Source organism: Bos indicus, chromosome 10 (genome assembly GCF_029378745.1).
Source record: "Bos indicus isolate NIAB-ARS_2022 breed Sahiwal x Tharparkar chromosome 10, NIAB-ARS_B.indTharparkar_mat_pri_1.0, whole genome shotgun sequence".
Taxonomy (NCBI): Eukaryota; Metazoa; Chordata; class Mammalia; order Artiodactyla; family Bovidae; genus Bos; species Bos indicus.
The window spans coordinates 96,879,111-97,023,289 of NC_091769.1; the positions used below are offsets into that span (position 1 = coordinate 96,879,111).

Consider the following 144,179-nt stretch of genomic DNA (forward strand, 5'->3'; position numbering starts at 1 on the left):
CCTTTGGATCCTTTTGTATTATTCGGGGTAGATTATTTTTTCTGAGCATGTTCATCAGCGGTACCCGGAAAAGCATGATGACAATTTATCCCAGTGTAATGCACATGGCGTGCTCTTGTTCAATTTTCTTCTTTTTTCTTTGTGTTTCCTTTCTTTCCCTTCCTATAGCTATATATATATCCACCCCCACCCGCCCCCCGGTAATCCTCCTAGTAAAATGACAGGTGTATCTATTCCAGACATTACAGTGGAACCCATGGAGAAACACTTTCAGCGGTTTTGCTTATTTATTTTCTGGTTGAGCACAGGTCTGGAGCTGTCACCATTTGAGAAAAGAGAGACTCTTGATCTGAGCTACTTGATGGACAAGATGTTGTCTTTATTTTCTTTTATTTTTTTCTTCCCTTTGGCAGCCAATACTGTGTCTGACTTTCTTCTTAACCCATCTGTCTTATGCTTTCTTGTTTTGCCAGAAAAAAAGAAAAATTTGACATCTCCACAAAATGATATTTATGTTGCTGCAACTGGACAGAGAGAAACAAGATTCTTGATTGACGAATATCTGAAGGAATTTAGCTGTTAAAGAGATATGTTAAACTAATTGGTAATTCTATTGTGGAAGATAGGTTTTTATTAATAGAAAATCATGTTTCCTTAAACCATAGTAAACAAATGTATTATGGGTTGTGAAAATAGAATCTTTTGGCAGAGGAGTCTGTAAGCAGAGAACTTAATACAAAGAAGAAAATTTGTTTTTCCATAGTGATTCATAGACATTTTTCAAATGTTAGTTGTTGTTTTTTTTTTTTTTTCCCCAGAGAAGGGAGTGGAGAGGATATATCACTCAGCATTTTGTTTTTTCTACTTCTGAATTTTATGGACCACATGCATAGATTTACTCAGATTGCAAATGACTTGCTGTTTTAAAGAAGGAAGGAGAATGAATTATTGAAGCTTGACTATTAGTTCGCTATTTCTAATACCATCATGTTCTTTATTTATCACTCGAGATAATTCAAGTCCTATTTATTGGTGATGTTTGAGGATCTAACAAGAATATTTATAAGATTAAATATTCATGGATGTTGACATCAACCCTCTTAGCTTTTAAAAAATAATTTTATTGAGACATATTTGCATACCACATAATTCACTCTTTTCAAGTGTACGATTCATTGATTATTTTCAGTAAATTTACCAAGTTATGCATCTCTTAATAATGAATCAGTTGTGCATTTACTGCCAATCTCCATTTCTTCTTCTTTTTTTAAATCTTAATTTAATCTAATTTACTTGGCCGCACTGCACAGCAAGTGGGATCTTAGTTCCCTGACCAGGGGTTGAACCCACGCCCCCTGCAGTGGAAGGGCAGAGTCCTAAGCACTGGGCCACCCGTGACGTCCCCAATTTCTTCCTCCTTCCTCCAGTTCCTCTTCATTCTGGAAACTACTAATCTGCTCTCTGCATTCATCAAATTTGCCTCTTCTCTCTATTTATTATAAATTAAAACATGGAATAGGAGATCTCTTGAGTATGGCTTATTTTACTGAGCAAGATATTTTTGAGGTTCACTCATTCATTAGTATGTATCCCCACTTGGTTCTTTTTATTGCCAAACTGTGTTCTATGGCTTGGACGTGCCACAGTCGGGCTATCCATTCACCAGCTGATGGACATGCTAGTTGCTTCCAGTTTGGGGTTATTGCAAGTCATGCTGCTAAGGACTGTCATGTGAAAGTGTTTGTGTGAATCTATGTTTTCATTTCTCTTGGGTGGATATAACTCAGAGTGGAACTTCTGGGTCACATGGTACATTTATGTTTAACTTTTTAAGAAACTGTCACACGAAACTGTTCTCTAAAATGGCTGTCCTATTTTACATTCCCATCAGCAATGTATGAGACTTCCAAATTATCTGCTTGTTCACCAACTGCTTATTGTGGGGTTTGGGGCTTGTTTTTTAGGTCACACCTTGAGGAGCGTGGCATTTTAGTTCCCCAAACAAGGATGAAATCCACACTCTCTGCATTGGAAGAATGGAGTTTTAACTACTGGACTGACAGTGAAGAATTGGAATGGGGGTAGGTTGCTTTTTTTTTTTTTGCTGTTATAGTGGGAGTGAAACGGTATCTCACTGTGGTTATGATTTGAAATTCCTTAATGATTTGAGGATTCTTTAGCTTTTATAAGTTTACTCCTGCAATTTTAAGTCTGTCTGCTTAGGACAGATATGTGAGGAATACACTGTGTCTTTAAAGGAATCTGGCTTTTAAATCATAGGGAAATTTTTTAATAATCTTTGATTTTATCCAAAGTGACAAGAAAAAAAGTTTCCTGCTTATGAGAGAATATAGCATACAGTTGGGCTGGACTAGGGGCTAAACTCTGAACAGGCTTCTCAAGACCTGAAATGTATCAATAGGTGCTTCTCTGGTTCTGTGACCTGGGACATGGGTGGGAGGTGGGGAATTCTCTTATGCAAATAGTTAATTTAGAAATGCTGTGAGGGATAAAGGGTTAAGCAATGAAGGTATTCTTTATGCTGACTGCTTGACTTTCCACCAAGTCTGATCTGATAATCTTTATTCTTATATCTGTTGCACTTAATAATCTAATGCTGTAACAGTTATAAAGCACTAAAGTGAAAGGGAAAAGAAATCCCACTATATAAATGTGAAAATACATCAGAATCCCTAAAAATAAAAATTAATACATTATCCAAGAACAGAAGAATTTAGGTCTTTCTGTGGTTTGACATCATGTCTGGGGTTTACTAAACATCTCATCAAAATGCCAAGGAATGGGAAGACCTTTCAAACTCAAGCTCTTAATGACTTCTTTGGAGAAACTAACCTCATGGCCTTTGAAGGCAGGAGGAGAAGGGGACGACAGAGGATGAGATGGTTGGATAGCATCACTGACTTGATGGACATGCGTGTGAGCAAGCTTCGGGAGTTGGTGATGGACAGGGAAGCCTGGCGTGCTGCAGTCCATGGGGTCGCAAAGAGTCGGACACGGCTGAGCGTCTGAACTGAACTGAACTGAACTGAACCTCATGGCCTCTGTGCTGTTGTTGAGTTGCCAAGTCCTGCCCATGTCTCTGCAACGCCATGGACTGCAGCAGGCCAGGCTTCCCAATCCTTCACGATCTCCTGCAGTTTCCTTATTGAGTCGGGGATGCCATCCAACCACCTCATCTTCTGTCACCCCCTTCTTTCACCTTCAGTCTCTCCCGGCATCAGGATCTTTTTATGACCTTTGCCTACCTACAAAACGGACTGGTGAACCACGATGGCTCTTCAGTTTTTAGGAAGTAGAATTTATCTTCTGTCCCTGTACTATTGATAAATAGTAAAAACCAAATTCTGATAAATTTACTTACATTCATGATACATGATTTTTTAGTTTTATCTGTGACAAAGTATTTCTTTAACTTTGTTTATGATCAAGTTTTATTGTTAATTTTGTATTTCAAGAATGTTTTAAGTGGAAAAGTGGAAACATGAAATCCAAGTTGTTCCAACTGAATAAGCAGATGAGATGACTAAACCCAGAAAGTCAAGAACTGAAATAATCCAGCCATAAAATGTGTGTGGTGGGGGGAATGACTAAACAAAAGAATCATTTGAAAAACTTTAGTTTACCTCTATTAGTTAAGTGGGGAAACTAACAACTCTGAAAGAAAATTGGCCAACAGAATTTTATGGAAACATTTTAATGATACAATGCAAAGATAAGCTAAGAATTTCCTAGGCTGAGAAAGTTTATTTTTTGAGTAGTTCAACTCAGTAGCAAACAGTCGTACCAGAAAGTATTGTTTAGAACAACTTTACAAAAACTTAGCAGTTCTCTATGTTGAAGCTTGGAGACAAGGCTACCAGAAAAGCAAAAATTACAACACAAGTAAAACTCATGGCTTAAGGCTATACAGAGTAAAATATGAAGTGTAAAATGAAGCGTTAATTTTGTCAGACTCTTTACTACCCCATGGATTGTAGCCACCAGGCTCTTCTCTCCATGCGATTCTCCAGGCAAGAATACTGGAGTGGGTTGCCATTTCCTCCTCCAGGGGATCTTCCCGACCCAGGGATCAAACTCCTGTCTCCTGCATCTCCTGCATTGGCAGGTGGCTTCTTTACTACTGAGTCACCTGGGAAATCTGGAGGCTTAGAGTACCATCTTACAAATCCAAGTTCAGGGCTGTTGCAACTATACAAAAAACTTAAGCAATAAGATATTTGTTCTCATAAAGACCCTCAGTCTTAAAAACTGTCTCTGACCTTCTAAAGAATGCAATTTTATTTTTCTAATATGTTACCAGACTGTAGGAAGTACACATATATGTGCATGCATGTATATGTACAGTGTACCGGGAAATTATATGTAAGAAAATATAAATGTATGCAAATATATATTCCAATCAGAATCCTATATACTCATTCAGTTAAGTTTGTTTTCTCAGATTAAAATAGCACCTCTGCCTTCATCAAGACTACTGTCAGATATGGAAGGCTGGGGAACACTTTCCACAATGGTTGTGACCAGGTTTGAATAAATCCCTGAGTAGATCTTTCATCTCTTCTTAAAATGGCTTATATCTTTACATCACTCCTGTAGCATTGCTAAAAGGGCGTCTCCCTTACTTACTCTATCCCAGCATTGTTGGAGAGTGTTTGCTTCAGGGTGTTTGCCAGCTTCCCTTTGGAACGGAGAGCAACTGCTTAACAAATGGCAGGTCTTTGTAAGAGGAAATCTCCGTGGTTTAATGTACTTTTGTTTCCAGTCAGTATGCACCTTCTGTTTTTGTTCACTTATAATCATCTTGTAACCCGCATGGAAAGTCAAAGAAACCAAGGCTTGGAGAAATGGATAGTCAATCAATTACTTCCACACTGCTTTTTCAATTCTTGGCCCAAAGAGTTTTCCATGAGACATGAGAGTCGAGTTGGTGCCTGGGACTGCTGTATGCAGACAGCTGGATATAAAAGAAAGACAAGAGAATCCCCTCTAAAATCAAGACCTTGTCAAAAGATCTTCCTCATCACTTGCATGAGGTCTTCCCTCGAGAGAGAATCTCTTTCAGGACACTGAAGTACTTTGAATATACCTCAATTGTTATATTTACCTCATGAGTGTATAATTATTTGGCAATGTGTCTCTACCAGACTGAAAGTTTTGACAAGTTTGGAACTGAGTCTACTCAGCATATACCTGCTATCTGTTTTGTTTTCTACAGACGTCTGTTGGATGAATAGACGAACCACATACTGTAGTGTGGTGTTCCAAAGTCAGAAAGATGTTCATTTTATTAATGTCACTGGATCACAAAAACCAAGCCACACTCATAAAATATGTGTCACACACTGCTGTGCTGTTCTGTGCTTAGCTGCTTAGTCATGTCCGACTCTTTGCAACCCCATGGACTATAGCCCACCAGTCTCTTCTGTCCATGGGATTCTCCAGGCCAGAATACTGGAATGAAGTCTTGAGTTTAGTTAGTAGCAATGCAGCAGTGTTGGTTCTTCCTTTTGATAAATGGGCCAAGGTGATCTAAGACGATAACATCAGAGGAAACTACCTTTAGCTTGATGTAACTTTCCTATGTTCTGAAGGCTGACACTGTGTGATGTAATGATAGTACTGTTACCAACAACAGCAACTGAAATTTCTGAAGCACTTTCACAAACACTGACTCATGATTTGACAGTATTATAAGGCTGGTAGAACAGGTGTTGGGATGTCCATTTCATAAGACAGTGGCTTGAAGCTGAATTTACCCAGGATCAAAATTTTTAGTGCCTTTGGGCTTAAACCATGATCTTATGAATCCAAATTCTATGTTATCTTTACTTTAACCGAGTATCAGAAAGAAAAGTCAATGCACAGGTGCAGAGGGGGAGGGGAATAAGAAACATGGAGAGGAGGCACTAACGGATTTGAAACCATTAAGTTTCAATTGAAAACTCTCCTGGAGATTGAAGTCCTAAGCACAATTAACAGCCATTCTGGTTTTTGAAGCTCACAAATTTGCTTTTTGCTTCTCTCCATCTCAATACTCATGTACTAGTGATAGTTTCTCTATAAAATATAAATATAAAATATAAAAATAACCTAATTATCACAGTTTTGTGAGTCTGCAAAACTACTATACTCTGGAGCCCCTGAACCACATTAACTTTTTTTTTTTTTGCTTCCTCTGGCCTCACCATCATACTTTTCTAGAGCTGACTCATGGGTCATGTGCCTAAGAAATTTCATATATTTGGTGTGGTATTTTCCATACTTCATTTTCCTTGTCTGGATTAAACAGCACCAGCAGTCTTTAATGGGAGTATGTTCACAGGACAGTCTCTTATACTTTAGAAACAGCAATCATCTATATGCAAATTCTGGACATCTGCAAGCATCCCCTCTCCCTTTCTCAGTCACATTCATTTTCCAGTAGCATACATCAGAAAGTAAAACCTGAACAGGGTTCCGTTTTGCCTTGAAACAAAAATGCATCCTTAAAGATGAAATAATTATACTGTCATATCACACTGAGGTTTCCAAAGAACCTCGAGCGGATACTTATGTACACTCTCACACACGAAGATGGCTGTTTAAAAGCAGGTAGATGAATATTCTTCCTAAACTGTGGTCTCCCTAGTTGCTGCTGCAGCCTGAGGAGTTATTCCTATGCTTTGCTGCCACCTTGGCAAACTAGAAGGATTTACAACGGAATTCTGTACCCAGCGGGCTGGAAACAGCGTTCCCATTGACGAGGCGGGCTGGCCTGGCTCAGAGAGGCGGTTGAAACGGCCTTTATGCAGCAGAGAGAATCTGGGAACATCTATCCTCCGGTGGATTTCCTCTATTTATAATAACTCGGGTTCGGCAAGATTCAAGTGTTCTTCTCTGAATGGCTTTTAAAGGCTCAGTCTCTCTTAGTTCGAAATGGAGATGGGGAAGGAAGGAGTCGGTTGGGGACGTCTGAGTGTGCGCTCTGAGTGGCCCTTTGGGGGCCGACGCTGACAGCGAGGCGCTCTGTTCTCCGTTTTCTCTCGTCTAACCTTCCATTCCGCCTCCATGGGATGACTCGCCTCCAACTTCAGTTAACTTCTTGGGAGTCCGGAGCACTTACTGGAAGATGTTTACAAAATGCGAAGCATCTGGGTGGCCAAGGCGGAGGCTCATATTCCCTTTTTATCGCTTCCAAAGAAACTGGGGAAATAAGCATTAAAATCCAGGTTCTCAAATTTGACTGCTTTCCACGTCGGGACTCATATATTTTTTGCTTCGTCATTCTCTTCCGTGTTCGCCTTGTTGATTCCATTTTAAGGCGCGGGCTCCCTTGTGTCTCCCCGCCATCCCCACCCCCCACCTCTTTCCCCACTCAGGTCTCAAAAATCCCTCACCACCCCCTCGCCCCCACCTTCCGATCTCTTAATCTTATTTGAATATGTTGTGGTCTCTGGGCTGCTGCAGACACTGGTTGACTGGGAGACCCTTGCGGCTTCGTTTCAATTTGGCGTGAGTGGGTGGGTGCCTTCTACAATTCGTCTCGCACACGCCAGTTAAAAAGCCAGAGTCAGAAGGAGCAGAGAGTTCCACAACTTCAAAGCACGGTCTAGGAAAGGAAATAATCCGGGGGTCCCGAGTAGGAGAGGGGAGGGGGCAGGAAAAAAAAAGGGGGGGGGGAATAAAACCCAACTTCGCTGGCAACTCCAATAAATCTAGTAACTGTTTGCAAAAAAAAAAAAAATTAGATTCCGAGGGAGGGCTGGGTCTGGTCCGGATGAAACGCTAGGGCTCCTTCCCATGCCGGAGACGGGCGCTGGAAGCCTGCCACTGGCGTTCTGCCACGCGAGTGCCCCCAGACAGGAACACACCCACTGGAAACGCACGTGAACAAAGCTCGCTGCCCGGGAGCCTCCGCCTGCGGTTTCCTCGTGGATCACAGCTTCTCCAGGGAGGAGAGCAGGGCGCGCACAGGGTTAAGTTAGCTCCCTCCCCGGGAGGAGGGACAGGCGGCGGAGGGGGAAGGCAGCTCTCAGTCTCAGGCTGGGTACCTGCGAGTTAGTTGTACGTTCGAAACCCTTCGCCGTCGCTTGCGAGGGTGGCATCTTCCAGTCTCACCGCGGAGGAACCGGGGAGCCGGGAGAGCATTCCAGCGGCCGCGCGGTCCCTGCCCCGGGGGGGTGGTCTTTGGCCTGCGGTCCCGCGCGTCCAGAAGCCGAGACGCGTCAGCTCCGCGCCCGCCGCCGCGTCCACCCAGCCCGGGGATCGGGTTGGCAGTTCTCAACGATGGGCAGGAGGGACCTTGGCGGCGACCCCTAAAATAATACCATGCCCCGGGAGCCCCGCTGCTGTGGAGCCAGCTCCTTCCCTTCCCACCTCCCCGACCCTGTCGGATTCGGATGAGCGCAGTGCGAGGAGCTGCGGCCGCCAGGTAAAGGGGCTGAGGTGCCAGGTGGACTTTGCCAGAACCGACCTGGCTGCCGCTCTGCCAACACCACGCGGTCTCTTAAGGGGGATTGTTATTATTATTATTTAATCCGCTGGGGGTGATCTTTGGGATAGGATGCTTTAAGCTTTATCTTTCATCCGCCGAAAGAACAGACTGCTTAACTATCCCCCGATTTCAGAGAAGAGAAATCTAGCTGCAGGTCGAACCTCCCTCCTCTAAGGAGTTTTATAACTGAGCTCTGGGTCAAGACGCAAGTGAGCTAGTCCCCCTCGGAGCATCGATCCTAAATTGGGGTTTCTAGATCCACTAACCTTGCCTGAATCCAACCTCTCATTTCCCCAGGATGAACGCTAACTTCTGAGAGAGCAACGCTCCCTTAGGCCCCCACCCCTGCGCACGCTCCGTCTGCTGGTACTGTCACCAGCGTTACCATCAAGCCGTTGCATCTAAAACCACCAGCTTGCCCCCTGCCCGCAACCGGGGATCCTTGAGTGGCTAACAAGATGCGGAGGGTGCTGGTTCCTTTTCCTTCGAGTTGGGCCATAAGTTACTCCCCCACGCCACCCCCACACACACCTAAGCAAGTCTTTTCTCCAGCCGTGCAGGACTTCAGCGGTCTGGCACTGAGTTCCCTCCAGCGGGTCTTCTAGGCGCGCCAGTGGGGACGGCGAAGGCGGGAGCAGCCCACCGGGCTGAACTGGGATTGTGTTCCCGACTCCGGCTGCGCGGGGCGCGGGGAGGGGAGCGGTTAACGCCTCCCAGCACTGGGTTGAGAGGCGAATCGGACAGCGAGGAGCTCGCGAGTGGAGCCTTGCCAGCCGCCACCGCGCCCCAGGCTGGAAAGATGCCTCCTCCGCCACGCCGACCGGTCTCGGGCTTGTCCCCGCGCTTTCAGCGCCGGCGCGGTCACTTCTCATTTGTAATCAGGCCCAAGATCAAGGTTGTGGGTTGAGGTCGGGACAATAACCAAGGAAAGGAAGTATCCGGAGAGGGTGCCTGGGACGGGCTGAACCCACACTTGATGTCCGGTAAACTCCTGGAGCGCCTGAGGCTCCGGCCGGCGGCGGCGGCGGGTGGAGGAGGAGGCCACCGCTGCTGTGGTCCCTGGGGCTTTGATGCTGGCACCTCCCAGCAAGATGGCACTCACTGTCAGCCTTGGTTCACTTAACTCCCCCAGCCAACCCCCAACCCGGGCTGTGTATGAATCACACACTGAGTTTGGGGGAGGAAAGCGGCTTTGTCATCTGTAAGGCAAACGCATTTTACGGGGCCACCTTCTCAGAAGGCAACGCGGGAGCAGCGGCCCACGGGCACGACCTGGGGTCGTGTGTGCGTGTGTGTGTGTGTGTGTAAGCGCGAGTGCCAGCGTGCGTCTCGAGCATGCGTCTGGGTGGATCTCGGCGCGGCTTGTGCTTGCGAGGCACATTGGGCCTTCCTCCAAGTCTGCTTAACTCGATGGAGGCGCTCACAAAACGTGAAGGCGGTAGACACAACAGGGATGCGAAGGAAATAAAAACAATTAGGAAAGTGGTGCCAAGTGACTCAGACTCCGAACCGAGGACGGGAAAATCAAACCCGGGTTGGCGGTGGTCACCGCCCCTGCCTAACTCTTCTGCCGCGATAGCCGAGCGGGTCCCTCGGGAGCTGTTCCTGGGCCGCCTTCTAGCTCGCGGGCTGCTTCCCGCCCGGCCCCACCGACGGCGCGTCTCGGCGCAGCCCGGCGCTTGGCGCGAACTCGTTCTCCCTCTTCTGTTCAGCTTGAGCCTCTCTCCAGACTTGTTAAAACATGACAGCAACTTACTGGAGGCAGGAGGAACCTTAATGAAGTGAGAGGAGAGAAGCAAAAGCTTCCCTTCCCCCTTTTTCCAAGAGAGACGTGGACCTGGTTTTCTTACATTCCTCTTTAACCTTTGCAAAGAGATCGCCGAGTGGAAACTGAGCCTGTGTGCAAATCAAGCTCCCCCCGCCCCCCGCCCCGTTGTCTAACCTGTTCCCTAAACCATGTGTCTGAAAGTGGTCGTTTCTTGTCATCTGTGGGGGCAAATGAACGAGCTCTTTCCGGCGGCCAGGGTGTAACGAGAAAATGGGGGTGTTTGAATTAATTATATTAAACTTTGGATTATTTTCCGGTTAAATTATTTAAGAAGATCCGGGATCAGGGAACTAGGGGTGGGGTAGGGGGCAACTCACCAAGGTTGCCTGCATTTGAAATTACGCCATCTTGGTTGAAAGATGTATTTTTTTACCCTCTAATCTCCCGTTTCGATCATTCCTCAGCGTCTAAATCCTAGATCAGCTGGTTTTAGAAGGACCACGCCGGGCGGGCAAGGCGGGGAGTGGGGGGGAAATCAACTTTCGGCCGTTCCGACGGTGGCCACATCCTTCAGAGCTGGGGTGGGAGGGTGCAGGGAAGAAAGTGAGTCGGGAGGGCGGGCGCCGTCCGGGCGGCACCCGCGGGGTTGGCCCGGGCGCTCGCCGTGCCACGCGCTCCAGGGAGGACAGGGTTAACGGCCGCGGCTGACTTTGCCTCTTGGAAAGCTTGGGGTTGCAGCCGCGCCTCCCGAGCATTCTTTAAACCAGAAATGTGGGAGGGACTCCGAGAGGGAGGGCGGAGGGGAGGGAGGGAGGGAGAGAAAGAGGACTCGAGGAGGGGAGCGCGCCAGAGCGCCGGGGACCGAGGCAGAGGAGGAGCGCGGCAGCGGCGGAGGCGATCCCGCGAATTCCTTCCAGTAAACACCTCCTGGGGGTGTCCGGAGGGCTGGGGGTGGGCGCCGCGGCGCCTACATTAGCCCGGCCGGGCTGCGCCCAGGCGGCAGTCGGGTCGGAGCCGCCGCCGGACTCAGCGCCCCGCGCGCCCCGCGCTGCGCCCCGCGCCCGGCTCTGCGCGATCGGCTCCCCGGCGTCGGAGGCGCGCCCGCCCGCCCGCTCGGCTCTCCGGCCGCCCTCCCCCGGGCTCCTCCGTCTCCGAGGAGCCCCGGGCGCTGCGGGGCCGCTCTCCGCCGCGGTGCCCCGCTCCCCCGCCTGCTTGCGGGGCGCGTGGGCTCGGCGGAGGTGGAGAGGGGGAGGCAGGCGGGGAGAAGAGGCGGGGGCCGCGGCGGCCGGAGCCCAGAGGAAAGTGGCATGCCCGAGCCCTGGAGGCGGAGGTGGCGGAGGCGGCCGCGGGGAGACGATGCCGCGGCTCCGTAGGGGAGGAAGGCGAGAGCGAGCCAGGCGAGCCGGGCGCCCGGGCGCCCGCCGGCTGCGGGGAGACGCGTGTCGCTCCGAGGGTCCGGCCTCCGCACCCCCGCGCCCCGACGCTGCGGGCGACAGGGCCGGGCTCCGGCAGCCGCCGCCGTCGCCGCCGCCGCCGCCGCCACCTGGAGGACGGAGCAAAAGTTTGGATTTGGGGAAGGACGCGGCGCCGAGCGGAATTCCTACCGGGGCCGCCAGGAGACCTCCAAAACCTTCGCAGGTAACGCTTACCCCCCGACCCTCTCCTTCCCGGCAGGTCCGCGGGGCTCCCGCTCCCTCCCTCAGCGCTTTTTCAGACGCTCGCCCGATCCGGCGGAAAGTCAGATCCAGGCGAAGTTCTAGATCCCCGAGAGTGGGCACCCAGCGCGGGGAGGTCTCCTGGAACGTGGGCGAGATCTCTGGCGCTTCTTCGCGCCGGGTGGGCAGCTGGGCTGGGAGGCCAGCCTCCCCTGAGGACGGGTGGGAGCCCTTGGCCCCAGATGGTGCCTCATTTTGGAGCCCGGAGGACATTTACAATCTTTCTTCAATGGCTTTTAGTATTCTCCAGTCCAGGGAAATGCTGCGTAGATTTCACTCAGTCCCATCTTCACCCTCCTACTCTCTCACCCCAATTTAGTATCTTTTAAAAACGGTACGAGCCCATCCTCATTCGCTTGCCCGGTTGAGCTGATGCCAGAAAGCTACTTGGCAGGGAGAGGGCGAGGTGCGACAATACGAAGCAAAGGGAACATGTATTTTTCACCCTTTCGCATACCCGGAGCCCTGCCTCCCTCCTTCCATTCACCTTCTGGCGTCATAAAATAGGAACTTTGGAAGGCTCATTTTGATTGCAGAAGGGTGAGAGGAACCATGTTAGCCGTTGTTGGTGTGGATATGCAGTGATCGTCCGCCCGGGTGTGTGAGTGTGTGTGGAGGGTGAGTGGCGTTGCAGAGAGGCCGATTTTCCTCGGTGGCCTGATGCACAGTGGCGTGGAGGGTAGTGAGTGGTCGCGTGTGTGCTCCGAGCCGCGGGAAGCGGACTCACGTTTCCTGAGCTGCAACCTCTCTTATGCCGGTCAAACAGCTCCTGCGTCTCACCCTGAGAGCAAAAAGGGTCCAGACCCAACTCCCCGACGTCCCTTTTCCCCTAGTCGAGTTTCCAGTTTCCAAGCATCTCGGCGTTTGTTGTTCCATCATCTTTATTATGATCCTTATTTATTCACCTGGAAAACTCCTCCTGCCTTCTCTTGTAAATGGAAAACAGTCTCCGAGAGCTCTTGATTAATTTTAGTGGAGGGAATCTCTTGTAAAGCTTCCAGTAAGCTAATCAAGTACAAGGCACAAATCCGTGTAAATGCTCTCGCAGAAGTGCAAGATGCTGATTAGATTTCTTTACATGCTGCATTTGGTATGCAAAGCCTTTTCTAAATGGGAGCTCTTGCTCCCCCCTCAGCTGGGAGACTCTTTAAACACCCAGGGTCAGGGAGCTTTGGGGCTAGTCCACTGGCTCACAGGATTCTTGATAAATTTATTATGCCTAACTTCTCCCAGCCAAAAGCTAATATGATGGCGACCTTCTTTCTCCCGCCGATATTGTCTATGGACTTCAGCTGTATGACCTTATTACATCTCCAGCTAAAAGATGACCCCCCCACTCCCAAACATTTTGAGGTAGATAGAATGCAGGTTGGCATGTGTCTGGGGATGTATTTGGTCCTTGCAGTATGAATCAGTATGAAATGTACAATTTTAGGTTAGTATCTGAAGTGTTAGCCCTGGGCTATTTTTTTTTTTTTTTAATCACTGAGCAACATGCCAGATGCGTAAGATTGACAGGCCACCATATTAGATGAGAATCAGTCTTTGACTGAAGAGTCTTTCAGGCGTGCCATGAAAAGTTGCTTATTCGCCTATAATGTCACTAGTCCCCCAGTACAAGTTTTCTGCCTCCCCTCATCAGAAGCCCCACATCAGAAGTGCAGGAGAGGGTTAAACCATTTATGGATTATTAATAATCACATGAGTGACCATGCAACACGATATTGTCATGTTGAATTGCAAGTGTCTGTGACTGGAGGAGGTTGGAAAGTGCATTTTCAAGCATCACTCCATGTCTCATGGCAGTAGGCACAAGAAATTGGAAAAAGAATTGAGCTATCTGCACTGTAGCAGACCTATTACAAACCTAGCATGGAAGGAATGCTGGTTTTTGTTTGTTTGTTTGTTGGTTGGTTTAAGATGCCTGTGTCTTAATACTTCGGTAGCTTCATTGCAGTTTTAGAAATTCCTGGGGACGCTTTTAACACCAGAAAGTAGATTTCCAAATGATACCCTGCTGGGCTGCCTCAGGTTTCCCCAAACAGGCATCGCTGTTCCTGTATGCCGGGTTTCAGATACTATGATCTTATCCGGGTTTGCCTTTGACCGCCTGGATCTAATTTGAACCTCCTTTGATACCATTACATTTATATTCTGGCCTGCTGGAGAGTTTGATTTAGGATTTAGACACATCTCCCGAAAGCAACTTTATATCTTCCAAGTCTGAAGCTTGGTTTCAAGAAAGGCTTAAGCATGTAGAAGTGCAGAAGCCTTATTCTGTAGAGACCTGGTGTGAACATCTCCTCTTCCTGACTCTTCAGCTTTATGCTCTGCAAGGAAGAATTGCCACTTCCGCGGTCCCCAGTGTCTGAAGTTAAAAAACAGCAAGGGTGCCTGGCGGCTCTCTTTTGGTTTTGCTCTGCTTAGAAGATGCAACAAAGGTCAAGGTGATGTGATTTCATTTCCATTCAGGTCAGACCTTTCTGGATAACTGTCTTTCAGTATCTTTAATTTCTATTCAAGTTCATTTTTCACTAGATTACTTTAATAACTTTGTGGTTTCTGCCACAGCGATTCAAATCCAGGCCATTAGTGACCTCTATCTGTGAAAAGTGAAAACTCATTGTTTTCCTTTCTTCTCATCGGAATCTACAGATTACATGGGTGTGTTGGGGCAGGGGTGGGGGGTGGTGAGTAACAGCTCTGTAGTTCTCAGTTTTTAGATTTTCCGACTTGATTTTTCTGTTGCACAGTTCAGTATGGGTAATGATATTTAACAACAGTAATAAAAATGTTACAGGCTAATAGGCTACTAAATGGTTATTCCATATAGCATCGACAATGTGATCAATGTAAATAAAACACCAGTGCTGTCCATTGCCAATAAAAGAATTGTACAGTTAGGTAGACTAATGTTTAGAGACTCACAAACTGCTGGATGTAAGTGAAGTTTTATTGCCCCGGAGTGCTTACATAACAAGGGAAACTTGAGACAAGCTCAGAACATATATGTGGGAACTAGGCTTCATAGTAGCAGTGCGTGTATGTCTTTAAATTCAGCGGTGCTTCTGCTGTGAACTTATGGTCCAAATCAAGGGCGAGGTGTGGGGTGTGAGAAGGGTGTCTGTAAACAGATGGTCTTTCAAGGAGACTTTTAAAATCTGGTTCCTAATCCAGCTTTGTCTTCTGAGCATTTTCGAATCAAAATTTCCATTTGAGCTGATTATCCTCAACAGTAATTGAAGACAAAGTTTACTGACTTTCTTAGGTGGGTGGATACCATTATCTGACATTTTCCAGATGGTTTTTGATCTTTTGGTATTTGGGAATATAGAATTTTTAGGAGGCTTTCTTTCTTTTCCCCTGGGCAGGTTTTATACCAAAGACATTTTTAAAGACCAATTATTATTATCATTATTATTTTTAAAGTTAAACAACTATTATAATATCCCAACTTTATTACTTTTCCCCACCCTCCAAATTGCTTTGCTTTTTTAAAAATTATTCTTTTTTTTTTTCAAAACTGTATGTTGGGGATCAGAGTAAGGTTATCAGTATCTTTTTACTCCTTTCATCAACATGACTTCCATTTAAATATCTGTTTTAGTGAAACATACACAGGTACACGTCAAGGGCCGTTTTAAGACAGAGATTCTTTTCAAGGTTTGAAATATGTTTCTTTTTAAAAGACTCTGACACAAATATTGTAATAAAAATATCCTGTGTTCTGATGAATACAGAAACTTATTTCAGTCGCACGGAACAGTAAAACACTGTATTAGTAAAATAATCAGTGGTATTTTCAGTACATGGTCAAATCTGTTAGAACCTTCTTGGTTTTTTTTTTTTTTCCTTTCCCCTTGGCGAATTTCGCATCTCCTGGTCTTTTTGGTTTACTTTGATTCTTTCTACTGTGGCTCTTTGAAGTGATTCAAAATTAAACAGTAGCTACTTTTTTGGGAAATTCATCATGTTATATTCAGGATTCCAGAGGAGTTAATGATGCAGAAAAAGTCCTGTAAAACATCTTTCTAAAAGAAGTCCTTCTCTTGCAGACTCCCTATTTACTGGCCTCCTGTACCATTTGCAGTGAGTTGGAACTCCGATATTTATTTATTTTTCAAATACCACCTCTAACTTAATTTAATGGGGGTGGGGGGGTGTTTCTGCAGAAGAGTGCAGCGCCATGTGTCGTCTGAACAAAGCTGTGTCATTTTCATGGACCTGTCATAAGGGAAGGTCACCAAAAATATTCCTGTATAATTTGGGAGGTCAAATGGACACAGCCGTGTTTCTCAAATACCTGTCAATTATTCTGCAGATACTTAATAAGGGCACACGTTGTTTTTCCAACAGTTTAGTGGCTGAAAACCTCAGCCATTTTTTTTTTTTTTTTTTTTTGAGGCATTTACAAAATCAGTCTGGGATGCTCTTATCCGTTCAGCGCTCATTAGAACTGGGCAGTTTTTCTCACTTTCTTCCCAGGTTGCTTTTAAGGGAATGAGTGAGAACCTTGGCAAAAGTTCCTCTGTTTCTGCTCAATTCACAGGTCACATGCTGTATTTCAGTTCTCTTTATTAGAGCTTTCAAGACACAGATAAAAGGATCTTCCAACTGAACCTTTTAAGGACCCGAGGGCTTTCCGATTTAAACCCACCGAAAAATATCAGGTCTCCAGGTTCATCAGGGCTATTAGATCTCAGAACACCTACCCCTCCTTCCACGGGGAGCGACAGAACAGCGGCTCCTAAAATTGGTTCACAAATACACGGCCCATTGGAGTCAACAGAGGTCATAGGGCTGAATGGAAAACTTCAGACTCACATCGGTCCCAAAATAGGCCCACGTGCCGGTGTCACTCTCAAGCCTCAGCTGCCCGCGCGCGTCACTTTCATGAAAGTCCAGTGTCAGGATAACCTGTGTGAGTTCTCCCTTCCACTTGGCTCCAGAGCTTGGACTCGCGTGGTTTGAAGACGGAGATTATGCACGGGCTTTTAATATTCCTCACGGGCATTAGGTTAAGAGATGGTGAAGGTCAGGGGGTAGACGGACAAGCATTTGCCATGGAAGTTCCAGAAAACTCTGTTTAGACCCTGAAGCATGATATTGATTTCTTTCTTTTTTTAAGGGTTTTGTATGGTGGTGAACGTCACATAATACAAAGCATGCTACTTTAACCATCCTTCACTCTACAGTTGAGTGGGACTAGCCGCAGTCTCTCTGTTGTGCAGCCCTCACCATCTTCTCCACAACTTCCTCTTCTGTGAGTTGGTCCCAGAAAGCCTCACCCACCTGGCTTCTCATTGGGTAACAGGAGCCAGAAGGAAGTTGAAGGCTACCTCAGGTTGCACAGACTCCTCCCTTAAACCATTTGACTTTGTACAGAATCATGAAGATTACGTTTAATTACCTAGATGTTGAACTCTCTGATACAGTTCAGAAACTTCCTTCTCTACAAACTCAACCAAAATGATCAGAGGTGGATTAAAAAAAAATTAAAACTCTTAAAAAAAATCTTGCAATCGTGTAAATATTTAGATTTAAAAAGAGCCTTTCACTGCCTCTCCCCCATCATGCTAGATATATGTTTGCCTATTAGCCCAGGGGTAATTTTATGATGTCAGCTTTGTGTTTTGGGACTTGTACTGTGATGGGGAATGAGAAATAGGGAGGTTGTTTTGGAAGAAAGAAGAGATGTATTAATAGAAAGAAAATCTGTGTTCTCATGTCAGCACACTCCTTTCTACAGTGATGACCTTGGACAAATTACTTCATCTTCTGGAGACTTAATTTCCTCTCTGCAGAGTTCAACAGGGTTGTTGTGGGGTCAAATAAGATTAATGGGTGTGAAAATACCTTACTAATAATTCAGTGTTATATTCCCATGAAGAGGCATTAGTCAAATTGATAACATTTATCACTGAAGGACTGTCAGGTGCTAGGATAGTTTTAAGTTTTATGCAAATAGGAAGATAACCAAGACAGAGGGCTTCCTAGGTGGCATGGTGGTAAAGAATCTGCCTGCCGATGCCAGAGATGCAGGAGACACCGGTTCTATTCCTGAGTCAGGAAGATCCCCTGGAGTAGGAAATGGTAACCCACTCTGGAATTCTGGCCTGGAGAATCCCAAGTACACAGGAGCCTCATGGGCTACAGTCCAAGGGATGACAAGGAGTTGGACACGACTTAGTGACTGAGTGTGCATGCACACAGCCAGGTCAGAGTGCCCTGCCCTCCCGGAGCTTTTGCTTTTTGAGAGTTCTCTGAGATATCACTCACCAATAAAGTGCCTGGTGTTCCTCTCCATTACTCCATCCCTTCGTTTAATGGTGCATCATTTCCATGGGTGAGTTTGCTCTATTTTGATGTAAGTATTCTGATCAGGGTGAGTTGGGCGCAAAGGCCAAACTTTCCTTCCCTGACAGCTTGGCTTGTTGTTGGAAACTGAATTTATCACAAATGGATTCCACTGGGGATCTTTTGGGGGTGGGGAACAGAATTCCCTGAAGTAAGGTTGTTTCTTTTTGTCTGGCTTTATACATTAGCCATCCAAGTTAACCTTTTGCAAAAACACAGTCATTACTGGAATAGATGATGCCTTTTTCAGACTTTGGTTTTGCACAATAAGGCTTGTGCAGAGCATTTTCAGTCAGTAAGTTGTGACTGACTCTTTGCTTCCCCATGGACTGCACCCCACCAAGCTCCTCTGTCCATGGGATTCTCCAGGCGAGAATACTAGAGAGGGTTGCCATTTCCTCCTCCAGGGGATCTTCCCGACCCAGGATTGAACACATGTCTCCTGAATTTGTAGGCAGGTTGCTTACCACTGAGCCCCCAGGGGAGCCCAGGGAAGCTCTACATAGATAAACACACACTGTAATGAGGGGCTATTCCTTTGTGTGCATGGGATGGTACTCATGGAGGAGGTATTATTTTTGTAGAGGCAGAAGGTTTATATCCAATGATGAAGAAAGCTTTTCCATACATTCAGGAGATGGTTTTTACCACTTACCATGGGCCAGGCATGGAGTAAGACCGGAGAGGTCAATGTAGATAACGCACAATCCCTCCTGAGGCTACCCAGGCCAGCCAGGACAGAAGCAGACATAAGACCGAACGGCAAAGCAATTTTATACATGATTGAAAACAGTGCCAGGAACCCAGAATATTAATGAAAAAAGTTTTACATTTGAAGAGAGTCTCAGGTTCTAATGCTGGCTCTGTCCCTTGTGAATTTTGCAAACCATATTTTGGGGCTTCCCTGGTGGCTCAGTTGGTAAAGAGTCTGCCTGCAATGGGGGAGACTGGGTTTTGATCCCTGGGTCGGGAAGATCCCCTGGAGAAGGGAATGGCAATCCACTCCAGTATTCTTGCCTGGAGAATCCCATGGACAGAGGAGTCTGGTGGGCTATAGTCTATGGAGTCACAAAGATTCAGACATGACTGAGTGACTTAGCACATTCACTTTGGGGGCACATTTTAAACATGCTTTTTAGTCTTCACCTTTTCAAGTCGAAAAATAGAAGGGAATTCTTTCTATTCCCAGAGCTGTTCTTCTGAGGATTGAGATAATTATGTAAAACGTCTACCTGTCTGGCACACAGTAGAGGCTTAATAAATGCTGACTGCAGATCCTTCTCCCTGAAATGATAATGATTCCATTATGTTATTCTCCCCCTCTACAAATACCTTTGCATTTCCCTGGAATCCCAAAGAAGCCTTGTGACCTCTTGAACCTGTTCACTAACAGGTTACAGCTTCTTCTACAAAAGAAAATTTTGTGATCTATACAGGTAACAGCGCATGAAAGGGACGGCAGAGGAAAGGGCCCGCCACTCAATGGCAGAGTGAGCTCATAGCTAGCGGGGTACAGTGTGGACTGATGGTGTGAGAAGGCCCAGAGAGAAGGAACAGAGACAAAAAAAAAAAAGAAGCCTGTCCCAGGTTGGGGAACCGGAAGGTGACATCAGTGGGTCCTGCCTAACTGGTAGTTTTTTTGGTTATTGAAAGCATCGCCTTTGGCACGCCAACCCTGACTCACCTCCATGTCCCTTTCCATGGAGACGGTACCTGCAGCTTGCAACAAGTCCTACGTCTAGACTGTGACCCTGGACGCAGTGAACCATGGCTATGGTATCTCTGCCGGTCTACAGAGATTTTTATCAGAAAGCATTTTAAGCACTGGCTTCCCACAACTCATCTCACACCTGACTCTTGGCAGAGTCAAGAAAATATTTTATTGCAGAATATTAACACGTAAATCATTGTTCTGTTTATATCATGCTTATTCTGTGCTTATAGAATGATTATGCCTTGCTTGTATAATGATGGATGTTCAAATCGGAATGATGCCTCTGGGTAAGCACTTCTGGTTGGAAATATTTCTTTCAGAAAAGCCATTTTCAGTTAATTTAAGTAAAGGAGCTTCTGTGCCTGTGTCGGAGCCTCCTAAGAGCGCTCAGAAAGACTGGTCAAAGTACACACTGCTGGATTATTTTGCACTTATCATTATGATTGCATGTATGTATAGTATAATTTCTGCATTCTACTGAACAATGGAGACTTGTTTTTTTTTTTTTTTTTGACACTCTGAATCTGTAAATTAATGTAGGAAGGTTGTAAAGATGTTAGGAACCCCTAACTTCCAAGTTTGGAAATGCAGAAGCTTTTCCTATTAAAATCACATCCTATATATGTAATATGTATGCATATAATCAATCATATTGGAGCAGAGAGAACCAGGCACTCGACTGTACTTGCCAAGCTCTTCACGTCTTAGTAAGTAGCTTCTGAACCAACATTCCACCCAACATAAAACAATAAGACCCTGTTTTGCTACTTTAGAACGTATTAGAGAGATTAAAATTCTTTGGGAAATGGTTTAAAATATTTTTTCTTACCCAAATAGGTAAGGAACCAGTCCAATAGTGCTGAGAGCAATGGAATTCAAAGCTCAGTTCTCATAATCTCTGAGTCCTGAAGGAATGCAAAGCAGACATCCATTCAAGTCACAAGCCTGTATCTGGGGATTTGACACAGGTTAATTTTTTTTTTACCACATGCCAGGCACCATGCTAAGTTTTGTACCCAGCTTTGGGATACTCTTGCAGAGAAGACCTTGTCCTTCCTCACCAGGAAATCTGATGGACCTGACCTAGAGTTCTCCCTTCCCAAACTTGACTCAGCCATGAGTGAACTGAAGGGGATGGTTAAAAATGCAGGTCCTCAACCTGAGACCTGGAGATGCCGATATCCTCTGTCTGTGGTGAAGCCTGGGAATGTGGATGCTCCCGGTACTGGAGATCACTAACTGATCATCTTTAGAACTTTTCCTAAGCCAGAGGCTCAGTGGTTTTATAGTTGTCCGGCTAAAGTCACTTGTGAATTTCTGAAAGTATTTTTTTCTATATATTCTGCCACCTAGGAAATGTCGCTCCATTTAACCCAGCTCTGCCAGGGGAACCTTCGAAGTGACCAAACATCAGGGCAGTCTCCTGTGTGGTGTCTCCACCATCTATCTACCACTCTTGCTGTCCTCAGAATTAGTGCCCTAAAAAAGCAAATCACATCATATTGCTGTGGTTGATGTTCAGGCGCTCAGCCATGTCTGACTCTTTGTGACCCCGTGGACTGCAGCACGCCAGGCTTCTCTGTCCTTCACTAGCTCCCGGAGCTTGCTCAGACTTACTAGTCACCTGTGGCCTGGATTTCCTGTGCCTCTGGATAAGGCTTATCCAAGCTTGTTATCATGACATGAGGTCCACGACAGTCTGGGTCTCCGACGATCTCTCAGGCCTCATCCTCAGCACCAATGCTCCAAAGGTGGTGAGGCCAGGCCTCTTGATACACAGCCTCGCTCGTGCTGTTTATCTCTTAGATAGCATATTACCTGCTCATTCTCCATCTGGAAAACTCTTTTCCCTTAAGACCCACAAGAACGACACATTCCCTCCCTGTCAAAATTCGTCATTGCTTTCTCTGTGCTTCTAGAGTATTTTGTTTGTCCCACGGTGAGTTCCCCACTGAGGTTGTATTGTAATGCATTTGTTCCCATATCTGTCCTCCCTTCTGGACTCCAAAACCTTGGCTCATTTGTTCCTTTGTCTGGCCGGTATTAAAATGAACAATGGTGCTCAGTGCCCCAGGTTCTGCATAAATGTAACTGAATGAATACATATGTAATTATGCTGTACCCTCCTGGAAAACAAGAAGATTCCTCATCTAGTAATAGGGCCCTCTTCCTCAGAAGTGCTTTTCCATTCCTGTAGATGTGGTTGCTCAATGGGGGAAAAAAACGCAACCACCACCCTTCTGCCTTACTCTAAACAGGTTTGTCAGGCAAAAGCTTTCTGGTTAACCCAACCTTGATCTGCATCAAGTTTTCCAAACCTCACACGAGGCGATTTCCGATTTCCGATGTCACACTGGAAGATCTGTTTAAAGAAGGAATGCTTTTGCCTGATGAAACATCTTTCTTGGCACCGAGTTAAACCATCAGTTAAGTCGATATCCACGCAGATGTGGTTTCCATAAAATCAGAAATTTAACTCACAGTGCTAACTTTGTGTCTCTTTCCTGGCAGAATTAAAAAGAGCAAAGAACTTGTGATGATGTTTTGCATTTGTTCTTTTTCAGGTTCTTGCTCCTTGTTTATTTTGTCTTGGGCACTTTATTTCCTGATGGTGATATCTGAGGAGCAAGGGCCCTCCAGAGAGGAGAAAAGAAGACTAGAAATCACAGAACCTTAGTCGCTCTACCTTCACAAAGTAGGACCCACCCTTGTCCTCACGATTTGCACACTGAATGGAGCAAAGCACGTGCAAAGGGTACAACACATTCTAAACGTGTGTGATTTAACGTGGTCGTGGCAGGGACAGAAAAGTCGGACTTCAGGGACTTCAGGTCCTTCTTGTTGGCCAAGAGACAGCTCTAACACCTTGCCGCTTTTATGGTGGATAATCGATTGATGGACAGAGAGGACTTGCTTGCCGGTGAGGCGGGTATATGCACATAGAAACATATCTGGTCCCTCTTCCCCCTTTTTAAGCAAAATTTTCAGTGGCCGACAAGATTAGAAGATTGTGGAGCACATTTTCATATGCCCCCACTTTAGCCTTTGGTTCCCCCTGGGCCATTTCTAGACTGGCAACACTTTGAATGCTGCCTTTGCCCAGGGATTTTGCAGAGTTAATTTATGGGGCTGTTTAGAAAAAAATACCCTTTCCTGATTCTTGAATCATGCTGGGTGTCAGTAAGGCCACGTTCTCATTTAGGGGGGTTAGTAATAATAGTAATAATAGTGATAGTTAACAGTGGTAATGGTAATGGAATTTGTTTAGGGTGCTGCTTATGCAGTTCATGTATATTATCATGTTTAAATATTCACGAAAATCCTGGATAAGTAGTTCTGTTTTAGAAATTCCACTAGTAACTCCATTTTATGAAGCTCTAATACTTTGGGTACAACGAGCTGACTCATTGGAAAAGACCCTGATGCTGGGAAAGATTGAGGGCAGTAGGGGAAGGGGATGACAGAGGATGAGAGGGTTGCATGCCGTCACTGACTCAATGGATGTGAATTTGAGCAAACTCTGGGAAAGAGTGAAGGATAGGGAGGCCTGGTGTGTGGCAGTCCATGGGGTTGCAAAGAGTTAGACAGGGCTTAGAGTCTAAACAACAACAATATACGGGGAAACTGAAGAAGAGAGAATTGCATCAGATCGCTTATCTGTGTGTGTGTGTGTGTGTGTGAGAGTTGCTCAGTCATGTCCAACTTTTGCAGACCCATGGACTGTAGCCCTCCAGGGTCCTCAGTGAATGGAGTTCTCCAGGCTAGAATCCTAGAATGGGTAGACATTCCCTTCTCCAGGGGATCTTCCTGACCCAGGGATCGAAGCTGGGTCTCCTGCATTGCAGGCAGATTCTGTAGCATCTGAGCCGCCAGGGAAACCCATCTTATTTTGTAGTTGCTGTTAGTTTTATAGAATAAGTAAGCACTAGGTAATTTCCAAAATGCACTCCAAATTTATTTTCCCGTGTCTTAAAATCAAATTCTCGGCTGATTGCTCATTGTCCCCTGGGCAGCGTGTGGGCCATCTTTCCACAGTTAACTTTGTTACAGGTAATTACCTAAGAAGTCACTGTTTGTTCTTTGCCACTTTTGAATGAAAACTGTTCTAGTGCCAGGCAGTATATTTTTATAAAATGAGAAAAGAGTCATTAAAAAAAAAATAGTGTGACAACTTCTAGCATGCTTTCAGTAGTAACCAGTGTCTGTGTTAAGTATCTAGGGATGAAGGAGTCAGTTATTAGAGAGCACAGTCTCCATTTCTTGTCTTTACCCTGTTCCCAACACTGCTAAAACATAGTTAAATGGATTGATGTGAGACGCACCTCTTTTTTTCCCTGTGGAAGGTGATAATGGGCCATAGAGTGACCAGAGGGCATGTAATAGCATAGAGTCAGAGGCTTCTGAGACAGCCTGGAAATGATGAGCAATTGACTGTATTATAAATAGGTCAGATTCCCTCCTTTTCTAAATCTATGTAATTGCTCAGGTGGTCAACCCTGTTGGGTAAAAAAAGGACCCAGAGATGGGCTGGAAAAGGCTGTTCCACATTGATAATTTGAAATAAGCCCAGCGCTTACAGTCTTCAACCAGCTGAATTTGATTTTTGACCATCCATCCCTTTTCACCCTTTTCACTGAGTCCTCATCTCTGCATGCATGCGCGTTGTGTTTTATGAATTTGGGGACTGTAATTAAGACTCTCCAATTATGTGTCCTTCCTAGTTCTGTATATTGCTGTTTAGTTGCTAAGTCATGTCCTACTCTTTTGTGACCCCATGGACTGTATCTGCCAGGCTCCTCTGTCCATGGGATTCTCCAGGCAAGAATACTGGAGTGGGTTTCCATTTCCTTCTCCAGGGGATCTTCCCATCCAGGAATCAAACCTGACTCTCCTGCATTGCAGGCAGTTTCCTTACGGCTGGGCCACCAGGAAAGCCCCTGTATATTCTTAGCTGTCTAAATTAAGAGCTCCCGTGCTTAATCTAGACCATGGCTGTCGCTGTTTGGATGTTCTTTTGCCACCCCATGCCCATCATCTGTCATGAGACCACTGTGGATGGGGCAGCATAAAATGATTTCTGAGTTGGGTCAATCTGGATGGACTTGTCAATGGGGTTGTTTATGCAGGCAGGCTCTGTCCACTTTGGTGAGTGGCCCTCAGTTCCAGGACTGCATGAGAACACCAGCTCTGTTTAGCTCTCTGGTGGATTCTGTATTATTTCTGTCTATGACAGTGGGAGGTCTAGCTGGATACAGTGGAAGCAAAACATTTGCTCTCTGCAGTTGGCGACTGAGAAGAGATCAGGCCGCATGAAAGACGCTGAAACATACCTGTGTCAGTCCTGCTGAAAATGGCTGCCTGGTCCCTCTGGACCACCTGCATCTCTAAAGCATCCACCTGCAACCCTGGGTCCCTTATTCCCTCTCCACTCCAAGTGCTGCATTCACTTGGATTTTCTGTTAGACTTCAATGTCGATATGTTTTAAGGGGAGCTGCTCATTTTCAACACAATTTCATTCTGTGTAATTCCTATTTCTTTATTAAACAAAATGTACTGTCTAGAACCAGGAGTTTGACTCATCTTTGATTACTCCCTTTCTCTCATTTTCAGCTGTTCCATCACCAGTTTTATGCATCTTTTAAAAATGCTGTCCGTCTTGGCCTGACTTTGGCTCCATTGCATTTGAACCCAGGTGTGTCTTTCCTCCCCTGACCTGCACACCATAGCTACTCTTGGTCATTCTCCTGCAGATGATACTACTTTTCATTACTCACGAGGTCAAGGCTAAACTTTTAAGCTCGACACTCAAGGTCTTTCTTTCTGTGGCTTTCCTTTATTTTCCCAAAGAAAAGTTCATCTTCTCTTCTGAACTAAATTTAGGATGAGCTCTCACTTTTATCTTTATAATAGTCTCATTGCGCTGTGAAATCCTACCTAATGCTTTGTGTCCATTGTCTATGAACTCATTTAGGGGAAGGCTGTCCCCAATAAATGTTTGAGGAACTCGGTTGAACTCAGGTATCCGACTCCAACTTACCTCCAAAACTCACAGGACAAATCTCCTGTCTCCCTCTACATATACTGCTCTCCATCATTTTCAGTATTAAGCAGATTAATATTAGCAAAGTTTGCAGAAGTAACTCTTGCTTATTAGAAGTGTAAAATTGTCGAATAGAAGCTTCCTTTGTTCCCTCTCTGGAACACTCTGTCAAAGCAGTGCTCTCTTGCTTTGAAAACAGGAAGGTAGAACATTCCAGCAGCATCACAAACGCTCTGTTGATATTTGTAAAATCTGTAGTCTTTCCAAGCCTCTAGGCAAGAGCAAATAGAAATAGTCGGAGGCATCAGACTTGATGATGTTGAATTGGATTCTTATAACTGAGGCTTGATAGCCAAAATGAGTGGTGTGCTGGTTTATACTGAAAGAGATGCTTGCGGTATTGTGAACCCCATAGACTCCAGCTTGCTGGAATCTTTGAAGACATCTGGATGTTTTGAAAAAAGACAACAATCACATGCATTTTATTATCTTCATAATTGTATTCTCTTAGAAAGGGAGCCGTGTAATGACAGAGGGTGAGGGTAGTATAAAGGCCGTGGGGTTTGGATTCAGATGGATGGACTTTTTGTTTGTTTTTTCTAATTTTTTAGTATTTACATTACTATTTATTGGAGTACAGTTTCTTCACAGTGTTGTGCCAGTGTCTACCATACAGCAAAATGGATCAGCCATTCATACACCTATACCCCCTGCCTTTGGGATTTCTTTTCCTTTCGGGTGACCGCAGTGCGTTAAGTAGAGTTCCCTGTGCCATATGACCTAGCAATTCCACTCCTGGGCATATACACAGAGAAAACCGTAAGTCAAAAAGGCACAGGCACCCCAGCATGCATGGCAGCACTGTCTCCAGTAGCTAGGACATGGAAGCAACCTAAAGTCCATCAGCAGAAGAATGGACAGAAGACGTGGTACATACATGCAGTGGAATATTATGCAGATGGATTTGAATCTGGTTCTGCTAGAGTAGCTTGAGTGTGTTTCTTCCTCTTTGTTTCTACTTCCTCAGTTTTTAAATAGAGGACAGATAATACACATCTCATAGGATCACTGTCATGAATAGATTAAGTGAGGCTTGCCACACATCAAGTGGGGCTTCCCTGGTGGTTCACATGGTAAAGAATCCCCCTGCAATACAGGAGACCTGGGTTTAATCCTTGGGTCAGAAAGATTCCCTGGAGAAAGGAATGGCTACTTGCTCCAGTATTCTTGGCTGGAGAATCCCATGGACAGAGGAGCCAGGTGGGCATGGGGTCACAAAGAATCGAACCCAACTGACTGATGGAGCGCGACACATGTCAAGTACTAGTAAGCATTAGCTCTTTCCTTTTTGCACTCCAACCTGCAACAACATGAATGCTGTGGTTTATACATGGCTATTTTTGTCCTGCATAGGCAAGTCAGTTCTATAATATTGTGTCATTGTTTCCCTAAAGGATCTCTCTGTGCAGTCATAGGACTTCTTGCCCAATTTCTCCTTAGCAGTATTTATTTCTGGGGTCCAGAAGAGGAAACGAGATTTTAGAAATAGTTATCACTCTGTCTCAATTAGGACACTCACTGTCGAAGAACTCTTAAAATGATTTTGCTTTCTGGGAAAGAAAGAAATCTTTCCAGCAGTCTTATCACCTGAAAAACAGTGGGGATCATGAATTATTAGAAAAGAGTTACCCAAAGAGAGTGCTCTTAAAAACAACTGCCCGCAGAGGACTCTGGCTTATCAACAGGCAAAAAGAAGAGAATCTTTGTACTAAATTTGATCTTGTCACTATAAGCACGAAAATAGCAATGCTCATAATATATTCTGTGGGGATGATGCTGTGAGTGTTGCCGCCATGTAAAAATCTCAGCTAAAAGCTTCTAAGAATGAACGTTATGAACTCTTCAAGAACTCCAGGGACCGTCTATTAGGAAGCAGGTAAACAGTGAAATGAAAGCTATTACAAAGAGGGACGCAACGAAGGCAAACCAAGTAAATAATTCTGTTGTGGCCAGTCTACCCTGTGGAAAATATGATGGATGCGAGGCATTTCATTTAGCACGAATGACCAGTGTAATTATAATTGGCTAATGAATATGTTTTCTTTTGCTGCATAATGCTGTTTAGTTCCAGGGTTACGAAGGTGCTTTTCATATCAAAACCCTGTAGCCATGTGAAATTATATGAGTAGACTTATTATCTGGTAAAAAGTCAGCGTTGTTTCAGCTTTACTTAGATTTCACTTTAAAGGCTTGTCCATAGTCTGGAAACACATGTTAGCAGATAAAGAAGGATCTATACAACATTTTTTACACTTAATAAACCAATATCTGAGCTTGCCCTTGATTATGTTTTTCTTTGTGTGGAAATCTTGATCTTCTTATATAAAATACTTTGGACATTTGGAAGGGGTTTTATGGGAAAATTGTAGTGTTTCCTTCATTAGCAATTTTTCAGATAGCACAAATAATTATCTTGATATCTGAGCTTAAATTTGATATTCTTTGACAGGCATGCACACAAGCTGGCTTGTCACTGCCCCCTCTCGTTTTCATAATTCTTTATTTCTAGATCATTAATGGCATTTCTGTGAAAACACAAGGCAAATGAATTCCAGAAGAAATGAGTATTCAGATGATTATTCATCCTTAAGTGACAGACAGACCTGTAAATAATGAAATGAAGAGGGAAATCTCTAATTTCATTTAATGGTAGCTTGGGTGTGATTGAGGTTCCACCTTTTTATCAGAACTCCTAATAAGAAGATGAAAGGATTGAAGCTTCAAGTCCCATATCTCTCTTCAAAATTTAGAGCATGTTGCTGATGGTGGAGAGCTAGTTGGCATCTGTGAAGTGTGGTGAACAGAACCATGATGCCACAGTGGAAGTGATACAAGGAATGGGATTGTTTGGGAACAGTAGGACGTGGAGGTGGGCTGGAAGCTTTAGAAGAACATGGGCGTGCCCCTGGTAGAGATAATCGTCTAGAATCTCCTTTTCTGCCTGCAGTAGCTCTTAGCCTTCTCCAATGGAGAGTTATTGAGAATTGGTTTTCAAAAATGCAGTGCTTGCTTTTCTCATGTCACTCTGTGATTTAACTCTCTGGAGCCCCAGTGATAGCAATAAACCACCTGTGTCACCTCCACTCGTTTAATTAGAAGGAAGGGGGAGGAGCTAGTTCTTTGTGGTTGTAGGCATGACTCAAGATAGAGGGAATGTCAAGGATGACACAATTGTTCAGTGTTGGAATTAGGTGACCCTGAGTTTGAATCCCAGCTCTGCTACTACCTCACTGTGACACTTTGGGCAAATGACAAATTTTATCTCAACCTTTTGTATAAAATGGAGACATTAAAATTTTATAGAGTTCTTATAAAGATTAAATAAGTTATGCAAAATGTTATGCATAGTAGGATCTTACTGTTAGTTTTGTGTGTGTTTGTTTAATCACCACTGTATCTTAAGTTCTTTAATGAATGGATGCTTGAGTGCATACATGGATGGATGCATTTGTATACTCTGCCTTGAAATCTCTAAAGATTCATTTTATTTAGAATTGCAGTGGACCCTAATGGAATAACTAAAGATTTAATTTAATTATTGCCAGAAAGAAAGCATGGTGTGAAATGTAAAGTTGAAGATGGGAATTGTTTTTCTTAATACTTTCCATTTTTGTAATTCTTACTTCTTTAATTTCTTAAAGCCTTCAGTTTGTTTTATCATTTTACTTTCTGATGTCTGTAGTTGGTGTGTGCAGTTACTGCTGTATTATAGATTCCTAGAGAGGAAGATGACTTGGGAAACTCATGTCCGTTTCTGTTTTGTGTATCTGGGTACCAAATAGTCATCAGCAATCGGTGCCATGAATTGGACTAGACAAGCAGTATGAGATCATCAAAAGATCAGTAGGTTCATCTGGACCACTTTTCTAGATTCCATACACATGTGTTAATATATGATACTTGGTTTTCTCTTTCTAACTTACCTCACTCTGTATGACAGACTCTATGAATTGGGAGGTTGGGATTGACATTTGTCACTGCCATGTGTGAAAAAGATGGCCAGTGGGAACTTGCTATGAATCCCAGGGAGCTCAGCTTGGTGCTCTGTGATGACCTGGAGGGGTGGGAGGGAGGTCCAAGAGAAAGGGGCTGGATGCATGCATATAGCTGATTCACTTCGTGAAAAACTGACAGCAAAAACGAACACAACAGTGTAAGCAACTAGACCGCAGTTTAAGAAAATAAGATCAATAGGCTGGTGGGCAGAAGGTCTGAATTCTAATTTTTGTTGTCTTAAAAAAAAAAAATCTTTGATCTCTGTCAAATTACTCAGCCCTCTTGAGCCTCAGTTTCTTCATTTGATTAAGACTAGATAGTTACATAAATCTCTAATTCTCAGATCTGGGAGCCAGCATTAGAGGTTAGGATAGGCTTTGCATCTTGTCTGCTTGGGCTTTTAGCTGGCTTCACAGCTCTGGCACCTTGGCACAGTACTTCATCTCTATAAGCTGCACCTTTCTCATCTCTGCAGTAGGGAAACTAAAACCCCCTTTAAAAAATTGCCACGAGGAGAAACAAGGCCCTACCGTATAGGACAGAGAACTGTATTCACTATCCTGTGATACACCCTCATGGAAAAGCCTATGAAAAGAATGCATGTGTAACTAAATTGCTTAGTTGCACAACAGAAATGAACACCTTATAAATCAACTGTATTCAATAAATTAAACTGTCAAAAAAAGGCCAAGTAAAAAACAAACCAAAGAAAAAGCATGTTAATAAAATGCAAAATAAATATATAATTAATCAAAATAAATGTGAGTAGATTTAATTTACACATTAGAGATTCCATGTTTGGTAAAGGAGAAAAGCAAGTATTATGCTATTTACAAGAGACATCTCAATCCTATTAAAAAACTATACCTGAAGTTCTAAAATAAAAGAACAGGAGATTATGCTACCCAAAGAGAAAGGAAAGAAAGCAAACAAACAACAGTAACCCCACCATTGACAGCAACAGTAAAACAGAAGGATAGCAAAGAAAAATAATTAATAGAGCAGTTGCAACATCTGATAATCCAGAAAACAAACTAAACACTTGGAATTATAGAAAGGAAAATATGTCATGTATAATCCCAAATACTGGTAACAATCACTAATATTTGCATGTGTTTTTTCAAATTTGCAATTCTATTAAATATGTCTATTAGAAAACGAGTTTTCATGAGGATTAAATGAGGTAATGCACATGGAACATAGTGTTGGCTAGAGTTAAGTGCTCAGTAAATATTGGCGAGTCTTCCAACATGGCTTTTTAAAAGAAAAAGCCAAGTATCACTTTGGAAGTGATAGTTTGGAGGTTTGGGGAAAGCAGTAGACCTTAACGTGTCTCTGTGTTACTCACCCAGCAGACCAAGTCATCCTCTTCAAAGCTACCAAGTAATCAGAGGGTAATCAGAGAGGAACTTCTCATCGCCTCTTCAGGAAGAGGTGTGGTCCCTCTCGCTCCCTCTAGGAGCTCAGCCGATGTTTCACAAAGATAACAGTTGATGATTCTGCCGTAGCATGGAATTTCCTGGTGCACACAGGTAAGACACAGAGACATTTTGGTTTATGAAGCGATTTGGAAAAGGAAATGGCAACCCACTTCAGGATTCTTGCCTGGAGAATTCCATGGACAGAGGAGCCTGGTGGGCTACAGTCCATGGAATTGCAAAGAGTTGGACACAACTGAGAAACTAATACTTGGAGGGCTGATCATGAAACCTTTGATGTGAGGGAGCTATTCCAGAAATCCTTCTAAGAGGCCTGTACTGCTGTAAGTAATGAGTCTTGCTACTCGTATATCTGATGCTTCTGCCACAACATTATGTCTGACAATTTTACCAGCCTAACCTGTAGGATCTCAGTTTAGAAGACCACAAGGGAAATAGCATTTCAGGGTGCAGTGCTCAGGCTAGGACTCTCACATTAAATTTTCAGTATGGAATTTTTTGTGAATTACTTTCAGGCACCACAGATGGTAAATAAGGCAGGGGATACTGGGAGGGCAGCCACACCCCACCTGTTAGCTCATTCCTTTGATTTGGGTAAGAGTGGACAGGTACCTGCGCCAGTCATTGTTGTGAAATGCACATCCACTCTGCTTTGCAGCATTCAGACAGAGCCAAAGCATGCAGTAGGCACTGCAGTGATAAAGTCTCTCAGTCGTGTCCTACTCTTTGTGACCTCATGGACCACAGCACACCAGGCCTCCCTGTCCATCACCAACTCCCAGAGTTTACCCAAACTCATGTCTATTGAGTAAGTGATGCCATCCAACCATCTCATCCTTTGTCGTCCCCTTCTCCTCTTGCCTTCAATCTTTCCCAGCACTAGGGTCTTTTCAAATGAGTCAGCTCTTCACATCAGGTGTCCAAAGTATTGGAGTTTCAGCTTCAACATCAGTCCTTCCAATGAACACCCAGGACTGATCTCCTTTAGGATGGACTGGTTGGATCTTCTTGCAGTCTCAGGGACTCTCAAGAGTCTTCTCCAACACCACAGTTCAAAAGCATCAATTCTTCAGCACTCAGCTTTCTTCACAGTCCAACTCTCACATCCATACATGACCACTGGGAAAACCATAGCCTTGAGTAGATGGACCTTTGTTGGCAAAATAATGTCTCTGCCTTTTAATATTCTGTCTAGGTTGGTCATAACTTTTCTTCCAAGGAGTAAGCATCTTTTAATTTCATGGCTGCAATCACCATCTGCAGTGATGGCCACAAAATGTGAAATCAGGATGAGATGTGATGACATGATGTTAAGGATGCAGACATGATATTTGGCAGAGTGGCTTGCCTCCAGGGATCCTCATTCTGTCTCTTCCTCTCCCTCAGTGGGTTCTGCCAGCAGGAGCATCTCAGAGTCCTCTCCCTTACTGAATCCTTTGAGATGAAGGCTGTCTGAATCTCCCATTTATCCTCAGGTTGGAGCACAGATCAGGGATATAGTAGGGATTCAACAAATATTTGTGGCAGAAAGGAGTGAGAAGGTGGAGGAAGGAAGGCGGGACATGGTAAAAATCAAGATGGTTTGAGCTTTCCTTCAATAAGTGATGATAAGAAGTTTCGTTGGCCGTGGTGGTGGTTCGGCATTGTAGTTTTGGAAAGTGGATAGAGTCCCTTTATCCTATTAAAGGCACAGCATAATAGAGGACCTTTGGAGTGAATTAAAGTACAGCTCTGCCTATGCACTTGACACAGTTATCCAAAAACCAGCATCGACTCAATTTTCCATTCATCAGCTTGTAAAGTAGGGCAGATAGTTTCAAATGTGATTGTGAGGGTTTCCATTGAAAGGAAAATCTCATCAAGAACAGAAACTCTAGCCTCCCTTCCTGTTTTCACTTTCTTCTGTAGAAGAAAGGGGAAAACATTTTATTATTTTTTTCTTTTTCAAAGGGGTGAACTTATTAGGGGGCTTCATCATGCTCTGCATGGCACCACATATGTTTAAGTTAAAAAAAAAAATTCGTGATGGAGACAGTGATCAACTATTATTAATTGAAGTCCCAAATACTAGAACATTCTAAGTACTAGTTTTTAGTGTTCTCTCTGGGGTGGTTTAATAAATTGTCATCTAGCAAAAAATACGTCGTAGAAGATGAAACAGTCATCAGTGAGCCATCGCAGGGTGAAGACGCCTTGGCTGCAGAGTAGAAGTATTACATGCTTTATTTCCTGATACATTAATGCGCCTAAGAAACACAGTCCAGGATGTACTACATTTTCATTTCTTTTTTCAAAGCTTGCCAGTGGCATACAGATAACTCAGGTTTTATCAGACCCCTTCTATGTGGTTTGAATACCTATGTTGAATCCTCCATCTCTTTTCTTAAACTGAATCCTGACTTCCAGTTAGAGCTGACAATGAATTCCACTCACCTAATCAGGCTGAGACTCTCTCCCTCTCAAGATTGTGATATTTCTACTTGATCTATTATTTGTAAAATTTAATTCATTGGCTTTGACCAAACAATTAGCACGGTGAATATGAGTGTGGTGTTTAACTAATCCGAGGCATGGTTACGTTTCTTTAGCCATTCCTTTCTGAATTCAAAAATGGAGAACTGCTGCTGTGAATTTCAATCAGCTCAGCCCAGTTAAGAGAACGGTTCTTCATCACTCCTGGTGCCTGCTGAGGTCTGATTCTGAGGTGCTTTTTCCCTGAAGGTGGTTTGCTGTCCTGCAGTCAGAGGTATTCCTTGGTACCACACCAGATTCATATGCCCTCACCCATCGGGTATACATCACCACCACGGAATGCACTGATGTGGATTAAAGACCTATAACATCATCTAATAATGCCTTTCTAATGGAGATAGGCATCATCCTGGTAATGCAATTTTGGTCCTTAGAGACGTGGTATGCTAGTTCAAAATTTGATTTTACTCTTTGTGTAAAAGCTGTCTTTATTGAAAGAGAGGGAGGAAAAGTCTAAGAGTGGCAAGGTATTGAAGTCTTTTCACGTCAGATTTCACAGTAGATTCAGATCTTGAGCTAAGGCCAAAGGAGGTTAGCAGTCCTAATAATCTTGCTGCACCTTCAGAAATGAACTAATCAGTATGTCAGAATCTGCCTACACTCCTATGAGATGCTACAGTCAGCAACATAAGTATTTCTTCCCTGTCTAAAATCTTAAAATGTATCTGGTGAGGAGAGAAGCACAGGAAGAAACCCAGCTATTAAAAATTAGAAAGCTGATAACTATTAACACTTTTAATAATTAGCAGAAGAAATAGGAATAAAGATGTAAGCATGGTTTTTGTTTTCTAGTAGTGAGATGTTACTATAGTATAGATAGAAAGCATGTAATTAAAGAAATGAAGTTGCTAAATATAGTCTTGTGAATGTAGAGGACTTGTACTTCCATAAAACTCTCTAGAATATACAGGTGATTTCCTTAAAGTTAAAGCAATCATAAGCAGCGCTCTCTGGATGTTTATAATTTTTTTGAAAGTTTAGAATCCTAACAGACTTCCCTGGTATCTCAGAAGTAAAGAATCTACCTTTAATGCAGGAGATGCAGGTTCAATCTCTGGGTTGGGAAAATCTCCTGGAGAAGGGAAGTGGCAACCCTCTCCAGTATTCTTGTCTGGGAAATCCTATGGACAGAGGAGCCTGGTGGGCTACAGTTCGTGGGCTCGAAAGAGTCAGACAAATTAGCAACTAAACCACCACATCCTAGAGATAGCCGTATGGATTTCGTCTGCAGTATTCAACATTCAAAGAGGATGCCTGCTGGCTGGTTGAAAATTACGTGTACATGGGTGTGTGCGTGGCATAGTGTTATTGGTAAAACTTAATTTTAGACATTTAATTTACTATTTGACAAATTCTAGTCTAATATCCCTTATGGCAGAAAGTGAAGAAGAACTAAAGAGCCTCTTGATGAAAGTGAAAGAAGAGAGTGAAAAAGTTGGCTTAAAGCTCAACATTCAGAAAACGAAGATCATGGCATCTGGTCGTATCACTTCATGGCAAATAGATGGCGAAACAGTGGAAACGGTTTCAGACTTTATTTTTTGGGTTCTAAAATCACTGCAGATGGTGATTGCAGCCATGAAATTAAAAGACGCTTACTCCTTGGAAGGAAAGCTATGACCAACCTAGATAGCATATTGAAAAGCAGAGACATTACTTTGCCAACAAATGTCCATCTAGTCAAGGCTATGGTTTTCCCAGTGGTCATGTATGGATGTGAGAGTTGGACTGTGAAGAAAGCTGAGCACTGAAGAATTGATGCTTTTGATCTGTGGTGTTGGAGAAGACTCTTGAGAGTCCCTGAGACTGCAAGAAGATCCAACCAGTCCATCCTAAAGGAGATCAGTCCTGAATGTTCATTGGAAGGACTGATATTGTAGCTGAAACTCCAATATTTTGGTCACTTGATGTGAAGAGCTGACTCATTTGAAAAGACCCTGATGTTGGGAAAGATTGAGGGCAGGAGGAGAAGGGGACGACAGAGGATGAGATGGTTGGATGGAATCACTTACTCAATAGACATGGGTTTAGGTGAACTCTGGGAGTTGGTGCTGGACAGGGAGGCCTGGCATGCTGCAGTTCATGGGGTTGCAAAGAGTCAGACACGACTGAGTGACTGAACTCAGACTGAGATTTAGATATCTGACTCAGACCCAGATATCCTGCTAATTTTTCCCTAAATTCACCTGCAAGTAGTGCTCTATTAATTTTAAAAGCAGGTGATAAAATTCTATTGCTAAAAGTAGTGTAGCTTTAAAAATGGAATCAGAGCTTGAGCTTGGTCTGGGGACCACACATGTTTCTTGGAGAAAATCCATTTTCAACCCAATATGTTGTGTGTGCTCTTCACTGCAGGGGTGCGCGGAGGCTTAGAGGCAGTTCTAGGAAATGATTAAGCTAGTCCTGGAAGCAAACTCCCTAGGATTCACATCCCCTCTCCTCCTTGTACTTGGTTGCCTTAAATAAGTTGCTTCTCTCTCTCTTGGCCTTAGTTTTCTCAACTTGGGCATGGAAATAAGGTTTACTGCATAAGTTGTTGGGAGGATTAAATGAATTGGTAGAGTATGCTCATAACAGTACCGGGCACGTAGTTTATACCCATTAAAGTAAGAACTATGATGATTGCTTACGAATAATGCTTTACTAGCTCAATTCCTCTACCTTTTATAATTTACCTAGTAAATGACGTGAACTCTGTCTTCTAAGTGATAAAACCCGTCAAAATACACAGACCCTCTTACTCAATGGGAAGCCTAAAGCCGTAACTATTTTAGAGTGCTCTTTTTAGAGCATTTTTAGAGGAAATTCTGTTACTAGTTTTCGGATTCTCTGAGAGCAAGTTCATATCATATGCATCTTGAAATGTCTCCACATCTCCTGACGGAGTATTGAAGTGAGGAATAAATTTGCTTAAATGATTTCCTCTTCAAGTTTATAGCCTTATGGATAGGAGGTATTATTAGAAGGGTACCTCAATTTTGAAAAAAGAGATAGGCGAATTAATGTCCCTACACAGACCCAGAAAGTATAAAATAAAAGCAAAGTATGAAAGATGCTTCTCAGAACTCATGTATAACATGAGCTCATATTAGAAGGAAAGTGATGATTATAGAAATAGTAAACTTGGAATCCTTTTTAGGAAATAAAGCACATAATGGCATTTTGTGGGGGAAAAAAAAATCTCTTACTATGTTATAAGCACAGATCAGAAGAATAAGGAAGCCTCTGTGTAGTCTCTTTGGTCCTCTTTCTTGGAATGTGTGTATCCTCTGTGTGTGTGTGTGTGTGTGTGTGTGTGTGTGTGTGTTCAACTGTGTGTTATGACTTTGTCATTTTGTAAGCAGAACAGGAGGCAAGAGACTCTCCTTTGCCTTGAGAGTTATACTCAGATCTTTCAGGGAATTACTGTTTTCAGCATGAAACATACATCCTTGCTTCAAAAATTAATTTAAAAAGTAAGTAAATGAGAACAATCAGAGAAAAGCAAACTGGATGGGTGGAGGTGGTGGGGGGGTGGGGGGGGGAGATGGGAATGGACAGGTGCTTAGCTGATTAAAATGAAAAGTAAAGCCACGGCCGATGCTCCTGGATAAACGTCAATCTGCATTATTAAATGAAATAGGGGTAAAATATAGACTGTCAGAAGCGTTTGTCTTCCAGAGACACGGGGAGAATTGAAATGCACTTTCAAAAGAGAAGTCTCTCTCAGTGTTTCCTCAATCTTTTTCTGTTTGAAGCTTTAATTACAGGGCTGCTTGCTACCTAATGCTTTCAGTTTAGAATCACATCACAAAGGACAGGGGGAGAGGCAGCTGCTCAGAACAGCGGCCGGAGCATTGGTGTCGAGGTGTTTAGCGGGGAGTTCCCGCTGCAAGATTCCCTTCTAGATCAACGTTTTGATTTTTGAGTGCTTTTGGCTCCTGATTTTGAACACTGTCTTCTTATAGAGTGATGGCTATGATGCTGCAATTGCCAGAGCAGTCTAAGACCTTTAGGAAATAAGGTGATCTGAAATAAAGGAACCGGTTATTCCCACCGCTTTCTCTGGATCTGGCAATATGGGTGGCTAGCAGCTTCCTAAGCGGTTCTTGTCCTCATCAAAGAAACCTGTATTTAAGATATAGTCATGTGGCCAGATAAACACACATCTAAACAGGTAGATGTGTACGCATGTCTATGCATACACATACACACACATGTATATATGTATATGTATATGTGCACACATGCACACACACAACTGTCGTAGTTACTCTTGCCGAAGAACTTGTAATTCAGCCCAGCCACCACATGCTTTCTGAACACGTGCTCAGCCTAATGGTACAGATGTGCTGGGGACTCAACCCCCGTCTCAAGCTGTTCGCAGTCTGGTGGTGGATGGTCAGGGGGGCAGGCTGTGATGGCTGGGGAGGTACACAGAGGCCTGGGGGCAGAGGAGAAGTGGGGTTCACCTCCCCTCTGGGAAGGCTCCACAAGGAATAACCTTTGAGCTGATCTTTGATGAACAAACAGGAATTTAGTTAAGCAGATAAGCACTTTGAGGTCTACCAGGCAAAGTAAGTGAGCACTTTGGGGCTAAATTTATACCAAAATGAGTATGAGTTCTTTCGTTTCTAAAATGTTCAGCTGTCCTTTGAATGCACTGCCCCAAGGAAAGGGAGTCAGGGAGCTAAGCCATAGTTGCACACAGTAAAGATTATATGTGCTATGTCATATATGTATATGCACATATATGTGTAATGTAGATACATTTGAGTACATGTAATATAGATGTCTTTTTACACTTCCCCCCAACCCCTTTTACCTCCTAGCAGCTCAACGAGTTAGAGGAATAGGGTCATTATTTTCCAGATGAGGGAAGGCAGGCTCATAGAAGTTCTGTGTCTTGCACGGGATCTTGTGGCCCAGTTTCCCTCCCAGAACATTCTTGGGACCAGCCACCTTTCCCCAGGTGTGTGCTGCCCACTGCCACCCAGAGGTGGGATGGCAGGTTCCAGGTTCCCTCTTGGATCCCAGGCTTCCCCTGACATCAGCACCATTCAGTGGTTTTCCTGGCTCCATCGCTATCGCTTCATGCTGAATGGACAGGACTGTTGACCTGTCTCAAGAAGCCCATAAGATTTGAGCAGAAACGTTGACTTCCTTGTACCTCTGCCAGAGCAGCTCCCTTCTCCCCCCCAGGAATTTCACCAGATCTCTTCATGCTGCTCCTTCATTTCCGTACTTGAAAGTGGTTCTGCCAGACAAACAGCAGACTTTGTCTGTCCCAGCTCTGACTCTGCAGGGACGGGTAGGTTTCTTTCCTTCTAAAGTTTGACTCGTCTCTCTTTGCATGTGGACCTGTACCCGCCTGGGTGAAACAATGGTATTTGTCCTCGTTTTTATAGGTGATACAGGGTGAACATACGATTGCTTGAAACTAAGTCCAGAATTGGGAAGCACGAAGGAGAGAGACATCCTAACCCATCAGGTTTAGAAATGATCTCACACAGCCCAAAACCCAACTCCCAGTAAAGACAGTCTTCACACATAGAATCCATGCTATGTGACAAGTAATTTGTAAAGGCTAGGAAAAAAAAAAAAAAAGTGGTTCAAGAGAAGAAAATTGAAAGGTGCTAGGTAGTGTTTCTAGACTACCTGCTCTTGGGTTCTGAGATGCTCGTGAGAAATTTTAAAAAATGAGTGAAGAATGGTCTTTTCTCTTCTTTATATTTCTGCAGTGTGATGTTTCTGACTGTGAAAAAATGCAGAAGAGCACTTACTCCTCTGCTTTAATTACTCAGCTAATTATCACGATAACCTTGTCACATTATCACAATTCCCCAAACAGAAAATGCCAGCTCCAAATTGCACCAATATTTGGTAGTTTTACCTTGTTAACGGCTCGGTGTCAGTGAGCTGAGCACTAAATTTTTTTTCCCCGTTACCTTGCGGTTGCAGAGTGGCTATGTCTTTGCCTCCAAAGCCTCCAAAGCTGCTATTACATTCTGCCTAGCATCCTTCTGCTCCACCACTCTGTGATTTCAGTGTGGCTTTTTAACATCTCCTCATCGTTTCAGAAGCCATCTCCTGAGAAGTATGTAATTCTCCCCTGGCTGTTGGATGGTAATAGGAGCTGCATGTGTCTGGAGAGGGGAGTGCACAGCCCGGGGTGAGAAAGTAGCTATTTATCAAGGTATCTTACAATCTCAGTTTATGTTGTTGTAAAACGTTACCATGCATGTTCTGCAAGATTATATCCGCTAGGAATTTGTCAGCCATTGTCAACATACCGTAAGGAATAAGGATGCGGTTTCTTCAAGTCAACGGAATTTTTATTCTGCATTTCTTTGCCCTCATTTTTGACTGCAAGGGATGCTTGCTTAATGGTGCGATCTGTTAGATTATGTATTGTGCAGAATGGGTGCTGGAAATATACTAGAATGTTCCCAGAGCCCCGGCAGGTGGAAGTCAGGGCATCCTGATATATGGTCCTTGCCTTCATGGAAATTCTCCTTCCATTATTACAGTGGATGACATTGTTGACAATGAGTAAAGTTTCAGAAGGCTGCCTAGTGTTCAGTGATAAAGTAGGAATGAGATCACGTAGGATCACACCAGAACCTTTCCAAACAGAATGGTAAATGTCCGCTGTTGTACAATGAATAGTAATGTAGCCCTGAGAATCATTAGTTCTTTATGACAGCCCCAGACTTGAGTAAAAGTACCGTTGTTTTCATCATGATTCTTGTTTTCTCTGTATTAGCAGTTGCTTGTTTGGCTTTAGTGCCCCTGTGATTCCAGAGCTGAGCCTCACCTCAGTGGAACACTTCCATCACCATATTTCTTTTCCGTCCTCAAGCTATCTTACCAATACAACCTGTCTCAAGAAAAGCTGGAACTCACTCCCACTACAGTAAACATGACAGACACTGATGCTCAACATTCATTTCCTGAAAGAATTTGCATTTTCAGACTATAAGTAAAGCCTTGGACTAAATGCAGGTCATTGGAGCAGCTACTGAACAACTGGGGAAGAGTGTTCATGGGAAGAAAGGTATCGTCTCCTTCTGAAAGTTCTGCACAGCTGGCCAGCTTGTTGAGTCCCACTGACTTAGGTCTCCAAAGGGATATTTCTGAAATGCAAGCCAAAAGAAATTGGAATGTAACGTAAATAAGGTAAATATTTAATGTGATTCCTGGACTTGCCACGGAGGATGTGTGGCAGTTGGCATCAAGAGGACTGAGTTTGAGTGCAATCTCGACCATCTTTTGGCTGGGAGGCAGATTATTGGCTTTCTGGAAATCCAGTCTCCTCCTCTGTAAACTGACATTAATAATACCAAGTCACGCCTTGTTCTGAGAGTCAGATGAGGTGATACAAGGATCTGAGAGAGGGAGTAAATGGGTATATAATGTCAGCTACTTGAGGCTAGTTCCCAACTCCCGTCCTTTCTCCACCTTTTTTCTAAATCAAGATACAGGCTCTCTAATTTATTTCACAATTATCATAATGATTGTGATACTTATAGGCATCAATTATTTTCCTGTTCTTTAGGACATTCTTTGGGCAACAACAGGTCAATAATAGGAAAGAATGCCATCACATGATTGCGTCATGTTCTTCAAAATGAAATCTATTGAAGGTTGAACAGTATAAACACCAAGGAACATAAGCGGTCAGAGTGACCCAGGGGAAATGGCCCAATGAAATTAAACAAAGGAAATGTTATACTGTGAGGAAAAATCAATGGATTGTAATAGAACCCGGCAAGAAGAGACAAAGCTCTTGAGTCCCAGAGACCCAGAGGTGATTGAGAAGGGGTGTGTGGACTAGAACTCCGGCTTCTTGTTTTGCTTTTTGAAGGCTGTTTCCACTGTGTTAAGTATAAAGATAAATAATAAAGACATGTTAATTTGTTTTCTTTTTCTTAAGTGAGTTTCGATAGCTTGATGCATCTATAGGACATCAGGTCCTTAAGAGAAACACCTGCCATTGTTTTTGAGAATTATGGTTTTCTGGACACTGTTGCCTTACTTAATGTATCTACCACAGAAGCTTCATGAAATATGAATTATCACAGTTACACCCCAGTAATATCACAACTGTTACCTCTGTCACCAGGGCTACACAATCAGGAAGTCATGAAGTTGGAATGGGACCAGCTCTATGTGACTGCAGGCTATGCTGTTTAACAAATGCCAGATGAATTAAATGCCACTGCCCTCCCTGCCAGGGGCAATTCTTTTGTGACTGACATGGTTCAAATTTTCTGTTACCTCCAAACCCCAGTACTCTATATGACCTTGAGAAAGAAAAACAACAGAGCAATTTGGACTTCTCTCTCAAAAATACGAATTATTATATACATTTATTCCTAGGTGGAGGATGTGTCTGATATTTGTGTATAACTTCATAGATGATAGTTGACTCCAGATCTCAGTGAAGATACTAGAGTTAAAAGGAAGACAGTGTTGATGCAAGTAAAAGTCTGAGCGTGATAAGGTCCTTCTACGTTTGACACTAGAATACACAGCTGCAAGTCTGGCCATTGATTTCTTTCCTTGAACTGCTCCGTAAGATGATGTTATCAAGGGCAGTATCAGGTAGGCAGGGGTTCAGTCTTCAGTGCATTTTCAATACATACATGGTTGAAAACCAAAGTGGTACTTGGCAATCTGCGCTTTTCTGCCTTTTTATGGAGAATATTACAACCAAATGACTTTCTTTTCATGTCTCATGAATTGATGTGACTGATGACTATGCATTGCTTGAGTTGGATGGATAGGTTTAGAAGCTTTACTGATTTTTTTTTTTAAACCTTTGGTGAGTACCGATTTGGGAGTATTAAAAAAACACTGGTTTCCCTTGTTTTCATACAAAATGATTATCTTAGAGAGATGTAGGATAATCAGAAATTCAACAACAAAAACCATCACTAATGACCTGGTTTAGAAACATGCTTAGGTAATTAAGAGCCTGAATCATTACATGTGCATTGGGCCGAACATGACCATTTGAAATGCACTTATGGAAGACCTATGTGAAGACATTTTGACTTTGGAAAAAAGGGCTAGTTTTCTGAATGTCCTTTTAGACTTACAGATAATACAGAAAGTAAGCATTTGTGAGTTGAGATTCTGCAATATGAACCATTTTTCTGAGTCTTTTGTAGGCATGGTTAACACTATCACAGGAAAATATCACTGAACCTATTGTGATTGAAACAAATGATATGTAAGTTACTGTAACAGTTCTAAACTGTGTAGGTCTGCAAATCAACTTCGTCTATATGATGGGCATTATAATAGTGTTGATCTCAAAGGTTTTTGTAGTGATCAGGTGTGAGATTCTATCAAAAAAATGACTTGCAAGTTGACGAGCATTATTCATGTAACTCCTAGTGGTGTCTGTTATTCTGATTCTATGGGATAGTTTGTACATTAAGACATATTTCATGTGGCTTATCTTGTCCCGTCTTATGATTGCATAATAATACCCATTTACATTTATTTCCTTTTGTTTCATGAAATTGTTCTCCTCATATTTCCTGTAGAGTCATGAATTAGTTCTCGATTGCATTCCTGGTCTTACCAGAAAGCAAACAATTTAATTTTATGATTCAATCAAGTCTTTGGGAATTTAAAATATTACTTCCTCTATGTGAAAGAGAATATAAACTCCTGAATCATTGGGTTCCAACCAATTTATATGATACTGAAAGGGAAATTGTTAAAGTTTCTCTGATTGTTTCATAGTATGAAGGAGATAAGATATTTACCATATGAACACTGGTTTTGTCTTGTTTCTGTCTCACCATTTCTATGACAGCAGGAAAAGAGTCGTGGAGTTATGGACTATACCAGTCTCAGAAACAGAATTTATAAGATATTGTATAGACCATGCAAGGTACAATGCCACAGAAATCCTGAAGGCTTATTTTATACTAGATTTCCATTTCTGTCATTTCTATTTCTTTCAGGAATCTTAGGAAAAATGAAATGAAATGCCCTACTTTAAACACTGTTTTGTTTTTATTTTTATTGAGATGAAGATAACAAAATTCTTCCAGACCCAAAAGACGTGCAGTCCACAGTGTCAGACAGTTGTTTTTGCAAATGAGAAGTGATATTAATATTCCCAGGTTGTATGGAGTCATAAAAATAGCTTTTGTCATAATGTCACTTGTGTGCTATTACTTTTCTCATAAGAAATCTGTCATATCCATTTTCAGTTAAAATGTGGATATGAGACAAGGGAATCTGCAATTGTTTTAATGGGCTGGGTGTAAAAATAATGACCTTGATGGAGCTATTTGCAGTGTTATGTAACATCTGGATCCCTGATAGTTTCCTAATCTGATAAATAGGAATGTCAGCATTTCTCCCGTACATGTGCAGTTAGTGACCAAATTTATTTTTTTTAATTTTCAAATGATTTCAGGAGCCAAACTCACAAGAGTTATATTAAGGTGTATATGCTTGAGGGTCTTTGTGCTCAGATTCTTAGTTTTAAAATACATGTTGTTAGCTTAAAAAAAAAAATTACTATTTTGGGTTGTCATGCTTAAAAGACACTGGGAAATAGCATAAAAAGATCCTAGATTGAAAGAGCCGTTGCAAATCATGAGGGAAAGTGTACTTGACGTGTGACACTGATGTATTCCTACTTATTGAATCCATGGGGCCTTGGGAAGGTTTAGAACCTGTAATGAAATTTATTATAATATGCCTAGCGACAGGCCATATCTTAAGGGAGAAAAGCCACTGCTTTGTTAGTCCTCCAGACAGAAACTTCAATGCTTTCAGTAGAGAATGAGTAAGCAAAATGCTTCAGTTCTTGTAAGATTCTCCCATACCTCCAATCATTAGCAGAAGAAAGATGGGTCTCTGCTTTCTGCCGGACTAGGCCATGCTGACAGATAAACCAGTAGAGGAAAACAACCAGTTTAGGGAAATTTGCTGCTGCGCCAGCAGCAGTCTTCTCATGAATTATCCTGATGATTCTTACAATGGAGATTAGAAGGCAAAGTTGAATGTACCTGGACAGAGATCCACTTTCCTATTGGCAGTTGCCCAGGTCACTCTGGTTGAGGGCCCTAGCGAGAGCACATGAGTCAGCAAACAGTAGTCTCTAGACGGATTAGAGGGGAAAAAAAAAAATCAAAGGATTGTGGCCTTAAGTACCCTGATGAGCCACTCACTCCTGGGTCAGGGAAGATGATATTCAAAGAATGAATACCGCACATTGTTACTACATTCAAGACTGAAGTTGGGGCAATTTTCCAAGAATGAAATTGCTTTGTAGAGGTATCTAGAGGATCATTTTGATTTTTAAACCCATAAGATAGCACCTGGCAGTTTCTCAAGTCTAATCCTAAAGAAACCATCCTTACTACTACCATGAGTGTGTGTGTGTGTGTGTGTGTGTGTGTGTGTAAGATGGAGATTTCTGCTGCTATTTTGGTGAAAGCATTTGGGAAAATGCAATATTTAGAATTGTTCCATAGCTGATTCAGATATGTATGGTAGACTCTTCAGGGTTTATATTCCTGGCTTCATTGCAGGGAGAAAAAATGTCATCCGGTGGCTGAAAAAATAGTTTCAGCGTTGCATCCTATCAAATCTTTGGCATGACTAAAAAGGAACAGACCCCTTCAGTATATCAACTTCCCAGGAATGAAGCAAGCGTAAATATGTTTCAGTTTGGTCGTTTGTGAATTAGTCAGGATGAAAAAAACAGTCTGTTTCTGCCAGATGAAGGGTAATACAGTACAGAACTTTCAGCAGTATTAATATTTGTGTTGGTCTAAAAAGTAATGAAAATAGTTTCCACAGGTCACCAAAATTCCTCATGATTCAACCAGTGTCAATGAAAGTTGGAAGAAGGACACATCTCTTGGAATCTATTTAAATGAAAACTGTGTTGACGCCCTGTTCAGGGGTAATCTTTTTCAGAGGAACTGGGGAAGGTGTGTGCTCACACATACATTATTGGGAGCGGGATAGTAGATTTGAGCTTTGCAGAAGTGGCTGCAACCAGCCCGGGTTAGCTGCCATGTTTGATAATATCCCCTCAGAACCACTTGGGCATCTGGGGAATGTCTTGAACGTTATGGTATTCCCGTCACTGGCATGGTGCCTGCACATAATAGAAACGCCAAAGGTATTTGGCGCTTCTTTCCATACACTTCGTCTTAGACCGAAATGGAGCTTTCTAGGAAGCGATACACTGTGTCTATGTCATATGTGTGCTTGCCTTGCTGCCATATTATATGGATTGAGAGTATGGATTCCAGAACCAGTCTCAGCTCACCGTCCTGGCTTATACCTTGGCTCTGTCACTACTTAACCTAGGAGCTGGGCACAGCCCCTTCTCTCTCTGCCTCAGTACCTGTCTCTGCATCATGCTCACACGGTTGTTGGGAGAACTGAAGGACATCCTATCTGTAAAGTGCTTAGGATGGACTCTACACCTGGCAGAGGACTTTTCAGTAGATTCTGTTTTCCTAAAGCGATCAAGAGAACGTGATCAAGGGAACTGATCAAGCAGCCAGTCAAATTCTATGAACAGCATGACCTGCCCTTCTTTAGCGGGTGGGCTGCAGAAGGCTTGCACAGCTCCTCTGTAGAGCAAGGGGCCTTCCTACTTATTTGGAGAGTCATCAGCTCTGTTCTCCTCATGGCGGGTCCTTTGAAACTTTGCCCCTTTTCCTGTTTCATCAGGGGACAAATAAAGACAAAGACGTGAGAGGGCAGCAGACACTGTCTCTATTCACAGAACCTTGCTGACTTGGGGAAGGGGCTACTGGGGGAGGAAAGTGGGTCTGTGAGGCAGAGCACTCGGTTTTTGTTCCAGGTCGTCCCTAGGCTGATCACTCGGCTTCCTATTGAAGGGAATGAATTGCATGGGCAATGGAAAGGGTCATCGTAAGGAGGATGGGCGCTGAGATCCAGATGTCTGCAGCTCGGCACTGACATACACTACTGTCTACCGCACGGGTAACTAACCGGGACCCACTGTCTCACACAGGAAGCGCTACTCAGTACTCTGTGGCACCCTATTGAGAAGAGACTCTGAAAAAGAATGAATCTGTATATACGTATAACGGAGTCGCCTTCCTGTACACCCCAAACTAACACAGTGTTGGAAATCAGCTGTGTGAAAGGGAACGTGTGAGTCGCTCACTCATGTCTGACTCATGGTCTGTAGCCCGCCAGGACCCTGTGTCCATGGGATTCTCCAGGAAAGAGTACTGGAGTGGGTTGCCATTCCCTTCTCCAGGAGATCTTCCCGACCCAGAGATCGAACCCAGGTCTCCTGCATTGCAGGCAGATTCTTTACCATCTGAGCCACACTGGCTCTAAAAAATCAACTATATTCTAATAGAATTTTAAAAAAATGATTGAAAATCTTTAACAACTACGTGTGAAGGAGACCTTAGTACTGAGTAGTGGTCACTGCTAAGTATTATTTCCAACTGAATTTAATTTTCCTTCTTCTTATGATATAGATGGGGACTTTTTCTTAAAAATGTTCTCAAGTATCAATTTACATTTCCCACCACAGAAGGGTTTCCTTTTCTCCACATCTTCTCCAGCATTTTCTGCTTGTAGATTTTTTGATGACGACCATTCTGACTGGTGTGAGGTCATACCTTCTTGCAGTTTTGATTTGCCTTTTTCTAATAATGAGTGATGTTGAGCATCTTTTCATGTGTTAATTGGCCATCTGTAAAATAGGTAGCTAGTGGTAAGTGGCTGTGTAACACTGGGAGCTCAACTTGGTACTCTGGTGAGGATCAAGAGAGAAGGAGAGGCAGGGAAGTACACATAAATGTATACTTATAGCTGATTTCCATTGTTGTACAGCAGAAACCAGCCAAACACTGTACAGCAACTATCCCCCAATTAAAAATAAAAAAAGAACAAGAAAAAAAAAGTATCCTCATGTTCAGGAAGCTTGGAGCAACTCTGGAGCAAATGGCACACAAGATGATAATTGAGCTTCACACTTGGTTTCCCTGTCATTTCTTTTGTCTTTGTTTCCACGAACTTCCTCAGGGATCCACTGTCCTGATCCTGCCATCCAACACCCACTCCCCACCAATTAATGAAGATATCCCATCGCAGGCTCCACCTTGGCTACTTCCTCCTCTTCTCTTTACCTCTCACCTCTTAGTTACTTGACTTTTGAAACCCATTTTCTTTGTCTGTAACATGGAGAAGCCTCGAATCATTTCTGAGGTTAATGGACATGGTCCATGTGTCTAGCACCGTGCCTGCTGTGCTAGACACTTCTCTCTGCTTCTCCTTCTTTCCATCCCTTCCCGTCTCCTCTTATCCTACTGTCTTACGGATTTGCAGTTCAATTTTGATCTTAGAAATTCCAGCCATGACACCAGTTGATGAGCAAACCCCATCATGAAAAGTCCTAACATTGTGACGTGAATTTCCTAGCAACCACGACGCTTCACTGAGAAGAAGGGCTGTATTCATGAGGCACCTTTGGGACATGGTGACAAACCACTGAGGGCTCTGCAAGGGGAGAAAGAAGGCACTTCAGCCACTAGAAGAGGTTATCGTTTTGCCTCTGGGCAATGTTCTTGAATTCCCTCTAGAAAGAAAAGAGGAGCTGTGTCTACCCAAGCAGCTCCGCCATTATACACTTCCTTTCCAGCTGAGCATCTATTGTTAAGGAGACCCTTGTTAGCACAGGTTTCCTTTTATGAGCCTGGGGAGGTGAGAAGGGCACAACTGGGCTCGTCTATTTCTTGAACTGACCAAGAAATGGCACCAGGGGCAACAGGGAGCGTGGAACCCAGACCTCTGTGCCAGGACTGTGGGCTGGAGCAGGCAAGGTTAGCAGGAAGAAGGAATCATTTCCTGCAGCAAGCACCACCCTGGATGCCCTGAGCTCAGCCCTTAGAGCTGAATGCTGGGGACAAGGAACCAGGAGGAGCCAGGACAACAGTGAGTGCACTTTAGAGTTCTCATAAAATTCTGCAGAAAGTCACAACCAGGAGTGTGTTTTGAGAATTTCCGATGAAGTTTGTTTAGTCTCTGAGCCCTTTGGCTGTAGCAGTTTATTTTGGTCTTATCAGAGCTACTAAAAGATACATTTATCTTGCTGAACACCAGTGAGACAATGGCAGGATACCAATCCTAAAATAAGGTTTTTTAAAGCATCTTTTTTTTTTTTTTTTCCTGTCTCTTTGGAAGGATTTTGCGTTAGCGATAAAAATCATCACAAGTGCTGCCATTACCAAGATGTTTTCTTTGAAAAGTTTTGGCCAGTTCAGTTTGGGGATCATGCTAATGAAATGTGACAGAGAGTCTTAGTGGCATTGGTGGGATGTTGGTATATCCATTTAATCTATACTTTTTAAACAGGCTTTCTCCAAACAGACATATCATCTTTCAACCTTAGGAAAAAATCAAGAAGAGAAAGTGACAAACTTTCACACTATTTAAGACTGTGTATCACCTCCTTCCTCATTCTCTAGTTTCTGCTATTACCAGTCATCACCCACGAGAGTCAAGTTACCCTCTTTGTTCCAGATTATACCTTGGCTTCTTCGAAGATTTTCTCTCATTCCAAAGCCAAGTTTGTGTTGAATATTGAAAGTGAAAGCCCTTGGTTTTGTAGGTTTCAAATTCCAACTCCAGGTTGTAATCTATGTGAGGATATTCTGAATAGCTAAGTGGATACCTACAAAAATCGAACGTGCAATAACTGAACTCTTTCCATTTTAGGCATTAGAATTCATAGCTGGACTTTCTTACCTCAGCCTGACCACAGTATTGGAAGCAGCTAAATGAATTTGCATTTAGAGGTTTTGTGTGTGTGTGTGTATTTAGCATTGCATAGATGTGCTTTAATTTACCCTCTTAATGAAAGAGCTTAAGAGTGAAGCGCATGGTTTAAAGGCATTCTTTCTGCTTGTGTTTTCCTTTAATTTTTTATCATTTCCTTGAAAACTGTCCCAATGTCTTAATATATACCATTGCACTTATTGCAGTCTGCAATGAATCAAGAGTTTAGATTTTAAAGTGTTTGTGGCTTCATGTGTTTGTAAGAACTATCTCCTAAGAAAATGCCTGCTTACGGCTCTCAGTGGTCCTGGGTTTGGGTGGTGTAAGGTGATTACAGTGTGTCTTTGGCCCTGCTGACATCCTAAGGATTTGGATCTCAGGGCTTTTCTTCATCTGATTTCAAGGCTGAAATTTAAAATGGATATACTTTTATTTTATCACAGAACGCTTTCTGCTAAGTTTTTTTTTTTTTTTCTAGAAGAGTGCATGATTTTAAGAGCCAATGATGTTAGCTTTAGGGTTGGCTATAATGCGTGTGGGCTCCCCAGGTGGTGCTATGGTAAAGAACTCGCCTGCCAATGTAGGAGACATGGGTTTGACCCCTGGGTCTGGAAGACCCCCTGGAGGAGGGCATGACAGACCACTCCAGTAGTCTTGCCTGGAGAATCCCATGGACAGAGGAGCTGGTGGGCTACAGTCCATAGGGTTGCAAAGAGTTGACACAACTGAAGCGACTTAGCATGCACAAACACATAATGTGTTTATATTTGGACCTGCTGTAACAGTTTTATATTCTAGAATTTCTTTTTAAAATGGAAATTATCACCCTCCTAAATATTAGTTTCAGAAACTTTAACAAACTATAAAGAACCCTATGGGGCCTAAAGGATATTGAAAGATGATGGCCAAATAGTGCCTATTATGACATTTTAACTCAAGGATTCACAGTTTGCAGTTTAAAAAGTATAACCCAATGGCTGGAGTGATTGATCTGGGCCTAAGAAAGAAGAAATGTCTTATCTAATCTCTGGGCTCTTCTCTTTCACTGAAATTTGTAGAATTTCCATCAAAGTGTAATTCCAAAAAAGAGAATCAAGTGTTCTCAGTTGTATCTGACTCTTTGTGACCCCATGGGCCGTAGCCCGTCAGGCTCCTCTGTCCATGGGATTTCCCAGGCAAGAATACTGGAGGGTGTTGCCATTTCCTATTCCAGGTTATCTTCCTGACCCCGAATAGATGGACCCTGACTCCTCCTATGTCTCCTGCATTGGCAGGCAGATTCTTTATGACTAGCGCCACCTGGGAAGCCCACTCTTTATTCATCTGGTATTGAGTATTTCTGGAACTGTCTTACCACTGCAGAGTGAAAGAAATTGTAACAAGGTACTGGGGTGTAGCCACGGGGGCAGAGCCGTAGAAGGACCCTCTTCTGACTCAGAGTGCTTGATGTTTGAAGAACACAGCATCTCTATTTTTCTTTTCACCTTCATTAGACATTTTTGTTAGTAACTTTAAAACAAAAATTTCCATTACTCTGTTCAGGCTTCTGGGTCATTCTTTTATTATTAAGATGTGATATGGACATTGTGACGTCCATTATTAAGATGTGATATGGACATAAGTATACAGATCTTCCCTCTTTTAATTTAAAAAGAAAAACTTTTTAATACTGGAGTAAAGTTGCTTAATAATATTGTGAGAGTTGGTAGCTCAGGTGCTCAGCAGAGTGAGTCAACCGTACATACACATTTCTCTATTCTTTTGGATTCTTTTCCAGTGTAGGTGGTTACAGAATATTGAGCAGAGTTCCCTGTGCTACGTGGTACATCCTTGTTGGTTAACCATTTTCAACACAGCATTGTGTACATAGCAGTCCTGAGCACCTTCTTGCCATATCAAGTGTCTCTTGACCTGGCTGAGCAAAGCTCTTAGAGGCTCCTGTCCTAAGACAGCCAGTAAACTATGTGTTGAGAGGCCGTCGTTTTGCTTTCAGTGAAATGGAATTTGTGTGTGTCTGTGTGTGTTTGGAGTGGGGAGGATACTAGCGTCAGTTTGCTAAGATTTTATTTAATTTGTAATCAGTCTTATCTATGCCACCAAAATATTTTTGGATGGAGCCCCAAGAATGTAGAGTGGTAAGACAAATAATAAAATGTTGACACCCACAGGCCTGCACAGCAGCGGTCCAACTTTCGTGTCCTGAACTCAGTGCTGCAAACAGCATGGATAATGGACTGCATATCGGTAAGGCATCGCTTTCAGGTCAGTTCAGTCGCTCAGTCGTGTCCGACTCTTTGAGACCCCATGAACTGCAGCACACAAGGCCTCCCTGTCCATCACCAACTCCTGGAGTTTGCGCAAACTCACATCCATTGAGTTGGTGATGCCATTCAACCATCTCATCGTCTGTCATCCCCTTCTCCTCCTGCTTTCACTCTTTCCCAGCATCAGAGTCTTTTCCAATGAGTCAGTTCTTCGAATCAGGTGGCCAAAGTATTGGAGCTTCAGCTTCAGCATCAGTCCTTGCAATGACTATTCAGGACTGATTTCCTTTAGGACGGACTGGTTGGATGGCTTATCGCTTAGCCCTGTGTTTTCTCATTTCTGTGGCTTTTCCTGTGTCATGCATGTGTGTGCTCAGTCACGTCAGTCGTACCTGACTCTGTGCGACCCTATGGATGGTAGCCCTCCAGGCTCTTCTGTTCACGGGCTTCTCAAGGCAAGCCTGCTGGAGTGGGTTGCCATGCCCTCTTCTTTGTGTCATAACCCTAGGATTTCCTCTTCTCTGCTTATCTAAATCCTACTCTTCTCTCAAGGCCAGTCTCAAGTGACTTATCTTCCATGAAGAATTCCCAGACTGTTGTGACTCACAGCAGCTTTCTTTTCCTCTGAGGTCATCAGGGGCGTTATCAGTTACACCACTTGTCTGAAGGCTCATCAGAGATTCAGCTACTGCCTTCTGCACTTTTATGTTGTCCTTTTGTTGTTATTATCCAACCATCATTTTTATTAACTTCTTCAGGAGATGTATGTTATCTCCTCAACCAAGACAGGGGCACAGGGCAGCGTGTTTTAGGATGTGTTGTATTGGTTACACCAGTTAATCAGATCCCAAGTTCATGGCCGGTGTTGTTATTGAGCAAATACTGGTTCAGTGATTATAAGACAATGCAGACATGTAAGTAGGTTGAATGTAAGTATGTGTAGACAGTAAATAGGTTTTGATGTTCTTGTGTTGCTCATTTGTCCTGTATGTAGCTAGATTGAGTCTGTGCCTAAATGCTGGCAAATACATGATTATGGGCCGACCCATTTGGCCCACAGAGACTCACACCCTTGCTTCTCATTCTTCCCATTTAATGAGAACATGCCCTGCCCTGCGGTAGGTGCTTCACAAATTCTCGTGTATTTAATCCTTATAGGAGCTCATTGAATTATCTGCTGCCTTACATTTTCCAGATGCCTAGAAGGCAATGGCACCCCACTCCAGTACTCTTGCCTGGAAAATCCCATGGACGGAGGAGCCTGGTAGGCTGCGGTCCTTGGGGTCGCTAGGAGTAGGGCACGACTGAGTGACTTCACTTTTCACTTTCGTGCATTGGAGAAGGAAATGGGAACCCACTCCAGTGTTCTTGCTTGGAGAATCCCAGCGACGGGGGAGCCTGATGGGCTGCTGTCTGTGGGGCAGCACAGAGTCAGACACGACTGAAGCGACAGCAGCAGCAAGGGGCACAGAGAATTTGAGTGACCTGCCCAAGGTCTCAGGGCCAGTCAGGACAGAACTCGGACTTAAATGCAAATCTGAAAAGCTCTAAAGACAGAGCTTTAACCCCTAAATTTCAGTCCATTGAATTTCTCCTGCACCCAGACCCACGCTTCAGTTCTAGCTTTCCAGCTCTTGACCATCCTAATCACTGATGCACCAGAGTTTCTGTGTTAACATCTTTCTTTAGCTGAGTCATCCTTTTGGTCATTTGGACCTCACAGTTAGCAACCCAGGATTGTCAAACATAGCTTCGCTGGAAGGAAAGTTTTTATGTATTGTAAATAGAAGGATGGGAAGGGAGCTAATGTAAATGACCAGTATATCCCCAGAGAAGGTTTCCCTGCTGTCTCAGATGGTAAAGGATCTGCCTGCAATGCAGGAGACCCAAGTTCAATCCCAGGGTTAGGAAGATCCCTTGGAGAAGGGAGTGGTTATCCACTCTAATATACTTGCCTGGAGGATTCCATGGACAGAGAAGCCTGGTGGGCTACACTGCATGGGATCACAAAGAGTCAGACACAACTGAGAGACTAACACACACATACACACGTATCTCAGAGGGAAAAATTCTGATGGTAAGAGAAGGGAACACTCCCTCCTCCATCATTTCTGTCCCTTCATAGGCAACACACACACATACACACAAACGGCATATCCTTGGAAACAAAAAGTAAGTAATGGAACTTTATTTTCAGCAAAGAACAATTTGATTTTTCTTTACTTGCTGTTAACGTTGTGTTAGCATTTACTGATACAATGAAGACACGTCTATTGAACTAGCTCCTGATTCGTGTGTGGATATTATTCTGTTATACAGCGATTGGACATATTATACGGGGGCGAAGGAGCTCACACATTAGCTCAGGGGAGAAGAATGTCTCAGCTCCTTCTGTTGGGTGTGCCAGCTCTTTCAGCTGTCTGAGAAAGACGATGCAAGGAGGAACTGTTTAGAAATGACAGCATGGGGTGGATTCTGGCATCAGGTGTCAAAGATGCTATTTTAGGTTGCGCTTCTGGGTTGCTAATTTAGTGAGTGATTTTCCCTCGGTGTCCTCATGTGGCTAAGGAAGAAGTGGTTTGTGACAGTATTTTCTTAACCAGTATTTGTTTTACATTGTAACCTTGGCTATTCTCAAGTTCATACCATCTTAAGATTTAGGACGTCTGAGCCACCTCTAAAGCCATAGTGGAGTGATGTGAGCCATCAGAGAAATCTGGCTTATTGCGTCTTCCTCATTTATTTTTATTAGTCTGGGTTAAAACAGTCATTCTCAACCCATAGGAGAATGCACCTCTAGGGCAAGGTCCCAGGAATCTGCATTTTCAAAGAGCTTCCCAGGAAAGCATGAAAAATGCCACTGATTAAGGACTTCTGGTTGTGCCATTACCCAGCTCGAAAATAGTTCATTCACAATTTGCTCATGACTTCTTGATTGTTCTATTATAGGGTTGTGTGCTCAGTTGCTCATCCCTGTCTGACTCTTTGCAACCCCATGGACTGTAGCCTGCCAGGCTCCTCTGTCCAAAGGATTCTCCAGGCCAGAGTACCAGAGAAGGTTGACATTTCCTCCCCCAGGGGATCTTCCTGACCCAGCGATCAAACCTGCATCTGTTCCATGGAAGGTGGATTCTTTAGCACTGAGCCATCTGGGAAGCCTTCTGTGTGTCAGTGGCTCAGTTGTGTCCGACTCTTTGTGACTCCATGGACTGTAGCCCGCCAGGCTCCTCTGTCCCTGGAATTCTCCAGGAAAGAATACTGGAGTGTGTTGCCATTTCTTTATTACAGGGTTAATAGATATAATAAACAAAAATAGAGGATGCCCAGTTAAATTTGAATTTCTGATAAGCAGTGAATATTTGTTTGCATGTCTAAGTCCCATGCTGTATTCGAAGTATCTTATTTTACCTGGCAACTTTTCATGGCGTAGAAAGCCAGAAGAGTCTTGACTCTTTCACAGGTGTTAATACCAAGGGGTCAAAAAGGATCCCTATACAAAAATAGATTTGTGGAGGCTTTGGTATAGCCTGCAAACTTGTATCTTAAACCTTTGGAGGATCATTGTATTAGAAAGAAACTTGAAGGTGACTTTTTAAAATCTTGTATTTGTTTCCTTCCCTTAATGCTGCATTTTGCCAGTGCTGCATTCACTTTTACTCCTGAAATAAATTGAAGAGTTTCTTTTCGAGTGCAAAGGAACGTAGCCACACAGCTCCTATTAAGCCATCTCTTCATGTGGAAATCTGTTCCAACGTTTCGCATATGGATACAGCTACCATCTCCTAAATTTCAGAACTTTATTTTGATGAGATGTGTGAGGAATCTGAGACCTCTCCATTGACCAATTTGTTGTCTATCCAAATAGTTATTCTTCCAAGTGGAATATTTTTCCAGTGTTTGTAAATTGCATCTCTTTAGTCTACTTTGGAAAAAAAAAATTTACCCAAGACATACTGGGTAAGGTAGGAAACAAAGGCCTTGGCCATTGTTAAGAGCAGATCAGGTCATGGTCAACACCACTGGGATTCATTTCCACTGAAATTGATCTCTGAGTACCGTCCATGCTTCGTATAGACTGACTCAGCAAAAAAAAAAAAAAGAAAAGAAAAGAAAACCCTGTCGTCACTAGGTGAGCAGATGTTTTCACTTTGGCTTTTATTTAATAAGTTTTCAGGTACAGTTAACGGGCATACCTATCTTATGAGTATGGCAGTACTAGCGTGGTGCCTTTAGCTGCTGTGATTGCCGAGGCGGTGGTCCAGCTGTGTGGACGCAGCCTTCACCATCTGAAGGTTGTTTATCCCCAGCCTTTGCTCCTGGACTTCTATCATCTCTCTCAGATTTTGAAACCTGGACCCAGATCATCCTACACATTCCTTAGTCTAAAAGAGGCTCAAGGTAAATATTGAATGTGTATATCTGATACTCCTGGGTAACTCTGAGTGGAGTGAATGTGGGTGAAACAAGGGACTCTGTGACTTAGAACTCCGTTTCCCACTTTCTGGAGCTGAGGACAATTTGTTCTTAATGAAATATTTCTTGATACTCAATAAATATCCACCAATACCTCTATTGGTGGATATAAAAAAAAAAAAAAACACAAATTTTAGAATTGATTCACGGGATCTGTGGGCTTTCTCAGTGGCTCAGCAGTAAAGAATCTGCCTGCAATGCAGGAGACACAAGAGATGTAGGCTCACTCCCTGGGCTGGAGAAGGTAATGGCAGCCCACTCCAGTACTCTTGCCTGGGAAATCCCATGGACAGAGGCTACAGTCCATGGGGTTGTAAAGGAGTCAGACACGACTGAGCAAGTAAACAGTGCCACAACAAGGCGCTCTGCAGCTCAAGAAAGAGAGATGTCCTCACACCGACTCTCCTTGTTTGTAAGTATATAGAAGTTAGGTTGGAAGTGGGGAAACAAAAGTTCTCTCTCTTGAATGGGCTTATCGGGCCCCACAAGGGTAATCTCCTGCTGCCGTGCTGTGCTCAGCGGTGTCCTGACTCTTTTGCGACCCCATGGACTGTAGCCCACCAGGCTCCTCTGTCCATGGGTTTCTCCAGGCAAGCATACTGGAGTGGGTTGCCGTTTCCTCCTTGAGGGGATCTTCCCGACTCAGGGATCGAACCCATATCTCTTGTGTATCCTGCACTGACAGATGGATTCTTTACCACTGAGACACCTGGGTAGCTAAATGGAATAAGGAGAGATGAACAGGATGAATGCCTGAGGCTCCGAATCAAAGCTGTTTAGAGCTCGTATTGGAAACCCTGCCCTAAACTGTGCTTCTTCCCACGGGGCGGAAGAGCTAATGAACAACCTGCAGCAGCAATTTGCAGCCTCTCTAAAGGCTGTGGAGAGCAAGAGGGTGCAGGAGGGAAGACAGAGGTGGCCCCTTTGTTCCAGAGAACCGTTTTCCAGCCATGGTTCTGCTGCTAAGTGCCTTCACTTTTGAGTGTCAAATTGTTCATCTGTAAAGAAGGGACGATACCGCCTCCTTGGCTGTACTATCCAGAAGATTAAAGCGAGGAATATATGTTAAGTGCTTAGCACGGTGTCTGGGAGGGACGTGGCTTTTAAGGTGTTCAGTAAACCTTCCTTCTCTATTGCCTGTAAAACTGTTTGGGAAGGCATTTTCTAGAATTGGGAAGGAGGCTTATTGCACTAAGTCTTTAAGAGATTATTCACAGCCTTGTATGTTCATACTCTGTACTTCCTCTGATTAATGATCTGCCATTGAGTTCACCAGTGACCAGTCTAGAGGTAAAACAGTCTTTCTTTTCTTGCAGTCTATGCTGTAATTGAAACTCTGGCTGTCAGAGACAGTCTCAGAAACTTAAGAGCAAACCCTCAGTTATTCGGATTGCTTTCAGGTTTGCTACTATCTTAAATATGCCAACAGCTATGTATTTTCATCCCCATAGTTATCTTCTGGTGCCTCGTATTTGGTTGTTTTCCTCTATCTGGGCATAGAAGCGGGGATGTTATAATTTGTCTACAAGTATCTGCTGTCTCCAAACAGTAGAGAGAGCCCCTTACACTTATAAAGTGATAAAACATTATCATTGTTTTGTGTTCGGTGCTTACAAATTCAGAATTGTACATGTTATTAAAAGCTTTCAACACTTCCTTTTCCTTCTTTGAAAAATAATCAGCATGTTGCCTCTAGCATTCTTTCAAGGAAAGTCAAAGACTATGCTTTCCAACTTCTGAAAATCTAATTCCTAAAGCAACAGCAGTGCAAACGGCTTGTACCTTTTGTGAGTAGCCTAACAACTCATTTGTTGATTTTGTTTTCAAACATGTTTCAGACGCAGTTTGCCATATTAAAACGATTGCTTGCTTGGTGGTGGAAATATTCTATTGCATCAGAGAAAAGACATTACAGACACCCCTCGAAAGCCCTTCGCATATACCCCCAAGAGCAATGACACACTACGCTTAGAGGAGAGCAAAAATGCTGATAACTAATCCAAATCCTTGACGTGAAATTCACACAATGCCCACATGTTGTGTATTTCTGTTTAGAAAAGTGAAAAGCTGAATCTGTCCATGTGAGCTCCTGATCTTAAATACTGTTATTCCTCTAAATATAGCTCAGGACATTTGTCAGCGAACTGTGAAGCTCTTGTTAAAAATAAAATGGAAATTCAAATCTTGAAATAAATAAGACGCGATTTGTAATGCATTGCCTGTTTTTCGTTTGGGGTTGGCCCATCTGAGGCCCTCGGAATGGGTGACCCCATTTAAATAATTATTCAGAGACTATCAAGTGTTATAATTCTGATGTCTCTTTTTGGTGTTGGTGTAGAAAACAACAAAGGCGAATCGATTTTTTAAAATGTATTTTTATATTTTGTCAATATGTATAAAAATGGAGGAGAGGAAGTGAAATGATTCATTTTAAATGACGTATGAATCCATTTTCTCCTGCAGTGCTCTTATAGAACTCCTGTCCATATCGAGGGGAGGCGAGTGCATGACTGAAGAGGTGAATTCCAGTCACAGCCCACTGCTGCTGACTTTAAAAAGATATGCATGGAGTTTTATTAATTTCCTGCAGCCACACTCCCTTTTGAGACTCTGCTTTCTGGCCAGTATACCATTTTTCAGTTTATTAGCCTCTGAGGACCATGCTCTGCCTTTAACATGCCTGTTCTACATCCCCAACTGTCAGTAGGACTTGAGGGAGAGGGTCAAGGGCAGACTTGGGCCTTGATTCAGCAAGTGGCCGTCACTACCGTCAGTCTGTCGCACTAAGTTGACGAGGAAAGGGCCAATATTTTTAATGTTGCATGCGGTGCTGACTTTCTCACTGTTACACAATTCATTGTTTAAAATATGTGTGTGTGTATGTATATACATATCTATCTATCTACAGATATACAGATATCGATAGATGGATAGATAGGTACATAGGCACCTGGTTTTTTTTTCCCCACCAGTTTTACAGGTAACCATTTTGAAAGCTACGAAACATTCCACTGCAGCAGCTTTTGTAACTTGTGCCAGAACAAAAAAATCACAGGCACACTGTGTTAACTAGGCAGTGTGAAAGCATATTGCAAACATTATTATCAGAGAAGAACATCTTTATAAGTCCATAATCATTTTGAATAAATGGCAGCAGTAACAATGATAACCGATGGATGATAAACCAAGAATAGATGGCTACGCGGCTGTCTCTGAAGAGTCACCTTGTAAATCAGAGGCCCGAGCAAAGGGAAGGATGCGCTGGCTTGACTTGCAGGCAGGGGCTCCAACTCCGATCATGGGACAAAGACAGTGACACTGCAGCAAAGGGAGGGGAGGTGGGGGTCGAGCGTGCTACAGACTATCCTAAGGAACTTTCATTTCAAGTGTGTGGCTTATCTAGCTCAGTTCAGGAGCATTCTTGTACAAAGCAGATTGCTTTAACTCACAGAAATGCTCAGTCACAGACAGCTTTCTTGGTGGGTGAAATTCCGCTGCCTTGTGGTGGGGATGAAATGAGTCTGATGGACACCTTGATGGCCGCCCCTGCTCCTGAAATCCAGCCTGGCGCTCAGAATCCCGGAATCTCCTTGCAAACCTGGCATCTGAGCAGCAGAAACACATCCCTCTCAGTTGGAACCTCATACCTTCTGATCTGCCCTGGCAGTCCTGATAGAAATCAGCTTTTGGAAACCCTTTGAATTCTTGGCTTTGAGCTGACCGACCTCTGCGGTGAATCTCCGCTCCTCTTCCACCCTTCCCGAGGGGTGCGGTCCCCCTGCCAGCTGGGCCTCTGAACCTCGGGCTTCTGTTCCCCCGGAGCTGTCTTTGAAGGCAGAGGGCGCCCTGCAGCGGCTGATGGCAGCCGGGAGGTGTGTGGAGGGGAGGACAGGGGGCCAGCTGAGAGCCGTGTTGCTCTGTGGGACTGCAAGTTTCTCCTTTGCCTCTTTATCCAGATAGATCCTCACTTTTATTTTGAAATGCATGTCTTCCCTTGGCTAAAGTAAAGAGAATTATTCTGGTTTTAAAGAACACCACCAGAGCCAGCCTGTTCATGCAAAGTTGACTGTGACAAGCAGCTGCCACCGAAGCCGCGAGTGCCAGGACTTGGAAATTGGACATACACCCATTCCCTTTAGGTTGAGGTTATTTCAGGAGTGGAGGGAGGCCGGGGAGGTGCCAGAAACTTTCGAAATGAATCCTGATGCCCTCTCTTCTTTAGTCTCTCATTTTTTCAGTCACTTGGAGAAAATTACCTCTCAGAACCTCAGCTTTCCTTATCTGTAAAGTGGCAATAAAACTCTTAGCTCATGGGGCTGTTCTGAAGATTAACGTATGCAGTATTCTTAAGCACTGTGAGTGGTTTCTGGTTCTTCGGAACAGCTTCAGAACCTTTGTCGTGATCAGGAGCCTGTGGACGGTACAGCAAGTTTCTAGTGAAGACTCACAGGGCTCCGGGGGCAGAAATGGCAATCCTCTTTGAAAGCAGCACCTGTGGCGCAGTAACGAAATGCATTGTGGGTAGTGATAGTGCAGATTCGTCCAGCGTGGGTGTTCGGTTGCTCAGTCATGTCTGACTGTCTGCAAGCCTATGGACTGTAAGCCCACCAGGCTCCTCTGTCCGTGAAACTCTCCAGGCAAGAATACTGAAGCGGGCTGCCATTTCTTACTCCAGGGGATCTTCCCAACTCAGGGATCGAACCCAAGTCTCTTGCATCTCCTGCATTCTCGGTTGAATTCTTTACCAGAGCCACCTGGGAAGTCCCATTCAATGCGGTGGCTGTTGGAATGTCCTAAAATCGGTAGTTGTCAAAAGGGGAAGCTGGGTCCTTTGTTGATTTGTCCTTGAGCTTCTACCAGGCTGGTTTGGGTTGTCTCAATTTTGTCACTCAGATTTGCATCTTGTCTTCCTTTCTGTTTTTAGTTGTTTGGATTTGTCCCAAAGTATTTGCGGCTAAAATTCCTTTTGGACTCTGAGCTGACTTTTTTTACATAAGCTTTGGATTGGAATCAATAGAATGTCAAGACGCCAGGCACATTCAGCCTAATAGCAGGTGGGTGTCTGCCGGACAGTGTGCCTGATTTGCCTGACAGTAGCAAATTTAGGCCAGAATTAATGAGCCAGTGAAGATGCTGTTTGTGTTGCAGGATTTTTGCAGAGTTTTCACAAGTAGTTGTGTTTTCTCCTTCTAATGCGGCTGTGTTTGCTCAAGAAATTATGTGTTCATATATGTGTGTGTGTATGTGTTTATTATAACATTAAGCAGATTTATTCTTGGAAACCAGTAATCATACACACTCTCAAAATCTGACTCATAAACCTAGAGTGTAGTTTAACAGTTTGTCCTTTTAATGTTCAAGGAGAAGAAAACACTCAAATACTGAATGAATCACCAGTTTTTGTTTACCCTTATTAGGACACTTTTCTGTTGTATTTTGGGCTAATGTCAGAAAATCAAGGGTCAGTGGAAGAGAGGGGAGCTGCGGTGATGTGTGAAGGAATGAGGTCACAGCCAGACACTAGTCTGAGTGTTGCTTCTTCTGTTTAGAGGGTGTTTAACATTGAGAAAACCTCCTTGCTTTTGGTTGTCATTTTCCTCTGGATCTTTCCTTGTATATTTGAGAGTTAAAAAATGGTTAAATGTGGAAATGCAAGTAAAGAGCCGGGTGTCATCTTAGGCATCCCTAAATGGTGACTTGCTAGCTCATCAGTAGAAACGGGTGACCTTAGCAGCGGTTTCTGGTTTCTGCCACGTTTATCCTTTAGCTGGTCCTTTTGTTTTCCATGCTCTGTATCTGGCAACACACTTTCTCTTGTTTCTGCTTTTAATTTCAAATATAAACCCACATCTGGGAATCCAGGCCTTCTCATCGTTGACCACGAATGGCCTTTGAATTCACGAGACCTCCCACAGTGGGGATGATATTAAACATTCTGATCTAGATTTGGGCAGGGGATGAATAAAATGGAAATGAGGTCTATGCAAATCAGCTTCCCATTTGTTTGGAGATGGTCAGGAGGCAGCGGCAGGCGGGGGTGTTCCAGGATTCTAGAACAGAGCCGGCAGTGCCCTGAATGGCAAGCCGGTGGGTTCGCTTGGCTCCTTACAGGATGCCACTTACCCCCAGAGAGGACCAGCCTCTATGCTTGGCGGTCAAAGAAAGGAAAACAATGGTCCCACAGGACCATTTCGTCCTAGTTCAAACGGTTTAGGAAATTCCACCACTTTTCCTCTTCCTGGGACAAAATGGTGGCTGTCCCCTTCCTTTGTTTCAAAGATCCAGTCAGTCCTCGTGGGTGACAACTGAAGTCACAAATCCAGCCATGTTGGTGCTGAAGCCTGACCCGAGGGTGAAGACCTCCATTGTCTACTGGGGCGAAAGGCTGAGCATTCTCCCTCTGCAACAGTGACATTACGTGTATTTTATAACGTTTGTTTTACAGTATCCATTGTTTTTAATTTGCAAAAATAGATTTTAAATAATAAAATTCTTTATTTTTATTCAGAAAAAATGAGGGTTTTTTGTTGGGAGAGTGGGCTCAAGGTTAGAGGATAGGGTCCAAAGATCCCTTGCCACATTTCATTTGAGTGAAAAAAAGGCCTGATATTTGCGATCTTTCTGCAGTTCTATTTTTCCATATCATCTTGTCCACAATTAGGATGTGTGATAAATATGATTCTGTTACTTTGTTTCAACCCGGGCCATAGTTTTTGAAGGGATGAAGACTTGGTTACAGATGACAGCTGTACCTGTGAACACAGAGGCAGTTGGTGTCAACTTAGGTACTTACTATAGTGGACTTCTCTGCTCACAGAGTTTATCATTTACACTGGCTGCTTTTTCTTGGAGGGGGTGACAAGTGGGGAGCTCACCCTGTCTGTTCATGGAAAGAGTACCAGCTTTGGAGGAAGAACTCATCTTAAGTATTTGTGTGATTCATTATTTTTCTGTGTCTAAGTTTTCATGTCTCTAAATTGTACAAAAGAAATCTTTCTGCCATGTTCTGATGAAGCTAAAGAAGCTACTTAGAGGAACCAGTAACTCTAACAGTGGAAGATATTTACTTAATCACCTACCATCCCATTTTGTGAGGCATCTGCCTGTTTAAGGTGACTTAGGTCCTACTCTTAGATCCACAGGCTGGTAGTAAAGCAAAATAAAATAAAGTTTTTGTATTCTTATCAACAGCAAGATGAGCATTATTTTGATACATATGCCTTATGACTGTGTGATGTGTGCGTGTGTGTGTAATGGGTAATCATAGTTTCTTTTGATTTAGGAACCTCTGTGAAAGTGACAAAGAGCCTGAAACTGAAATCACTCTAGACTTCTTAACCACTTTGACCTACTGCCTCAAACAAAAACTCGTAGAGATGTTCCTCAATCCCACTTATTGATTTTCATTGTACTTTGTGTTTGTTTGAGACAATAGATCAAAGTGATTAAGAAGGCTAGAGTGATTTCAATCTAGGTTGAAATGCTGGCATTCATTGGTAATGATCTTGGTTAGTTCCTTAACCTCTGTGGGTTCAATTTCTTCATTTGTACAATGGAAACAACCAGAGAATTAGGTTCATAACACTACTATATGGATTAAATAAAGATGATTAAGTAAGGGGTCAACCAGTCGTGTCCAACTCTTTGTGACCCTGTGGACTATAGCCTGCCATAGTTTTTGGGGATTCTCCAGGACATGGAGTGGGTTGACATGCCCTCCTTCAGGAGATCTTCCCAACCCAGGGATCGAACCTGGATCTCCTGCATTGCAGGTGGATTTCTTTACCATCTGAGCCACCAGGGAAGCCCCAAAATACTGGAGTGGGTAGCCTATCCCTTCCCCAGGGGAACTTCCCAAGCCAGGAATTGAATCAGGGTCTCCTGCATTGCAGGTGGATTCCTTACCAGCTGAGCTACCCGGAAGGGGTCTAGCATGTAGTTAAGCACTAAGTAGATAAATCCTAGCTGTTGTTGCTGTTACAATCATTATTATGATATATGTAATGGGGATAAGAGTTACTTATCTTATGTACTCATTGTAGGGATTACATACAATTGTTATGCATTAATTTGTCTTGCAAAGAAAGTGCTCAGTAAGGTCTAGCTGCTTTTTATTATTAACTTAGAATGAAAACACCTAATTTTGAGAGATGTTAAGTGGTAACTATGAAAAAAGGGCACCCTTCCACAGGATTCTGTCTCTTAGATCAATCTTATTGTTTGTTCTATATTCCATTATATTCTGCACAAGTTTTCAGAGTAAGAGTTACACATTGTCTCACTGCACGTCTTTGGAGGTTAAGCTAAGCTTCCTTCATATTCCTCTCCTAGCCCTTTTCTAAAATAGAAAATCAGCCGATCCAAAAAAAAAAAAAAAAAAATAGACCTAGAGAAAGCTCCCATGTGAGGAATGAAATTGTCCTTGTGAAGGTAAGTTAGGGCTCTAGAAACTGTGTGCAGAAAATCATTGAAAGATACTCTCTATAAGACTCTGAAAGTTATTGAGAGGGATCAACTCTGAACATTAGAATGTCCCAGTCCTTCTGGTAGTAAATACTTTGAGAGCATTTATTTGTTTTTAATTTTGATTCATTTAATTTTTTATGCTAAGTCATACTACTGAAAGAAGTAGAAAGATGAAAATGTTCATTGCTCAGAAGTGTCTGAGTCTTTGTGACCCATGGCCTGTAGCCCGCCAGGCTTCTCTGTCCATGGGATTCTCCAGGCAAGAATATAGGAGTGGGTTGCCATTCCTTTCTCCAGGAGATCTTCCCAACCCAGGGATCAAATCTGAGTCTCCTGTGTCTCCTGCTTTGGCAGGTGGATTCTTTACCACTGAGCCACCAGGGAAGTCCTCAAAACCAAGGACCATTTTTGGTTAGCACCAAAGTAATGCCACACAAGAAGTCCAGTTTCAGTTGGAGGTACCGAGGATTGAATCCGGGGCCTCGTGCTTGTGAAGCCTGAAATCTATGCTGCTGGTAAACTGGAGTGGGCAGAGTTCCCCAGTGGTAACAGTCAAGGAGCTAATCCCTGGAGTAACTGAAGGCACTGTGTCCGATGAACAGGATTCAGATATGGGCTAAAGCAATGAATTCTGGGAGCAGAACACTCCTATTTTGGCAACAGTGGCTCAAAGCCCTGGGTACCCCCAGAATCAGGCAGTATATGCCATGAGGAGAACCTCCCAGCACATCCCAGGGCTCCTAAGGATACAGTCTAGATCAGCGCTCCTGGCTTACTTAAAGAATATTTCCTCAAGACATTGTACAAGGGACAAAATACAACTTACTTTATATAACACAGGCGCTGCCTGTTGATCGTACTGTGCTGTGAGGCCTGGAAATCGGTGAAAAGGAGGAGAGAAAGGCGCCTTTCTTAAGCTAATCAGAATCTGACCATGGGTATATGGAGGTTTTAAGAATGGGAAGAGATTGGCTCTAGGTTGTTGCTATTGATGGGCTCCTGTGGTTCCCAGGACTGTCTTTTCCCCTGTAATAGGATTTATTTATTTATCCCTCAGGGTATATGGACTTCCCTGTCGGTTACCTGTGAGTTTTCAGTCCGAGGAAGCCTCCACAATTACATTACTCTCTTGTCCTAACCCCTGTTTAAACATTGATGAACTGGGGCTTCTTCACTACTTGCCTCACAAAATGCAGGAGTTGATTAGTATTTGTACAGGACTGGGAAATGCCTTTTAGGAATGGCGTGAGCACGTACCAGGCCTTACGGTATTGACTTGGGCATTGCACTCCTTTCTTCTTTAAATAATTAGCAGGAGAAATTACACGAGGGGAAAAAAAAAGCTGAAAGGCATACATGAAAAAAAAAAAAATGTGACGGTCAATTAGAATCATAAAAGGTATTTTTTGTGAGGTCTTGATTCTGCGTTTCTGTCGAGCAATAGACTTTCCGTGCCGAAATCGGTTGCCGGGTGCAGGTGGGCTTGGAGTTTCGTCCTAAGCCATCTCTGCAGCTCTCTCTCCCCTTCGGGTCTTTCAGGTCAGGACGGTGTGCCCCCCAGAGCCATAGAAGACAGACGTCCTTCTCTGGGGTCCGTGCAGGCCTGCCCAACTTCAGCAGAGACCCACTTGCTGTGCAGGACCTAGCCTCCTCCTCAGATGCCGGTTGACAGGGGGTTCTAGATGGTGCTGAAACATGCTTTCCGAAGCTTCACGGAGTCAGTGTCCATGCCTGCAGCCGCTCATCTGCGAGGATGCTGGTGGGTGCAGACACCTCTGGCCCTACCTTAGGCCTTCTGCCTGGGAGCAATATGAGGCTTTTTACTCCTATGGACTCTTCAGTGCAAATGAGGCCACATCCCAAAAGCCAGGAACAGGGTGGGCATGAAGGGGCTTTGTGGTAGGGGCAATGACAAAAGGTATCAGGGCTGAGGAGAGGCGCAATGCAGACGAGGGCCTCCGTGGTATCCTGAAAGGGTAAGTAACAGAGCTGGGGAATGTGACTAGCCTTTTGTCATGGCCACTGACAGTCGATGTGACCTTGACTTCTGGTTTCCATATTTGTAAAATGGTCTAAATAGCGACCTACCAGGTGGAGGTGAGATTGAGGGAGATAATGTTTGTCAAGTTATCCGTCATCAATATTCAATAAGGTCTCCAGCGCCCAAGCGTTTCCAAGCCACCCCTCCTCAGGTTTGACTCGAGATCTGTCCTCTGCATTCAAAGAGCAAGACATCACTCAAATGTGTTATTTCTTTTACTGTTCTTTTTCCCACCTGCTTCATGCCAGATGATTATGTTTTCAGGGCAGTCTCTGTATTATCAGTTTGCTAACCTTGCCTCCCTTACTCAAACAGGGTTCGGTCTTGTTCAGTTGTAATGAGAATTCCACAACTATCCTCCTTTGAAAAATGTGAACCTCTTTACTTCCAATTAAAGAGGTGAGGTGAGCTTATTTGTAGATAGTTTGGAAAATTCAAAGTTAAAAGAGTGAAATCATCAGCAATTATAATCTCAGTACACAGAATCATTGCACGTGTGTGTGTGTGTGTGTGTGTGTGTTATAGGTATGAGACTGTGTATGTGGTGGGTATTTTATTCAGTGTTCTGGATTCTGCAGTGTTAAGTTTGTTGAGATCGAGGATGTGTGGATTTTGTTCATTTTAGAATGAGAATACAAAGGCATATACATTTTCCTTTCTTGATGTTCTTTAGGTGTACCAGTGCTTCAACTTGCTGATAGTGATAATGATTGCAAATATGTTATCTATCTTCTTGGCATTAGTTCTACATGCCACACACACATACCAATATATTCCCACACATACATGTTATGTGTTATATATATATAGCATATACACAATATGATTTATTTAATTCTCTTTACAGAGGAGGAAAATGAGGCACAGAGAGGTTAGTAACTTGCCCACATACCACACAGCTTCTAACAGCAGAGCCCAGCTTCAGCCCCAGGTGCTGTGGAGCGTGACCTTTTCATCTGTTCTGCTCATTGCACTGATAATACTGGTGTAAGAAATAGTGATCAAGGAGCATGAAGTTTCATTTATGCAAGATGAGTAGGTGTTAGTGATCTGTTTACAGCACTGTGTCTATATTAACAATTGCTGCATTTTGCACTTTATTTGCTGAGGGTCATCTTGCTAAGTGCTCTTACCACAATAAAATAAAATAAATGAAATGAAATAATGCCCCAAAGCAGCATTTTACAGTCTTGGTAAAACTCATCTTTATGTGTCAATCTTTCCACAGTTTAGAAATTGGAAATATGATGTTCATTATATATACCTATATATTTATATCTATCTATATGTGTGGGTATCAAAGTAAAAGGAGGTCTTCGTTTAATTAAAAAAATAAAAGCATTTGAAGCTAGAACACTGGTAGGCAAATTCTAATGGGCATGGTAGACATGGCATCAGTTTAGTAATGATCCCAACATTTATATAATGGGGCCGTGATATTTCTCAAAATCAGAAAAAATGTTCAAATCCAAGAGATCAATGCAGAAAGGTATGTTGGTTCTTATGGAGTTTAGATGAGTCAAAGACTTTCCCAGGTAGCATATGAACGTTAAAGACAGTACAGGTTTTCTGAGTTGACTTTCCTTTACCGACTAGTATTCTCCAGCTTGGCTATAGGCAAATCTACACTGTGTTATATAAGCAATAGCTTATTTAATATTTGACCCTTGGTTATGTGCGAAAAGGTGATGCAGTTCCCAACTGGAGGTTTTTTTGTGTTCGTTTTTTTTTTTTTTTTTTGAGAAGGCTCTTTTTTTTTTTTTTTAATTTTTTTTTTTTCTTTACAATATTGTATTGGTTTTGCCATACATCAACATGAGACACCAACTGGAGGTTTTAAGAGATAATTCAAGTGAAGTCCTTCAATTCTGTTATTGGAATGTTTAGAGAACTGGAAGTATTTGTAACCATCAAAGGAGGAAGCTCACTTTTACTTTGTTTTCAAAATGATATTAAGAAAGAAGCATGTTTGCATTCGTTCAGCATTTCAGGACATGGGCACAAGTAACCCAGCCTTGAAGCTGCTTCGTCATCAGGTTTGTATCTGGCTAAGGAATGAAAAGTAAGAGACCTTCTCTTGGTCTCTAATTGTCACTCACAGCAGACGCCAGTGTGCCAACAGCACCCAAGGAAGAGCTTCTTCCACGGTCCGAGATTTTCCAGACTTGTTTCGTTTGCTCATTTGACATATAATCTTGTGGTTTCTGGCCCCTTTCACCACCTAAAGCAGAAAAACATATTCGATTCTTAGGTCTCGCTCAGCTTCTAACTGTTTCAACAAATTAAAGGACTTGACTGTGGAATTTTTTTTTTTTTTAAGTGAACACTTTGTGTTACTCAAACCCTACGATGAGTTCAGCAGACAAACGCAAACTGTCTCTTTAGATGTGCTCACAGTTGACAGTTCAAAAGAATGAAATCAAAACCCTGAAGACTTGAAATAAAAAACCATTCTTGGAATAAAAGCTCGGATTTCAAAGAGGATATTAAAATGATAATAATTTTAAACATCCCCTTTTAGCATAAATTTCTCTCGATGAAATACTCCCCACAAAACTGTAAGGCTGGGTTGTCTGAATCATCCTTTTAGGGAAATCTCTAGAACTCTCACAGGGTAAATGATGAGGAATGTTCTGGGGGATTGATTCCATTATAGTTTTTCTTATTGGTGGAGATGGGATTAAATTAAAATAGTCTGCTGCTGCTGCTGCTGCTAAGTCACTTCAGTCGTGTCCGACTCTATGCGACCCCATAGGCGGCAGCCCACCAGGCTTCCCCGTCCCTGGGAATCTCCAGGCAAGAACACTGGAGTGGGTTGCCATTTCCTTTTCCAATGCATGAAAGTGAAAAGTGAAAGTGAAGTCGCTCAGTCCTGTCCGACTCTAGCGACCCCATGGACTGCAGCTCCTCCGTCCGTGGGATTCTCCAGGCAAAAGCACTGGAGTGGGGTGCCATTGCCTTCTCCGTTAAAATAGTCTAGACTGAACCAAATGAGACTGTTTGATTCTGAATTTTATTTTTTAATACTATCTTTAAGCTTAAACTGTTGCATTATTCTAGTGCCCACATATTTTCCTTTCTTCATGTGCTGTTACATGAAGTGACATGGGCTTATTATTAACAAAAAATAATTAAAAAATACTTCCAGTTCTCTAAACATTCCAATAACAGAATGAAGGACTTCACTTGAATTATCTCTTGCAGTAGCTCACCCATCCATCAAGGTAGGGGCTCCTGTATTATTAATAGTATTATACAGATAAAGAGACTTGCATTTCCCGAAGTTCAATAACTTGTTCAATGTCATGTCACTGGTTCAGGGTTTCTCCACTGCAGCACTATCCACAGTTTGAACTGAAATTAGCTCTTTGTTGTGGGAAGCTGCACTCTGCCTTCTTGGAGACTGAGCAACATCCATGGTCTCATCCACCGTCTCCTCCCACTAAATGCCAGTTGCAGCCCTAACCATGACTAGTAAAAAGTCTCCAGTATTGCCAAACGTCCCCTGGGGAGGGGGGCAGAATTGCCATACTGAGAATCACTGTACTAGTTACGTGGCAGAGCTTGGGGATGTTTTAGATGGATTCCCTTCCTCTTAACTCTTTGGGGGCCTCCCTGATAGCTCAGTTGGTCAAGAATCCGCCTGCAATGCAGGAGACCCTGGTTCAATCCCTAGGTTAGGAAGATCCCCTGGAGAAGGGAAAGGCTACCCACTCCAGTATTCTGGCCTGGAGAATTCCATTGACTGTACCGTCCATAGGGTTGCAAAGAGTTGGACACGCTGAGCAACTTTCAGTTTCACTCTCATTCTTCTTCCTGTGTTGCCACTCCCTGTTCATATAGGACATAGCAACAGTGATCAGCTTCTCTTCTCTCTTCTCTCTCCTGTCTTTCTTCTGAACATAGAGATTTAGCCCTTGGCAAGTGAAGGTTAGCGTCTGCTTGTTCATCTTGAGGATGGAGAGTGCATTGACAGATGCCTTCCTGTTCTCGCCGTGGGTGTGGTCAGTGTGAAATGGTGGCGGGTCTGTGCCTCGTGCGGCAATATCATGGGCGTAGCAGCACACATGAAGAGCCACACACTAAATGTTTAAGTGTTCATCTCTCTTGCTTGCTGAGTGTGTGTCTGCTGAGTCAGACTTCTATCACTGTTTCTCTGAATCACTAAGTGGCCTTCAGCAAGTCACTGAATCATTTGTGCTTCCTCTTTTTTTTTTTTTCTTTTTAAGAAAATGAGAACCATCCTTCCATCACAATGCCTTTTACCTTTCACTTGGGAGAGTGGTGTGTTCACTCCTAAACCTTTTGGAAGGAATTCTAAGACCTCTGGTTCATTGAAAAGTAAATAAAGTTTTTGAAAAGGAAAAGTATATTCATTCACTGAGATAACTGACTTTCAAGATGAAATAGTCCACTGGTCAGCCATTAGAATAAAATACTTTAAGAAGAAAGCCAAGAAGTAGCCACGCACACCTTTCCCGAGTCATCGCTGGTTTCAGTTTCCTCAGGAGTAGACACTTCCTCAGGCTTTCTTGTAGCTGAGGATTTGGGTATAAATACAAAACCATTTTGGAAAAAGGTAGTAAAAGCACACATTGGTGGTGTCCTGATATCCCTGTCTGTGTTCATTTCACAGGAGCGGAGGGTGTGTCTTGCCCTCTTTCAGTGTCGGTGCATTTGAAGTGCATATAGTCCTGTGTAAATTTATTCTCCAGGTTAGAAAGTCTGCAGTGAGAAAGTGCTTGGGGGCATCCCTGGTGGCTCAGTGGTAAAGAATCCACCTGCCAATGCAGGAGACAAGGGTTTGATCCCTGATCCAGGAAGATCCTATGTCCTGCAGAGCGGCTAAGCCCAGGCACCGCAACCACTGAAGCCTGAGCGTCCTAAAGCCCCAGCTCTGCAACAACAGAGGCTTCCGCAAGGAGAAGCCCACACCCCACAGCTAGAGAGTGGCCCCTGCTCTCCATAACTGGAGAAAAACACGAGCAGCAAGGAAGACCCAGCGTGGAGGAAAATAAATAAATCAATAAAATTATAAAATGCTTGCACCCTGAGGGTCTGAAGATATGCTGGCAGAGGACAGACCAGACCCCCGCCTCTGGCTTGAGGAATGTATGGGGCGGGTTCCAATAGCTCCTAAAAGGTAACTCAGGTGAAGGCTTTACTAAGTCATTGCTAAGTCACTTCAGTCGTGTCTGACTCTGTGCGACCCCATAGAGGGCAGCCCACCAGGCTCCCCCGTCCCTGGAATTCTCCAAGCAAGAACACTGGAGTGGGTTGCCATTTCCTTCTCCAAAGCATGAAAGTGAAAAGCGAAAGTGAAGTTGCTCAGTCATGTCCGACCCTTAGCGACCCCATGGACTGCAGCCTACCAGGCTCCTCCGTCTGTGGGATTTTCCAGGCAAGAGTACTGGAGTGGAAGGGAAACGCTTAGGTGATGAGAAATCCTATCATCCCAGGCTTCCAAGATAGCCATCAAATTGTTTTTGCCAGTGAGCACATAAAATAGTTAGGTGAGAGTAAAGTAAATCTTTATAGATTAGCAGGCAACTCAATGTAATTCTTTTTAATTGATTTTGATTTATTGTGTGACAAGTATACATGGGTATCTAATTTATAAATGAGGTGGAGTTTTGTTTGCTGAATATATAGCATTTTTATTGCTAATAAATATTTCATGAGCTAAATCCTGACTCTTATGGATGTGGAAAGTAAAGGGGTGTTATACTTACATAGAATGCTATATAAACTTAATATGCATTTATCTTAGCTTTTCAAACACAGGAACAGTCAAGAAATGAATGAGTCACTCCAGTAAACTGAAACAGCAAAGTAAATTGCAAATCGACTTTTAAGTGTCAACTTAAATATTTCTCTACCCCTGCCTGGTAGTTGATTTCACCTTGTCTGAGATATTTAGTTGCTAAGTTGTGTCCCAGTCTTTTGCAACCCCATAGATTGCAGCCTGCCAGGCTCCTCTATCCATGGGATTTCCCAGGCAAGAATACTGGAGTGGGTTGCCATTCCCTTCTCCAGGGCACCTTCCCGACCCAGGGATCATGGCTGGGTCTCCTGCTTGGCAGGTAGATTCTTTACCACTGAACTCTATCTGAGATGGGTCATTAAAAACAGATGTGATGCAAAGAAAGCAAAAATATTTTATAAGACTCTTTTTAACAGCAACAACAAAGTGGTAGGATGAAGATGACTTTCTGGTTTCTTAGAGTTTATCGATATTTTCTGTCCTCTAATGGAGGACACAATAGAAAAGGAAGGAGAGAGCGCTAGAGAAAGACAGAGGTGGCTCCGTTCTTCTGCGCTGCTCACCCTAGTAGCTGCGTGCATGGTTTCCTGCCCAACTGTATAGGATATTGGGCTGAAGGACACATGGTGGATGGAGACCTCCTCCTTCCCTTGCTTCTTCATCAGATAAGAACGGGTACATCCTTTAACCTTTCAGGATAAAAGTGCATCAGCTCTGAAAGTAAGTGGAATCTGGTGTGTACAGTGAAGGACTGGTATCACTTGCTCAGTCAGAAACTGTAACCACATTAATTCTGCGCCTGTTCTGCAGGTTGCCCTTGCTGAGTGCTGTGGGGGCTCCAGACGCACAGAACATGCTCCATTGGCTGTCTACAAAGCACAGGGTTCTCTTTGTAGTCATTCCATACTGTTTACAAATTACATAAATATTTTGCATAACATTTTCAAATCAGTGGGTGGAAAATACACAAAATACATCTCCATCTACCCTACACTAAATCTCAGTACACATCTGGATAAGGGTAACTTGTTCTTTCCCTCTTATATTTAAGAACTTCAGAAGTGATGCCTCTTCAGAAGAAAGCAGAAAAGGGGTACTTGACTTGATGTATGTAGACTAACTCTAGATTAATGCTTAATTAATGAGTTATTAGACTTTTCCTTTTTTTATTGGTGTATAATTGCTTTCCTATGTTCTGCTGTACCACGAAGTGAATTAGCTATATGTGTATATATATATCCCCTCCCTCTTAAGTCTCCTTCCCACCCCCACCTGCTTCCTACCCATCTAGGTCATCACAGAGCATGAAGCTGGGCTCCTTCTGCTATACGACAGGCTCCCAGTACCTAATTATTTTAAACATTTCTAAGTTTTTCTGTGATGTCTGTGTGGCCCCATTCTGTGCTGCACATTCCATGAAACTCAAAGCTGATTCTTCCTATGATGTTCAAGCTCTATTTTTCTGCGGCTCATCTCTGGACTTCATGGCCAGTAGGTTAATTTAAGGCTTGTCGTGCCTTTCATATAATGCCTTTTTAAGTACAGTTGAAACCCTGTTGATTTGATAAGGTTAAACGTGTTCAGTCAAAATCAGTAGGTGCCAGTAGGATTTTAAATATGTCGTGTATTTTCTGGGGATTGGAACTGAGGGATATTGTTGGATCTTTTATAGTCTATCTGAAAACCAATTAATAAAGTTTTATAGATTGTGAACTCTTTACAGCACTGCTGACCCTTAACTGTGTCTTTTGGTTGTTTAGCAGTTGTTTAGCATTGTTTACAGGGCTCTTAGTTACCTGTGTTTTTTTGTTTGTTGTTTCTTGATTTGAAATTATTTTATGCCTGGTTCTAAACATTAAAACATCTCAATATCCGATTTCTAGAAATAGTATTTTAAAAGTTTCTATCCATCTTATATACTATAGACCCTAACATCCATCTGCTTGTTAAGAACATGCCAGTCACAAGTATCTGCTATTAATTTGTTTTCGAGTTCATCTAAAAACAGTATTTAATATTAAGTATATACTACTTATCCTGATGCTGGGAAAGATTGAAGGCAGGAGGAGAAGGGGACAACAGAGGATGAGATGGTTGGATGGTATTACTGACTCAATGGACATGAGTTTGAGCAAATTCTGGGAGACTGTGAAAGACAGGGAAACCCAGCGTGTTACAGTCCATGGGGTCACAAAGAGTCGGACATGACTAAGCGACTGAACAACAACAATATACTACTTAGATATGACTATTTAAATAATATTAAACAAACTAATAATGAAACTTTATCAGTAGATGAATGGCCATAATGTTCTTTAACCCAAAATAATTTACCTAAGCTAAAATTCAGATTTTCAACAGAAATGAGATTTTTAGTCTGTGCAGTTGTGGCCTTCTGAATATTTTAATGAACCAATATTAGGTTTAAGCTCCTCAGGACAGTTTCTCTAGAAAATTCAAATTACACTTGGTAGGCCTAGGTAATTCCACAGCCACATGAAAAATGAACTAGGTTCTGCCTAGATGTGACTGAGATGAGCCTCTTTCTATGGCTGAGAACATGAAATGTGGGCTGGAGGCAGGGGACACAGCGGGCTGGATGCCCCGTGTCACCCATCAGCGTGACTTCCCTCCTGTGAACCCTTCCAGGGTTTTTCTTCAGATAAGAATGCATTTTGCAATAAAAGTTTGTCTTTATTGGAGGGGGTTCTCCTACTACAAATAAACCCTTAAAATGGGACGAGGTTGATTTCTAAGAATAAGCCCACAGACGTGATTTTAGAAAGGAAAAGACAGAGGGAACAAACCATCGGACTGAAGGAAACAGAAAAGAAATTAAAGGAGACAAAATTCCACAAACATTCCCCACGTATGTTAAGAAGCAGGGGCTTAACCCTAAGGCTAGTTGCAAGTCTATATGAGGAAGTTGCACATTTGTCTGGGGACTGGAGATGTGGTTTGTGTGGTGGAGTGACTTTTTAAATGGGTGCAAGAGTTTTGCTCAAGTTCTATCTGTTTCTAGCTTGTCCTCAGTAGAGGGAGAGACGGAGAAATGCGGATGCAATCGCTACTCCGGAGAAGTAGAATTTGTTGCCTCTGGAATGGAGTGTGTGTGAATGTGTGACTTCAGAGTGTGGCTTTGAGTGTGTATGTGCGTGTGAGAGAGACAGCAGAGCGTCCTTGAATCGCTTTCCCCAGGTGGCTGTGTGTCCAGCTCCTTGCCTCCTGCAAGCCTCAGCTCAAATGCCTTATTTAAAATTGTACCCACTCAGCCCTTCACCACAAACATAAGTCCCTCTCACCTTAGCAGGTGCTTGATAAGCAGTGAGACATGTTCTTCCTGAGCTCTGAAAGAACTTGAACCCTAAAAGTTGTCCCTGAGAGTTCCCTGGCTATCCAGTGGTTCAGACTCTGTTCCGCTGCAGGGGATCATGGCTTTGACCCCTGGTCAGGGAACTAAGATCCAACATTCTGTGAGGCGTGGCCAAAAAAAGTTAATTAATTAAAACTTATTTGCTTCTGGTGGAGATATTACATTGAATTTGTACCAAAAAAAATGTTGTCCTCATCTCGGTGATTTTCAGTCTGTAAACATACAAAAGGCTTTTATCTTCTGGCACATTGGATTCAAAGCCCTCCCATTCCGTTTTCATATAATCTTGCTAAGAACTCAACCGTTTTCTCCACAGCTTCATACACAGCCCTGGTCATTACCTAACGGAAAGCCTGTGATATGTCTGAATGACCCTGGGATTTGGTATTCACATCATCCTAGGTTCAAAACTGATGTGTGTAATCTGCATGAATTTGATCAAATTATTTCACTTTAATTAAGTTTAGATTTAAAAAAAATCCCAGTAATGAGGTACCTGTACGGGTTTTCTGAGGATTAGCGATAAGATGTTAAGAAATGCCCGACAAGGTGCTTGGCCTGGAGACAGTGTCTGTAGTTCCTAGACACATTTTGAATGTATATTCATGCTTATTTATTTCTGTATGTGGATATGCACAGAGCTAGGAGAACTCATGGATTCCTTTCAAAGATAGGGAAGAAAGAACCTTTTGAAGTCTGTATGAAAAGAGCTTAGGAATTAATGTCCTGCTGCTATCCAAGGTATAAGTGCCTACCATGTTCAAATAGCGTCAATAGGATTAATATTCCGAATTTTCTTTGAAGTCTTAATGCAGAAAGGCCTGGAAGTGAAACCCGTAGCTATTTCTAAGGGAGATAAGTTCTCAATATCAAGTAACAGGCCCTGTGGGACAACTCGTCCATATCTGTCTTGCTGTATTTTTCTGTCTTCACGTATATATTCTCCTGGTGCCTTAGAACGGTTCAGTTGACTGGCAAGAGGCAAGCATGTTCCTTGCTTGGTCTGTCGCTTGGAGTCAACTTCTGTGAGTCTCCTGGGAAGGAGGTGGAGGGTTTTGAGAGTTCTGCTGTCGGAACTGGCATTTTTTTTTTCATTCATCTTCGGACAGGCTTGTGGCTGCCTCTCTCAGGAAATTACAGTTCGTTTTTGACTGTTCAGGAAGGGCCTTTGAAAATACTGACTTCCAACAAACAAACAGCCTCTCCCTGCACGGGGCAGGGAGGCCACATCTCACCCAGGGCCAGGAAACACACTCCTCTGAACTTTCACCACGGTTTGTTTTCACAGGTTATCTTCTCTTCCAGATCTGGAGACTGACACAGAATCTATCCTCTCAGATTTGGGTGGGGTCAGTTCAATAACCACCAGCCCTCATCGTCACAAGAATCCTCACAGGAGTCAGATGTTCCTGCAAATATTAAAGACGTCCGACGCGCGCTTTTCATGTGGTTTTTTGTTTTTGTTTTCTCTCTATGGAGAAGCTCCCTCACATTTATTTGCTCTTTGTCATGTTTATGCCTTGTTGAGCCATGGACCAAACTAGAGATTAGATAGGAACACAAGGCAGGCTTTTTTTGAAGTAACTTTTTTCTTTTCTTAAGGGGAAAAGGACTTTCATGTGAGAATTTATTTTCTGGATTTGTCCAAGGTGCAAGAAGATAAAAGAACTTCAGATTTAGAATTTCTAAAGTAACTGAGCCCGTCATCTTTCGGGAGATTTTCTTTCTTTCTTTCTTTTTTTTTTTTGCTTCTCTTTTAAACATTTTCACTGTTTAAGCTCTTTCTGTCTCTCACCATGATACCTGGGAGAATTCAGATGTTTCATAGGCAAGCAGTTATCCTGCAGCTGCACAGATCAGAACATGTTAGCTGGGCCTTGTTATGTGATGTGTTGACTTTCAATTGATTTTAAGCACACTTTAAATGGTAATGAGGATGCCAGGCTGGGAGACAGCATATGGTTTTAACGATTTGATTCTCAGAAAGCAGACAAACATTTTAAAATGATAGAGTTCCACTAGTGTGAAACTCAAGGTGAAATCGGAGGGTTTGAATGACAGAAACTACTTCTTCCATCTTTATGATTATTAGCTCTGCCTTCATCATATTGTATTGTGCGGGGAAGAAAAACAGGAAGAGGAAAACCAGAATTTACTATCAAAGTTTGGATCAAATTAAATATGACATAAGGCTCTGCTCCAAAGATACAGCACTTGGTGCTTTTGAACTCAGATCAGCCTTTCCAGCAAAGTAGAAAATGAAAAGTCAATTAAAATATAATAAAAAAAATGTAATTTAAGGAGTTGGAAAATGAGAGAAAATGTGGCAGGGTGTGAAAGCAAAATGAAGAGAAATATTAGGCATTTAGGCATGAACAACAGGTGTGTATATGACCCACTACACCGTCTCCTATTAAGTGAGAGAGAGATGTGGGTCAATGAAATGAGTCATTTGGAGACATTTGATCTCTTTATGGGAAAAGACTTGGAGGTACCATTGGAAGTTGTTTTCTTAATCTCTTCTGTTAGATTTTGCCGACTGTCTTTCCCAGCTGGATGGCAAAAGCCTATTGGACAGCATTCTGTTGTGCTCTTATGTGCCCCAACTTCTATCCATCCCTCGGTCAGTGGCCGTCTTGGTTGCTCCTATGTCCTGATTATTGTAAACAGTGCTTCAATGTGGGTATCTTTTTGAATTACTCTTTCTCAAGGTGCTCTGTGATGACCTTGGGTGGGGGGGGGGATGAGGGGGTGAGAGGGAGGCTCACGAGGAGGGGATGTGCATGCACTTCCGGCCGAATCACAGTGTTCTATAGCAGAAATGAATACAGCACAGTATAGCAGTTATTCCCCAATTTATTTTTTAAAAGCCTACGGGGTGATATTTTTCTTAAATCACACTGTTTTCATTGTTAAAACGGAATGCTGGAGATGCTAAAATGCAGTCAACTTAAAGATATTTAGGGAGTTAAACAACCTGTGAGAAGTCTGGTCTGTTCGCAGAGATGCTGTGTCTCTATGCTTCAGTCACTGGTGAATTACACGGTAAAGTGTGTGACTTAAAATTACTTACTGACAGAATGTGACCGCTGAGTGGGACTCCAGAGATAATATGCTCTGGTGGCATATTTTGTTTTTACACCAGCAAAACAGACTTATTTACAGTCATAAACACAATTGTCTATGGTTAGAAAATAAACCTTTGATCTCCTGAGTTTTAGACTCTCTTTAATGGCTTCTCGACACTTGTCACTATTTCAGTGTAATTGTTTCATTCAAAACTGTTAATTTGGTTCCTTCATATAGACACAGTCTAAGTCAAATGATGAAAATCATGAATGCCATTTATTGAGCAGTTATTCCATTCAGGCCATTTACTAAGTAAAAGCTTTGCATAAATGCCCTCATTTAATCTTTACAACCATGTTGTAAGGAAGTTTTGGATTAGAGAAGCTAAATGATTTGCTGAATATTTGCCTACAGCTCATTAATGACAGGGAAAGTGTTCGGACACACAAGTCTCTCTGACTATGTGTATTCCTCTTGGAGCTAAGCAGGTTTCTCAACTGAGTAAAGATACTTTACTGGAATTCTAAGCCTCCTTAGATTTTTCACGTGGTTTTTGGCTGTAGCACACAGATGACGCTTACCAGAAACAGGATTCAGAAATGAAGTCTTCTTTGTCATCCTCCTCGGTGCTTTGTGTCCACTCTATTCATTCTCAGCCCTGATTTCTTCTGGGGATATTCAGGTGCTCAGAGAAGTCCTTCAAATCTTGAAACCACATCCCAGTTGCCAATGGGTGGCACTCTATCCAAGAGACTTATGTGGTTTTCAGCCGGAAAGAGACCTTAGGCAGTATAAAAACCCCCTTCCCATTACGGTTTTAATACTCAAGCCTAGAGAATGAAATGACTTTCCCCAAGGCCACACAGCTAGTTAGTGACAAAACAGTGACAAAGAGCCAGGTTTCTGGAATCCATGACTTTACCTCTTTTGACTGTTTAGACAGCCTCTTGTTAAAAAGTAGTGTTGAGTAATAGATTTAGTCATATACATCAAGTTTTATGCAGCTATGCATTAGGATAAAATGCAGACATGGGTTTGTTTGTTTGCTTTAAATTCAAATGACAAATGCAAGTAGCTTTTGACTTCATGAAAGATTCTTGAATCTATGGATGAAAAATACTTCCTAGCATTATAGATGGCCACGTTCTAAATATCCCTCCTTAAACCATTCTTGAACTAGCCTTAGTAGCTACCACCGAATTGGTAGTTACCATAGATATAATGTGATGCTATTCCTAATTCTGGAAATAATTCTGTAGGGTTAGTATTGTTATTCCCAATTACTAGGAAAAAACTATGACTCATGACTTTCGCAATGTCATACAAATACTCAATAGAATATTTAGTAATTGAACACTGGTTTCTCTAACTATAAAGTTTATATGTTTCCCTTTGTACCACAATGGACCAACAAAATTAAAAATAAAAAATTAATTTTATTTTATTAATTAAAAATAAAAAAAATATTAAGTAGTCTAATGATGCCATGCACAACAACATGAATTTCTCCTTCTTAATTTGCACCTTAGACATTCAGTTTGATCATTCGTCCTTGCTTTCTTTTATCAGAAACAAACGCATGAGCAGTTTACAGAAGAGGCAACCATAGGAAGTTTAAATTAAACTTCCCCAAGGCCACAGAGCCAGGAATGACACATCTGGGACTTAAAGCCAAGACCCAAATATAAAGACTGCATCCAGCTGCAGAAAAGTTTAAATTGTAGTATCTGCACAGGCAGTAGAAATAAAGTTTTGAGTAGAACAATACAATGATACTTTCAGGATATTCACCTGTAACTAGTTGAGGGTGAATAGAAAAGAGAAGGAAATGGCAACCCACTCCAGTGTTCTTGCCTGGAGAATCCCAGGGACGGGGGAGCCTGATGGGCTGCCGTCTATGGGGTCACACAGAGTCAAACACGACTGAAGTGACTTAGCAGAAAAGAGAAAGTGGTGACAAGAAGATATGAGGCAAGTGCAGTTTGGCTTATTTATGGAGTTAGCAGTAAGTATCGGAAGAGGGAGATGTAAAGCTAGACCTGACCTCACCAGTGACTCATTTGCCTGGTAAGTTAGGAGGAAGCAGGAGGCAGTGGTGACCTCTTCACTGTGTGTAGCTAAGAGGATGCTGATGCCACTGGTCAAAATGAAGAAGTCAGAGGAAGGTCCTGATTTGATGTGTGGCTGTTGATGTCTGTGGGCATGGAAATGTAGGACTGGATTTCTGATGGGGTGTTGGAACTGTTTTGGAGACTGGGGATCCAGACTCATACGATTAAAGCAGTAACATTTTATTTATTTTTTAATCATGCACCAAATACAAGGTGAATGAGGACAGAACTGTAAGGACTGTCCACATTTAGAGACTGGGACAAAAACAAATGGGTTCAGAAAAGTAAGAGGAAAACTGATGGGATATCAGAGAAACTGAAGAAGGGGGGAGTTTAGGGAAAGGAAAGGTGGTCAGGAGTATTGCTCCTTGCAGAAAAGTCAGGGTGAAGGAAGACTTTTGGGTTCTATATTATGAAATCATAATGTGGACTTCTGAGAAAGAAGTTTCAAAACTGTTCAAGGATAGTGTGAACTGAATTATAAAGACCCAGATGGTAAGAAACAGACGTAAGATAACGTACAAGAAGGCAAGGAGAAAGATGGACTAGAAGTTTGACGGACTCCCAGTGCTGGGAACGAGTTTTTGGAATCATGGAGACCTGATCATCTTTGTCATCACCGAAGACCTAGTTCAAGATGCTATCCATGGTCTCATCCACCCCAGTTTGTTGAATGACTAATTCGACTTTTTATCCAACCAGAAAGACAGATATTGCCCTCATTTTATACATTTGAAAAATCATGGTCTCAAAGAAGCAAATGGAAACCATGTCCTGTGGTAGGCAGGATGATGGGGAGGATGTGGGATAAAGGACACAGGTTAACATCAGAAAGGAGCAGGTTCAGCTGATGGCCAGGTGCGGATGAGGCTCAGAAAGGCAGTGAGGCTGCAGGGACAGAACAGAAGGACTGGAAAGAGGATATGATGATTCTGGAGGGAAGAAAAATGTGGAAGAGAATCACCGACAGAATGTGGCCCAAGGTGGGCGGGGTACCGGCAGCCCAGATCCATCAGGACTGGGTTGAACTTGCGTGGACTCAGAGACCATCAGTAAGCCATTTTGTCAGCGTTGCTCACAAGCCCTACTGAACTTTGAAGGACACAGTGTGAGCCTAATAAAGAGGTCCTGGAGCACAGCCAGACATCCAGGACTAAATTGGTGATGCCCCACATCACCCATGCCCCAGGGAGACTGCAGGTCTCCGGGTAATGGAAGGCAGCAGGCTGCTCTAGCAGCTGCGGAATGACAGGCTGCAGTAGATTAATGGCCTGGGGAGAAAAGCTCTAAAGCTCTTCCCACCCCAAAGCAAAGAGCACAGCTCTGGAAGCAGAACACTTGGGACTTAAACCCCAGCCTTGCTACCTACTACCTAGATGTGCTTAGTCACTCAGTCGTGTCCAACTCTTTGCGACCCCTTGGACTGTAGCCCACCAGGCTCCTCTGTCCATGGGGATTCTCCAGGCAAGAATACTGGAGTGAGTTGCCATGCTCTTCTTCAGGGGATCTTCCCAACCCAGGGACTGAACCCAGGTCTCCTGCATTGCAAGTGGATTCTTTACCATCTGAGCCCACCAGGGAGGCCCCCGCTACCTAGATAAGTTTGAGCAAATCTCTGAAACTGCCTGAGCCTCACTTCTGCATTTACAAAATGGGACTAATGATAGACTTGCCTTATAGAGATGTTGTGAAGATCTAATGAGATGTATGGGAGGGTCTCTTATAAATTTTAAATTGTATCCAAATGTTAATTTTTTTAAACAACCGTCATTATTGTTGGAAAAGCCACAGAGATGTGAATGGCTAAGAAATATTGCTAGCAAAAGGCTTGCCCCATATCCGACATACAGTACTCACATTTGGGAGTGGTATCCTTGAGTCTACTGTGGAGTGTTCTGAATACCAGGCTATACACATGGTTGCTCTGGGAGTTCAGGTGGAGGATCTCTTTGTCCATGAAAAAGAGGATCTCTTTGTCTGTATAGAGGAAGGCCCTTTCTGCAGTACACACTTTTTTAAAAGCCACATCTGAAATTTGTCATGAAATATTTATAGGAAAGGATAGGGAAGTAGATTTTGAGGGTATAAATGTATTTTGTGTATAAATACATATACACACTCATCTTGATTTTGTTCAGTCACTAAATCGTGTACAATTCTTCTGACCCCATGGACTGCAGTGTGCCAGGCTTCCATGTCCTTCACTATCTCCAAGAATATGCTCAAATTGATGTCCACTGAGTTGGTGATACTATCTAACCATCTCTTCCTCCACCACCCCCTTCTCCTTTTACCTACAGTATTTCCCAGCATCAAGTCCCCCCCCCCCTACCCCCCATGAGTTGGCTCTTCCCATCATGTGGCCAAAGTATTGGAGCTTCAGCTTCAGCATCAGTCCTTCCAATGAATATTCAGGATTCATTTCCTTTAGGATTCACTGGTTTGATCTCCTTACTGTCCAAGGGACTCTCAAGAGCCTTCTCCAATGCCACAATTCGAAAGCATCAATTCTTCAGTGCTCCACCTTCTTTATGGTCCAACTCACATCCATACATGACTACTGGAAAAACCAAAGCTTTGACTATATGGACCTTTGTTGGCAAAGTGATGTCTCCGCTTTTTAATATGCTTTCTAGGTTTGTCACAGCTTTCCTTCCAAGGAGCAAGAGTCTTTTAATTTCATGGCTGCAGTCACCATCCACCGCCCAAAAACATAAAATGTCTCACTGCTTCTACTTTTTCTTTCATCTATTAGCCATGAAGTGATGGGACCTGATGCCATGACTTCTTTTTTTGAATGTTAAATTCTAAGCCAGCTTTTACATGCTCCTGTTTCACCCTCATGAAGAGGCTCCTTAATTCCTCTGCACTTTCTGCCTTTAGAGTGGTGTCATCTGCATATCTGAGGTTATTGATATTTCTCCCAGCAATCTTGGTTCCAGCCCGGCATTTCATATTATACTATGCATATAAGTTAAAAAAGCACTGTGACAATGAACTGTCTTGATGTACTCCTTTCCCAGTTTTGAACCTGTCCATTGTTCCATGTCCAGTTGTAGCTGTTGCTTCTTGACCTGCATGCAGGTTTCTCAGGAGGCAGGTCAGGTGGTTTGGGACTCCCATTTCTGTAAGAATTCTCCACAGTGTGTTGTGATCACACACTCAGAAGCTTTAATGTAGTCCAGAAAGCAGAAGCAGATTTTTTTTCTGAAATTCCCTTGCTTTCTCTATGAGCCAACAAATATTGACAGTTTGATCTCATCTTGCAAAATGCATATAAAAATTTATATGTCTGTTGCATGAACATACATACATAACTACCTTATTTTCTTTGTTCTCTCCTACAAAGTTGTCTTTTCAAATAATGATACATTTATTCCAGTTTCTCGAAGTTAACCATCTTGCTAAAACAACCTTGAAGTAGTCTCTGGGCGCAGATTTGTTGTTATCATTCAAGAGTCATCCCTGGTCCACTCTTGGCTCTTCTTTCCGTCTACCTTCCTCACTGCAGGGAGTTGGCATTTCCGCTTTCATTACAGCACCCTGTAGCTCAGGGAACAAACGGGAGAAATCAGGATTGATTATTTTCTGTGCTCTCTTTGTCTTTGTCAGTATTTGTTCAAAGCCACGTTAGAGTTCTCAAAGCCAGAGTAGCTTAATGGATGGAGTTCTACATTCAGTACAGAAAACTGTGATTTCACAAAACCTCTGATTATTATGGAGAGTCAAATAGAAAGAGTGGGCATAATTTTGCTTTAGGAACTTTACCTTCACATCACATTATTTGCCCTTTAGCTGAATATATCTGGCAAATTATTTATTAGGTAAGAAGTTGCTTGAATATTCTAAGTTTATAGCATATCCTTTGATGCATGTGAATTCTATGTGGGGATTCTTCATTCCTGTTTAAAACAAATTAATAACTGTTTTTAAGATACACTGCAGAGAAAAATCTGTTTAATCCCATATTAATTATTATCACTGTGCTCAGGTTTATTTAGGGAGTTTTCTTCTTTACAACTCAGTAAGGAGTTAGAGCTAGAGCTAATCTCAAATGCCACTTACTTCCCAAGTCTTTCAGATACTCCCAATCAAATATTCCCTTTCTTTTCTGCCTGTATATAATTGTGTTGATACCTCCAGTTATGGCATTTATGACCTTCTGCCTTCAATTATTCATTTATCCATCTTCCTTGTCTTCCGGTCTCCTAAGTAACAGGCAGGCAAGGACTTGGACTCATTCGTTTCTGAATTCCCTGAAGGCTGTTAGTCTCGAGCCCTGTGCTTCATACAAGCTCACTTGGTAACTGCTGCTGCTCCAGTGAGGTGAGCTCCAGGCAGGGGTGATGGAGACCCCTCTACTTGTACCCACAGAGGAGAGGAAAGCTGAGGATCTGGGCCTTGATTATTAAGGAAGGAAGGAAAGAAAAAAAAAAAAAAAAACAACGACATGTCATAATTCTTTCTAGAAAAAACAGCGTTGACCGAATAACTGATAAGCTTAAAACTGGCAAATTAAAAAATGCCCCTGTCTTTCTTATTGTTCCTTGATGAGTGATACTTTCTGCTGAGGACAAGATAAGGACAGATAATTTCTGATAGAAGATGAAAGGGTTCCCTCTCTATTTTTCCTTCTTTTTCTTTCTTGTCAAATCTTGGCAGGTATTTGAGTCCTGAATGAAGAAGGGAGAAGGGATCGGAGATTAAAACTGTACAGGTTTCTGGGTAGCAAACGGTGACTTTTCATTGTGTCTTAATGGGACCATTTTAACAATGTTAAAATGTGCTGCTTTGGTTAAAACCCCCATCTGTTGCTTTCAATAGTGTATTTCTCTGAACTCAAGAATGTCAAAGCTGGTCCCACCTAAATTAACCCTGCCTCAGTTTATGAGTTTTTGAAAACATTTTTGTGAAGTTTTTTGTTGATTTTTTTTTGGGGGGGTGGGATGGACAGAAAAAAAGGAGCTTAGATATAATGGCGAGTCCATCCTTTTCCATAAAGATGCCTGGTAGGATGCCCAGGGAAACTAAGTGACTTGCCTGTATCAGTGGAATGTTTAGGAGTAAAGTCATGATTTATCTCCTAACACTTATCCGGATCCTCCTTCACTTATACCTTATTTCGTTTATATTTCACGTGTTTATCTGCTGCTTGGTAATCTCCTCTAATGTGTATATTTTGTTTATGGAACTATAATGTACATGGTTCAGGGACTCAGATCGTTTCTTTGACTTCTTTTGACCTCTTACCACCAAGCCCAAGTCTTTGAACATTATTATTCACAGTAGGTCCTCCTTTCAGGATTAATGATTGCTATGGGCAGCATTTGTTTGCACAAATTACTGTGGATGAAGAAATTGAGTGAGAGGTGGAAAGCTCCACCAAAATGAAAAAAGAAAAATCAGAAGCACGACAAATAAGCCTAAAGATTGTTTTTAAAACTGAGAAGATTTTTGTTGTTGTTGTTCTTACTGTTTTTGAAATTGGACTAATGGTAGCAGGAATCAAGGGATGCAGATAAACTAAATTGCTCCAAATGGCTGCGGTTCAGAGCAGTCCTAGGGAAATGCCTTCAAAGAGTGCTTAGAAAATGGGAAGAAATTAGTCTTTCCTGCTGCTTCTGCCCAGAGGGGGGGGATGCGGGGATTAGGAAAGAAAATGGGAAGACCACAGTGGCCCTCTCAGCCTCTTCTGCCGTCACTGCTGTTCAGCGAAGGTGTGACTCTTAGCAAAGTTTCAGAATCATCACAGGTTACAAAGAAGACACCACTAAGAATTCACAGCCCTTTGGGGGCCTAATTGCAGTGAACCTGATAAATAATTCAGGTAGTCGGAGTGCCTGGGTATTGAGGACTTGGTGCGTTTTCATCCTTTCCTTTCATGTTATCCCTGGCCTCCTTTCCATCTGATTAGCGTCTTCCCCCCTCACCTGCTTCCCTGTTTCTCTCTGTCACTCCTCTGTCCCTGTCTCTATTTCACTGCCTCTGTCTCCAGCTGTCTTTTGTCAAGAAAGTCCCTTGTTTTATCTCTCTTGGCCACATTACTCTTTCAATAACTTACAAATATAACTGGAAGTAGGGAGCATCGTTTATTTCGGTAATGGTAACTCTCTCCATTGGATGGTGCTCAGCTCCTCTGCTTAAGCTTTTGCCTCAATAAGTTGTTACAGGTCTTCCCACCTCCACCCCCCGCCCCCAGATTATAGGGCTAATAGAACCATGTTATACATTTGAAAATGTATATAGTGTACAAGTAATCTAATATTAGACATAATTTTGATAGTAATTGCAGTTAAAGAAGTCATAAAAATATTCGATCAGTGAAACATTAAACTATCTGAATGGACACTACCTTGCCAATCTTTTAATGTAGGGTCCAAGTTATTGCTTGCCTGTGGACCCACTGATTGAATTAATCTTATTTTCCTTCCCCTAATGCATCAACTCTGATTTCCAGTTTCTTATATTAAAATATAAGCAAGTAGGCATGTGGAGAGTAATCTGAGTGTAGAATTATTCCAGATTTTTAAGATTCTGCCCTCTCCTTACTTCTATGTCCCCTAATTTGCTAGAAACTTTGACTAACTTGTCTTTCATGAATGTTTCTAAGCCATTCAAGTAGTTTTTCATACACTAAATAGCTCCTTTTTGTTTCCCTATTTTATTGCATTATATTTTTTTTCTTATTAATTATAATACAGAGTTTGAATAATCCCTAATTATTAGAGAAATGCAAATTAAAACTCATTCCAGTCAGAATGGTCATCATCAAAAAGCCTATAAAAAGTGCTGGAGAGGGTACAGAGAGAAGTGAGCCCTCCTGCACGGTTGGTGGGAATGTCATTTGATGCAGCCACTGTGGAGAACGCTATGGCAATTCCTTAAAAATCTGAACACACACCTCCTGTATGACCAGCAATCCCGTTCCTCGACATATGTCCAGAAAAGATGAAAATGGTAATTCAAAAAGATACACGCACCTCAGTGTTCATAGCAACACTCTTTATAATGGAAGCAACTTAAATATTAATCAACAGATGAATGGGTAAAGAAGTTGTGCTATAAACATACAGTAGAATATTACTCAGCCATATAAAAGAATGAAATAATGGCATTTGTATCAACATGGATGGACCTAGAGATTATCATACGAAAGTATGATAAGTAAAGTAAGTCAAATAGAGAAGGACAGATATCATATATATTGCTTATATGTGGAATCTGAAAACAGATACAAATGAGCTTATTTACAAAACAGAAATAGACTCACAGACTTAGAAAACAAATTTATCGTTGCCAAAGGGGAAGTGGGAGTATAAATTAGGAGGGTGGGATTTACATATGCACACTACTATATTTAAACTAGATAACTAACAAGGACCTTCCGCATAGCACAGGGAACTATATGCATCGTGTTTTAATACCCTTAAGGGAAAATAATCTGATGGGTGGATTCTTGGATCTGCTGGGGACATGACCATGGCACCTGGGAAAAGAACGTTTTCAGCTCCAAGAATCAGAAATCCTTCTGGGGAGTTCTAGAAGCTGAAATTAGGTTTAAAGCGGATGTCTAGAAGAAAAACCTTCCTTCGGCTTACAAACAAGTCTGCTTTGCAGTCTCGCTCTGAGAGTTGGATGTAAGTGAGCTGTTTTTAATCACCTTGTCTTACGATTAGTTTTGGCATATCTTTCTTTTCCACTGTATTATGAATCATCAAACTGAGCATATCTCTGTATTAGTTTGCTTGGACTGATGTTACAAAGTACCACATACTGGGTGACTTAAACAACAGAAATTTATTTTTTCATAATTCTGGAGGTTAGAAATCCAAAATCAAGGCAGGGTTCTGAGGCTTCCTTACATCATGGCCTTCCTTCTGGGTGTGTCCATGTCCTATAATCTCTTGTTATAAGGAGACCAGTTGTATTGGATTAGGGCCCACTGTAATGACCTCATTTTAACTCAATGCCTCTTTAAAGACCTTATGTCCCATTCTGAGGTCCTAGGAATTAGAACTTTGACATTTGAGTTTTAAAGGACACAGTTCAGTTCATAACAATCCATTACCAGTTGGGTAGTAGGCATTTGATGATGAATGAATGAGTGGATTTTGTTTTGTTTGGTTGGTTTTGGCTGTTCCATGCAGCATAGGGATCTTAGTTCCCTGGCCAGGGATAGAAGCACAGAGTCTTAAACACCGGACCACCAGGGAGGTCCTACAAATGAATTATTTATTCATATTTCCGCTACTTGAAGAATTAGCAATTCTAGCAATACGTGTGAGTTATTGATAAGTTTCTTAAATTTGTTATATTTCTATTAACCTGAAGATAGGCTTAGGAAGTAAAACCCCAAGGTGACGTTCATATTTATTCAGTAACTCTTCACCACTCTTCACACAGGAAGCTTGTCTCATCATGTGAAGAGCCCCTGTGATCAGCAGGCTTGCCCCAAACATTCGCAGGCCCCTGAGCAAGGGTTAGAGAGAAGCCGGCCACAGATCTCATCTTTGAAAAGTTATCTCTTATTAACACACTGTTCATAAAGTGTGCACAGTCCTCCTACCTCAGACCTGTGATTGATCTGTCTTTCAGAATGTCCTGGAAGCCCAGGCAGGTTTGACTTTAGAAGTCTGTCTCCACCAGTGCTGCATGGAAAGTAGCAAAAGAGAGAGTTGGTCCCAAGCCTCTTCTGTTTCCACTGGGGTTCCACCCTGAACCACGAGTGGCTTGGCCCACGCATACCAGCTCTGCACTCTCCTCCCCGAGGGAAGCAAGCGACACCTAGAGGTGTCAGAACCTCGAGAGGACAGACCCATGAGAGAATCTCCCAGCCCTGGGAGAAGGTTTGGGGCAGGGAATTCTGGATGTGGCTACAAACAGCGCAGCTTGGAAGATGCTGCCCAGCCTTCAGGCGGGCATGGCGTTTGGCCCTGTGCACTCCTTGCCCTGATGGGAGGGTGCGGTCGTAGTCTGAGGGTGGTACTCTGATCAGTTTCAGCTCCTTCAGGACCTCACACGAGCTTTGAGATTATCCTCATACTCTGGCTTCCTTGAAGCATGAGCAGGAGAGTCAGGCAATCAGAACTTTCTGAGAAAACACCAGGGTCAGGGCTTGTGTGTTAGTCACTCAGCTGTGTCCGACTCTTTGTATCTCCATGGGCTGTAGCCTGCCCGCCAGGCTCCTCTGTCCATGAAATTCCCCAGGCAAAAATACTGGAGTGAGTAGCCTTTCCTTTCCCCAGGGGATCTTCCCAAGCCAGGGATCAAACCTGGGTCTCCCGCATTGCAGGTGGATTCTTTACCAGCTGAGCCACAAGGGAAGCCCAAGAACACAGGAGTGAGTAGCCGTTTTCTTCTCCAGTGGATCTTCTCGACCCAGGGATTGAACCCAGGTTTCCTGCATGACAGGTGGATTCTTTACCCCCTGAGTCACCAGGGAAGCCCAAGGTCAGGGCTTAGCTACATTCAAATGAAGCAGACAGAAGTGGTTGTTTCATGTGGGGATTTGCTTCATTACGTCCTGACGCCAAACACCCACAGTTTCTGCACCTGTGAAGTCTCTCCAAAGACTGGCTCGCTCCTTGAGGAGATTCAGGTCTGGAAACGTGTGAACAGATTTCGGGTAAAGGCAGGAAGCGGGGTGCCCACGTCGCCTGCAGGGAGCCGGGGCGGTGTGCACATCTGCACTCCCATGAGGCGGCCTGACCACTCATGGGTGCCAGACCTGACCACAGGAGCCACTCGTGTGTCCCCGGGGCCGTGAAAGGCCACGTTTTCAGAATTACCTATGGTGACTTGCCGGGCTATGTTCATAGCTTCAGGAAAACATTTTAAAAAGCCAATGCTTTTCTTCAACACATAGGATAATTTATAGTGAGGGACCCATTGGCTTGCTCAGGAACAGTGGGTGGTCTGCATCTTTCCCGGTGGAAGGGATAGTCTGCCAAGCAGGGTGAAAGGCTTCAGGGATCACGATGAAAGCTGGGGGGGGGGGGGAGCTTTCTAATTAATGACTGGGGAGAGCTCTCTAATGAGTGGCGTGGTATCTTTACGCCACATGGGTACCTCGCTTGGTCTTCCAGATTCTTCAGGCAAAGCCGTGTTTCTTTTATTTATTCATTATGTAGGCAGCGTCTATTTCCAAAGAGAATTGGAGATATGAAAAAATGGGAGCGGGGCAGCCTTGGGGGGTTCTCTGAAAAAGGACGTTTGCGGCAACAATTCAGACGTTAGCAGGTTGGAGGTGCTTTTCTCTCCCACCCCTCCCCCGCCCCTGGCTCCTCCTGTTGATAAAACTGCCTCTTTTGCTTCATCCTTACTTCTCCTCCCCCCAGACTTCTTTCCACTCCAGGCTGTACAGCGTCAGACTGTCGGTTTTCATCTTTACCTTCAATCTCCCTGGCTGCTCTAGTCCATTTAATTGTAGTCTTTCCATTGCCCTTAAAATAAAAATCCAAGTAGTTTACCAAAGCCCCAAGGCCTTGTGTGTCCAGGCCTGTCAGAACCCTTGGCCCCCCCTACACACCCCATTCTTTCCAAAAACATCTGCAGCCACACTGGTCTTTGACTTCCCGGGAAAGAGCAGACTTCTTCCCTTCTGACTTTGCCCCTGCTCACACTAAGACCTGGCCTGCTGGGTTAACCTCTGCTCTCCCTGGTCCCAGTTCCCCCGTGGGTATCAACTGCTCATTTTTGGAAATCCCATTCTCCAAGCTGCCATCCATGTGTACCATATTTAAGTCCGCACTCACAGCCCCCAAGTGTTCTTTATCATACTTCCTTATGTCCTTCATGACATCGCTCGTGATTTTATCATTTCCAGTCTCAGGTTTGTAGTTGTTATTTGATATTTCTTTTCTGTCTTGCCTTTGAAATATATCACCTTTCTGACTGTAGGGACTTTATCTGTCTTGTTCATCTTTGTATCCCAAGGGCCTTGAGCTGTGTCTGGCACAGAATAGCCACTCAACACTTGTTTGATGAATGAATGAATGAGAAATACTAGCTTTACGAGGAAGTCTGTACACTTCACTTGATTTAGAATGTCTACCAAGGATATTTGGATTTCTAGAGAGGATAACATTCTAGTACAAAGAAATTAGTTTGTAATTGTGAAATTGTGTCAGAGAGCTGGTGTAAAAAGGTTTTTGAGGAAACAGAGGTCCCTTGGGAAACCATGTCGCATTAAGTGGCTGCCCACCCATGAGTATTTTTCCTTGATCTGTTTCTTGAATGTTTTGTCTAAGAGAGCAGACCTGCCATTTAGATGTAATACTTTAGAAGTTAAAAGTTGTTAGACCCACCACAATACTCCCAAGGACCAGGGGCCCCTGCATTTCAGTCAAGTGTGAAAGTGTACTAAGGGAGGAATGAGTAATACGATCTGATTTCAAACACATGATGCCCTGCTTCCCATTCATGATCTTTAAAATCTGCTTTATCATCCCAAACTTCACATTACTCTCTAGTATATGGGATTTTAGTTTTATTTACAAGGGAAGATAGGAACTCTTTTCTGAACAAATATAAAGTATCTGAGACAAAGATGAAAAGCCAGTCAAAACTTTCTTTTCCTGTGGCTCGTGTGTGTGTGTGTGTGTGTGTGTGTGTGTGTGTGTGTTTCACTGGGGTCATCTTGCAGCTCCGTTGCCTCCCTCTGGTGCCAGCTCTGTTCACATGGGCTGGGTGGCATGGACCAAGTCAGGCTGTGGCTTGCTTTTCTTAAAAAAGAAAAGAAATGTTACCAGGTTTTCCTAATTTTTTTTTTCTTTTTCTTTTGGTGGAAGCTCTTTTATTTATTTATTTATTTAAACAAAGACTAAAGTGTTTGAAATTGTTTGGCAGCATATACTTTGGAGAATACAAGCTTTTTGCATGTGGGGTAAAGTTGGAAACCTGCAGAGTTTATAAATGAAAGCAGGACTCTGACTGTGTATAAACCTATAAAAGGATCTGCTTGTATGTTTCAATTGCTAAGAATTGGGGGTGGGGTGTGGAGAAGGCAATGGCACCCCACACCAGTACTCTTCCCTGGAAAATCCATGGATGGAGGAGCCTGGTGGGCTGCAGTCCATGGGGTTGCTAAGAGTCAGACACGACTGAGCAACTTGACTTTCACTTTTCACTTGCATGCATTGGAGAAGGAAATGGCAACCCACTCCAGTGTTCTTGCCTGGAGAATCCCAGGAACAGGGGAGCCTGGTGAGCTGCCATCTATGGGGTTGCACAGAATCGGACACGACTGAAGCAACTTAGCAGCAGCAGCAGCGGGGAGGCGGGGGGGGGCGGTGCATATTTCAAAATTCATTCAGATGAGAAAGGCCACCAGTATAGATTTTTTTAAAGGTAGCTTTCAAAATCTGTTGTGTAGGTTTTTTATGATTGTTGCTTTCCTATGAACTGTTTCTTATCTGAATTCTGTAGCCGTAATGAACATGGTATTGATGCCTCTCATCTGAGGTTTTATTTTATGTCTCAGAAATCCCTTGATTTAATCTTAGCTCCTATCTGAATGTGATCCAGGGTCAGGGACAAGGGAGAATGTCCTTGAGAGAAGGAGAGGGTCAAGGATAAGAAATAATTGTCTTTCTGCTGTTTCTTGTCCCTTCTCATCTCCCAAATCCAGAAATAGTCCCCTGAACATAGCCTGACACATCTGCATGACAGGTATTCTGAAGATGAGAAAGTGCATTGTAAAGCCTATTTATTCAGTGAGGAAATTTTACACCATTTACATTCAGAGCCATTCCTATCATACTGAAATAGGCTTAAGCAATGAGTGTTTCATTTTTTTAGACTCAGAACCAGATAACTTACCTGGAAATACACACTTTATAATTTCATTTCACATGCCTAATCAATATCATGCCTGACATCTGCATTCTCCTTGTGAAGGAGTCACGAGATTTTGTCTCATTATATATCTGTCACATATGGGGTGCAGTATTTTGGTGGGAAAAGAGGCCATGTTTATACTTTTGGATTCAGTTTATTTTTTTCATAAGTGTTTTTATAGCTCTCAAACTGGCCTATTTCGTGACGATGCTAACTATGTGAAGTGGTAAAGTGATGCACAATTAAAACACAGTTGAACTGTCACACCGAATGTATGTAAATATTTATAAGCTGTTGGTATATACGAGCACAAACACATATTTGCTTAGACTGTAAAGACTTACCTGCGTTGAGATCATCACCATTTTAGAACTGAGGTGTTAAGTAGCTAGCATGATCAAACATGCCTTTCATCAGAGTTTGTAGTTATATAGATCACACTGATCTTATGTGAGTGGTACTCTTGCTGAAGAAGAGCAGAGAATTTGATGTCATTTTGTAAAACAAGCACAGTGCTGTAGTAATTACAATTATTTTCCACTTGCGTGGTCTGTGTCTTTTCCTAAGGTCATTTAGTTCCTTTGTGTTTGGGGACTATTTATCCATCAATCTCTCTAGCTAGGTTAGTGTAGCATAAAACTCTTGAAGCCAGTTCTGAAATATTATCTCCACGATTCCTTATGGGACCTCAGATTGAAGATGTGGAAGAGATTTTACAGACTGCCTCTTCAAACAAAGTAATCATCTGAAGGTCGCCCTTTGATATGTCCATTTATTCTGCAGACACTTCTTGAATGCCTGCCATGTGCTGCTCTAGACTCTGGGGAGGCAATAGTGAGCACAAGCAGACCATTCTGTGACTGTGTGGAGTTTACAGGGAGACAGAACACAAGTTAGGAGGAAGGCCCTGCAGACCATGCCTGAGTTCAAGTCCGTCCGTGTCTCTTCTCTGCCGATCTGCTTTGGAGAAGTTACTTAAGAACTTGGATCCCTCTATGGGGATCATAGCAGTAGAAAATGCATTGTTTTATTGCGAGTGGAGGTGTAAAGAGACTGAAGGTTAATGCCATCTTTGAGGAGAATGGGAGAGGGTGCCTTCCAGAGAAGTATGAATACAGTAAAATTGCTAGGTGGGGCATGGGCTTCTCTCGAGTTGCAGCACATGGACTTTTTTAGCTGTGGCATGTGGGCTTTGTTGCTCCATGGCGTATGGGATCTTAGTTCTCCTATCAGGAATCAAACCTGACTCTCCCTCATTGGAAGGCAGATTATTAACCACTGGACGACCAGGGAAGTCCCCGGGATTTCTTCTTGAAGACAGACCTAGCCTGTGGTGTTAAGTAACTTTCTCTGGTGGGACTCTGAAACTCAGGAGGACATGGGAGTCAAGTGCTTGCTTGATTAGTGTCATGAAAGAATTGAGGATAAGAGAACCTGGGGTGTTGGCAGAGGAATTTTTAAATGAGAGATCATATATCCTAAACTGGTAAGGAAAAACATGGTATCGTGGGTGGAGCACTGATGTTTTTTAGCCAGGAAAAGTGAGTTGCATATCCCAGTCCTATTTCTGAGATATGCTATTATTTGAATGAGTAGAAGACATCGATTTCTCCAAGCTTGTTTCCTTACTTGTAAATTAGTGATGACTTATTTTTCAGGCTTCTGTAAGGTATTTCACGAGGCTAGTAGTGGCTAGCGGTCAGTAGGTATTAGGATATTTAGCTGAATCTGAACTCAAGTTGGCTATATACAGGAGACTAGTGAATAATGCAGGTAGAGTTATTTGCTTATTCCTTCTTTTGAACTATCAGGAACTGTTTTAAAATTTAGGCTTGAATCTTTTGTTCTAGCACTGCACAGCTTGCCTTCAGAAAAAGAGAGAGGCAGGAATCAGGATAAGAGGATGAATTCTCATTCTCATCCGCTCCTCCAGGTCAACGCTGGCAGATTGCACTTGGGGGACGACATGAGAAGGGGCACACGTATTCAGAATGAGCGCTGCATGCTGAGTTCTCCGGTGGAAGGAGGGGGAGGAAACCTTTTAGACTCCCTGGTGTCAGGTGCTTTTATGGGATTGTCTGAACACAGCCTCTTGTAGAGAAAAAGAAGACGGAGCAAGATTTTCCCTAAAAGTACTGTTTGGTAGCTTACATTTCCCACTTTCTACAGATGTTTTCACTTGGAATTCAAGGAACTCAAGGCACTTACAACATCTCATTTAAAGAGTGTATGTAAGGTGGCTGTATGACAGACAGTTGTCAATTACTTTATCGTTTCAGTGGCTTTTCCTGCAGCACGTGCTTGAATGTCCACTAAATCACTTCAGTCGCGTTCGACTCTTTGCGACCCCGTGGGCTATAGCCCACCAGGCTCCTCTGTCCATGGGATTCTCCAGGCAAGGATACTGGGGTCAGTTGCCATGCCCTCCTCCAGGGGATCTTCCTGACCCAGGGATCAAACCCACATCTCTTACGTTTCCTATAGTGACCCCACATAAAGATTTTCCCAAACTGTAGACTGTAGTGGTGACAGATTTGGGACTCTTGGCTAGGAAGGGGGCAAGGAGCTTCCCTGGTGGCTCAAACAGTAAAGAATCTGCAATGCAGGAGACCCGGGTTTGATCCCAGGGTGGGGAAGGTCCCCTGGAGGAGGAAATGGAAAGCCATTCCAGTATTCGTGCCTGGAGAATTCCATGGACAGAGGAGCCTCGTGGGCTACAGTCCATGGGGTCGCAAAGAGTCGGACACGACTGAGCAACTAACACACAAGGAGATTTTGCTGTCTGTCTTGCTACCAGCTTATCAGTAGCCACTTGACCTTCAGTGCCTCCAATCCTTTGCACCTTGCTGCTGCTCGTCAGCTGGGCAGCCCTTGATTTCCGTTCCCGCTGAGCACTGAAGCCACTTAGGGAGAGCAGTAAAGGGCCCCCTGGTGTAATTATCCTTTACTTATGTCCCAGTGCTGCTTGCCAGTGGTACCTACTTAAATGCCAGGCTGCTGCTAGCTTTGTACATTTCAGCACTGAGGAGGGGCTTTAGATTTGCAGGAAGGTGGGTACTGGTTTCAATACCATTGTAACACCATTCATAAAATTATACCTGAAGCTTGCATTTTCACGTAGAAAATTGATCATACTGATTTTCTGTCCTGTCTGTGTGGCTTCAGGCAAATTATGTCATCTCCGTGGATTTCATTTGAGGTTGATAAAAATATCTCCGACGGGTTGTTGTGGGATTAGATAAAACAAAACATATTAAAATGCATTGCATATTAAAGAGTCTATGTTTTGTTTTTAGTCGCTAAGTAGTATCTGAGTCCTCTGCAACCCCATGGACTGTATGTAGCCTGCCAGGCTCCTCTGTCCATGGGATTCTCCAGACAAGAACACTGAAGTGGAGTGCCATGCCCCACTCTAGGGGATCTTCCTGACCCAGAGATGGAACCTGTGTCTCCTGAATTGGTAGGCAGATTTCTTACCACTGAGCCACATGGGAAGCCCCATAAAGAGCCTATACAAAGAGTTACTTGATCTGACATGAACTTTTACTCACTCAATAGTAAGGTCTGTGTCAGAGTTGTCTTTATGGTAACCAGCTCTGTGCCTGGCAGGGAATGGTTGTTTCCTGAGTATTTGCTAAGCTGTGCTTGCTGCTTGTCAGACCATTATGAGTCTTATCTTCCATTCTGAGCAATGCATATCAAGAAAGGCATTACCAATGAAGGCATCAGCATTGCTGAGATCCTGGAACACTTGAAATAGAAGGGACATTTACACAGGAAAGGAGAAGAGCTCAGAGACCCAATAAATATCTTCACGTATTTGTAAGGTTAATGTATGGAAAGGTGTATGTATCTAGATAGGAAAGAACTATGGTAAAAATAGGGAATGAAAATCAGAGGAAAATAAAACTTGATGAATTCAAAAGAACCTCCTCTCTACTAAATTAGGGACAAAAGCTCCCTGAAACAAGGGCTTTTTGTTAGTTTTCAAAATGCTTATAATAGGAATGGCACACTGAATGCATGTTTTCCATATGTTAGATAAAATTCTAAGTGATTTATAGTCCTACAGCAACCATGAGATTAGTATCATCGTTTTCCCCATCTTGCATATGGGTGAACTAGGGCATAGGGAAATGAAGTAATGTGCCCAAGTTAGCACAGCTAGTCTGTGGAAAAGCTGTCCAAGTCAGCTCTCTCTCTCTTATATTGGGTTGCCCAAAAAGTTCATTCAAGTTCTTCCATAAGATGTAACAGACTTTTTGGTCAACCCAAAGCAATCTCTACCTTTTTAAATCAGTTTATTGAATACCTACTTAGTGGTTTTGGTTTACTTCATATGAATTATATTTAGTGTTTTCAGCGATTCCCATGGCTTATTATCTCCTAATGACATAGAAACAGCCATGTTGAAAGAGGTTTAGTGTCCGCTGTCCTTCCATTAATGGAAGTGGCTGAGCTGTTGTTTCTTGTTGTCCAGTCACCAACTTCTGTCTGACTTTCCTTGACCTGATGGAATGAACTTCACCAGGCTCCTCTGTCCTCCACTGTCCCTGGGAATCTGCTCCAATTTGTGTTCATTGCGTTCTTGATGTCATCCAACCATCTCATCCTCTGCTCCTTCCTTCTCCCCCTACCCTCCATCTTTCCCAGCATCAGGGTCTTTTCCAACAGGTCTGCTCTTTCCATCAGGTGGCCAAAATATTGGAGCTTCAGCTTCAGCATCAGTCCTTCCAATGAAGATTCAGGGTTGATTTCCTTTAGGATGGACTGATTTGATCTCCTTGCAGTCCAAGGGATTCTCAAGAGCCTTCTCCAACACCACAGTTCAAAAGCATCAATTCTTCAGCACTCAGCTTTCTTTATAGTCCAAGTCTCACATCCATACATGACTACTGGAAAAACCATAGCTTTGACTATATGGACCATCATCAGCAAAGTGATGTCTCTGCTTTTTAATATGCCATCTAGGTTTGTCTTAGCTTTCCTTTCATGGAGCAAACATCTTTTAATTTCATGGCTATAGTCACCATCCACAGTGATCTTGGACCCCAAGAAAATAAAATTTGTCACTGCTTCCACTTTTCCCCCATCTATTTGCCATGAAGTGATGGAACTGGATGTCATGATCTTCGTTTTTTGAATGCTGAGTTTCAAGCCAGCTTTTTCACTCTTCTCTTTCACCCTCAACTAGAGGATCTTTAATTCCTCTTCACTTTCTGCCATTAGAGTGGTATCATCTGCATATCTGAGGTTATTGATATTTCTCCTGGCTATTTTGATTCCAGCTTGTGATTCATCCAGCCTGGCATTTTGCATAATGTACTTTGCATAGAAGATAAGTAAGCAGGGTGACCATAACAGCCTTGTCGGACTCCTTTCCCAATTTGGAACCAGACAGTTGTTCCATGTCTGGTTCTAACTTGCTTCTTAGTTGCTTCTTGACCTGCATACAGGTTTCACAGGAGGCAGGTAAGGTGGTCTGGTATTCCCATCTCTTTAAGAATTTTGCACAATTTGTTGTGATCCACACAGAGGCTTTAGTGTAGTCAATGAAACAGAAGTAGATTTTTTTTCTGGAATTCTGTTGCTTTTTCTATGATCCAACAGATGTTAGCAATATGATCTCTGGTTTCTCTACCTTTTCTAAATCCAGCTTGTACACCTGGAAGGTCTGAATTCATGTACTGTTGAAGCCTGATTTGAAGGATTTTGAGCATGAATTTACCAGCATGTGGAATGAGCATAATTGTACTGTAGTCTGAACATTCTTTGGCATTGCCCTTCTTTGGGATTAGAATGGAAAACTGATCTTTTCCAGTCCTGTGGCCACTGCTGTTTTCCACATTTCCTGATATATTGAGAGCATCACTTTCACAGCATCATCTTTCAGGATTATAACTAGCTCTGCTGGAATTCTGTCCTCTTAAGTTTGTTCACGGAAATGCTAGTCTGAAGGCCCACTTGACTTCACACTCCAGGTTGTCTGGCTCTAGGTGAGTGACCACACCATCGTGGTTATCCGGGTCACGAAGACTTTTTTCTGTGTATTCTTTCCACCTCTTCTTGATCTCTTCTGCTTCTGTTAGGTCCTTATCTTTTCTTTATCGTACCCATCCTTCCACAGAACGTTCCCTTGATATCTCCAACTTTCTGGAAATTTCTAGCCTTTCCCATTCCAGAATGGGAATTTTCCTCTGTTTCTTTGCATTGTTCATTTAAGAAGGCCTTCTTATCTCTGCTTGCTATTCTCTGGAACTCTGAGCTGAGGTCAGATTGAATTTTGGCTCCACGAAGTCCTGACATCCTTTGGTGTTTCCACGCCTCCACCTCACTTCTACCTCTCACTTGTTGGTTTGGTCTGGACACAAGAAGGACCAGCTGTCTCAATTTCCTGAAAGCAGTTTCTGATCAGCGCGTGTCTGGGTGGTCGGACACTGAAGTGATTGATCATCGGACCCATCTGGGGAAAGTTGGCAAAATGTCTCTGCCCAGACTTCGTTGAAGACCAGGCAAACCAGAAACTACAGGGATAGGACCCAGAAACCTAATGGTTCATCACCTTCCCCAAGTGTTTTTGATGACTCCTGGTGGTGGGAAATCACTGGATCAGATGATGGGAAAATCTCTCCAAAAGATGAGTCTAAAAAATACCAGCGTGTTTGTTTGTTTGTTTTTTTTTCCCTGCCTGAACCATGAGATCCTTAGTATCTGAGCAAACGAATGAATGACTGAAATACCTCCCTTTAAAATAGGTTGAAAAGTGTATAGACATGAGCTATGGCAAGTTCCATCCTTTATGGACCATATGCTTTTACTTTTTACCCCCTATTGGTGATGCCTCAATGAAATTCTTCTCTATCAGTGTCTGTTCACCATTGCGCTTATTAAATATCCTAAAGACTTAGTCTTGCAGCCCTCGATTATGCAGATTTATATGAACCCCATGGATGGTCAGTGGGAGCTCCCCAGTGGATTGAGAGCAGCCGTATGGCAGTAATAAATGTGTCCTCAAAGTTTATGCATCTGAGTTTGTAATGTTGTAACTAGTACTAAACTTACCCCTATTATTTAACCCAACTGCATTGAAATCCATGTGAGAACAACTCTTCAAATGTGTTAGAGAATTTTACGCTTGTCAGGAGAATAGTTTTTCTTCTTTTTTTTTTTTTTGGTCCAATTTTAATGTTTTCAATTCTAGACTGACTGGAGCCAGAAAATTGTCAACTGTTTAAATAAAGTGTTTCCTTGCTTTCCTTGCCTCCTTTCCCCCATTTTCCCTTCTTTCTCTCTCTTTGTTTTAGCAAAGAAAAATATTTGTCTAATGAGAAAAACTTCAAGGGGCTTGATTAAGCTTCAGTGAATGAGATGGAAAAATGGTTTCAAGTTAGAGGGTAGCTATTGTTATATTTTTCTCCAAATTCCTCTGCTAATCCCTACATCTTGGCCAGCTAACTATAGAACTCTCCTGATTGTTGCAGGGACAGTATTTATAACCTATCTGGAGGAATGTGGAAATGTGCACAAGATCTATAAATTGCTTTAGTGTTTCCAGATTGTAACAAAGACATTTGCAGTGTAGTTGGGCCTATGGATTCTGCACCTGTGTGTGTCTGATTTTTAAGCACAAACTTAACTCCAGAAGCTCTAAATCTGATGTACCCAGGGACACTTTTCCAGGAGAATTCCTTGTCAAGTTAGCTTTTTCACTTGTAGCATCACTTCAGGCACTGTGTTGTCTCTTGGCATGATCCATTCAGTGCCAAACCATATAAGATTTTATTAGGTTTGGCCTGATGTCATTATACTACGCAATCCGTGGTACTTATTGACAATCCCTATTTTCTGTACTATGATTTTTATAGTCTGAGTTTATTAAGGGCTCCTGGAATACAAGCTCCTGGAATTAATTAAAAAAGGGAAAAAAAAAAAAAAAAAGACACTTTGTAGGTAGCACTAGGAGAGAAACACTTTACAGAAAGCTTTTACCTGATTTATATCTTTTAAGTCTCAGTTTCTATGGAAAGAGTTAAATTACAGGAGCCTGGGATAACTGCTGCCGTTATTGTCATCTTTAACAGACAGGCAGGACCAGGTTCTTGCTATCTCCAAAGAGAACTGGTTGCATGTTGATTTATACTTAGGCTTTTGAAACTGTGTTTTCTGATATAAATGAAAATGTCTGTTTTTACCTAGAATCTTCCATTAAGTCTTTCTTCATAATCTCTCCTTTCCTGGAGAGGAGACACAGTCAGAGCAATGTTCAAACAAACAGCAAAGATGAAAGAAGAAAAAGAAAAGAAGCACAACTTTTGCTCTCAGTATTTTAAATTCATCTTGTGAAGTAGAATCTTTTCATATCCAACCATTATGAAGTGGCTAATGATTTTGAAACATAGGTTTGTTTCTTAGCTTCTAGAAATAGCATGGTGTCAGCGGGAAGTAGATAGAGTTGGAAGAAAGAGCTGTGTGGTTAAAGTTCCATTCCGTCTCTGAGCGGGCCTGGGTTTCACCTCTGGATCCACGTTACGGCCATCCCTGGACAGAACTTCTGAAATCTCTTCCCTGGCTTGCACCTTCCTATCCTGCTGCTGCTGCTGCTGCTAAGTCGTCTCAGTCGTGTCTGACTGTGTGCGACCCCAGAGACGGCAGCCTGCCAGGCTCCCCCGTCCCTGGGATTCTCCAGGCAAGAACACTGGAGTGGGTTGCCATTTCCTTCTCCAATGCAGGAAAGTGAAAAGTGAAAGTGAAGTCGCTCAGTCGTGTCCAACTCTTAACGACCCCATGGACTGCAGCCTACCAGGCTCCTCCGTCCATGGGATTTTCCAGGCAGGAGTACTGGAGTGGGGTGCCATTGCCTTCTTCAATCCTTCAGATCCTCACAAAGGCAATCCTCCTGCCACTGCCTTTTTCCTGTCACCCCATGGACTAGACCAGAGCTTTTTACAAGGCACCGCAGTTCCCTGATGCCCTGAGGCTGGAAACCTTTACACAGCACCATAATTCCCTGCTTATTCACTGCTCTCCCCTCATTACATTTTTAAGACTCACAAAGTCAAAAACTGTATCAGTTCTGCATGAAGGTACCCTCATTCCAGTGCCCCCCACCAAATATATTGGCTAAATAAATAGATGAAAAACATACTGAGTTTCCATGCTTTTTTGGTATCCATGGCATGAAGCACGTTTAGCCTCAGTTTATTAGAAATGCATCTTTAATTTCCTCTATAACATCAGAATAAAAATACTAAGCTTTTAAGGTACTTGTAAGATGGGGTAGGTCTCTGGTTCTTAACTGGAGGCATTTTGCCTCCCCAGGGAACATACCTATATCTGGAGACACCTCTGTACATTCAGAGCAGCTCCACAGCAGAATTATCTGGCTCAGAATTTGAATAGTGCTGATGTTGAGAAATCATGGAGTAGGTGTCAGTAAGGAGAACCTGGGTGGTCAAAGGTGATTTTTATTTTACTCTACATTTTGGAGTCCACCTCTTTGGATATCATGAATCATAACAAGTACACCAAGAATAACAGTTTTATATGTTATGTCTTTGTCACGTGTCAGGCCTCACACAGCTTTTCACAAATATTATCCTATTTAATCCTCTCAACAGTGCTGTTGAGTTAGGAACTATTTTATCCTCATTTTTCAGGTAAGAGACCAGAGGTGGAGTGAGGACTCAGAGCCTATGCTTTTGACCCTTATACTGCGCTACTTTCTCTATAAATTGAGTCTCTAGCTTAGGATTTCTCTTAAAAAATTTCCAAGACAGACTTCTCCAAAGAAGGATTTCGCCCCTTAGTATTTAATAGTTGAGTTACAGCTAAAAATATGGAGATTTCAGCCTGCCTGACTTAAAAATCATTATTGCCTAGGTGGCTGCGATTTAACACTTGCACTGATTTGAACAAAGATACAGTCTACTGGCTGACATAATATATAGACTGTTGTCGGTCCAAGAATTAGAACAAGTCTCCCATGCACAGTTATTTTGTGGGAGCCCCAAGAAGCACAAAGGACACCCTCAGAGTTTGTTTTCATTCAACATTGAACTTGTCACAGCTGATCAACACAGTGTGATCCAGACGAGATTTTTCTCCTGTTGAGGGGGATAAACTGTGACAGTTTGCCCCATGTAATCCCGTTAGGAGCTTTCTTCGGGACCACATCCTCTTCTTATGTAATTATACAGGAACCACTTATAAGTAAAGCACACCTGCCAGAGAGCAAGACCTGGGGCAAAGGGTTGGCCTTCAGGGTGTTTTTTTCCCCTTTCAGAGAACACGATTGAAGCAAGTGGAATACTTGCCATTTGGATGCACAGTGATGGCCTCCAGCCCCATTTCTGAATACTTTGTTGGCACCCAATCATTATCACGGTTTTTTTTCAGTCGCTAAGTCATGTCCCACTCTTTGCGACCCCACGGACTGCAGCACGCCAGGCTCCTCTGTCCTGCAGTGTCTCCCAGAGTTTGCTCAAATTCACATCCATGGAGTCAGTGATGCTGTCTAACCATCTCATCTTCTGTGGTCCCCTTCTCCTTTTGCCTTCAATCTTTCCCAGTATCAGGGTCTTTTCCAGTGAGTTGATGCTTCAATCATTAGTGCCTTGAGGCTATTCACGGATAAAGTTTCTAAACAAATCCTACTATCTGGAAACATTGGTTTGTTGTTTCTAGGACCTTAAAACTGAGCTTGTAAATGCAGTTAAGAAGCATCTATTATTTTTACATAAGAATTTAAAGGCCCTGGGGAAGTTATTTTTTTCTCCCTTTGAAAATTCTGTTCCTTGTGCACCACTTTCACACTTGGAAGATTCCTGTGGAATCCTCAAAAATGTGTTAGATTCTATTCTTTTAGTCTCACTTTCCCACCTTTTTTGAAGAGGAAATGCTAATAGCATCAAACAGATTTTTGTTCTTAAATAAATCACGCTTTATGAGAGTCTGTTCCTCTGATTACAAATAACTCTTTCAGCTCCTACTGGATATTAGCGTCCGTGATGCAAACATACATTTCCAAGGATCTGTCGAAGCCAAGTGATATATTTGGTCATTGGACTACTCTACTTATAAGATGTCATTTACATATAAGATGTAATTTGAGACCGTCTCCCCGGGACCAAAGTGATTAGTATGCCTCAGGCTTTTACTCTTCTCAAATCAGTCACTTGATATACTCTTGCATTTGTTTTACATTTAATAAATTAAAGCATTTGGATGATTAAGTAAGACGGCGTTGTGTTTAGGACAGTGTTCCTCAAGTTGTATTGTGCAAGCCCTAGGCTCTTGCTAAAGCACACACTCTGTGTTTCCAGCAACTTCCCAGGTCAGGTTCATGTTGTCAGATCAAAGACCACACTCAGTAGCAGCCATGAGGGAATGTTGGGATGGTTTGATAATTTGAAACCTAAGCTAGGGATGGCATCAAGCTGATGGCATTGAATTCACTTTTCCCTCACTAACCTTAGGTTTTTTTTTTTTCCCTAAATTATTCGGTAAGCTTATAGGGAGATTTTTGCTAGAGGGGATTGCTCCTGTTTCCTGTGACAAAACATACATTTGTAATTTTTAACAAATTAAATAATTCCTGATTTTTAATAAAGTATCACACCCATCCTTTTTGCCTGGAAAGAGACTCTCTCGACCAACCTCCTTTTTTTCTTTAACGTTTTCTGAACAACTGAAAATGTATATTACCATTTCTGGTCAGCAAAGGCATTTTTTAGATGGTTCACAATCTTTTTAATGGTAGAATAAATTTAACATTCTGGACACTTGAGTAGAGGTTACATTTTTTTTTTTTTTTCTTTTTTAACTATGTTTAAAAACATAAACAGCAGACTTCCCCAGTGGTGCTAGTAGTAAAGAACCTACCTACAATGCAGAAAACGTTAGACACGGGAGTTCGATCCCTGAATCAGGATGATTCCCCAGGAGGAGGGCATGGCAACCCACTCTGGTATTCTTGCCTGGAGAATCCCATGGACCGAGGAACCTGGCGTGGTACTGTCTATGGGCTTGCAAAGAGTTGAACACAACTGAAGTGACTTAGTTCTCATGCGTGTAAAGACAGCCAAGGAAACAATTTCAAACAGTTCCTCTGTGCATTAGATGCAAGTTGTTTCAATTACTGTGTATTGGTGAGAATTAAGTGATTTCTAGCTTGCCGTGTCCTGTCATGTTAGCTTATTTTATAGGGAAATCAAATCTGACACCTTTCAATTAATGTCTTTACCTCTCTAGTATACAAATAGATGGAAGAGTTCTGGAGTAAGAAGCTTTAATTAGTATCTTCAGATTGCCTTTACTTCCCCAAATGTGTCTCCTGTCATTTCAAAGTTTGCTGAAAGACCTTTTCTAGAAGCAGGAAAACACTCACAGGTGGGAGGAAGGTTGCGTTGTTGAAAAATAATGTATTCCTGGTCATGAGCTTGTCAGCTCTCAAAGGAATCACAGTGGTGTGTCTCATCTGTACCTAGAGGTCTCAAAAGAGGGGAAAAGTGGAAATGTGCCATGGACTGGAGTTTGGTCTTTCTGGGTGGTAACCCAAGTGTGAGCTATGTGGGAGGCAGACAGAGATGAGAGGAGGCAGGGAGGGGAGGGAAAAAGAAGTCTTCTCTCTGCCTTCACACATGCATCTGTACGTCTTAAATTGCCTCATCACAGTGTCAGATCAAAAGGATGCATATTTCTGTTTTATATATAGTTGATATGTATTCATGTGCTTAGTCGCTCAGTGGTGTCCAACTCTTTGCGTCCCCGTGGACTGTAGCCCACCACGCTGCTCTGTCCATTGTATTGTGCAAGCAAGAATACTGGAGTGGGTAGCCATTCCCTTCTCCAGGAGATCTTCCCCGACCCAGGGATAGAACTCGGGTCTCCTGAATTGCAAATGGACCCTTTACTGTAAAAGCCAGCAGGGAAGCCAAATGCAAAATGGGGACAGATAAAATTATCTACAAAGATGCATCTTTTTCGTTTGTCACTTTTTTACTTAATAATTTTTCATTGAAACACAAGTGATTTACAGTGTTGTTTTAGTTTCAGGTGTACTGATTCCGTTTTTTATATTAAAAAATGGCAAATGAAAAAAGGCATCTTTCCAAAGAACTTTATCAGTCTCCATTTTGAATTTGTTTGTAACTGAAAAGGGTTTCACATTTTTCCCCTTAAGTTGTATTTTTTGCTCTGTCAGTCGTTTCATGGTGAAATATGACTGTAACCAGTTGCATTTATAATAGTCATCCTTGATTCAGCAGACTCAGCCCCAGGCCTCTTATGCCTCTGTTTGGATATGCAAATAGATCTCTGAGAGAAGATGCGGACTGTGATGTAAAATTCACTGCACGATCATTGACAATGAGAGGCAACAATAAGATTTTCTTTTGACGATGAAGACAAATCATTTTCATTTCTTGAATACCTTTTCAAGTGAATTATTATTACTTAACACATTACTTAATGCCAACTCCTAGCCTCTGGGTGTTTAGTCCCAATCACAGCATTTTTGAAAAGCCTACAGTCAGATCAGCACTTATTCCATTGCCTACCCTTCACTGACTCTTTTCTCTCTTCTTTCCTACAACAGATTGCAGATTGAGCTTAACCAAGAAGCTCGTGGGCTGATCCACGCTGACCTGCCTGACCACGGAAGAGGTTCTGTCTGCCTGGCTGGGCCCCTCTTGGCTTCACTTGTTGCCTGGGTGGAAAATTCTTCCTATTGAAATATTTTTGCACATGGAGGAGAGCAGCAAAGAGGCCAACACAGGCTGAGAAGACCAGAGACCTCAAGAATATTCTGTGACCTTGGCCTTCAGGACATTTCCTCTAGTTGGAGTTCTGGACTTGAGAACCCTGTTCAATTATTTTGGTTTAGCTATCTGTTTCTATTTTTTTATTTTTTTACTTTTCTTTTCCCTACAGCATTGTGTTTGATTTCTGTACTTCAGAAATGGGCCTACAGACCACACAGGGGCCCGGCCAGCGGGCTTTTTTCCTGAAATCTTGGCTTCTCATTTCCCTGGGGCTCTCCTCACAAGTGTCAAAATTCCTGGCGTGCCCTAGTGTGTGTCGCTGTGACAGGAACTTTGTCTACTGTAACGAGCGAAGCTTGACCTCAGTGCCTCTTGGGATCCCGGAGGGCGTCACTGTACTCTACCTCCATAACAACCAAATTAATAATGCTGGGTTTCCTGCAGAACTGCACAACGTCCAGTCTGTGCACACCGTCTACCTTTACGGCAACCAACTGGACGAATTCCCCATGAACCTCCCCAAGAACGTCCGCGTCCTCCACCTGCAGGAAAACAACATTCAGACCATTTCACGGGCGGCCCTGGCCCAGCTCCTGAAGCTGGAGGAGCTGCACCTGGATGATAACTCCATCTCCACCGTGGGCGTGGAAGACGGGGCCTTCCGCGAGGCCCTGAGCCTCAAGTTGCTGTTCCTGTCCAAGAACCACCTCAGCAGTGTGCCAGTGGGCCTCCCTGTGGACCTGCAGGAGCTGCGTGTGGATGAGAACCGCATCGCTGTCATCTCAGACATGGCCTTCCAGAACCTCACGAGCTTGGAGCGTCTGATCGTGGATGGGAACCTCCTGACCAACAAGGGCATCGCCGAGGGCACCTTCGGCCACCTCACCAAGCTCAAGGAATTCTCCATCGTCCGGAACTCGCTCTCCCGCCCGCCTCCTGACCTCCCGGGTACACACCTGGTCAGGCTCTACCTGCAGGACAACCAGATCAACCACATCCCTTTGACAGCCTTCTCCAACCTCCGGAAGCTGGAACGGCTGGACATCTCCAACAACCAGCTGCGCATGTTGACTCAAGGGGTCTTCGACAGCCTCTCCAACCTGAAGCAGCTCACCGCTCGGAACAACCCTTGGTTTTGTGACTGCAGCATTAAATGGGTCACGGAGTGGCTCAGACACATCCCTGCCTCGCTCAACGTACGAGGTTTCATGTGCCAAGGTCCCGAGCAAGTCAGGGGCATGGCCGTGCGGGAGCTGAATATGAATCTGTTGTCTTGCCCCACCACAACCCCTGGCCTGCCTCCCCTCACCCCAGCCCCGAGTTCAGCTTCTCCCGTGACTCAGCCCACCACATTCTCCGCCCCGATCCCCAGCAGAAGCTACACACCCCTGAGTCCCACAGCATCCAAGCCCCCCACGATTCCCGAATGGGACGGCAGAGAAAGGGTGACCCCGCCGCTTTCTGAACGGATCCAACTCTCCATCCGTTTCGTGAATGATACCTCCATCCAAGTCGGCTGGCTCTCTCTCTTCACTGTGATGGCTTACAAGCTCACGTGGGTGAAAATGGGCCACAGTTTGGTGGGGGGCATCGTTCAGGAACGCATCGTCAGCGGCGAGAAGCAGCATCTGAGCCTGGTAAATCTGGAGCCCAGATCCACCTATCGGATTTGTTTAGTGCCCCTGGATGCGTTTAACTACCGAGCTGTAGAAGACACCATTTGTTCGGAGGCCACCACCCATGACTCCTATGTGAACAATGGCAGCAACACGGCTTCCAGCCACGAACAGACGACTTCCCACAGCTTGGGCTCCCCTTTTCTGCTGGCGGGCCTGATCGGGGGCGCCGTGATATTCGTGCTTGTGGTCCTGCTCAGTGTCTTTTGCTGGCACATGCACAGAAAGGGGCGCTACACCTCCCAGAAGTGGAAATACAACCGAGGCAGGCGGAAAGATGACTACTGTGAGGCGGGCACGAAGAAGGACAATTCCATCCTGGAGATGACAGAGACCAGTTTCCAGATCGTCTCCTTAAATAACGATCAGCTCCTTAAAGGAGATTTCAGACTGCAGCCCATTTACACCCCAAATGGGGGCATTAATTACACAGACTGCCATATCCCCAACAACATGCGATACTGCAACAGCAGCGTGCCAGACCTGGAGCACTGCCATACGTGACAGACAGAGGCCCAGCGCTACCGAGTGGACAGACATGGAGACTTTCGAGAACATGCACGTGTGTGCACGTAAAGACACGCGAGTTACATTTGATAAATGTTACACAAATGCGTTTGTGCATTTGAATACTCTGTAATTTATACGGTGTACTATATAATGGGATTTAAAAAAAAAAGTGCTATCTTTTCTATTCCAAGTTAATTACAAACAGTTTTGTAACTCTTTGCTTTTTAAATCTTAAAAAAAAAAAAATAGTTGCTGAAGTACTGTACAGGGTTGTACAATGAGAACCCAATGCCAGGGCGAAAGAATGAGTGATTCTTCCTCCTGATGCAATTTACCACTTTACTGTTGATGCTTCAGAACAAATTCGTTTCCTAGAGTTGGTGGTCAGATAAAAGGGCAGGTTAAAGTGGACTCATCAGAGTAGGGCAGATAATAGTCATAAAACAAGAAATGCACCCCAGATATCTTCATACTATTTATATACTTCCGGTTCTGGAAGAAAAGTGAAATTTTGTACAATCTAAGAAAGGAGGTAGTCACCCTGTTTTGACCCAAAGGAGGAAATGCAGAAGGCATCTCTGGAGGAAATCAGTTCCTATGAGAGAAGTTAACCCATCCTGGCAGAATCAAGAAAATGAGACAAGAGTTGAAAAAACCTTTGAATCCAGGGGTAGGCTTTCTGACTGGGAACTTGAAAAATCACCCTTCAGGCTCCCCTGGCCCTATGTGAAACAGAAGCCTGAGTCTGGTTTCAGTCATCTTCGGGGCAGGTAGGATACCCCAGCAAGAAAAGTCCCTTTAAAAGTGTTACTGTTCAAATTATACATCAGGTTGAATCACATTCAACAGAGATATATTCTAGAATACTTTTTTAGAAGAGGCTAATAAAATAATGGGAAGAATTATATTGAATGGAATTATTTTTGATAATGAGAATTATTTGGGTAGATTCACTGCAGCTATGTCAACATGATATTTAGACTAACAAGGGATCAGTGTTTGGAACATACTAAACTGGATATTTAAAAACTATTGATACCCTTTAGACAAAAGCATGTAATCAGTGGTCCCATTATTCTATATCAACTAACTTTGTTAGTATCATGTTGAAATAGCTTGAATTAATACCTTTATCCCCTCGGAAATTCTTGTCTTCCAATCACCTCACGTATATTTTCATAATTAGCTGTTGATGATACATTTGTTGGTCACCCCTCTGCTAAAAATTTGAAAGAAAATTATGGATGCCAGTCTTGGTTGCACAAAATATCCATACTCACTTTAAAATGTATACTAATTTTCCCTGCTAATAATCCTGTAAGGACACATCAAAGCTGGCAAAATATCATATTTTTTTTTTAAAGCAATACTGTGTTTCCACCTTGAACTGACTTTGATCTGCTTCCATTTTTTAAAATTTCATTTATTCCTTTTAAATTGTGGATGTTCCTCTTCTTTGGGAATTGTGAGGAATAATCAATCTTATATTAACAGGATAACAGATGAAAAATGAACAAGTCTGGGAGGGAAGGCTTGTTCCCCTAATCTTGGCAGCACAGGGCATTGAGCAGAGGGCATGGAGAAGAGAAGGATGTCCAGGCTTAATTCTAGATATTTTCTGAAGCAATGTCTGTCTTCAGAAAGCATGTATAATGTCCTCCTTCCCATCCCTTAGAAGTAGAAGGGCTATCGATCACACACACACCTTATCTAAAAAGTACACCCTGGGAAATTGTTTAGAAAATCAGATTTAGGCATTTCAGTCTGTGTTGCATATTTCCTTGATCACTGGTCATTATTTTAGGAACCTATGACGTTAACGTCACAGTCATGTTTCTTTGGCTTTCTCTGTCCCTCTTACTTTTAACAAAATAGAACTGTGATGTGTCTTCTTTGTAAAAGTTTAGGTATAAAATGCTATGCAAGTTTTTCTTTATAGTAAGAGCTTTATTTTCTTTAATAATATATCCCCAAGTAGTATGTTTTAATCTCCCTTGTCCCTCAGAATAAGCCGAAAATATAAGTGAAGTTATAATGTTGCAGACACAAGAATCGAAACTGTGCAGTCAAGCTGAAATTAACTATGAATTAATTTGAATTAATTCTAAAGTGACTTTGGTTTTCATTTTAGTCTATTAGCTAGCTCATTTTGACTGTTGCCTTTTTAAAGCTAGGTCCATACAGTGAAGGGAAAAGACAATCTGTGAAAACGATTAGTGTAGCAGTAAGCCATCTGAAATGCAGGACCATGACACGGGGCTTTGTGTATTTAACTGGATAATTCCCTTCCACTGTCCTTTTCTCCTTGGCTGTGTAGATAAAACTATGTGTTCAAATGATGGTACTTTGATTTTTGAAGTTTTTTTTTTTTCCTTTTATCTACAAAACAATCATTCTCATTTATTTGTATTGTGTGTATAACCTCCAGTGGGATATGTGGCGGCTGAAACAAATGTCTTTGCTTTGAGCCAAGAAAACCAAGCTTAGAGAGGTTTCTATAATGTCTTATGAGATTCGCAGAATTCTCTGGAGCTTAAGTCCTATGATGGAGACCTGATCATGTGAAAAGATTAGGATGATCTGAAATGGTTCCTTTGCTCGAAGGCATTCCTGAAGAGATAGAATCTAGTTAGAGGCTTAATTCTAAGCTTGGGTACAACATGACAGAGACTGCTCAAATCAAGACTGGTCTCCCGTTTGTAGTAGCATACCTGGGACTCTCACCCACACCAGAATAGAAAGCACATCATGGAATCTGCACTGCCTTACCTGTCTCAGGAAAACCGCTGAAGGACCGTCAGTGACAGATTCTGCTTTGATTGGTGCTTTTGTCCTGGGAATGTTTTGCTGATCCATCATCTCTATGTTGGACCTCTCTCGCGCTCATCAGTATTATGCATTTTGAGGTTACCAAGAGTCAAAACTGAAGGTGCAGGACAAGACCATGAACAAAGCCGTGCTTTCCAGTTGATAAAGAGCTTGATGCTTGTGTGACCCAATGGGGGTGATGTCAGATACCATGTGTCTACTTTTAGAGATAGTAACTGTTACTGTGCATAAAAAATTCCAAAAGGAAAAGGCATAACCGGGAGCATACAGATATTGCCGACCATTATTCATACCCAGGGTTGTCATGGATACCTACTTATTTAGGGAGACGTGTTTGAACGTGGAGAGGCCCCTAGCTTCCTTCAAACTGTCAAATGCATTAGCAGCTCATCACAAGGGACAAGCAGAAGCAGAGAGAAAAGGGTGTTCCCCTATTTCTCTTGTGTGAAAAGTGGAAAAAAGTCTATCGTGAGAAATCATGCAGTTTCTAGTTATCTGGATGTTTGCTGAATATTTATTGGATGTTTTCCCTGAGATTTAAAAGAAGAAAAAAAAAAAGGTATAATGTGACCAGTCTGGTAAAAAGGATGAATAAAATAGCTAATATTATGGCTCCATTTCCTACTGGATCATAAAGGTCCTAGTCATTCCACAGGAATCGGAACTTCTTCCCCACTGAGGAGGACAAATTCCGAATGTTGTGAGCAAAGTATCCATTCCAGACACAAGATGATATGCTTGCTGTCCACGGGAAGCAGATGGCTTGGTCAGCTAATCTCACTTGCAGCATCCATTGCAACCTTAGACCGAGAAGTCATCAATTTCCATTACTTCTTTGCTTGTAACATTTTTCTCACTACCCTAGGAAACGGAGACAGTGTTTCACTTTAGAATATGAGCATAATGATTTTGTTCCTGATTTACCTGTCCAACTTCATGGGAAAGCAGAACAGAAAAGAGCTTCCCAAAGAGGAAGAAATACACAAAGAAACCCCAAAACTCCTTCTTTATCAGTCTTGTCCAGCCTTGCTTGATGCACTTTCTTTAAGTCATGTAGGGAGCAGTAGTTTACCCCCCTTCTCTAATTTCTTCCAGGGGTGGGGGGGAGAAAAGCGAGCCGACAAAGGGGGTGCTTGTCCCTGATTATGGGAGAAAGCTTTGTACACATGGGATCCTGTTATAACAAAATATCACCTTCTCTTGCTATAGTTTTAGTTTTTCTAGCAGCACACTCACCAGAAGAGCACAAAGCAAGGCATTTTTAAGCTAGTGTAACACACACTTGCATACACACACACGCACACACTGGGGTGTTTATAGTTACATCCATGGGATGGAAGATGTATAACCTTTCTGAGGCAAGGTGAAGACACCGCCACTGTGTGCCCCTTCTAGGACCAGTATATAGCCACCGATGTTAGTGCTGATGATTTGTTTCGTCTGAGCCACATGCCGATTTGCTCCTGGTTTCCGTGTAGTGTGTCCTCGCTGACAAGGGGCTGCAAGGCGGGTGGGAGCGTGCATCACACATCCTCTGAGACCCACCGCGTCGCACACTTTGTTAACTAGATGCTTCACTCTACACTATACAGTACCTTGTTGATATATTCAGTAAAGGCTTATTTTAAAAAGAAACCTCATTGTGTTTATCTGAGTAAATTCATTGGGTTACTGCCCATCATTTCTGGGTTCAAGTCAAAGAGAAATGAGAGACGCTTCCAGATGCTGGAGGTTGAGAAGGGTGGAGGAGATAATAAGGTTTTTCACTTTCTCTTTCCTTGAACACAGCTTCTGTGTTTTTAAGGCCATTTGACTCCTGTTTTGCGTGAGGGGTTTATATGAAATCTTCATGTTCTTTTCTACTTCCTGGCTAAATTGTTATGTTCCTATGAATATCTTTTGAATATACACACGTACCTGAGCATATTATTTTATGTTTGTGAAATCTGTGTTTAGAATATAGATAAATACCAATGTAGTCACCTCATCAGAATAGTCATTTTCCCTATTTCATAATATATCAATCTAAAATGTCATTTCCCTTAAGAATCCTCATGGTACTTTCTACGTCAGAATTGTTTATGGCTCATCCACCCATACATTCACTGAGCACTCATGAAAACGTGTTTATTCCTATGCTCAAGTTCAACTCGGGATTAATCTCCTGATTTTTCCTGGACCCCCTTTCTCTGACCCCTCTTGGCCATTTTACTAATAATGTACTTGACAGAGATGAAACCAGGAAATAAAATGATGACAGTTATAAGTATTAATGATTTGCAGAATCTCTGTTGGGGAATTAACTATGAACGTGCAAGAGGGTGATCCATATTAAATTTGGGAGATTTTACATACAACATCTACATATTCTTGGTTACTTTTTCCAAGAGGTACAGACTTTACTCTATGGAGACTAGATCCTTAGTCAAGGAATATCTTTAATTCAAAAAGGTTTAGGAGACATCGGCCTTGCCCTAGGCACTGGTCTGAGTTCAGAGGTTTGATAGAAGAATAAATACAGGTGTGGCCAAGTCAAGACTGTCTTCCCCTCTGCCATGTTTCTAAAGAACTTCATTTGTTCATCCCATGCATTTACTTCTCATCTACTTTTTACAGAGCACTTTGTTAGGTTCTACTGGGGATTCAGAGAAAAACATGACTCCGCTGCTAAGAAGCCCACAGACTGTGTAATAAACTTGTTTTTTTTTTTTAACACATCCCAGTGTCTCAGAGCTCATGTAATAACTTGACATTCTCTCATTAAAAACTCAATGGAATATCTAAGATACGAGAGGTGTACATACCTGTTGATAAATGTGATAACACATCAAAGTTATATGTTAGATAGAAAAATGATAGATGACCTTGGTGTTTAGTAGATGAAGCAAAGTGACAGGGCCTTAATAAAATCAGACTTTAATTGAGTTAACTTTTCAAATTTACACCAAGTCATTGAAAATTTCAGAATTGGTGATTACAGACAACAACCTCTTACAGTCCCATTGAGCACCAGAATGGAAATCAATCCAAAATAAAAATAATAATAATAACGGCACCTGACTCTATGGATCCTTCTTAACTGTTTTCTTGCCTCTAAATTGTTCAACTAGCCTTAAGACTGGCTAGTCCTCAGGACAAATTCTTAGTGTTTAAAATTTTTAATGATGGAGGTATCACAACTTCACCCAGTGGGCACATTCACTATTTTTGACAAATCAAAGGAATATTTTTACAAACCTCCAAATATCTGAATTTCCTTGGTCTTCCACTCCTAGATTTTAACAGTAGTTCTGTTTTTGTGATTATTTGATGTCTGCACACTGATGTGACTTGAAAGCTTCAGATGGAATCAAGCTCTGTGTATATCCACAGGGTGAGCTGAGAGAAGTATTAAAAGGACTTGAGTCAGGTTATTTTGGGTAATGAATTTGTTTCATACTTGAGAGGTTGCTTTAAATATTTTGTAAATCCTGCTGAAGATGCTCATATGTCAGAATCTATTAGGGTGTTAGCAAACTGGCTTCTGGAGTTAGACCTGTTTTTCATAGCACAAATATAGAATGTTTGCTTTAGAGGCTATTATACAAGCTTTATTTCATTAGTTTTACAGAAAGTCAAGGGTAAAGAATTTTTAATGTTTAACTCCAAACTGAGTGTCACTGGAACATACACACCAACTGATGATCTCATTTGTCCATGTTCTTGGTATGAGGTCTAAACTAGGTGAACGTTTCAATGTACCTTTAGGGGAATTCTTATCCTTTGCCATAATAAGCTTCCATCATGAGTCCATCTTTCCCCGATCAAATATAAAACTGTGCTGATCAGAGAGTCTATTAAACTCCCTGTTTTGGCTTAGTATGGGTCTTTGTTAGTTTTGTTTTCATTCAGCAAATATTCGCTGAGACCAGGTAAGTTTTGGTGCTGAGTAAGACAGTTTTCCAGAAGACTTAACTTTGCATCATCAAAAATCTTTCCTGGAAGCTGCTAGTGCTCAACTCACAGCCTAGGCTATTTCCCTCTCTTTGCCTTCTTGGAGAGCTCCCCTCCTTCTGTGAATGGAATTCTCCAGGCAAGAATACTGGAGTGGGTAGACCTTCCCTTCTCCAGGGGATCTTCTCTCAACCCAGGGATCAGACCTGAATCTCCTGCATTGCAGGCAGATTCTTTATCATCTGAGCTACCAGAGAAGCCCTTGGAGAGTTCAGGCACCTATAAAACAATCAGCTAACAATCCTAGTTCCAGTACTTAATCTCTCAAATGTGTGACACGGTCAAGATCCTTCCTCTCCTCTCTTTCCACTTCAGCCTTGCCAGAGGGATAAAGGGTAATCTATAAAGAATACCCGTTGTGACACTGTCTGAATTTCAAAATGTGTCATTAATGTGACCTTTAAGAGAGGAATCAAACTCTTTACGTAACATATGTGTCCTGCCGCACATTGCTGCCTGATACTCCTTACCAGTATATCCTCCTCATGCGTTATGGACTCTGGATCAGATATATATATATATATATATTTTAAAGGACCAAATGAATTAAAATCTTTAAGTCTAACTCCAAAGATCTCAAACACCTTGTCTGGTGACATTTTGCTCCCTTAAGATACAATTTGAATGCACCACCACCCCCACCAAGCATTGACTTGGAAAGCTTGGGTCACACCTACCCAAGATGTGACCTCTCTGTGCAGTTTCTCTAGCAGTTACTCTTTTGTTTGTGCCACTGATATTTTTGAACTTTGCATGGGTCTGTTTCATGCCTGTGCTCTGGGTTCTGGGAGACGGAGCACGTATTCTATTGACAGCTGTGTCCCGTCCAGTGCTGAGTACGCTGTCCAGCCAATGGCACATACCCCACACGTGCTTCTGGAGAAAATGTGATTGGAGGACAGGGGGCCCAGCGGTGACATCAGGCTCTCTGTGGAATCAGCTCTTAACACACAGCAGCATCTCAGAAAATAGATATCCAGTCAATCTACTGTGGCCAAAAATTTTTTTTTAAGCCTCAGAAAGAGCTGTAGAATTGTGAATTATGTAGAATAAGTTTTGCTCAAAAGCAAAACATATTTTCTTTAATATTTTTTGGTAACCCATTGCTATTTTTTGCAGAATTTTGTTTTTGTCATACATTAACTGAAAGCTTGAAATGGACTCAGGATATGTTTAAGAGAACTATTAAAATGATTTGAAGAATATTTTACACACAGCCTCAAAACTGAGCCAGCTTGCAAAAGGGATATAAAGAGCTATCTTAAAGAATCTTCTTACAACAAAATGTCACCACCACGAAAAATATGCAAAGTATTGGGCAACACAGAGTCAAAGAAAAAAACATTTTGACAGTGTGCTAGTCAGAATGAATTCTTCACATATAAAAAACAGAGTTAGATTTTTTTTGTTTGTTTCCATCAGCAATATCAAAAGGGACAGTCATTATTCACTGTGTCACATCCTGTACCAAAAATACAACATATATCATTTAAAGGTTCACATTGTATTATCTTGGTTATTACCATGATAGTAAATAGTCTCTCCTAGAAATTATATTCCCATAAAGAAGGAAGCAGTGGAGAGTGATAGTTATTCAAATTTTTATCAGGCTGATTTTTTTTTTTTTTTGAAACCTGCCTCTGTCACTGACCTGCCAGTTGGCCTTGCTAATAACTTACACTTTGAAGGGTTATCAGTTTCTTTTACCTTAGATGAACACATGTGGTGGCTGACAGAATTGGAGGCATGTAGAGCAGTCAGTCATCTTCCCTAGTGGCTCAGCTGATAAAGAATCCACCTGCAATGCAGGAGACCTGGGTTCGATCCCTGGGTCAGAAAGATCCCCTGGAGAAGGGAATGGCAATCCACTCCAGTATTCTTGGCTGGAGAATCCCATGGACAGAGGAGCCCAGCAAGCCACAGTCCATGGGGTTGCAAAGAGCTGGACATGACTGAGTGACTGGCACACAAAGTAGTTAATGGGCCTCTCAGGTGGCGCTAGTGGTAAAGAACCCGCCTGCCAATGCAGGAGACATAAGAGCCTCAGGTTCAGTCCCTGGATTGGGAAGATCCCCTGGAGGAGGGCGTAGCAACCCACTCCAGTATTCTTGCCTGGAGAATCCCATGGATGGAGGAGCCTGGTGGGCTACAGTCCATGGGATCCCAGAGTCAGACATGACTGAAGCAACCCAGCACACAAGCATAGTAGTTAATGCATCATCTGGGATTGAAATAAATGACATTCAGCCTCTGTATTTTCCAGACACCCAATTCACAAGCACAGGGAGACATGTTGCCAACTTTACGTGGTGAAATGAAGCTTCTTGAGGATTAAGATCAGAATAATTATTAGAATTATTAAAATCAGATTGTAAGGAGTCATCTATTTAGAGGTAGTTAGCATTCAAAATCCCACATCACTGTGTATAACCATTCTCAATACAAGTTTGACAGGCAGTTTGTTTATTTCCTCTGTTCTTTCTTGTACCGGGCTTCCCAGGTGGCTCAGTGGTAAAGAATCTACCTGCCAGTGCAGGAGACACAAGAGACTTGGCTTCAATCCCTGGGTCAAGAAGATGCCGTTGGTAGGAACAGGCAACCCACCCCAATATTCTTGTCTGGGAAATTCCATGGACAGAGGAGCCTGGTGGGCTACAGTCCATGTGGTCTCAAAGAGTCAGATGGGACTGAGCACACACGCACACACGTTCTTCTTTCCTGAACAGCTGGGGAAAAGGAGATTCCCTAGTGTAACACAAAGCAATACCAGGTCTTCTGTTTCATTGGTGAGTGGGATCCACTGAACAGGATAGAACACTGTCCTACAAAGAGGACTGACTTCTTTGTAGAGTAGCTATCCCCTTTTCCCCTTTCTGATCTGCAGAGGACATGTAGGCATGGTTATTCTGAAATTAATTCAGGAACTGTTTCACATGGGTGAGTATCAAAACGAGTGTTCCAAAGACATCAAGAAATTGAAACACTTAACAAAAAATCAAGGTAATAACTTTCTGTTTCAGAAATCTATAATGGTAAATGGCATAGGTGTATTTCATTCTGCTACACCACAGACTACGGCAGTGTGCATCCACGCTTGATTGAGAGTGGGCCGCTGACAGCCGAACGGAAGAGGGTTGTAATGGCTCTGCAGTGCAGATGCGATAGTCTACCAGCTGTCACACAGTTCCTTTCTGCAATCAATACCATTCTTGGTTTCGTAATCTAGTTGTAATTAAGAAACATGCATCCTCCTCAGCTGGGTTGTTTTTCTTTTTTCCCTTCTGTATACTTTCTGCTCATGGTTGTGAAAATAGTCTCAAAGCAGCTCCCTCACCGGGGTTTATATCAGCCTTATTTTCTTTTTAATCCCATCTTTCCTTGATCAATAAATACAGAAGGTCAAATATTCTGATGCTAAGGGAAGAAAAAATAAATACTTTCTATTCTAGTCCTAGACTGCAGAGTGTAATTGTTTTCAGGCCAATTCTTTGGTAGTTGTAAGACGATGCCACCAATCCCACGGTCTGGAGCCAATTTCTCTTCTGTTTGGGCCAGTGTCTGTTTTGATAGATCGGCCCACAGCTCTTTCTATTGTTAAATAGTTCACATAGTGGTGGCCCTGGTTAATTGGGATATAGGATGCTCCGGAAGTGTGTCTGAAGTAAGGGAAAAACCACTGCTTTGTAATAGAGAACAGTTACACCTGATAGAGACCAGCAGCTTCTATACAGCCTGCTGGGTGGGGAGCTAAATTACTGAAAGATGGTGAATTGCTTTCATTCTGAGTTCAAAGCTGTCGAGAGCCCGATTCATCCTTGCTGCAGCCCATACTAATGCTTGGGCCTTGGACACATCTGTGCTTCCATTCCCTCATATGTACAAAGGGTAATTGCAAAATTTACCTCAGCAACAACTCAGCGCCATGCTTGACACATACCAAGTGCTCAATAATTGTCACTTACTTTCTGGAAATATATGGAATTAATGTCCAGACTCTGGGCTACATAGCTCAAGTCTCTCTTGCATTTTGAGTGAGAGCATTCACTTCTCAGGCTTCTCTTTTACATTTGAATGCATCAGAATTTGGTTGACTTTTTAAGTTCTTTAAATTCTGTTTCATCCTTGTTAATTTTTCTTTCAAGTTTAGCTTTGTTTAATTGGACTGCTTTATGTCCTAGGTTCTTATCAATTTTACAAAAAATGTGGATGGAGTGGAAATCAGGGAGCATTCCCTCAGTTTCCTTAATTTTATCATAAGGACAGGCATGTCTCCCATTAGCTGTAACAAGAGTAAACTCAGTATGTCTGGGAAGCAACAAGCACAGTCACTTAAAGAATAAGTTGTGGGATCACAACTCTCACTTTGTACCTGTGTAACATTATTTAAAGTCCCTGAGCCTCAGTTTCCTTCTATGTGAAATGGGGTACTAAAACATATGAGGACTCAGTGAGATAATTTATTTCAAGAGCTCAGTGCAGTGACAGGGATTCATTCCTAACCACTACTGCTGAAAAATTACAAATGAATAAAAAGAGAAGCAAGTGGAACAAAGCTCTTTCTGATTAATGCAATTACCTTCCCTTTAAAACAGGAATATTCAAGCAATATTACTAAGTAGACACATTTATAAAATACTTTATCTCAATGAAAAATATCAAAGGTAGATTTCCCTACAATTGTATAAGGCAAAATTGTTTCTTAAAACATTAAATTCATCTGTATCTTTGCCGGCCTTTTATACAATAGCTGTTAAACTTTAAATATCCAACAGAAAATTATGAGAAGAATATCCAGGAAAATTATGATTGATAAATGTTTATTTTAGATGAAATGAAACAGATTCTATCCCTGACTCTGCCATTTCTTATCTTTAAACCTTCAAAAAGTATGCAGTTGTAGTCTAAAAAAAATAAAGGACAAGAATGTCAAATATTAGAAAATGCTTCTTTTCAGGACCTTCAATATATTTATAAAACCACTGCTTAGATAACAGTGGGGTATTAATTTCAAAATGTTTAGCCTCAATATCATTACCTAAGAATCCCTGCAGTAAACAGTAAACAGTACCTTTATTTGATTACATCATACATCTGAATTTAATAATGATATACTGTTTTATTAAAGATGTTCCCTAATGCAGACTTTCTAATAGCTTATAACAGACTGATTGATACTTTAAATAAATGACTTTATAATTTTTATTGGAGCACTTAGGTGATTTCTCCTGGGGTAGGAAATAGCAACCCACTCCAGTATTCTTGCCTGCAAAATTCCATGAACAGAGGAGCTTGGCGAATACAGTCCGTGGGGTTGCAAAGAGCCGAGTGTGGCAGCACAGACACACGCGCCCGTGCATAGCTCATTCTCAGCGTTGTGTCACAATAGTCTAAGCTGCACAGCAAAGTGAATCGGCGACACAGATACAGATGTCCACTCTTTTTTTAGATTGTTTTCCCATAAAGACGGGCACCACGTGTTATCAGCTGTATGTGGGATTTAAATGAATGACTTTTAATTGTATGTTTGGAAAGTCATCCTTGGAGCTCAGGTTGAGGCATCTCTATCTGTTTACCTTTTTACAACCTGTTATTTATGATTTTTATTCATTAGCTCTTTGTTATCAAATTTTTAAAGTCCATTAATTCTAGAATTTAATCAAATGAAACCAAATTAGTAAAATAATTATTTTTAAATGTTAGTTAAGTAAATATTGTTCTGCCTTTATAAAAGACCAAAATAGCATTTTAAAAATGATTTATCAAAGTAAACATTATGCAAGTATTTAATAGTATTTTTTCAAACATTAAAATTCTATCTAGCAGTTTAGAAACATCTCTAATACTACTTAAATATAAATAAATCATAGATGGAGTTACCTCAAGGAAAAACACATTCTTATTAATCTTAACTATTTTTCCATAGTGAGGGAAATTCAAAACTTCAGAGACATGTTTTGGAAATCATTTATTTTAATAAAGATAGAATTTATTAATGAAAGAATTACTATAGTGAGTCCATTTTAAAAAGCTAAGGTGATCTGAAAAGTAAACCAAAGCAAACCAACAAAAACAGCATAAGGAAGAAAGAAAGGAAAACAAAATGATTATACTACATTACTACTATTTTAACAGGCAAACACACACACACACACAAATAAAAAACATAAACATATGTATTTTACAGCAGAGTGATCAAAGTACAGACCAGGAAATAATGGTGTTAAGTACTTTTTTTTTTTTTTCTACAGAAAAAGAGGCAATGTGTATTATGGACATAAGAGCAAACATATTTAAATATATAAATCATTTATGGCATGGGTATAAGTTAAAATAATCAGGGTTCATTTAGAAAATATGAGAATATTTACATCTCAGCCAGGAAGTTATTAAAAATATTAACAAGTCGTTTAAAATATGAATCCTCTAAGTACTAGAAAGTTGAACTGCTGTTATTGAAATTTATTTAAGAGCCTTCCCTGGGGGTCTGCTGGTTAAGAGTCCCGCTTCCAGTGAAGGGAACAGGAGTTCCATCTCTGCTCTGGGAATAAGATCCCACGGGCCACTGGGCAGCTAAGTCCACAGGACACAATGCCACAGCTAGAGAAAGCATGCAGCACAGTGAAGACCCAGCGCTGCCAAAATTAAAAAAAAAAAAAAAAAAGGTTGGTTAAGAATCCCCAAGGCATAAGATATATGAGAGTGTTAGATGATGGGAAAAGCCTTGGTTTTGGAGTTCAAATGCTTTGAACTTATCTTTGTTCATTCACTTACCAGCTGTTTTCCCTAGCCAATAACTAACTTCTTTAAGACTTGTTTGTTTCATATATATATATATATATATATATATATTTATTTAAAGATATAATAAAAACATCTACCATAGTGTTGCTGTGAGAATTCTTTGAAAGTTACGAGAAGAGCACCTAGTTCATAGCAGTCATTTAGTTATACTAACCGCATCCAACCTCTTCCTGTAATTTCTAGTCTCTTTCCTTTCCCTTGCTATCCCTTCTGGTAGAACTAAGTGCCTTCCTGTACTCCTGTTGTGTGTGCTCACAGTATGCCCTTCCATGAAATCCTCAGCTAGAGAGAGATGCTGTCTCATGAATCCAGGAGTGATGAAACTGAGCAGGGACCCATCAATGCTGCCATAGTTTGGGTATGCTCATCTATTGCTTGAATTATTACTTTAAGATTTAAAACATAGTCATTTCCTTTGGCATTTCTGTAGATGTCTCTGGGAGAGCTGGTGAGGCATGTTTGCAAATTTCACATGATGTAATCTCTCAATGGTATATCAGTAAGTTTAACTCTAGGCAGCCCATAAAAGAAAGAAAGTGAAGCCACTCAAGTCATGTCCAACTCTTTGCAATTCCATGGACTGTAGCCTGCCAGGCTTCTCCATCCATGGGATTTTCCAAGCAAGAATACTGGAGTGGGTTGCCATTTCCTTCTCCAGGGGATCTTCCCAACCCAGGGATCGAACCCAGGTTTCCTGCATTGCAGGCAGATGCTTTAGCTTCTGAGTCACCAGGGAAGCCATATGCAGCCCATAGTTATGCCATTTAAAAGGTGTTTAAATTCCCTGTTTTTCCTCTTTGTTCCATCATCCTCCACTCTGCTTGGAGTTGCCACCAGTGTCTTCATTCCCTTGATACCAGGCATCATTACTAAAAGGATTTCATGCTGCCAAAATTTTCAAGAAGTGGAGCATTTACTAGCTATTATGATGGAAGTTGGGGATATGTGTCTTATCCCAACATAACAATTAGCAGTAGAGGATGGAACAAGACAACTGAGTATAGATGGAGAGAGGAAAGATGGAGAAGTTTGGAGCAGAGGCCACTAAGATGAATAGCCACCAGAAGGGATGCCAAATTAGAGAGCAACATTAAGGAGAGCAAGATATGCCTGTGTGGCCAGCTGTCCAGAAAGAGCTCAGTGCTGTTGGTGGAAAGCTTGAGTCTAAAGAGAGAGGGGGCCTTCCTTGGTGGCTCAGTGGTAAAGAATTTGCCTGCCAGTGCAGGAGATGTGGGTTTGATCCCTGAGTTGGAAAGATCCCTGGAGAAGGAAATGGCAACCCACTCAAGTATTCTTGCCCAGGAAATCCCATGGACAGAGGAGCTTGGTGGGCTATAGTCCAGATGGTGGCAAACAGAGCTGGACATGACTTAGTGACTAAACAACAGCCAAGAAAGAATATTCACCTCTATCCTCTTCTCCAGGTCAACAGCACCATTGCCTGGTGACTGTTGTCTTGGTCTGAGTATTTTACTGCAACTTGGATCAGCTCAGAGTGGTCAAGTCTTCTTACAAATGGACTGCAGGTTCAGTTTAGACTTCATTTAAGATTTCATAGCAGCTTCACTTCTCCCCCTACCCTGACCTTCCTTCTTATTCATCCCTTTCACAGCTGCGGATTGCAAGAGTCCTTGCAAATAAGTCTTTTGCAGGCTAATCTGGCAGCCTTCCCTGGCAGCCTCCTTCTTGAGCCTCCTGCTCAAGGTTTAAATTTCACTGCAGGTCCGACTATCATTTTATGAAAGGGTGAGGCTAAACTTAAAGGTGTCTCTTACTTGTTGAAAAACGTAAAGTATAACTAACTTCATGTTATAACTTCTGACTGCTTAATTCTGTATATTTAAATGATGTCCATGAACCTATGCATGGCCCAAGTTTTGCTTTATTTTTACAGCAACTTTATTTTGATTAATCAGTATTTGGTGTTTTCCCTTCTCTGATGACTGCCAAATTTCTAAGAAACTCACCCTGATGTACCCTGAGTGAAAATTTAAAAACACAAAGTATAAGAAACAAAAATAGTCAGCATTCAATTATTTGAAGCCATGTGAAACCCAGTTTATCAATTCTATAAGAAAATAAAAATATCTATGAAAAAGATAATAAAAATGATTGTTGTGTTAAGAGAAGTGTCTCCTGTGAATAGATGAAAACTCAAATGAAATAAAAAGAATTCCCAAAGTAGGCAGCTGCTACTCTGTAACAATTTTCTCTACATTTCTCTTATATTATGTAGAACAACAATGTTCTCTTAACTATCCCTGCAGGATCCCCTGATTTTCTCAATCAACCTCTGGAAACTGGGAAAATGGCCCCTTTCATTCACCATTGTCCTATTTGCTTCTTCCAGCCTCAATACTCCTTGACAAATTCAGTTCAGCAGATGGCAAGTTGTTTACGAACATAGCTTCTCATTAGGTCGACAAAATCTTGACAGGAGTGAAAGCAAATTGAATTTCCTATCTAAAGTGGTTTATACTTTTACTCCTCTTGATAGCAGTTTACCCTTATGGATGGAAAGATGAATATTAAAGGCCATCAGGTATTCAAGGTACTACATTTGCTTTCTATAACACAAACAGAAGATGGGGCCCCACCAATAATTCTGAAACTTATGATTTACTTCCAGCTACTTACTTTTTAAGGCGCCCAAAGAATGGTAGCAGTGAATGGGTTGCCTCCACCCCTGTTGGAGAGCTTTTGAGTTTTCTCGTGATTATTGCTAGAATTAGAGTGAATATTGAGAATCCATATTTACAGACTGTTGCTATCATCAAGGGCATCACCCACTTTAAAGATGAGATAACTGAAGCCCACTGTAAGGTGGTGGACCGTTCTGCAGATAAAACCAAGGAAATCTAAAAATGACCAACCTGATCTCTTTATTTCCAAAATTATACATTTTATCAGTATAGCAAGGCACTCCAAGGATTAATGACCCAACCATCCTTCTGGGTACATGCAGTCATGCAATTACCAGCTTTTAATGAAGATCATGACCCAGATTCCCCTGGGAAGTAAAATTTAGTCACAAAAGTGTATGTGTAGCAAGTGTTAGATACCTTGAGATTTTGTTTTATTTAATCCTTGGAAAAGCCACTGACAGGTTTCTCTCCAGTAGCAAATTAGAAGAGGCTGAATTCACTAATAATGATAATGAAGACTAAGTTGTCTCATTAAGGTCTTTGCCATCACAGAACCATTGTGCTGTGCTGTGCTAAGTCGCTTCAGTCATGTCTGACTCTTTGCAGCCCTATAGACCCTAGGCCACCAGGGTCCTCTGTCATGGGATTTCTCCAGGCAAGGATACTGGAGTGGGTGTTCATGCCCTCCTCCAGGAGATCTTCCCAGCTCAGGGATTGATCCTGCCACCGTAGGACACCTGCATTGGCAGGCGAGTTCTTTATCACTAATGCCACCTGGGAAGCCCAGAACCACTGGCTGCCATAAATCTCCTACTTTTAAATAATGTGTCTTGTGAATATTACTACATCTTTATACATGTTCTGGATTCTCAGTGATCAGGCTCAGTCTTTTCTATTAGAGTCTAGCTTCTTCGCAAAGACATTGAAGCCCCTTGATTAGAACATAGCAAACAACCGAAATGACCTGGCAAATACTTCATGACAAGCTGCCTCCTCGTCTTTATCACAAAGAGCGTGAGATAATTAGTGTGAATATTTCTAAAGTGTAGAGATCACCTTAGGCTTATCTATAGCACAGATGAGGTGTGGAAATCCTGACCTGGCTTCTTACTAATCATGTGACTTTGGGCAAGTTGTTTAAACTGTAGCCAGCATTCCTAGTAGATTTGGTGCAAGGGCTAAATGAGTTTAAATACAGGTAAAGCTCGTTTGATACCTAGTGCAATTCTCTATCACGGGGGTGGCAATACTCTAATTCCCTTCTACAATGTATTTAGTCTATAATTTATTTCTGCTAAAACCCACTAAAGTAAAAACTAAAAGTAGAGAAGACTTTTAAAATACATAAGAGCCTTGAAGGATAAAAGAAGGAATACAGTGATTGTTGTTGGCATGGCAAGTTCTGAGAGTCAACTCTTTTAGACAAGTCCTAAATACGGTCAGTTGGTGTGGTATTCATCATTCTCAATTTATTATACACCTTCCAAGGCTGAAGTGAAGTCGAAGTGAAGTCTGCCTTTGGATGTCTGGGCTTAGGTAGAGGTCAGGCATGATTGCCATACTCAGTGTTCCAGCGTCTGGTCATGAACTTCACTGAGGTCAAAAAGCAGTAGCAGGAGGGTCTGCTCTCAGGATAAAGGCTACAGCAGAGTGTTCTTGGATATATTAGATTGGTGCAAAAGTAATTGCAGTTTTGCATTATTGAAATTTGCCATTTGATTTTGGAATACGTTCTTAAATAAATGTGGCTGTGTTATACACCATTTTAATGTGAAATTTTTGCTTTATGCTTTTTGCTAATGACTTACTGTGTGTGTGTGTGTGTGTGCTTAGTCACTCAGTCATGTCTGACTCTTTGTGACCCGTGGACTGTAGCCCGCCAGGCCTCTCTGTCCATAGGGATTCTCCAGGCAAGAATACTGGAGTGGGTTGTATGCCCTCCTCCAGGGGAACTTCCCAACCCAGGGATCAAACTGAGGTCTCCTGCATTGCAGGCAGAATTTTTACTATCTGAGACACCAGGGAAGTCCCTGGAGTGGGTACCTTATCCCTTCTCCAGGGGATCTTCCCAACCCAGGAATCAAACTAGGGCCTCCTGCATTGTTGAGCTACCAGGGAAGCCCAATGACTTACTACATGCTGTTTAGTTTATATATGTTTTTAGACTATGGTAATGTTACACAAAAAACAAATTCAAGCAAAATTTTCTTATTTGAGTTCAAAATGGATAGTAAAGCAGTGGAGAAAACTCACAACATCAACAATGCATTTGGCCCAGGGACTGATAACAAATGTACAGTGCACTGGTGGCTCAAGAGGTTCTGCAAAGGAGATAAGAGCCTTGAAGTTGAGAAGCATAGTGGCCCCCCATCGGTAGCTGATGTTTTCTACCCCATGGAATGCAGCCAGTCAGGCTCCTCTGGCCATGGGATTCTTTAAGCAAGAATACTGGAGTGGGGTGCCATTTCCTTCTCCAGGGGATCTTTCTGACCCAGGAATCAAACCCACATCTCCTGCATTGCAGGAAGACTATTTAGTATCTGAACCATCAGAGAAGCCAAGTGAGAGCAATGATTGAAGCTGATCCTCTTACACCTACATGAGAAGCCGCCTGAGAACTCAACGTCGACCATTCTATGATCGTTAGACATTTGAAGCACCTAGAATGGTGGAAAAGCTTGGTATGTTTCTCATGGAGTGAAGAGAAGTGAAAATCGCTCAGTCATGTTAGACTCTTTGTGACCCCATGGACTATATGGTCCATGGAATTCTCCAGGCCAGAATGCTGGAGTGGGCAGCCATTCCCTTCTCCAGGGGATCTTCCCAACCCAGGCATCAAACCCATGTCTCCCACACTACAGGCAGATTCTTTACCAGCTGAGCCACAAGGGAAGCCAAGGAATACTGGAGTGGGTAGCCTATCCCTTCTCCAGCAGATCTGCCTAACCCAGGAATCGAACCGGGGTCTCCTGCATTGCAGGTGGCTTCTTTACCAACTGAGTTAGCTATCAAGGATTCCCAGCTCATGACAGTGTCTCATGAGCTGAGTGCAAACCAAAAAAAAATGATCGTTTTGAAGTGTTGTCTTCCTCTTACTCTATGCAACAACAACAAACCATTTCTTGATCAGATTGTGACTTGTGATGAAAAGTGACAACAGTCATCACTACATGAAAACTAGTGATGATTGATTCAGTGGTTGGGCCAAGGAGAAGCTCCAAAGCACTTCCCAAATTCAAACTTGCACCAAAAGAAGGTCATGGTCACTGTTTGGTGGTCTGCTGCCCATCTGATCCACTACAGCTTTCTCAATCCTGATGAAACCATTACATCTGAGAAGTGTGCTCAACAAATTGATGAGCTCCAGTAAAAACTGCAATTCCTGCAGCCGACATGAGTCAACAGAAAGAGCCCAGTTCTTCTCTGAGACAATGCCCAATCTTAAGTTACACAACCATTACTTCAAAAGTTGAACAAATTGTGCTACAAAGTTTTGCCTCATCTGCCATGTTCACCAGACCTCTTTCCAACCAATTACCAGTTCTTCAAGTATCTTGACAACTTTTTGCAGGGAAAACGTTTTCATAACCAGCCTGATGCATAAAACGCTTTCCGAGAGTCCATCAAATCCTGAGGCATGGATTTTTATGCTGTAGGAATAAACAAACTTATTTCTCATTGTCAAAAGTGTGTTGATTGCAATGGTTCCTATTTTATTAATAAAGGTATATTTGAATCTAGTTATAATGATTTGAAATTCAGGGTCCAAAACCGCAATTACTTTTGCACCAATGTAAATAATAGTGTAAGAAATGGCTGTGGATTTCTTTCCTCACCCCCACCACCGCCCACCCCCCCAGGCTCTTTAACTGATTTTATACACACTTCATATTTGTATTAGCTCCTCTCTTGCTTAAAATACCTGGAATCCTTTTCATTTTGAGAGTGTCAATTCCTAGGCAGGTTGATAAGAAGTCCAGGGTCCCCAAGGAGGAGAAAAGGGTCTGAGGCTCTCAAAGAGGAGATAGGGGTCTGGAATTCTCATGGAGAAGGAAAGGACAAACTTTTTTCCCCTTTAAGCCCAGAGCTAATGATTGCACAACAAAACTACTGACCTTGCTCAAGGATTTGTTTTCCCTTAAACTCGGTACCAATGACAACAAAGTATCCTACTGGAAGACATGTTTTTCCTTCTTGAGAACATTCTGACTAATCCTGTCATCTTAAAATTCATATTATGGGAGTGTGTCTGGTAAGATCTTTCTCTTATTAGTTCTAATCCTGTCATTTTAAAATGTAAATTGTGGGAATGGGTCTAGTAAGATCTTTACAACCTTGAGACATTCTTTTGATTTATTGTAATAGCCAATTGAAAAAGTATATAGTTCCCTTTTCTAGGACTAGCGAGGGGGGCACTCTTTGTCCCCCTTCTGATGTCTATGTCAGAAGCTTTCTCTGTCCCTTTACATACTTTAATAAAACTCTGCTACACAAAAGCTCTTGAGTGATCAAGCCTGGTCCCTGGTCCCAAAGCCAAATGTCAGAGAGCAAGAATCCAACAACCTGAAGCTATCATTTTCTTGCATTTTATCTCATCAGATGAAGTACTTAATTCCAAAACTGGTTGCAGATCTACTTTATATGAGGATGTAAATTTGGAATTGTCTAATCTTGTTGAGTGATGCTTTCTAAGGCCCACTTGACTTCACATTCCAGGACGTCTGGCTTTAGGTCAGTGATTACACCATCGTGATTATCTGGGTCGTGAAGATCTTTTTTGTACAGTTCTTCTGTGTATTCTTGCCACCTCTTCCTAATATCTTCTGCTTCTGTTAGGTCCATACCATTGTAAGGAAAAGGAGTACTTCAAGGCTGTATATTGTCACCCTGTTTATTTAACTTATGTGCAGAGTACATCATGAGAAATGCTGGACTGGAAGAAACACAAACTGGAATCAAGATTGCCAGGAGAAATATCAATAACCTCAGATATGCAGATGACATCACCCTTATGGCAGAAAGTGAAGAGGAACTAAAAAGCCGCTTGATGAAAGTGAAAGTGGAGAGTGAAAAGGTTGGCCTAAAGCTCAACATTCAGAAAATGAAGATCATGGCATCCGGTCCCATCACTTCATGGGAAATAGATGGGGAAACAGTGGAAACAGTGTCAGACTTTATTTTTCTAGGCTCCAAAATCACTGTAGATGGTGATTGCAGCCATGAAATTAAAAGACGCTTACTCCTTGGAAGGAAAGTTATGACCAACCTAGATAGCATATTCAAAAGCAGAGATATTACTTTGCCAACAAAGGTCCATCTAGTCAAGGCTATGGTTTTTCCTGTGGTCATGTATGGATGTGAGAGTTGGACTGTGAAGAAGGCTGAGCGCAGAAGAATTGATGCTTTTGAAGTGTGGTGTTGGAGAAGACTCTTGAGAGTCCCTTGGACTGCAAGGAGATCCAACCAGTCCATTCTGAAGGAGATCAGCCCTGGGATTTCTTTGGAAGGAATGATGCTAAAGCCGAAGCTCCAGTACTTTGGCCACCTCATGCGAAGAGTTGACTCATTGGAAAAGACTCTGATGCTGGGAGATTGGGGGCAAGAGGAGAAGGGGACGACAGAGGATGAGATGGCTGGATGGCATTGCTGACTCAATGAACGTGAATCTGATTGAACTCCAGGAGTTGGTGATGGACAGGGAGGCCTGGCGTGCTGCGATTCATGGGGTCGCAAAGAGTCGGACACGACTGAGTGACTGATCTGATCTGATCTGAATCTTGCTGAGTAGGACTTCCTTGGTGGTGCAGGGGTAAAGAACTTGCTTGCCAATGCAGGAGGTGCAAGAGATGTGGGTTCGATTCCTGGATCAAGAAGATGCCCTGGAGGAGGAAATGGCAACCCACTTTGGTATTCTTGCCTGGAGAATCTCGTGGACAGAGAAGCCTGGTGAGCTACAGTCCATAGGGTCACAAACAGTAGGACACCGCTGAACACATGTGCATGCAAAAAAACAAAAAGCAAACAAGCAAAAAATGGTTCAATATGAAGGAGACAATCTTGTCAGTGCACAATAAAACACTGCTGATTCTTGGCTTGTAATTATTACCTGAGGTCATCTGGAATGAAGTACTTATGAAAGTCTAGGTTTTGTGATTTCTTCAATAGAATTTTATGATGGAAATATAAATATAATAATTGTAAGGTAGGCTGGCTCTCTCTGACTTGCCTGAAGATTGTAAAGAAGGAAAACAACAAATTCAGAGTTTTAAATACTTTGCTCAAGGTAAGTCAGGAGCCCAGGAAGTGTCCATGACTACTTACTATAATTTTTATATCTCGTAGCTGAAGTTGGCAAAAACACGCACGCAATGTCTGACCTTGTTTATTGCTAAATTGTAATGAGTGCTGAATCACAGCCTTACCAGGCTGTCTCTGAAATTGACAGCATTGGATGAGAAAGGTTGAGAACCCAGAGAATTTGAATGGGAATATTAGACGGATTTAGATTCTCATAACCACACTGCATGTCTAAATCTGCAGATGCCTCCTCATCTCTATTCTATTAGACTGATTTTTCCTTTATTGGAGAGCTAACTCACCTGAAGTACCTAATGTGTAAGGAACGTCATTTCTCCTCATAGCTTGTCATTACCACCTCACTGCCTCCAGACTTAAGGTTTGAATTGGTTCCCAGTGTGTGAGTAGAGGTCAAATACAAAGTGTGAGCCAGGAGGAAAATCTGAAAACATTAAAAAAATGGCAAAAGTTGGTTATTTTTCATTATCAGCAGAGACCTGAGGAATGTGTGTGGCAAATAGATTTGAAAGGAGGTGTACCAGACGGGAAAAAGGATAAACATATTGAGCCAAATTAACCAGTATGACTGCACATACCAGAATCTGCATCCAATATGCTGGCCTAAGAAGTCAAGAGGGCTTATATAAGTGATGGGTTGGTTGACACAAAATGAAGTCAAGATGCAAGAAATTCCTCAGCCTATCTATAGAATCAGGGACTTGGGGGATAAAACCTTAGAAGTGGTTTATCATCTGACTCATTTTAGCTTCTTTTCTCTCTCTCTCTTAATTGTATGTATTTATTTTGGCTGTGCTGCGTCTATTTCGCTGCGTGGACTTTTCTCTGCTTGTGAGGAGCAGGGAGTAACCTCCAGTTACACGCGGGCTTCTCATCGACATGATCCCTCTTCTTGTGGAGACAGGCTCTACAGTGCAGGATCTTCAGTACTTGTGCTGCCCACCCCCGCCCTCCCTCCGGCTCCACAGCACAAGCTGAATGGTTGTGGTGCGAGGGCTTTGCTGCTCCACAGCATGTGAGATCTTGTAAAATGAAATATTAACCCATGCCAGTATTCTTGCCTGGAAAATCCCATGGACAGAGGAGCCTGGTAGGCTACAGTGCATGGGGTCACACTGCGTGGGAAATAACTGAGCAATTAAACAACAACAATGACAGAAAGTAAGATAAATCCCCCCTCCCCATGAAAATTCAGGACCTGCCATCTTTTTAAAAATCCTGAGAGTTCAGTGGGGGACGTCTTCAAGTCCCTTCGAAAGAAACAGTCCCCGTTTGGGTGGCCGCCATCTTGGATTCCGCCATCTTGGATGTCTAAAAGCAACAGGCGCCATTTTTGAAGGCGCTTCCTCAAAACGTTTACAGAGTAATCACTATGGCTGTGGGTCTTCGGGTTGCTGCAGAACAAGAGGAGATTCTACACCTTATCCAGGCTGTGGTGCCAGCTGTTCTCTCTGCCACTCGACAGAAGGATTCAGCAAACTCAGTAGTGCCTAAAGTGTGTGTGCAGATGGTCATGGGTTTTGGAAAATCTTGCGTATCTGAGAGGAAAATAATGTAGATCTTTGGGGTTTTAAAACAAAATCATGTCTTCTTCCTGAAATTATTAATCTTCTTTTGAAGAAAAGATCCGTCCTTGCTGAAAGATGCTGAAAAAGCTCAAACACTTGACCATTGGACTCCCACGTGGTCATGAAACCGTGAAGATCATGTTTTTTCTATCAACTCAATAAATTTGAGCTTGGGCTACAAACCACCTACAGCAATTGGAAATGGAATATATAAGATTGGCTGAATGCTCAAATTTGTCACTTGAGCAATTTTTTACCTGCTCGATGGATTTTATTTTGCTGCATTGCCACTTTAGTCATACCCGTTTCCCAGAATAGCTAAAGCAGAGAGAAGTCTTTCAAGTGCACAGAAATTTGAGTGGTGCATCTGTTTGCTTACTCTGCTTGGAAACAAAGGTTGCCAAATTATGGGTGCAATTTGGAGAAATGATAATAAGGAGGTAGAGGGACAAGAAGTATAGAGCTTCCCGGGTGGCACTAGTGGTAAAGAACCCACCTGCCAATGTAGGAGACATAAGAGATATGGGTTCAATCCCTGGGTGGGAAGATCCCCGTGAGGGGGGCATAAAACCCACTCCAGTATTCTTGCCTGGAGAATCCCATGGACAGAGGAGCCCGGTGGGCTACATGCCCTGGGTTTATAGAGAGTTGGAAATGACTGAAGTGACTTAGTGTGCATAGGGAAGAGATATGTGAAAGGAGCTTTCAGAACTGGCAGAGCCTACGTGGGGTATTCCTGTCCCAAAGTGATTTCTCCTTAGAAGACATTCCTAGATGAGGAACCGCTCAATAATTCATGAATACAATTACCGATTGTATGACTGTTAAGTAATTTTTTTTTTTTTTTTTAAATCAGGTACCATCTCTTGCTTGCTCAATGGTGTCATGAAAAAGATTTCACAACAGGAATGATGTAACTTAAGCACAGGTTAAACAACAGGGCAAATTTGATATGGCCAATGCTGAGTACAGACACGAAGAGTCAGATAAGACTGAGTGACTGAACTGATACTGAGTACCCAAGCTGCCAACCCCAGGTATAAATGCTAATACATTGAACCATGCCCAGGGTAACAATAATTTATCTGATGACAGATAAAGACATGGTATTCTTTCCCTTATGGGAGCTGTAACTATTCATTGTGGGATAGACAATTATTCTGCCTTTGGATTTGTCTTCCTTGTTACCATGCCTCTGATTTACTTTACGGTACACCATCATGGTGATTCATGCGACAAGGTGTCTGAAGAGTAGATTCAGTTATAAGACACGAAGACATTTTTAAAATGGACTCAGGTCAATAGGATTCACTTGTGTATCATGGGAAACTAGCTGCCTGAAGCAACCCGCCTTTGAAGACAGTATAATAAACCAATGAACTGTGGTGTTGGAGAAGACTCTTGAGGGTCCTTGGACAGCAGGGAGATCCAACCAGTCCATCATAAAGGAAATCAATCCTAAATATTCATTGGAATGACTAATGCTGAAGTTGAAACTCCAGTAATTTAGCCACCTGATACAAAGAACTGACTCATTTGAAAAGACCCTGATGCTGGGAAGGATTGAAGGTGGGTGGAGAAGGGGATGACTGAGGACGAGATGGTTGGATGGTATCACTGACTCCATGGACATGAGTTTGAGTAAACTCCTGGAGTTGATGATAGACAGGGATGCCTGGCATGCTGCAGTCCATAGGGTCTCAAAGAGTTGGACATGACTGAGCGACTGAACTGAACTGAACTGAATGAACCAATGAAGACTCAGTTGCAGCACCACTTGGGAGAAGATTCACTTAGAGGTTGAAGGCTCTGTCCTTCATAATAAGATGTATGATCTAAATTAGTGACCAATAGATGGTACTTTTTCTCTGCAGTTGAATGTCACATGGGGAGTTGTCTTAACTTTCCCAGAGGTCGTTAAACAAAGAGACATACAGATAAAATTCAGATGCTCAAATCAGCTGGCATATTCAATTGGAAACAAAGGAAAGGAGTGAGTTCAGTTAATGTTCTTCTTAGAATAAAGGGCAAGCGGGCTAGATGGACTTTAGTACTTAATCTTCAGTTGAACATATCTGTAGTTTCTCCCTCTTGAGTAGATTAGCCTTCCCCACCAATGGCTTGGTTAAGAGCATCAGAACTGAGGTTTAAGGAAGGGTCCCTAAGATACCAAAGTTGTCCAAGGCAATATACTCTATCTAGGATGCTAAGGGGCATGTGCACACTGCTGTAGATGCCAGTTTCTGGATGAACAGCTATGGATGTTATTTGCATGTATATGAATTTGGGATGAGTGTCACTAACATTTGATCTGTTGTTTGTTCTTGTTCAGTCACTAAGTTGTGTCTGACTCTTTGCGACCCCATGGACTATAGCCCACCCAGCTCCTCTGTCCGTGAGCTTTCCTAGGCAAAATGCTAGTGTGGGTTGCCATTTCCTTTTCCAGAGGATCTTCCTGATCCAGGGACCAGACCCGCATTTTCTACATTGACAGGCAGACTCTTTAACACTGAGCCACCAGGGAAGCCCTTGATTAATCACAACCTCTTACATTTTGAATACCTCATATGCCTTATGTACATTTACTGTGTCAAGAATATGTGGCACTTCAGGAGACTGCTGTATATTTATATATTATGGGTGTTAAATGACCCTTGGTCTTCCCATCCCTCCATGTCTGTGCTCAGTGCACGGATGGTGTACTTGCTTTACCAATGTTTAATATACAAATAAGATCTATATTTTTAAAAAATGATTACAATTTTTTGAATCAATAGATTTTAAGCCATGTGTAAGCAGGCACAGTGGAGAAGACAATGGCAACCCACTCCAGTGTTCTTGCCTGGAGAATCCCAGGGACAGAGGAGCCTGGTGGGCTGCCATCTATGGGGTCACACAGAGTTGGACATGCCTGCAGCAACTAAGCAGCAACAGCAGCAAGCAGGCTCAGAGTTTGTATTTCTGTTTACAGCTTACTAGTTCCTTTGAACTCATAGCATCTGTGTAGTGTATGTTGCCCAGAGACATTGCTCCATCACTGAGGTGGACAGAAACCCTGTATCTCTGGGGAAGAGTTGTTACTGTCCCTGTCAACATATCCATTACCTCACTGTGACTTAAGATAGCCCTGAAGTCCATAAATGCAAAAGTATGTTTTAGACAGCATGCAAAAATCTAGAAGTGCTCTAATAATTAATCTTCTGCAGTTCCTCCAGAAAGCACCAATGTACTTATTTGGGCTAACAATTTACTTGAACAGAAATCACTTGACCCAAATTTCAATGATTTAATAGCTCATCTGAAGAACTAGCCTGAAGCAGATGACGAAAATCTGTCACAGATGCTGTAACTCCTATTTGCAACCATTGGTCTTTTGGTTTATGTGCTTTAATAATTTGAAAAACAAGAGGATAATCAGGAAGCAAGACAGATATGTGTGTCTTGAGGCAGAGCTTAATTCAAACTTGTACAAAATGTTTTGTCAGATGGACTCTTTAACCACATTTGTTATCAGTGGCATAGAATATATTGGATTAAGTGTTTGAATAATGTGCAAGAAGGGTGTCAGATTGATCTTCACAAGCGAAAAGCTCAGTCTCAAGAACAGAACATTGTTTTTATCAGACTAGTTTTAGACAAAAGATTTGAAGACGAATTACCTCACAGTGAAATTTCTCACATTGTCTACACTTTACCTCATTATAAAATTTAATAAAAGATATCGTTATTTTTGTGTGTCAAATTTGAATTCTTCACTTATCTTTAAACTGTGTCAATAATTTCAATTATATTTTGGGCAGAGGCAATACACATATCTTTAATTTAAAATACATACCTTATGACACATAGAATATTTTCTCAGAGTCTGAGAAGAATATAATAGTTCTGTACTAGCTGATCATAAAATTTGTTGCTTTATTTTATTATTTTTTTATTTTATTTTTTATTAGGAAATTATTTTTATTTCACCACACAGGGAAGTAAAGGGAGTGCTTACAAAAACACTCATGTACTCATCAACAAATTTTGATCTAAATAGTATTTTAAACTTACTTCAGATCTTTTATTAGTTAAAAAATTACAAATATAATCAAAGCCCTTGTGCCCACTTAACACTCAAGCCTCTTTCCTTTTTCAAATATTTACTATGTCTCTGTGTATAAACAGTATATAGTGCTGTTTTGTGTTTTAAATTTATCCATAAATGATTTCATAATTTGTGAATCATTTTAGTATTGCTTTTTTGTGCCCAGTATCATATTTGTGAAATGTAACCATGTTGTTTTAATTCACTCATTTTCAGTATAGAATAGTATTTTGCTATATAAAGCATTTAACAAGTACGTAAGAATTTAAATTTTACTTTAGCATATTGATGAGCATTTTAGTTATTTTACATTTTTCAGTATCATAAAACCTCTTTCAGTGAACATTTTTTTAAATATCTTTTATCGTGTATGAGAATTCCTTAGGCATATATATCTAGGATTTGAATTGCTAGATTGAACATTCAATTTTCATTTTTAGCTTTAGTAGATACTACCAAATTGCTCTCCAAAGTGTTTATACAAATTTTAATTACCACCAGAAATATGTGAGTTCTCATTTCCACATCCTTGATATTCCTACTTTAAAACATTTAAATGTTTGTCTATTTAGGAATGGAAATGGTGTCTCCTTTTGGTTTTAATTTGCATTTCCCTGATTTCTGTTGAGTTTGAGCTTCTTTTATTTTATTCATTATCTGTTCATGATTTTTTTTTTTCTTATTGGCCCCTCTATTGCTGAATAGTAAACATTAACTTTCTATATTATCTGCAATAATTTTTAAAGGTTTTTCTTAATATAAGGCTATATTTTTCCTTCTAAGTACTAATCTAGCTGTCTGTCTCAACATTTAGTATGTAGTTTTTAATTAATATTCAGATCTTAAATTTTTCTAATTTGATTGCTATTTCTTCTTTGACCCATAAATTGTTTGGAAAGTCTCAATTGTTTTTGTTTGAGAGATATATCTTTAATTATTTATTCCTAATTTATTTTCATTTAAGTTGGAGGATGTGACCTGGTTAATCAATTATTTGGATAATGTTTTAAAAGATTGTTCACTGTGCTCTAATCTTGACCATGTTATTCAGTGAGTAGATTTTACAATAGTTGTATGTTTGTTGATGAGATACTGCTTTCATGATTAGGTATGACCCATTTAATTTCTCACAAGGACATTTTGTTTTATTTTCTTAAATTCTATTTTGATTATTACTAGCACAATTTTCCCAGGTTTGTTTTGACTAATATTTTCATGTCATTTTCTTCCTCTCATTTTATTCTTTCCTGGTCCTTATTCTTAAACTGTATCTCTTAAGAGGAAGTTTTTTTTTTTTTTTCTGAACTGATTTTGAAGATATTTGTTCTGTTTCTATTACTTTTAATGGTTTTCTGAAAATCTCAGGATGCATATTTGACTTAAAGTCTAAAATTAATCAATGCTTTCTTGTTTCTCCTAAATAATATTAACAAAAGAAATTTCAAATTATATGATTGTCCTCCATCACTTATCAACTTATATATACTTTCTCACTAGGGCTGGGACCATACATATACGACACCTGAAAAATAGATTTCTGTGTTAAATATGGGATTTAAAGCAACACCAAAACCACAATCTAGACTAGCAAGCTCTCATTAAAGCAGCTTTTTATAAGGAAAGCAATGAACAAAGAATGTATAAAATTCTTTAGACGTGAGGACAAAAATCATATTTTGTTTCAAATGTTTTCCATATTTGATGTTGCTGAAGTTTCCTTTATAAATGTATCATCTGAAGTCAATTAGAATTCTGTTTTAATAGCCTTATTAGCTGAGAAGATGTTTCAATGATTTGTAATAATGTGTTATTTGGAGAATCGTTATGTAGAACTATTAGATGCTCTCAAATGCAGTAATATTTGTATTAGGGAGAAGCTTTTTTCTGATTGTTTCGGAAAGAGTTCTGGCCTGCTTCATTTCTATTGCACATTTTCTTTTAGAAGCAAAGTTCATTTTCTACCCTAAAGCAGGTTTTAGATTTTGTTTGTTACTACAAAAAGTATTTCCCGAGAATTTTCTTCTTGTGATGCTCTTCATCTGATTACACAGTCATTTTTATTTTTAGATTAGAAATCTAATAAAATATTATAAAACATAAAATTGAAGAAGAGATCACTGTTTTTATTCTACAACTTAAATATAATCTTCATCTTTTACTGAACCAATGATAAGATTTGAACATTTGGCTTTTTTGTTGATGTTATGTCAAATTGCACTATATTGTACACATGAAACTAATTTAATAATGTATGTCAACTATACTTCAATAAAAAATGAGGCAAAAAGCAATATCAAGTTATGTGCGCAATGCAACTAATAAATATAAAAGTGCATTTAGTGTTTTACAAAAAAATAGAAATTACCAATGAATTTGATGTTTTTATTATTTTGAATATTTCTTCGCAAATCTCCCCAAATCTTTTTAACAAAGGAAAGAGATTAAGAATATTATTCACTCTAAAGTTACTTACCTCTGAAGTTGTGGAACTTATAGCCTTTAGATTTGGTCCGTGTGAAGGCATATCATGGGGCTTCTCTAGTGGCTCAGATGGTAAAGAATCTGCCTGCAATGCAGGAGACCTGGGTTCAATCCCTGGGTCCGGGAGATCCCCTGGAGAAGGGAATGGCTCCCCACTCCAGTATTCTTGCCTGGAGAATTCCATGGACAGAGGAGCCTGGTGGACTACAGTCCATGAGGTCACAAAGAGTCAGACACGACTGAGCAACTAACACTTTCACTTTTTCAAGGTGTATCATATTCCATGCTGTGAATGGACATTGCTTTTAACAACATGACAGCAATTAAGAGAGAGTGAAGATTTTAATCTAAGTCAACTGATACGCAACGGCTGCAGTAACTGTCATTACCTACAAGAGACAAAACAGACTTTGAGTTCCAGACATTTACAGTGATGCATCCGAACTCAAAATACAGTTTTAAAAATAAACACTTTCAATTAGTGACCCACTTGAGTCCTTGCATAGATAGGCTGGAGGTATTTTCTGAGTCACATATACAAGTGGAAGGTTTTAAACAAAGTTTAAAAAAAAAAATCACAACGCTACCCATAGAGTAGTTTTGCTAGGGAACAGATGGAACTTGGAACACTACCAACTTGGTCATACTAGTTGACAAATCTCTGGTGGCATCAGTGGAGTGCCATTTGGCTAGTCATGCCTGGGTGAAGAAGATCCAGAGATTCTATGTCCTGTCACTGAGGATGTTCCATTAAGTAATTTGAACCAAACTTCCTCACCAGTGATCTCTAGAATCTCAATTTAACTGTATCCTTTGGCGATTTCAGGAAAACCTCTAGCAAAGCTAAAAATGTTTCTGCTGGCGTCATATTAGTATTCCCCACAGTGTTACCCAAACTTGTTGCCTTTTCCTAGAAACCCATGAAAGAAACCCTGATCCCAGTATGCTGTGTTCCCCCTTTTCAAAGTCACCTGGAAGAGAGCCTGCCCTGCAATATGGACACCCAGGCTTTATGAAGAGTTCAGCCACACAGTAATCTTAGTTGAGTCACTTAACCTCTGTGATCTCCCAAGATCCATCCCTGGCCTGTGTTGCAGGGATGTTTTGAGAATAAATCCATGTGCTTGAATCCTCTGTGTGCTGCCTTTAGAAGGACATGGAGACTAATTTGAGTAGCAGGCTTTCTAAAAAAAAAAAAGAAGAAGAAAAAAATGAATGAGGAAAACAGAAATTAATGCCTATCTTTCTTCTAAATTAAAGAACAAAGAAACTGTGCCTTTAACTGGCTTTTGTGATACTGAGAGTAAGATTCAAAATTGTATCTGTCCTCTCACATTAATGTTAATTTGGTATTAATTGATTGTCATTTATTGATTTATTTCATCAAAGCCATTTGATGAAAATCAGAATGATTTCACTTAATGCAAAGGACATTAAAATTGTATGTGTGTGTGTTAGTCGCTCAGTCATGTCCAACTCTTTGCGACCCCATTGTAACCCACCAGGTTCCTTTGTCCCTGGAATTCTCCAGGCAAGAATAGTGGAGTGGATTGCCATTTCCTTCTCCAAAAAGGCTAATGAAATTAAAACCAGCAAAACAAAACAAAACAAAAATGCCCCTTGACATTTATGTTTGTGCCAGATATTATCCTGAGCAGTTTCTGATGGAATGGCTGCCATGAAGAGGGCAGCTTTTTGCTTTGTGATCTTGCTATGAATAATAGCATAGATTTGAGGCAGCTATGAAAATTTCATGGGAGTCATTTGTAAATCACTTTCTCTCTGTGTATAATTGCAATATATATTTGTTGCTGAAAATCTAAAGAGTACATAAAGTACAAAATAAAAATTACCCATGTCTCATCAGCCAAAGCCAACTAATCAACTCATGTCATAATTTTCATATCTGTGTATATATTCTTTAAAGAAATTAAGTTGGGATAATCCATTTAAACTGATTTGACTCCTACTCGAAAATCTATATTCATAAAATTTGTTTTGTGAACATAATATTCCATCTTACTGATATACCAACATTTATTTAATCAGTGGTTCAATGAAGGATATTCAGATTAATTTTTTTAATATAAAAGCAGTACCTTTTTGCTTGTACACTTGAATCATTGAGAAAGTTGGGCAAAGGTATGAATAGTTTTAGAATTGTATTTCATATTATCACACTCTTTCAATAGTTTGTACTAAGATCCAGATGTACCTGCAGTGTTTGGAAACCCAGGTTTACTATGGCCTCATCAGCACATTATCATTGTAACAGGGTCGGAGATGTTGCTGATGTCCTGTTGGTAAAATCATAAAACAGACTTCAACCAGATGTTGAAATAACACCTGGCTATTAATAGGAGATATACAAATTGAAGAAACATCTTTAAACTCAATCCTGAAAGCTCTTCCTCAACATTTGAAAAGCCTCAGGCAACAGAAGAAGAATGAATACATTAATTTGAACCCAGGGGTCCATATGTTGTCTACAGATCAGACCCATTAGCTTTGCTCACCTTATGGTTTGGCTATCATGGGGAAACCATCTTGACTGCCAAGGAGAGATAAAAGTGTACATTAAAAATGCATTGCCCCTTATCTCAGGGAAGCAGGTGAAGAGGCTTTCATTCTTTAAGCGGGTGGACTCGGATTTTTTGTTGCATGTGTTTAATAGGGACTCAACACAAATGCTGGCAACATGCAATCTGAGCCCGCTGTCCCAGGAGCAGTGCCTGCCATCTGCTTTGGCTAAGTGGGCCTGCCCAGTCCTTGCCTCCCTGCCCTTGAAACTTGACTATTGGAATTTAATTACATGGTTATATGATTAAATCAATGAGATTGAAAGGTTACAGCTAATGTTCCTAGAGGTGAGGCAGGCCCCAGGCTTTGGAAACAGCTGGCATTGGGGAAGTAAGCATCCTCCTATCATATCGGGAGGAGGAGCGGCAACGAGCTCTTCTGGCAGGGTGACACTAATTTGGTTTTATTAAATGTGGTGCTGATGGGATGATGGGGAAAGAATTTCAAGGTCTCGGGTCCAGAAAATGAATTTGAAAGCTTTCTACTTTTTTTTCTTAAGTCTACATGCTCAAACAATATCATTTCCCTTGATTTAGTTCTTTTTTTCCTTTTGCTCTTTGGGGATAACTTTGGGAATCTGGAACACACTGTCTGGAAGTCAAGGAATTAAGGAGGCAAAAGGGAA

The 144,179-nt window shown here is 42.1% G+C and overlaps 1 protein-coding gene and 1 long non-coding RNA gene across 2 annotated transcripts; both read left to right on the plus strand.

Annotated features, from left to right (window-relative positions):
- The first annotated feature begins 7,931 nt into the window (after nt 1–7,931).
- On the plus strand, nt 7,932–115,793 carry FLRT2 (fibronectin leucine rich transmembrane protein 2). The gene is made up of 2 exons (XM_019969356.2): nt 7,932–8,431; nt 107,904–115,793. The coding sequence occupies exon 2, from the start codon at nt 108,267–108,269 to the stop codon at nt 110,247–110,249; it is 1,983 nt and encodes a 660-aa protein (XP_019824915.2). The 5' UTR covers nt 7,932–8,431; nt 107,904–108,266; the 3' UTR covers nt 110,250–115,793.
- On the plus strand, nt 37,650–56,289 carry LOC139185409 (uncharacterized). The gene is made up of 2 exons (XR_011569038.1): nt 37,650–41,274; nt 41,654–56,289. It is a non-coding gene; the product is annotated as an uncharacterized lncRNA (long non-coding RNA).
- Nucleotides 115,794–144,179: the final 28,386 nt, after the last annotated feature.

Bases quoted from the DNA above. Each gene is read 5' to 3' on its own strand.
- FLRT2 (XM_019969356.2), top strand. From the start codon at position 108,267: ATGGGCCTACAGACCACACAGGGGCCCGGCCAGCGGGCTTTTTTCCTG.